The sequence below is a fragment of the Odocoileus virginianus genome, chromosome 8, assembly GCF_023699985.2.
Source record: "Odocoileus virginianus isolate 20LAN1187 ecotype Illinois chromosome 8, Ovbor_1.2, whole genome shotgun sequence".
Classification (NCBI taxonomy): Eukaryota; Metazoa; Chordata; class Mammalia; order Artiodactyla; family Cervidae; genus Odocoileus; species Odocoileus virginianus.
In genome coordinates this window covers 29159983-29304161 of record NC_069681.1, presented here as the reverse complement: position 1 = coordinate 29304161, position 144179 = coordinate 29159983, and the positions used below count along the sequence as shown (strand labels likewise).

Genomic DNA, 144179 nt, shown 5'->3' with positions numbered 1-144179 from the left:
CACAGAGGAGGGTTTCAAGTTTTCTACATGAATAGTTCAAAGTGATCACACACTGATGTGATTTGATGAAATGTTTTAAAAGAGGACTGGGAAGTACCTAGGTTTTGCACTCCTCAAGATCAGTTAAACTGGATGCCCACACTTAGACCTATTAAGTACAAAATGAAGGCAGGAGGTTACATGCTGAGTTTGATGCCAGGTGTTTGGGCAGATTTCAATGAATAAAGGAAGCTTGGGAAATAAGGATTATCCTAAAATATTGCTATGATCATCTTCCATGATATTCGTGCTTCCTAATGATGTGTTTCAGGGTATGCATACTTGTCCTAACACCACTCTTGCAAAGCTGTGTCCTTCTCAGAGTATCTCTGCTGGAGACACACAGTAATCTGTCCTTATTGATAAGGCTAACTGTGATTAATCTTTGTCTAATATATTCACTCTTTGGGGCTTCCCAGGTGGCTGAGTGGTAAAAACTCCACCTGCCAATGGAAGAGACGCAAGTTTGATCTTTTGGTTGGAAATATCTCCTGAAGTAGAAAATGGCAACCCTTTCCAGTATTCCTGCCTGGAAAATTCCACCAACAGAGGAGCCTGGCAGGCTACAGTCCATGGAATTACAGAGTCTGACGCGACTGAGCATACACACATGAATGCATGACTCACTGTTTTGATCTACAGAATAATTTTAAAGTTGGCTCTATTTTAGCTAATGATCACAATGTCTTTAAAACAATGTCTATATTCAGATGAGCCATGTTGTATATCCCACATGTGGATCAAATTGGATCTCTTTCTGCTATTTTAGATTTTTATTGGCAAACCCAGAACATCCTAATGTCAGCCTCAATCATACATCCAGCTCAGCAACATTTTCAACACTTTTAAAAATGATTATGAAATTAAATATGTCCTTGGAAATCCATGCTTTAAGACTTAAAATTATTTGCTGTATGAACTTCTACAGTTTAATTTGTGTATCTTGTTTCCTAAATTGACTAAATCAATTTACTGTCAAAAATAAACTTTTATTAAGCTATAATTAAGAAAATGAATATGTAGCTTACCATCTGCTTGGGAAGATGAAACAAGTGCTTGCAGTATAGCATAAGGTGAAAAGTGATATATAAAACTATATGCAGGGTACATCATGTGAAATGGCAGGTTGGATGAAGCACAAACTGGAATCAAGATTGCCGGGAGAAATATAAAAAAAATCTCAGATATACAGATGACATCACCCTTATGCTAGAAAGCAAAGAGGAACTAAAGAGCCTCTTGATCAAGATGAAAGACGAGAATGAAAAAGCTGGCTTAAAACTCAACATTGAAAAAACCAAGATCATGGTATTCAGTCCCATTACTTCATGGCAAATGGGGAAAAATGGAAATAGTGACAGACTTTATTTTCTTGAGGTCCAAAATCACTGTGGAAGGTGACTGTAGCCATGAAATTAAAAGACACTTGCTCCTTGAAAGAAAAGCTATGATCAACCTAGACAACGGATTAAAAAACAGGCACATTACTTTGCTGACAAAGATCCATCTAGTCAAAACTATGGTTTTTCCAGTAATCATGTATGGATGTGAGAGTTGGACCATAGAGAAGGCTGAGTGATGAAGAATTGATGCTTTTGAACTGTGGTGTTGAAAAAGACTCTTGAGAGTCCCTTGGACAGCAAGGGGATTAAACAAGTCAATCCTAAAGAAAATCAACCCTGAATATTCATTGGAAAGACAGATGCTGAAGCTGAAGCTCCAACACTTTGGCCACCTGATGCAAAGAACTAACTCATTGGAAAAGACCCTGATGCTGGGAAAGATTGAAGGCAGGAGGAGAAGGGGATGATGGAGGATGAGATGGTTGGATGGCATCACTGACTCAGTGGACATGAGTTTGAGCAAGTTCTGGGAGTTGGCGATGGACAGGGAGGCCTGGCGTGCTGCGGTCCATGGGGTCGCAAAGAGTCGGACACCGCTGAGCAGCTGAACAACAGTGCGCCACTCATTAGTCAAACTATTCGCATCGTTAAAAACTCACATCAGCAATCCCCCTGACCACCCTCCATGTCTGGATGTATTTGGTTTGCTATATCTCACATATTCTTCTTAATATATGACCTTGTTTTCATCTGAACCTACTGATTTCTTGCTGAAAATTATTGTGGACCTTCCTCTATCGCTTACCTCCCACAATAGAACTAACATTTCTTGGCTCCCCACGTATTCTTGTCTTGTTTCTTGTTGTTGTTTTTTTTTTTCTCTCTTTGTTTTGCTGAAATGTATTCTCAGGCTATTTCTTCAAGAAATTATATAAAGATAATTTACTTAGAGATTTCCTCAGCTGTCTAAGATGTAGAATTGCTGATACAAATTCTGAAGTCAAGAGATTCCACTTCCACCTAGGATGTAGAATTTGAAAGCCTGTGACTAGCACCTTAACAAGAAGACAAAGTTGAACCTACTCTGAAATCATATTAATTCCTGAGTCCATCAGAAAGCTAAGATTTCAAGGAGACCAAAAAGCCTACAATCTAAGGAAGGACAAGCTTTCAAAAGAGAAACATGAAGACTGACTCATTTATAATAGAGCGTGAGCAGAAGATGGAGTCACCACGGTCCCCTTGCAGTGAATATGAGCAAGCTCTGTGCCAGGGTTTGATAGACAGAACGTGGTTATTAGTGTAAAGCTGTGCCTGTTTTTATGTTCAGACCTTGAGAAACTGGCGACTTCTTCCTTCTCTCTCTTAAAGAACTTTCTCTTGGCCTTCCTTGCAGCCACACAAAGAATCAAGCCTGACTGTCCCTCAGATCTCCAAAGTGGACAAGCTACCTGTGGACCCTGGTCAACAGCACTACTGAGAACCACTTCTAGCCATCCTTATTAGGTGCCAGATATGTGAAAGTAGCCAAACTGGACCTTACCAAGGAGTCTCTTTGGCACCGAATGCAACAGAGCAATCACATAAAGGAAAGAAACTCAGTTGAGCCCCTCCCAAGATCTCCAACCACAAAATTGTGAGGTATGATACAATTGCTCTGAGTTGTAAGTTTTATTGCAATTTATTCTCCCACAATAGATAAATGAAACAGTGTTAGGGCTGGCTGAACGTTTCCTGTTTTAATTTTTTTTTCCAAAAACATCGTAGACAGTGTGACACATAAGTGTGAGCCGTCTGACCTCTAACACTATCTGACATCTCTTGACCTAAAATGGTAATTTCATAAGTTTCAACCAGATATTAAATTTGACCTGTGCTCTGAGGAAATCATTGATCTAATCAGGAACTCATACCCAGGGATGATTAACTACTAGGAATTCTTCAAATCAGAAGCCTGGAACCATGAGTGGCAGAAACATGCCAACCATTTTTATCTATGATGAGGCTTGGTTAGATAATATAATTGATCACATATGATGTATTTCCATGGGCTAAACACTAATGTTCAAGATATTAGTGGATTGCCTGGAAATACCACACATACACCCTCCCATTTCAGGAACAGGTTGTGAGCTTATCCCAGGTTCGAGTTGAAACAGTCAGTAATGGTACCCAAGATGTGATTGTGAAATGACTTTGTATCCAGCTTCTGATTCAATGATTGTGGTACAATTATCTGGCCCTAAGTTAGGCTGAATTTTGTCCTTAGCATCTTTTGTCTTCTGTCTTGAGTAAACATTTTACACTCTGTGTAAGTAGAGGATGGAAAAAAAGAAAAAAGAAAAACAGAGAGGGATAACTTCATTAAGTTTAGTGCAATTGATTTTGCCCCCACTTGATGATACATGATTACGTGTACAGCAGAATTCTGTCTGAGACTGTAAAGAAGGGGATGTCTAATACCTACCTACCACTCTGCACAGAAGGCTAACAATCTTATTTAAAAAGATCTAATAATTATAAACATTACCACCAACTGAAGTCAGGTCATGTATGCATGGTTAGTCTGCCATCTTGAATTCAAATTTGCATTTAACAAGTTTATTTTAGTTCCATAAGACTTGCATTTCAAAACATCAGTCTCTATCAGTTCAGTCTCTGTCAATTACAAAGTGAAAGTGTTAGTGACTCTGTTGCATCTGACTCTTTGCAGCCCCAAGGTCTGTAGCCCACCAGGCTCCTCTGTCCATGGAATTCTCCAGGCAAGACTATTGAAATGGGTTGCCATTCCCATCTCCAGGGAATCTTCCCAACCCAGAAATCAAACCCGGATCTCCTGCATTGCAGGTAAATTCTTTACTGGCTGAGCCAACAGAGAAGCCCTGTTGGGGCTTCCCCTGTTGGGGGAAGACCCTTCCCCCAAGATCTATCAAGTTACTGAGCTCTCCCGTGTATGCCTGTCATAGGCTCTATCTCTAATTCTTAGCACTCTGAAATCTAGGTGTTCGCACAAAATGCAGACTCGCTCCACATCTTAGCTATGCGTTCGAAATTATGACAGCACACAGAGGCTCCCTACCTCCGTCTAAGAGAAAAGGTTAAGATTACACAGAGAACGCTGGATTGGGTGTTGAAGGATGAGAAAATGTCTGGCAGGTGAATAAAGTAAAGAAGGAGTGTGAGGCGGAGGATTCGGAGACAAAATGGCTTGTCAGGGGAAGGAGGAGCCTTCTAAGGCAGCTCGAAGGCAAGACGTGTGGGGAAAACTAGAGCAGAAGAGCCTAGAGAAATGAGTGTGAATTAGAACAACCTTGGGGATGCTGGTGTTTATTCCACAGCCCAGGCAGAACTACGAGGAGGCCAGCTGAAGCTGGAAGCCCTACGCCTCTGATGCCCCCAGCCCAGTCTGCACGGCCACGTTCTCGCACACAGCTCCCTCTGACAATGTGGTCTAAGAACACTGAAAGTATCCTGAGTGATGGCCAGGAGAGTCACGGAAGAGCAGCTGAAGGAAGAAGGGGTGGAGCTGGAGGACGGGGAGGAATGTTCCTAAGAATGCTGTGAGGAATGGATCAAATTATGGAGCTGGGCAAACAGGAAAGAAGAAGCAGGGAGGAAAAAAATAAGGTCTGAAGTTGTGCCGAAGGCATTTGGGAATTCTGAAAAGGAGAGAGAGAGATGATGAGATTTTTCTGGCTGAAGATACTGATCTTTGTCGCTCAGAGATGGGAGAATTTCTGGGTGTTAACAAGATCCCAGGTGAGGCGAGGAGAGTGGGTGGTGGATGGGTGTGAAGCTGAAGGAAGGGAGGTTGGGAGAAAGAGAAGTTAGGAGGACGCGCGAGTGTGGGGCACAGGAGAAAAATCAGAGTGTGACTCCCTTGGGGGTCTGCATGTTACCAGCTGCCAGGAGACCGACACGGCATTGATGCTAAAAAAAAAAAAAAAAAAAGTATTCACTAAATGAAAGAATCCTGAAAGAACTGCTATCTCAACTGTGTGTACTAAGAGCAGGAAAGTCAGTGGAAAGATTTGGGAGGGCTAGGCTTATAAGACACATTCTGCAGAAAAATAGATTTTTGGCACAGAAGAGAAAACAAAGATGTGAAAGAAAAAAGAAAAACAGCAAAAAATCATTTCAAAGTTCTTATTACAACCTATTAGGAGAACTGTGGTCCTACTTTAAAAAGTGCAGAAGAGACCCTGGAATCAAGGGAGCATCATTAACTCCACGTGGGCTTCCAAGGTGGCGCTAGTGGTAAAGAATCCATCTTCTAGTGCAGGAGACATAAGAGGCATGGGTTCGATCCCTGGAGCTGCAAGATTCCCCAGAGGAGGGCATGGCAACTCACTCTAGTATTCTTGCCTGGAGACTCCCATGGACAGAGGAGCCTGGAGGGCTAGAGGTCATAGGGTCGCAAAGAGATGGATAGACTCGAGCGACTCCGCATGCACGCATACACTAACTCCACGTGGAGGACATGTGTTTGTGGTTACACACAAATAGGTTACATCAGTACAACCTGAGTCGGACCAAAGTAAGCAAGGGCAACAAGCGTTCATTTTTATCCTGTGTTTTGTTTTGTTTTCAGTGGAGAAACCAGGGGTCAGTCTTGTCTTTCCCCAGAAGTATAAGAAAAATAAGAAATAAATGGAAAGCCCAGATTTTGTCAGGTTTTGGTATACACATTGGGTTAAAAGTACCTGAAACTTTCTGTCATTTCATTTTGCCATGTCATTTCTCTTGAGCTTGTTTATACACCCTTTGCAGTTGGGTCATGGAGTTATACTCCAGGTTGACATATATGTTGTAAACTGCACAAATATGAATTAAATAAGAATGGGTTTCAGTCTAAACTTCATAACTTAATCTCTCTGCCATTCACAAAAGAATATGTCATTCCAGAAACTCCTAATATGACTGTTTCAATCTGATTTAACAAACTACAACTCTTTGCAGGATATCCAGAGTTCAGTTTGGCAAATAAGTTAGAGACTACTGTAGCTTAGTACCTGGGCTTTATAGTTGCAAAGACCCGAGTTTAGCTTTAAACTTTCATTTCTTTGTTGTGTGATTCCGGAAAAATCACTACAATTCTTTAAGTCATATCTTCCTTCTTTGTAAACTGTGTCCAAGAAAATGTGGATCTCAAAGGACAGAGACAATGAAATAATGCATGTAAATTCACCATTGCCAAGTCTAATCAATACAAGTTCTCAATAGCTACTCACACATTTAAGCATGCTGCTTTTTAAGCCCTACAATATTTATTGATCCAGGATCAATATTTTTCTATCCAAAATCTTTCCACATGACTGTATCACACTGAACAGTGCTATAATTATCAAACTAAACAGTGCTACTATTGTGATTATAGTAACTTCATCTGTACAAACTGGACACTGAACATTTTTTTAAGCTCATCTTCGATTCTTTAATGTTGCAATGAATTACAAGAATCCAGGACAGACCTGGAATTTAATATAAGCTATTAAGATGCCAAATAAGTTGTAGACAAAGCAAAATATGATTAAAGTTTCTTTAAATTTCTTCTAGACTACTCATTGCAATCCACTGGATTCATAACTATAATAAGGGAGAAGCAAGGGATCTCCTAGCATTAGAGTTAGGAATAGTACCAATAGTTAGGAATAGTACCAATAGTACTATTGATATAAATATGTTACTATTGATATAAATAGTGATATAAATATCAAGACCACATGAAGCTAAAAAGCAAGGAAGAAAAATTTTATAAACATCAGAAAGCATAACATTCCACTGAAAAAATCCTTACAATACAATACCTGAATTCTCTAATTTGAAATGGAAGAGGACAGATAATTGTTGACATGCCAGTTTTGATATCAATGTGAAGGCACAGAGGGGTAGCATTCTTTTGTGAAACCCCTGGTGTTTCAATGCAGAGAGTCCATCTCCCCTCCAATCTGCCTGCAGGGTTTGTCTTAAAGAAGGATTCAGTTCTTCAGAGAAGCTCAATAATGCAGCTTGAGTTGAGTGAAACAAAAATACACTCACATAAATGGATCTGATTACATTGTTTCCTTAACTAGAAAAACAATATGTTTGCCATTGTATTGCTTTTTGACAGAAATAGAGGACAGTATTATAATGATCACAGAAATTTTCAAAATTAGAATGCTTAAGGTTCGTCTAGAAAGTTTATCAGAGGTAAATTTCAAGTCCTCAAAAGGTGTACTCTTCTGTAATTTACACGCCTAGTTTTTCTCGCAGCTTGTCTCTACCCTCATTTTCTCATCACCAGCAACAGCCTCCTTCCAGCCGTTCAGCTGCTCCCACCAGCTCTTCTAAGGATGCGAGGGAAGGGTCAGCAAGCAGTGGGGTCACTAACAAAGCCGCATCCTGGGCGCTGCTCCCACGCCTTTCCGCCCTGCCTTAGTTAAAGCTGCTGTAAGAACAATACCGGAGACTGAGCGGTTTAAACAACACAAACATATTTTCCTTGATTCCAGAGGCTGGGAAGTACCAGATCAAGGGGCCAACTCACTTGATTCTTGGTGGGAGCTCTGCTCCTGCTTCTCAGATGGATGCCTTCTGCTCTGTCTTCACGTGATAGAAAGATTGCATTGCTCACATGTCTTACAAGAACTCTGAGCCTACGGATGAGGGCCCCACCTTGGTGACCTCACCTAAACCTAATCATTCCCCAGAGACCCTTCACCCAACTCCCACCGTATGAGGAACTAGGGCTTCAGCATACATACTTTACGAGGTCGCATTGGGTCCCCAGCTTCCCCCTCATCCGCAACAGTCCCTCCCAGGGCGTGGAGCTAAAAGGAAAACCAAATTGCACCGAGAGGTCAGAGGCAGCATCAAGCCAGCCCGAGTGACTAAACAAGAGCTCGGACACATAGGGAGTAAGAACGTCGCCAAATAAAATGCCAGATACCAAGAGTCGGGGCGTTAGCCTTGAATCTCAGATTCAAGAAAGGTTTAGTTATGCACGTGGAACCCGGGCTTTCGGAGGCCTGGGAGGGTTTTCTCATGTCAGGCTTCAGGAGGTGTCCTGTGGCGGGTGGCCCCCTGGGGACACGTGACAAGCCAGCTCAGGCTGGCCCTGCCCAGGGCTGGGTCCGGCAGGTGGCTTGCCTGCTCGCAGCAGGAAACCTTAACCCCCTCATGTCCAATAGAAGAGGATTATCCCTCTTCAAGAAGTGAACCTACCTAAAAATATGCAGATTTCTAACCAGAAAAAGAAAGAAAAAGTAGTAAAATGATGAGATCACTCCCCTCTATGGTGTGGATGTAAACCTTCCGTGTTTATCGACGCAATCATAAAATCGGTATTTTTCATTGTGGACACCCTTCACTTTTTGTTTAGGCTTTCCTGGTGACTCAGAGGGTAAAGCATCTGCCTGCAACGTGGGAGACCCAGATTCAACCCCTGGGTTGGGAAGATCCCCTGGAGAAGGGAAAGGCTACCCACTCCAGTTTTCTTGCCTCGGAAATCCCATGCACGGAGAAGCCTGGTCGGCTACGGTCCATGGGGTTGCATAGAGTCAGACAGGACTGAGCAACTTCACTTTCACTTTTTATTCATTAAAATTTAAATTCTAATGGAAAGTGAATTAAATGATAAAGGAGGGTGTGGCATTCTAAGAACAAAGATTTTGGTACAAAATCTGAGTAGGTATCGCTTCTCCACCTGGGCCACTTAATAGCTATATGACCTTTGTCATGACATTTAAATTCTCAAACTCTTTGTTCTCTGAACAGTAAAATGGGAAGAGGGGAAAAACAACAGTAACAATATCTAACTCCTGGCGCTATGGTGAGAATCATTTAAGAGAAAACGTGGGAAAGCACTTTATCCTGAAGAATATTGTTAAAAATTGGACGGCTCTTGTGTTTTGCTGTGTCCTCTGGAATTAGGTAGCATCGCTGAAACAACGGCTGTGAATATGAGCAAACTCTGGGAGATAATGAAGGACAGGAAAGCCTGGCAGGCTGCAATCCATGGGGTCTCAGAGACTTGGACTTAGAGACTGAACAGCAACAACTGGAATTGATAAAGAGAGTTACAAATTTGTGTCTGTTGAATTTTCCCCTTCATTTCTCCACATATCATACTTTGGCATAGACACTTGCTGTTTAATGATGTGTGTTTAATTGGTGCATATGGATCAGAGGAAAGAGGTTTTTTTTTTTTCAGCAGATACCCTCACTTCATGCTGCAAACATGAAACTACTTCAACACAGCTCGCCCCACCTAAAAGTATATAGGTCTGGCTTGGCATTTACACACCATCTGTTGCTCTTTGCTGAGAACCTTTGCATCGGTCCACAGGCCAACTTGACATTGAAATTATTATGGTTACTCACACTCAGGTGCAACCATATAGCACAACTCTCATTAAAACTGGCATTGTATATAAAGAGCAAATTACACTAGATGTTCGTTTCATATATAATGCATGTTATGGATTCTATTAATTATCTTCATTGACAATTCCAGCTTCTACAATAATTGTTCTCAACTTCCAAGCTGTCCTACTTCTTGAAATGAAAAACAACATTTTATGCTTTCTCTTGAGAATTACTTATCACAAGATTAAATCTACATAGAGCAATTTAAATTCATCTGAAATTTTTTCTCTTCTTTGATTTGTTTGTTAAATCATGTGTTTGTTAAATCATCATTTGCTATTTCTAATTTGTAGCACTAATTGCATCTACTTTGAATTCCACATGAAATCATCTTCATAAAACAGTGTAATTCACTGTATCATATTTATATGAGCTTCCCATAGCCTTTCTTTTTCTGTTTTATATATTTTTTAAATGGTGAAACAAATTGAAAGAAGAATGTTTATTCCTATTCAAAAACTCAATATTTATTAGATTTCATTATTAAAATAAATTATTCCAAAATATTGAGCTATTGAGTGAATGCTTTTGATATCAATTCATTTAGCTTGTATGCTCAAAAAATATGTCTATTTCTAACCATTTGCATAGTGCTTACTATGAGCCTGGCAATGGGAGAGACTCACGTTTGATCCCTGGGACGGAAGCTCCCCTGGAGAAGGAATGGCTACTGACTCCAGTATTCTTACCTGAAGAATTTCACGGACAGAGGAACCTGGCAGGCTACAGTCCATGGGGTCACAGAGTCAGACATGACTGAGTGACTAACAACAGCATGAGCCTGGCATTTTTCTATATATGTTATATAAATCTCCAACCAATCCTATACATACAGCTGCTATTATTATTCAGACTTCAAGATGGAGAAACTGACTCAAAGAGGTTAATTACTTTGATCAATGTCATGTAACTAATATTCTACAGAACCAGGATACAAAGCTACCCAGGATAACTCTACATTTCATGTTTTTAAAAATACATCATTGACTCTCAGGCCTTAACATGCATAACAATTATCTCAAGAGCTTGGGAAAACATAGTTTTCTGGATCCAATGACTCAGAAATTCAGAGATTCAATGTGAGGCTCATAACTTTGTGTTTCTAACAAGCTCACAGATGATACCGATGTAACTAGTCTAAGCAGCACACTTTGAGAACCCTTTAACTACCTTATCGGAGAAGGCACTGGCAACCCACTCCAGTACTCTTGCCTGGAAAACCCCATGGACGGAGGAGCCTGGTAGGCTGCAGTCCATGGGGTTGTGAAGAGTCGGGCATGACTGAGCGACTTCACTTTCACTTGTCACTTTCACTTGTCACTTTCATGCATTGGAGAAGGAAATGGCAACCCACTCCAGTGTTCTTGCCTGGACAATCCCAGGGATGGGGGAACCTCTTGGGCTGCCGTCTATGGGGTCGCACAGAGTCGGACACGACTGAAGCGACTTAGCGGCAGCAGCAAACGACCTTATGCAGGTTATTTTAGGGTGATAATCAAAGATACTAAAGACATTGAAATCTACAGTGATTACTAGTTACGCCCTGACAATATTAAATGTATATGTTTTGTTTGGAAGAGATGAAAGTTTACCAACCAACATATTCTGTGCAATATTAATACTTAGCCTTAAATACTATATAAATCATCTTTCATTCAAATGGCTTTGTGTTTCAATTATTTCTCTGACAGTTTTGCAAGGATGATACTAGTAAATTGGTTATTTTCCTAAACTCCAAGTTCCTCAGTTGTAAAATGGGTATAATGTTTGCCTCACTGAGTTTTTGAGTGGATTAACTGAGATGCTACGAGTAGAGTATCTACCATAAGAACTCCCAGAGGAACTCAGTAGTTGCTTAGTTAGAAGTTATTTTCCTTCTCAGCTATTCTAACTGGGTGAAAAATCAGCAGTTTTTCAAATTCATCAATAATACACTGGGAAGAAGAGCGAGAAGGAGAATAAAGAAGAGGGATTAAGACAGTGGATGTTATATACTGACAAATTTCTTGTTCCAATTGGAAATTCAATTATTTTTATAACAAAAGCAAAAACATTTCCTGACAATCTCTCTTACTAAGAGCATGGGTGAAGTGATTAAAAGTCATTATACTCTCCTGAAATAGTCACTTTCCAGTAAGAGTTCATTAAAGCCCTTTAAACTGCTGAGCATGATTACAGAGAATAGAATACTAATTGTTAAAAATAAATGTCATGTCTGAACTGACTGAATCCATCTCTTTCAATACGCTGTTACGTAATGTTCTCTAACTACATGTCATTCCCAAATATCGTTACCCTCTTTTCTGATCTTTAAAGCTTGTTGCCAGTTGCCACATCCCATTTTCTTTGTTGCATGTTAGGGGACCATGGAGTAGTTTAATTTTTTATTCTATTAAGTAAAGTGTTTGGCCAAAATATTATGGGGGAAAGCTGTGGGATCAAAGCACAACCTGGGGACCTTCCAGGGGACCTTCTGTTGGAGCTCATTGGAAGCAGTTGATTTTTTTATGATTTCCCTGAAACATCTGGGCTGATGAATGATAAGTGGGAGAATGTGAAAAGTGAAGATGCTTGGTCATGTCCCACTCTTTGTGACCCATGGGCTATAGCCGGTAGCCCGCCAGGCTCCTCTGTCATGGGATTCTCCAGGCAAGAATACTGGAGTGTGTTGCCATTCCCTTCTCCAGGGGATCTTCCCGAGCCAGGGATCAAACCTGGGTCTCCTGCACTGCAGGCAGACTCTTTACCATCTGAGCCGCCAGGGAAGTGCAGGAGCATATGAACGCACATGCAAAAGCTTCTAAAATAAAAGTGACTCTCTTTGCCTGAAGCACTTCCTGGTAGCTCAGTGGTAAAGTATCCACCTGCCAAGGCAGGAGTCTCAGGTTGGATCCCTGGATCCCCTGGAGAAGGCAGCGGAAACCCACTTCAGTACTCTTGTCTGGGAAATTCCACGGACTGAGGAGCCTGGTGGGCTATGTATGGTCCATGGGGTCACAAAGAATCAGACCCGACTGAGCACTGCGGCTTAGTGAGTAAACAAGGACAATTTGCCTGAAACAGTTGGTTTCTAGAGAACAGGCCAAACGAACCCAAGATACAAGGTGACAGGACCTTTGGAAGGGGGCACAAGAAGACCTTCTGGGGCTTAGGAATATTCTATTAATGTCTTATTTTATTGGCATGCTGGCTATGTTCACTTAAAATCCATAGAGCTTATGGTTTATCATTTGAGTACTTTTATGAATGTATGTAAACCTTGAATAAAATTTTACCCAAAACAATAAAGTAAGTTCTTAAACTCTGGGTATTCGTCCATGGTCCAGCATCTCCTGTTTATAGGATAGGCTAGGGAGAAGACTAAGTCACAAAAACTATTTATTCACTCCTAAAAATTTTATCTTGGTAGGCCATTCAGACCAGCATTAAAAAGACAACATTTTTCTTGAGCAAAATATTTTTTATTTCATGGGCTGTGTAAATACACCTTTCAAAAGAATGTAAACCAATGCTTGTTTTATGGTAGTTCTTGGTTTCCATTTCTTTTGTACAAGTCAAAAATCATCTCTGGATAAAAATCAGTGACCTAAATTCAGAGGCATGATCCTGGACAGACCCATCTAAGTGTTGGAAAGATAGAATTTGCCATCTTCTAGATTTATTTATCTTGTTACTATGCTCCACCTGCATCATTTCAGCTTCCAAAGACTGTAGAATAATTTGTTTTCTCTAAACCAATTTGTATCATGTCAAAGTGAAATTGCAGTTTTTCAACCACCTGGGGGAACGAGCTTATCCCCTTCCATAAATAAAAAAGCGATCTGCATAAATATGTACTAAGATATCCCTATAGACTTTAAGATTTTTGTATATGGAAGGCAGAGGTGTGAGTAGAAACAATTAAAAGAAATTACGTGAGGCAAGTTCCAACCTTCACTTCATTTGCCATATTTTAATTGTCTCATAAGTGAATACCAGTGTGACAGCAGGTCCACACACATATCATTTGGGATTAGAGCCAGTTTATTCAGATGAAAACATACCTTTCCACTGCACACAGCTTGTTCTGAAGGATAAGCTCAGACTAGACTCCTTCAGCAAATAAGACTAACATGACATTCAGGAGAACCAATCCACGGAATTTGAAAATCTGAAGTTATTTTGCACTGTACTGTTCATCAATGAGTATTTTTACATTGTTGCTGCCCATTTAGCCGCTAAGTCTTTTCTGACTCTTTGCAACCCCACAGACTCTAGCCGACCAGGCTCCTCTGTCCATGAGATTTCCCAAGCAAGAACACTGGAGTGGGTTGCCTTTGCCTTCTCCAGGGGATTATTCAGCCTTAAATGTGTTCCCTTCTTCTCTGGACTTGATTCTTATTAAGCAACAGATACACAATAGGTGGGGCTTCCCTGGTGGTTCAGATGGTAGAGAATCGGCCTGCAGTGTGGGAGACCTGGGTTTGATTCCTGGGTGGGGAAGATGCCCTGGAGAAGGCAATGGCACCCCACTCCAGGATTCTTGCCTGAAGAATTCCCTGGACAGAGGAGCTTTGTGGGCTACAGTCCATGGGCTTGCAAAGAGCTGGACACAACGGAGCAACTAATACACACGGAATAGGTAACACCTTTCCAATGACAAGCTGTTGGGAGGCTATGAAAACCTCTAACGCAGATGAGAGGGAAGCAAAAAAAAAATTTTTTTTAAATAAATGCCTTCATTAATCCTTGTCCAAAAATGGGTGTTGTCTTGAGTATTCAGGCTCACACGTAAAGGCTGAGTCAAGTGAAAAGCTACGCCAGCAGCGACCACAGTCTGTAAGAAGCTCTGCGGTACATCAGTCTCCTTTATCTTTCTATGTTGTCAGCAAGGGCGTGATGACTAAACTGAATCAGGAATGTGAATTTGGTGTAATTATACAATCACCTTGAGCAAATGTAGCCTCAATCAGCAATCACTAGCATTGCATCACACTAGGAGAGCTGCGATGGGGAGTTTTAAATACTTTAACAACTGGCCTCTCCCCACCAGTTGCATCTTTACTCTCTTGAAGCCTGTATCCCAGTTCATCTCACATATTTCACAAACACTTATTCCCGCTTTATCACACCTCACATTTCTTGTCCCTGCTTGCCACTTCTTCTTCTTCTACTTAACATTTTCCTCCTCCAAAACACTGGTTACCATCTTTCCTTTGGGAAATCTTCCCAGTGAGCCTTTATTTATCCTAGCAAACACACATAGAAAAGGAGATCACTTCCTTAATGTGTTTTCAAGTATCAGAAAGGGCTCAGTTTTCTAGAAAATTACTGTCAGCTGTCTCTTCAAAATAAAAGAAGCTTTATCAGTTTTAAACATTCTGATTCATTTGTACTAATTATCCATTACACTTTATGTGCTTTTGCTAGGTGATAAGCTCAGCTTGTACAAAGAAACATACTACTTGTACAAAGAACATACTACTTGCCAGGGAAAGTGGACAGGATATGTGTGTGTGTAAGTGCAGTTGAAAATTGCAATGTGAGTTTTGGAAGAAAAGCTATGACAAACCTAGACAGTGTATTAAAAAGTAGAGATATCACTTCACCTACAAACGTCCGTATAGCCACTGTTGTTTGTTTTTTCAATAGTCATGTACAGCTTGAGAGTCATGTACAGGTGAGAATCAAACCGTAAAGAAAGCTGAGTGGTGAAGAATGAGTGCTTTTGAACTGTGGTGCTGGGGAACACTCCTGAGAGTCCCTTGGACTGCAATGAGACCAAACCAGTCCATCCTAAAGGCTATCAACCCTGAATATTCATTGGAAGGACTGACGCTGAAGCTGAGGCTCCAATACTTTGGCCACCTGATGCAAAGAGCCACCTTATTAGAAAAGACCCTGATGCTGGGAAAGACTGACGTCAGAAGGAGAAGGGGATGACAGAAGACGAGATGATTGGATGGCCTCATAGACTCAATGGACACGAGTCTGAGCAAACTCCAGCAGATGAGTGAGGGACAGGGAAGCCTTGTGTGCTGCAGTCCATGGGGTCGCAAAGAGCTGGACATGACTTAACAACTGAACAACAAATGTGAGTTTTACCAGAAGGGTGACATATGAGTAAAGACTTAAAGGACACAAGAGAGAGCTGATGGAGGTACCTGGGACAGCCGCGTTCCAGGTGGAGGGATTAACAAAGCGCTGAGGACCGAGGGGAGCACAGAGCGTTATGCACAAGAAGAAGAACGGACAGGTTCAGAGGCAAGTCCATCTTTCTAGCCAGTCTTCTTATGTGGCTTGGCGTTACTCTTGATTCCTTTTCGATATTTTGCATTTGTAGCTCATTTTGCCTAAATAAACCATATCTACAGGCATGATTAGTGCAGAGGAAAACACAATTGTTTTAGAAGCACTCAAATTTCCAAGTTCAGAAAACTTTTAATAATATAACCTAAAGAAACAGGGTGAGGAGTATAGATAATTAGATCATATAGGTAAATTTTAAGACTTCATTTGACTGATACCATTTTTTTTCCTGTTCAACTTTTCACACATGTAAAGAAATACTGAAATAGCCAATATCAATTTAAGCTGATCTAGGATTGATGGGGAAGAAGGATGAGGAAGCTATAGAGGTAGGAAAAAAAATGGAGAAAAGGAGAAACCTTGGAGGTGAACAAACAAGATTTTCTTTTCCATGTTTTTTTTTCTAGTATTGTTCAGTCTTGTTGACAGACTTTTTCACATTAGAATTATGAATAGGATTCTATTCATGAACATGCTTATTGTGATTTACAGGTTTAACAAATATGTTGGAAGTTCTTTTGTATAGCAAATATATTTGGGTTTTCGTGGCCTTTACTAAAGCACTGCATTGTGGATTCTTAACATTGTAGACTAAAACATATTTGACTAAGTGATTTAATAGTTGAAATGGCTTCAGGGAGTTAGGAAGCCCATATTTATTTTATATTGCCAATGCAAGATAATTTGAGATTCACCTGATTATTGATTACATTTAAATGGATTACCTAAGCTTTTGTTTTCTTGTTTAACTTTCTATTAACTGTAGAAAATTTGGTAGAGTGTATTAGTGAGAGATGATATATTCAAAGCTTTTGGTCTTTTTCTTAAATGTACCACTTATAATTAGGTAGTGAAATTTGGAATTCATTGGCATTATTATCATAGCTCGGTAAAAATAAAGTACTGGTACTCCTTCATGTATAAGGGGAAAGTTCAGTATCAGTTCTGTTGCTCAGTCATGTCTGACTCTTTGCGACCCCATGGACTGCAGCATGCCAGGCCTCCCTGTTCATTACCAGCTCCTGGAACTTGCTCAAACTCAAGTCCATTGAGTCGGTGATGCCATCCAACCATCTCATCCTCTGTCGTCCCCTTCTCCTCCTGCCCTCAATATTTCCCAGCATCAGGGTCTTTTCCAATGAGTCAGATCTTCTCACCAGATGGCCCAAGTATTTGGAGCTTCAGCTTCAGCATCAGTCCTTCCAATGAATATTCAGGTCTGATTTCCTTTAGGATGGACTAGTTTGATCTCCTTGCAGTCCAAGGGGCTCTCGAGAGCCCTCTCCAACACCACAGCTCAAAAGCAACCATTCTTCAGTGCTCAGCTTTCTTTAAGGGGAAAAGTCTAGTAAAATTGGCATAGTAAATGCCAAATTACTTTCATATGTATTTCAGGTTTCCAGAGAGACTTTAGGAAAATCTTAGGCCTGGTATTATACCTTCACTAGGAAATAAACATTTCTTAAATGCAGGACTAAATCATTAATAGTAAAAACTGGCAATAGAAAAAAAATCTAGCCTTCTTTTACAAATAATATTTTCTTAAATTGTACTTAAACCTTTGCCAAAGGTCACCTACAATTATTTTCTTGTGTGATGAAAGGAAAAACTAATAATACATAATTTAGCTAGATTTAACAAGAAGTTCAATTTATAACCTTAGAAAACACCCAAAAGAGGTAAAAAGGTTTTAGTGATTTAAGCCCTGGCTCTGCTGTGACCATTGGCTGCAGCATGGCTCTGGTCACCACTGAAATGCTTTTATTTGTCACTTTGTTCTAGTGTGATTGTGTGGATGTGACCGAAATACAGAATGCATTCTTTTCCAAACAATTAATTCTTTTTTCAGTTAGTGTGGGCATAGGGTATTAGGCAATTAACTGTGGTTAGCTCAATTATAGAAAATATAATTCATCTGGTTTAGAAACTTAACTGACAAGGTGCATGAACTTTGGCTAACCTCAGTGGGACAGCAGCGGAGCAAGCAGGACAAGGCACCCAGTCACACTAGAAGAGGAATCCGCAGTACCAACCTACCGGTAACAAGTGTGGGGGTGGTACTCTCCAACTTAGCACTATTCCGACTGCAAACATTATTAAAAGGAAAACAAAAAGAAGACAGCTTTATCTTCATCAGAAAATGTAACAAAATTGCTTTTTTGAGAAACAATATTAGATGGGCTTGTACTCATTATTGGTAAAAATAAGTGCTCACCAAAACCACTCCCCAACGGTCATTTTGTCCCTGTGAATTCTAGAAGAGTTTAGACTTTCTGTAATGTTTGCTGAAAAGTTCTCACTGTTCATTGTTACCTTAAGAATTCACTCTCTTGCCACATTGAAGGGAAAAGCAAAATTTAATCCTAAAGGAAATCAGTCCTGAAGCTCCAATACTTTGGCCACCTGATGCAAAGAACTGACTCACTGAAAAAGACCCTGATGCTGGGAAAGATTGAAGGCAGGAGGAGAAGGGGACGACAGAGGATGAGATGGTTGGATGGCATCACCGACTTGACGGACATGAGTTTGAGCAAGCTCCAGGAGTTGGTGATGGACAGGGAGGCCTGGCGTGCTGCGGTTCATGGGGTTGCAAAGAGTCGGACACTGAGAGACTGAACTGAAGATGTATCACTGAATGTGTGCCTTAAGACTAGTATCTCCAAATTTTGGCATAAACACCATTCAACATATTTCACATGGCTTTTGTGAAAGGCAGAAAAACTAAATTACTTAGGGTTTTATTGTTTTGTTTTGTTTTTTTGAAGCACAATTTTCCATGTTACATATTAATTAAACATAAAATAGTTAAAAATTCTGCTTGTAATATTTAAATTCACATGCCATAAGAAAACAACATTTACATGAGAATAACACATATCCCAGTAGCTCTTCACAATTTATAAAATGCTTTTTCACAAGTAGTGTCTTGTAATTTTTATAGTATCTGACATCTCAAAGAAGTTCAGTAAATAGCTAAAGATAATGTCAAATTGATAGGTCCAGGGAGAGATTTGTTTTCTCCAACACTGTTTTTCTTAAAATGAATTTCAGACAGCCCCTGGTATCTAAAATAGTTGTGGGAAGTACATGAAGAAAAGATTCACAGGTAGGACATCAAGCCTGGGAATAGGCGGGGGTGGGTATGTTGAGACAGAGGGCAGCCTGAGGCCACAATGCTCTCCCAAGTCCAGCGCTAAACTGCAGACTCTCCTTTCAGGGCAAGAGTTGTGTGTTCTTATTCCATCTTCCCCCACCCCAGCCCCGTTTGACAGATAACATGCCATGAGAATGCTAGGCAGACATAGGCAACTTAACTGAAATTGAATATAGCGCTTTCACATCTATTTGAATGCTGCCAAAATAATTCATACTTATAACGCTTATTAGAATTCCATAATACACTTTTCAAATTTGGATTTTTTAATATTACACTAAAAATCTTCCTTGTAAGTTATGGGAAAGATCCACATAGTCAAAGCTATGGTTTTTCAATAGTCATGTATGGATGTGAGAGATGGACCATAGAGAAGGCTGAGCACTGAAGAATTGATGCTTTTGAATGGTGATGTTGAGAAGACTCTTGAGACTCCCTTGGACATCAAGGAGATCAAGCCAGTCAATTCTGAAGGAAATCAACCCTGAATATTCATTGCAAGGACTGATGCTGAAGCTGAAGCTCCAATATTTTGAAGAGCCAACTCACTGGGAAAGATTCTGCTGCTGGGAAAGTTTGAGAGCAGGAAGAGGGGAGACAGAGGATGAGATGGTTGGATGGCATCATGGAGTCAATGGACATGAGTTTGACAAACTCTAGGAGATAGTGAAGGACAGGGAAGACTGACGTGCTGCAGTCCATGGGGTTGCAAAGAGACACGACTGAGTTACTGACTGAAAAACAACATTAAAATGGGCTTCCCAGGTAGCACTAGTGTAAAGAATCCACCTGCCAATGCTGGAGATGCAAGAAACACAGGTTTGATCCCCAGATGGGCAAGGTCCCCTGCAGAAGGGAATCCAACCCACCCCAGTATTCTTGCCTGGAGAATCCCGTGGACTGAGGAGGCTGGTGGGCTACAGTCCATAGGGTCACAGAGTCAGACACAACTGAGCATATACTGTAAGCTAGATGTTTCACGCTCCCTCCTATATTATTTTCACTTACAACTTTTGTGACAAGATTTAGGCTGTACCTCTTGATGGGGTCATAGCATCAAGGAGGTTCTGAAGAAAGTACATGGTACAGAAGACAAGGTGATTGCAATTTCAGCTGAAACCTACTGTAATCCCAGTTTCTCCTTTATGCATCTTCATCCTTTCCGACCATTCTCATATATTCATCCCTAGAAATACACCTTGCATGATGCTGACAATTACTGAATAGAACATTTAATAAAACTCCTTCTAATAAAAATGTGTACACCCAGTGCAGACATCTATACTCATTCGTTTTGACCTTGAACCACGAGGATTTCTTTACACTATACTTTTCTTTCTCTCCTCTCTTTCCCTATCTTGCCCCTTCTCTCTTTCTCTCTCTCTTTTAATATTACACTAAAAATCTTCGGAAGATTTTGTGTGCCCATACCTGTGCACACACAGAGTTCCCGAGGAGGGACTGTTTTATTTGGTGGCACTAATGGTAAGGAACCCACCTGCCAATGCAGGAGTCACAAGAGGCGTGAGTTCAGTTCCTGGGTGGGTAAGATCCTCTGGAGGAGGAAATGGCAACCCACTCCAGTATTCTTGCTTGGAAAATCCTATGGACAGGGAGCCTAGTGGGCTACAGCTACATACAGCCCATGGGGTCACAAAGTCAGACATGATTGAGTGCACACACACACGAGTTTGTAAAGTTAATTTGTATAGAAATGTATGAATGAATAAATGAATTAATTCATCTCTAGAAACAAGAAATCTTTTAAGTGGGACATTCATTCTCTGTTTTTAAACACACTCTCATATTCTTAGCCACTTTAAACAGCACGTGTTTGTTATCTAAGTTTCCATAATCACAAGTCCAGGGACACCTTGGCTGGGTCCTCTGCTCAACTATCACCTCTCAGGCCAAAATCAAGATACTAACCAGGACTGTAAAGATGACTGTTGTCCCTGGTTAGCTTCAGAATGCACAGTGTCCTGCTTCTCCAAGGTCAGCAGAACGGTGAGCCTCAACGGCTTCCTGTCCCCCACAACTCAATCGTCTCTGGTCTCCTTCAAAGTCTCACCTGATTAAATCAGATTCATCCAGAAAAATCTCCTTTTTGTTCAACAGAAAGTCAACTGATTGGACAGCTTAATTAGTTTCTGCAAAATTCCTTTACCTTTGCGTATAACTCAACATATTCCATCACCTCTGCCATATTCTATTTGCTAGAAGTAAATTACAAGTCCTACCCACACTTAAGAGGAAGGCATTAATTAACAAGATCTGGATCACTGGTGTCCTCTTAGAATTCTTCCTACTACAGCAGGTCACAGCATTTGAAGTGAAGGTTTAAAATTTCCCCACACTGCAAAATAAACTTTAGCATGACTACAGTTGACTGACAGTTTCATGTGTGAATTCTACCACTGCCTTCCTTATTTCACCACATTTTGCCAACCAGACAGCTATCTAAAATAATCGGTAGTCCCCAACCAATGCTTTTCTAGTATATATATACATATATGTATATATATATATATTTAAATCCTATTATATTGCATTGTTTCTGAATAGATTAGTAAATAACTTTAATAATAATAATAAAAATGTGAAATTACTCCCCCTTTTTTCAGGACAAGCAGAAAAACATGAAGGATAGGGAATAACACTGAAGGAGATAAAGACCCTCGTGAAAGGAGAAGGCAGTGAATAAAAATTAGCTGGAATGTCACTCATTGTGTCAGAACAAGCGGATTCAGAGAAGAAAATTCTGATTGATTTCCACATAATCACTCTGATTGTATACAATCAGCCTTAGCCACACATGTGCTATCTCTTCCACGTTGTCTGTTGGCCGTGCCTGCAAACAGCTAAGTAAACCCGAATCAGGGAGAGGAAGTGACTAAAGCGTGGGTTTAAACGTTTCTGTTTTTATCAGACCTGCCGCTCCACCCTTCTGTGGCCTGTCTCATTGACACCTGAAGGGGCTTGGATCGCCCACCCTTGGCATCTGTTTTCCTCTCCTCCCGCCACTTATGGAGATGGTTTGTCTGTACATACCGATCAGAGAAAGAACATTTCTAATTTATTCCATTTAAAAAAATTTTTAAGGGGGCCATTTTTAAAGTCTTTATTGAAATTTTTACAATACTGCTTCTGTTTTATGTTTTCATTTTTCAGCCACAAGGCATGCAGGGTCTTAGCTCCCTGACCAGGGATTGAACCTGTGCCCCCTGCATTGGAAGGTGAAGTCCCAACCACTGGGCTGCCAGGGAAGTCCCTTCAATTTATTTTTGACTCTCTATTTAAAAAGAGAGGAACAAATATTTGTACTGTGTACAGTATTAAATGGATGCTGTTTTGAGATGAAGAAGCCTTTCAATATATTTTGTTATTAACTTGTATAAAACATATATACAAAATGTATACATAGATAATGGTATATAAGAATTAATATAGCTCAATTAAATAAGTTTAGGATGAAGAAGAGCAAAAGCTAATGTTCAAAAGGAAGTATTTACAAAGTTCACTGACCAGTTAAAGTTGGTTAGGTAGGTAAGAAAAAAAAATATATATATATATATGTAATGCATTCATTTTTCATCAGATGTTAGCATTTCTTGATCACTTTATATGCTAAACATAGTAGTGCATGGAACATTTAACATAATTTTAAATATATATATGTATATATATGAAGGAGTCTTTTGGGTCTAGAAAAGAGAACAACAGTCTCAAAGGCCCCTTGCTGAATCATCCAACTTTGGAGAAAACAAAACAGAATTTTAGCTCCGCCCTGATGCTCCAGGCTGGTTGAATCCATCTGGGACTATCACCCCCTGTCCGGAAACCTTCCACCCCCTACACCTGCCCAGAATACTTATCACCCCCTGCCCAACTACAAATGTCATCTCAACAAAAGAATACTCAAAATATCCCGCCTGATCGACGTTTCCCTTGTCGCTTCCACAAACCTCCCTGTAAGTTTGAAGCCTCCCTGATCCCTCTAGGCTCTCAGCCTGGTCGTAGGGCCAACTGTCGCCCCTCCTTGCCTGAATAAAGGTAACCTACTCGTGTGGAGGTCGTCTTTCCTTTTCTGCCTCAACCGGAACTGTGCCTTACAATATATGCACATATACATACTAGGTAGTTAGAATAGGAAAATGGAGTCCAGAATGGCAGTTGCTAAAAGACAAGGAGGGGAAAAGTCTGCGAAAATGGAACAAAGGAAGTTCCCAGGACCAGAGTGAGGACCTTGGGTAAGATAAACAGCACTCCTGGCTAGCCCAGTTTACATAGGGCAGGCCCGGGGGAGGAGAAAAAAGCATACAAAAAGAAGAGCCAAAATTGGGCTGGGGGCCTCTCTTCCCTTCGAATCTTTTGGGTCAGCATGCCCTCATGCCTCGAGGATGTCTTTTCCTTTACTTCCTAAATAAAACTGAGCTATAACATGGAGTTGTAACACTGGCCCGTCGCTTCAAATTTTTGTTGCGTTGAGACAGAACCGAGGACATTACAAACTCCCCTGACATATATGTTGAGGCTTCCCAGGTGGCTCACTGGTAAAGAATTCACCTGCTAATGCGGGAGATACTATTAGGTCATTCCTGGAGGAAAAGCCCTTATTTGTAGTGTCTGCCAATTTCTGTGGTGTAGATATCCCTCCTTGGCTGTTTTCAAGCTAAGGACACAACATCGCTGAATCAGAGCTGGACTGAGGGAGTGTGGATAATTGGCTCAACTCACTGCCAAAGGCTTTCTCACTGGGGTTCTGTGGGCAGGCCCCAGTGTCTCACTCCACTCCATCCCTGAACCATCCCTACCAGCCACATCCCCTGGGAATTATAAACTATTATTCCTATTCAATACAGAGTCTCTCAGCTTTTTCACACTCTACGACAGTATTGAAACATGTCTGAAAATTCTTTACTCTACCCCTCATGGACATATGAGATTTTTATCCCTTTCCCAGCCATGAGAACAAGCTACCTTGGATGTCCAGAACTCATGTGATTACAACTCCAGACAACATCTGACTATACTCAGCTCTGCTCAAACTCTTCCCAACTTTCTGACCCACAAAATCATAAACAAATTATTTAACCTACTTAATCTTGGCCTTCCTTTTGAATGTATTCAAACTCAGAGCAATTGGAGTTATCAAGAGCAAGCATATGTTTTCATATATAATTGTAAGGCTGAGTACCAAATAATTGATGCTTTTGAGCCGTGGTGCTTGAGGAGACTCTTGAGTCCCTTGGACTGCAAGATCAAACTAGTCAAACCTAAAGGAATCAACCCTGAGTATTCACTGGAAGGAATGATGCTGAAGCTCCTATACTTTGGCCACCTGATGCAAAGAGTCAACTCATTGGAAAAGACTCTAATGCTGGGAAAGATTGAAGGCAGGAGAAGAAGCGGGCAGCAGAGGATGAGATGGTTGGATGGTATCATCAACTCAGTGGAATGAGTCTGAGCAAATTCTGTGAGACAGGAAGGACAGGGAAGCCTGGCACGCTGATGTTCATGGGGTCACAGTCAGACATGACTTAGTGACTGAACAACAAAAAGTATATGACAGGGAATGGGAAAGATAATGAAGATTTACTTTATTGTGTGACTGAAAAATCTAAGCCAGGTAATTCAAAAAGTCTCTTCCTGTTTGAAAATTTGTTGGAATACTCTCTTCTTCATAGCTTTTCTGGTACTAAGCTTCTTAAACATTGCTCTCCTGTATTCTACCCAAAATCTTGAAAAAAAGTTAGGATTGCTTTTTTTTTTTCCATCTTAGTACAAAGAAAGATTTTCTTTTGTTCTAAACTTAGGGTCAATCTCAGCTTCTAAAATACCCAGATGAATGGAGACAGAAGTTCTTGCATTGTTTGCAGAGAATCAAGTTAAACACACAGTGCCATTCACAACAGGCAAGGCTCCCAGCTTGACTGCCTACAATCCTCTAACAAAAATGGCATAAATTTTAACTGGAGTCAGGCCAGGTCCTACTGTTACCACTTTAACCAAAGGCTGTAACCCAGGGTGTGAAGTGGAGGAGCCCCATATTTCTCTGGTAACACTGCCTGCAGGACACTCTTGATAAGTGGCAGAAGCTCCATTTCCATAAGATGACAATGCCAAATTAATTCTAATTATCCTGATCATTGAACATTTAAATGAAAATGAAGACATTAAAGGTAAGTAATTACTAGGAAGGCCATATCTGAGGATGAATTATGAAAGATTGTAAAACAATGTGTTCTGACAGCACAAATCTTGTCCCTTTGTTTATTTGTTTACTTGTTCTGATCATACTGAATTTACATACCGGAAAATTGAGAATTATTTGGTTGTTAGAAGAATGTGAATAAGGCCCTGTGGAGACGTGCATTCCCCCTTGTGTTTACTAAAGCAGGCTTCCCAGGTGGCACCGGTGGTGAAGAACATGCCTGCCAATGCCGGAGCCACGGTTCGATCCCTGGGTCAGGAAGATCCCCTGGAGCAGGGTGTGGCAACCCACTCCAATGTTGTTGCCCAGAGAAATCCAGGCTCAGAGGAGTCTGGAGGGCTACAGTCCATAGGGTCACAAAGACTCAGACACGCCTGAAGTGACTTATCATAGACGAAAACAGAAGGTCACAGTTGATTATTTCTAAACTAGTAACTTGATCAATTTTCAGATCCAAGTGTAAATTTAGGAACAGAGGACATGAAGAAAATGGGAAAGTTATGTAGGAACACTTATTTCTGAGTGATTGTTGGCTTTATAAATTTGATTTCATGGAATGACTGGGTGACAATAGTTCTGAAACTACTGATAAAGAAAGATGAAGGATAATCAATCTTCTGACTGTTTATGCAATTAATAAGTAAAATAGGAGTATATTTTCATGTATGAAAAAAACCAAAGTTGATAACACATTTTCTTCTTTGTCTTGAAGGATAATTTTTTATAGTAGGTTGTTTTTATAGGTTTTAAAGTTGATACCTTCATTAATACAGCAGAAATACAAAATATACAAAAATCAAATGAAGATTTTTTTTTGGAAGAGAAAGAATAAAATTCCTCCCATATGTCAAATAATCCAATTTTTTTTCATTTATTTATATTAGTTGGAGGCTAATTACTTTACAATATTGTAGTGGTTTTTGCCATACATTGGCATGAATCAGTCATTGATTTACATGTGTTCCCCATCCTGAACCCTCCCCCCCCACCTCCCTTACATTTCTCCATTGTTTTATCAAACAGTAATCTTAAAAGGTGTAATCTTAAAAACTTGGTTTGCTTCAGTTTAAATGTATTTTCTACTTGTGACCCAACAGCCTTCACATTATAAATGCTCAGGCCCACGCAGAAACACATTTGTGAAAACAAATTGAAACAAAAAAGCAACTCTGTCTTCTTGTGTTACATCTCAGTATTGCGTGGCCAGATTTAGATTGAACAAAAAGTCAAATATTGGAAACACTAATAGGCAATGCGTTTATTTTCGATTCCTGTGTAGTAAATTGTTGAGGGACTCTGTCACTAAATTTAACAAATAAGTAAGTTATTTTCTTCAAACTGACAGGAGAGTGCTCCACCACTTTAACTAAGTTCTATGTCAAATTCTTGAGTTGGGCAATATACCTGCAAATGCATTTTTATACACTGACTTTATCATTTTGATACCACTCCCTGCTGATTCTTATCTTGGTTCCTGATTCCTTGTGAAACTGATCTCAATTTAATTATATTATTTGAGGTTAAGAAGTCAGTGAGGGACCATGATATACTGTTTATGATTCACTCAATGTGACTTGTTCTTTCTGAGTCACTTCATTTTGCCTTCATCTATTTAAATATTCACAACAGTCAGAAATGGCTTAGAGACTAAACAACAACAGTTTAAATATTAGCATCCTTTACAATTAGTTGAAACAAATGAAAAGAACATTTGTGTTGATCAAAAACTTAGGAATATCAGCAATATCACATAACTGAATCAAGGACTTGAAGGAAGGTCCATCTGTCTTGTCCACCACTATGTTTTGAGGGTTTTAGTCTAATATCACAAACAAAATACTCAACAATTACTTGTTTAATGAGTGGAGATGCAAGTCACTGTCCTGATATTGCTTATTTTTAATTCTTGTATATATCCATTTAATCCTTATGCTGTCAGTCAGTCAGTTAACAAGGAAAAGGCAATGGCACCCCACCCCAATACTCTTGCCTGGAAAATCCCATGGACGGAGGAGCCTGGTGGGATGCAGTCCATGGGGTCGCGAAGAGTTGGGCACGAATGAGTGACTTCACTTTCACTTTTCACTTTCATGCATTGGAGAAGGAAATGGCAACCCACTCCAGTGTTCTTGCCTGGAGAATCCCAGGGATGGCGGAGCCTGGTGGGCTGCCGTCTATGGGGTCGCACAGAGTCGGACACGACTGACGTGACTTAGCAGCAGCAGCCGCAGTCAGTTAACAAGCACATCATCTGAGTGGCCACTACTGATTAATCGAGAGGGTGGTTGTTATCTTCAAAGACTGTACTTTATCAGGAATAGATCATACAAAGAGAGTATCTTGGCCCACAAAAGCAAGGTGAGCCGAGAATCCACTTAAAATCTTGATCTGCTAGAACAAAGTACCCAACTCAGGCTAAACTGGGGTCCCTTCATTGCTAAATGATAGCATATAAGATGAAGAGTGACTTGAGACAGACAGGCAAGAGCAGCAAGGAATTCTGGGAGAAGGTGATGCTGTGGACTCAGGCAGGAGCAGAAGCCAGTATGTTTGGATGGTGCTGAGCTTTGCTTTCTTCTCTAAATTTAACCAAGCCATTGTGGACAGTGTTCAGTCATTTGCTGGCATTTGTACGCCATCTCTCTGGGGCTGCAGATTCAAGCCACTATCTGGAAGGAGCTGGGGACTAGGAAAAAGCAGACTCTCATTCTGCTGGTGCCTTTAAGAGGCCTGGAAACCGGGTCTGCTGAGACCTCTCTCTGTGCTGCTATAGCTGGGCGCGATGGTCCCGGTTGATGTGGGACAGCAAGTCTGCGCAAAGTGGCAATTCGAAAGGAAGCAGTGCAAGTGACAGACGACTATTTTAAAAGTTTAACATCTCTACTAGATGGTGAGAAGGCCTCACTGACTCCATGGGCATGAATCTGAGCAAACTGGGAGACAGTGGAGGACAGAGGAGCCTAGCGCGCTGCTGTCTGTGGGGCTGCCAAGTGTCAGACACAACTTGGCGAGTGAACAACTGTGACAGCACAGAAGAAGCTGAACAAACAAATGTGAAGTGAGCTCAGCCGCAGTCTGGTGATGACTGAGCCCATCAATGAGCTCCACTGAAGACCTACTCCTGAGCTGCTAGCTGGACAAGCCAGTGAAGCATTGTGTTTTGCTTAAGCAAAGCTGGGTTGGGTTCTCTCTCCCTTGTAATAGAAAGCAACCTAACTGACTCATGGTCATTGACATGCTCCATAATGGTTATTGATCAAGACTTCCACTTTGAAGTCAGGCGCTCAGATCTCTCGGCCTTGTCTAATTAACCCTGCGCAAGTGGTTCCAAGGTGGGTCGCACACCCTCACACACATTTGCTACTCCCCACTGGCTGATCTCCCCTGATTTTAGTGTTTGTTTGTTTGTTTGTTTGTTTCTGTGAAGTATTATAAAAGTGAATTAAAATAGTGAAATAATAAATATGGAAGGATAGTCATGAGATTTTAAATGGATCTACCACTGTAATTTTTAAGCATATCAGTCTTTTGGTTATATCCCCTTGTTCTTTCTATTTTAGAATCTAAAAGGAATATATATATATATATATATGTATATATGTAATTTTTTTCTTATTACCTGAAAATGTGCCCAAAGGCTAGAAAGCATTGGGGAGATACACTAACTTTGCTAAGTAAATATCTGCGTCTCTAGTTGGCAAAGCACCTTAGGGCCTCAGTGATAGAGACTATGTAAATGCAAAAGTGGCCTGGAATGCAAATAGCTTGGAGCTCTCTCAAAGAGCAAAGCTATTAACCCCAGGGTTCTGGTCAAATTCTAGCTTGGGCAAGTTTGCCATGCAGATTGAAATCAGTGCCATTTCAGCTGAAAGCAGCATGACTCAGAGAAAGCACAGCCTCTCCTGCAGTGTCCCCGTGCCTTGCTGCTGGCTGACATTTAATGTACCCAGCACACCAGAGGCAGAGGCGCCCGCGTATTAGTCAGCACAAGGGACCGCACAGAAATGCGGGCTCGAGCCAGGGGGCATCTTCCGTCGGCTGTGAACTCGAACTCCAGAGCCAAGTAAAGACAAGCAGCAAGTCCACAGGCCAGCTCTGTGTGGGAGGAAGCGCTGGGGGTCTGTGGTTTTAGATTACCTCCACCTCTCTGAAAAGTTCATGTCGCAAATAAAGATGCAAGGAATGAGCTGGTCTTTATAACAGCATACCAGGTACTGTTAGATTAAACAACTGGCTTATAGTTGAGCATGTATAACCTCCGTTTCCAACTGCTCTCCATGTCTTCTTACGTATTTCTTCTGCATATATTGAGAAAGAAAGATTGAACCAGGTGTTCCCAAAGAGACACTGATGGGAAAGGCAGTGAGAGAAAACCACGAGGATAGATGTCTGGTCAAAGACACAGACTAAGACCTAAGATGTTTGAAGAGTGCAGACAGACTACTTCAGCGACTGTGTGAATTATGACACAAGAAAACACCACATAATCTTGTTATAAGGTTATTCTTAGCGTAAATTACCACTAAAGCATAGTTTAAACTCTAGATCAAAAGTAGTTACTTACAGATTTAGTGTTTGGTCATCAAGTGTAAAAAATGAGGACAGACTTGATTTCAGGAAGTTTGGAAATGCAGGAAAAAGAAAAAGAGCATGATAAGCAATAATAGAATAATATAGCATGTTCTAACATATAGAATACCTTTCCAAATTTGGATACTGGGTGGTCTGAAAGGCAACTTCGTCCCAAGGGCCAACAGGTAAGATATTCTGTATTTCAGCAGCTCTAGACTTTCCTGAAAGTTTCCTGAATAACAGCTAACAACTCTTTCATCATTTTCAACTTGGTGGATACACTGACAATATCCACCACAGGCCATTTTTTCCCCCCTCTCTTTACACACTATCCAAGCCATTTATTTGGTTTTAAACAACTACTTGACTATGCAGAACTGTCTATTTGGAGTGAACAGCTTTAAAATAAAACCCTTTATTAGATTTTCAAAAATGCAGAAATCTGTTGCCTAAACAAACATTTGGGGGGAGACAATTATTTAATTATAATTAGAGTGACAATTAAGTTAAACTGGAAAAACTTGTTCTTGATAGTGTGAAATAATATGCTGAAGAAGTATATAGTGTATTTGATTTTAAAAGGTGTACAATAATATCCACAGTATCGCTGTAAGTGATGAAAAGCAGAAGAATGTTTACCCATTTTTCTGAGGCAAAGAGCTCAGATTTCTGAAATAAAGACATCTATGCTACTCTGTACCTAGTTTTGAAACAGTAAGATAAACGTTCCATTTCAACTGAGAGTATAGTTACTTTGAAGGGTATCTTTTAAGTTTTGGGTTTTTTTTTTTTTTTTTCTGAGATAGGAAATGCAAAAAAAAAATAAATTGAGTGGGGTTTATATATCTCACAGAGAAACTAAGAGGAACTAAAATGAAAGAGCATCCTTTTAGAATCCCATAACCCTGGAATGGTCCAGACAGCATTACTATGCTCCCTGGGGCAAACCACTGCTGTCATAACTCCTCCTTATCTTGCAAGTGTGCATCTTTAATCCCAAAGAGGAGACAGAAAACGATGTGGATCATGGTGTGGATGTCAACAGTATCCCATGGGCCCCGCTGAAGAAGCAAGTCCACACCACAATCTATGAAACAGCTGTTCACCCATGACACCAAGCCAAACACAACATGTAAAATCTAAAAAAGAAGTGAAAAAGAAATCACCCACTGGTTTTCCTTTTTTTTTTTAACTTTTCTACAAAGATTGGCTGGAGAGCATTCCGTGAACGCACTGTGAACCTAAATGGACCAACTTAATAGACCATAACATTCCTCCAGGTAAATAAAGCAAGGTTTTGTGTATTGTGTTCTTCTGTTGCCTGAGGGTTCTCAGAGATGATAGGGGATTCATTTTTTTTTATATACATTTTATCTGAAATTCCTTTGTTCATGTTTATCCAAATTCAAAGGCTTGAGATTCAAAACTAATGAGCAGGTCTGAAATCTTTCAAGGAGATCTTAATGGTTCGCTTTCACATAGTCACGAAGAGCTTAAAAGGTCAACCTAAAATCCATTTTCCTTCCTGCAGCACGGCTGATGATTTGAACTCACAAAGAAATAATTTTTTTTTTCTTAAGGAACAAGTAAAACCCTTGTGCTCACTCTTGCCTCACATTTGAATATGACTCTTATACGTGGCCCTAAATGAAATTTGTCATGCGTCTCTACACAGATGGATGTGGAGTTTGTGTTGTGGCAAAGTATTCATCTGGTATTAGCATGGGGCAGGCTGGTATTCAGAAGGAGCCAAAGGTGCCGACCCTAGGGAGACAGAAGACATGGACTGTCCTGGCTCTCTAGGGTTGGGGAACAGGAGACCCAATGCTTAGCTCACACGACTGTGCCGAAACCTCACGAGAATTATCAACCTCTTCCTCTGTCCTCTGCACATGAATTCATCAAAAACTCACTTCCCACACAGGCCTTGGAGACCACCTCTGACTGTAGTCCTTGCCGCAAGCTACACCTCAGGAAAGGAAGACCCTGGGGCTCCTTCAGAAAATAGTTCACAGTCCTCTGTCCCAACTAGGACCCGGTGGCATAAGCCAGGAGTCCTCGCCAACTCCACAGACAAGGAAGTCAACACAAGAGATGGTTCAGTGACCAGCTCCCATGACAAGTTAAATTGGAATGAACCCTGTCATCCTTGAGTTTCTCCCTCTGGCGTTTCCAAAAAGCAGATGAAAATTAGAGGAGAAAAAAAAAGTTGTTTTTCTAAGTTTCGCCATGACGTTTAGCCAGTGTTATTTGTTATTACCTTCTGTTAATAAAAAAAAACAACTTTCAAAATCCTTAATAGAAGAAGGAAAAAAAAAAAACAGAAAAGGAAACCAGAGCCAAAAGCATTTAATTAGTCATTAAAATATGTGGCTATTAAATATTATCATCTCGATTTTGGAAAAATTCATCAAGGATTTGAGATAGTTTCAATGCCTTCACTTCAAGATCAGATAAGAGACAGGGATAAGGAAAGTAAATCAAGATGGCAAGTATCATTTCCCAGGCAGTGACCCATACACACCAGAGCCCACGCTCTATGGGAGGGCTAGCAATTGGTGACACCACTCTCCAGAGAAAAATACCCATGGAGGTAAAAACTGAGAGTCATCCGTGGCATTTGTGGTTAATCATTAACATTTGCAAAAACATACATCTATTCCATAATTGTAATTTTTGATTTCTTAATTTCACACTTCATTTCTAAAAGGAAGAAGTTTTATTTTGACCTCTTGTATTATATTTTTTGAAATTAGCTAGTCAACGTTCTCTTAGATTACTCTATTTTTTTTTTAATTCTTTGAAGAGAGTGTATAATTAGTGACGTGAGTTGTAAGCTTGAAACCTGAGAGACGCATTGACTTTTTCAGGTTATTTATCCTTTGAGATGTTCAAAATAACATATTGACAAAGGTGTGTGCTTTGGAGAGGCGTTAACAAAACATCTGTGATATGATTGTTGCTATGGCAACAGGTTTATTAAACATTAAAATTAATAACTCTGAAAACCACTTAGGCTGACATGAAAGAAAGAACTTTATAGATGTAATTGAGGTATAACAGGGAAAATAACAATCTCAGAGCAAAGGGACCACCTCCATGCTGCCTTCTGGGACTAGCAAGATCTGTAGAAAATGTCATCATGTGTCCTTGGGGGCTGGGGGATATAAGAAAGTGAATTGTGGTGGCCGCCTGGGACGTCTGTAAACAGTTGCATAGGTATCTATTTCTTCCCAAATCTTTTTAAGGCTGTTCCTTCCAGGTTTATATCAACTCAGAGCCACAATATAACTTTGTGGGCCCTAAGCATTTTTGCCTTCATTGAACCTTAATACCATAATACTATTCATATTGAAAAATACTTTTTAAACACTTAAACATGTATTTTCTCTGTTTTAGGGAAAATGTAATAATTCTTATGGCCCCTGAAAATGCCACTTTATTATGGTATGGAAATAAAATTAGGACATTTTCCTTGACCCTAATTTCTTTTCTCTTTCCTTTTGACATTGAAATAAATTGAAATACTTTCATGGGCCCCTAAAAGTACTGTGGACCTGAGGCACAGTGTTCAAAGTGCTGACATTGGTCAGTAGGCCCCTCCTCTGGATGGATGTACTATGTTGTTGTTATTTATTCACTAGGTCATGTCCAACAATATTGCAACCCCATGGACTGTAGCCCACTAGGCTTCTCTGTCCAAGGGATTTCCCAGGCAAGGATCCTGGAGCACATTGCAATTTCCTGACCCACGAATTGAATCTGAAGTCTCCTGCATTGACACATGGGTTCTTTACCATCGAGCCACTTGTCAGATGTGTATACTCTGGCAACTTCATCCACATGCAGTAACCCGCATCAATCTCGACCCACCACAGATGCTTATGGATGTCTGTCTGCAGGCAGCCTCCTCTGAGTGTTGTTCTCCGTACCCAGAAGACCAATACCCTCTGGACATCACTTAAATGCCTCCATGGTATATGAACTCCGTGTGCCTCAAACACAACCACATACATTGACCCATCAACTTACACTCTTACCAGGAGATTCACCTCAGTTAACAGACCGTAACAACTCCAGTTTACCATAAAGGACAATATCACAATAACCCTGAGGTGTGAGTGACAAGGACAGGTTTTCATTCTATTTCATGCTTATCTATGAGTCTTGTTTTCCAATTTATCTTCATTGAGTGTTACCAGATAATAAAAAAAGCAGTTTATTAAAACTAACATATCTTAGAAAGCTAAGATAAAAATACTAGTCACTTCTGGACAAATTTTTAAAGAACAGCAGACTCTTGAGTTTTGCTAAGACATTATCAGTTCAAGAGGGAATGTGCTGAAACCCGTATTGCTCATCCTTCATTCTAATACAATTTTGACTTCAATTAAAATGAAGAAGCTGTCCATCTTATTACATGTTGAGGTAAAGAAAAGGCAGTGGTATTTTCTGAATTTGGTATTTATTGAAATGTCACTGTGTGGACTAAATTGTACCTCTCCCTACCCTGCCCCACAAAATTCATATGCTGAAGCCCTAACTCCCAACATGATTGTATTTGGAAATTGTCTTTAGAAAGGTAACTAAGGTTAACTTAGATTTCAAGGATGAGGTCTTGATGTCTGATAAGAAGAGGAAAAGACACCAGAGACCCTTCCCTCCTCTCCACAACCCAGAGTGAAACGGAGCAGGATCCCACAGGGCCCTCCCAGGACAGAATACCTCACCCCCACGTCCCACCTTTCATCTGTTCAGTTCGGTTCAGTCACTCGGTCGGGTCCGACTCTTTACGACCCCATGGACTGCAGCATGCCAGGCCTCCCAGTCCATCACCAACTCCCGGAGCCTACTCAAACTCTTGTCCATTGAGTCAGTGAGGCCATCCAGCCATCTCATCCTCTGTCGTCTCCTTCTCCTCCTGCCTTCAACCTTTCCCAGCATCATAGTCTTTTCCAATGAATCACTTCTTCGCATCAGGTGGTCAAAGCATTGGAGTTTCAGCTTCACCATCAGTCCTTCCAATGAATATTCAGGACTGATTTCCTTTAGGATGGACTGGTTGGATCTCCTTGCAGTCCAAGGGACTCTCAAGAGTTTTCTCCAACACCACAGTTCAAAAGCATCAATTCTTCGGTGGTCAGCATTCTGAGCACCGAAGAATTGATGACTTTCATCTGTAGAGAAACTTTAGTCAAAGAATAATTTAATCAGAGAAGGGAGAAAATCTCCAAGAAAAGGCAAGCAGTCAAACAAGATCAAATAATAATAGTTGAGTCATTAACGAGGTCAAGGGCCTTTAGATCCTCCTCAAGGCCTACAGACAATATTCTGAGCCATCCTTTGAGCTGTCTTGTAAACCCCCACCATGTGGAAGAAGTTAACTACATGATGCCATGTAGTTCTGAGAACTGGCCTCAAGGAAATGGATACAAACTGACCCTGGAACTGAAAACTAACTGCACCTAAAACAATCAGAGCACCACGTGACCAATTCAAGATGCCCACCACAGCTGCCTGTGCTGTTTCTGCAAATAGCCCCCATTCCTCTGTCTATACACCCTGGAAACTCCCCTTGAAAAGCTCTCACCCACTGATAGAGGGGTGGGGAGGAGTCAGCCTTTGGACATGAGTCCACCTTTCCCCATGATTGCTGGCCACTAGAATAAAGCAGACTTCTCTTTCCACCAGCACTTGTCTCTCAAGGATTGACTTACTGAGACGGTGACTCTGCAGGCTGAGGAGAGAGGACATGTCAGAAACCTGTCATGGACATGTCAGAGCTGACTATACATTCTGCAATAAACCATTTTATCTCTTATCTGAGATTGACTAACAGTTGCAAAAGCTCCCCAGTCATCTCAGAGTGCTCATTCCCACTAATTTAGTTTCATACCAGTTTCTAATTTATTCAGGGAAATCCAAATAATAATTGGCATTTATCAATTCTTTCCTACATTCCTCATGGGGCTTTCCTTCTTCGATGCCCATAATCATGAAAGGTAAATACTATTATTATCCCTTTTACATGTGAGAAAACCAAAGCACAGAAATGTTATTAACTTGCATGAGGTTTTGCAGCACATAATGACGGAGTTAAAATTTAAACCCTAGTAGTCTGACTAGCAGATATACTTGTCTGTTTTTCTAACAGGACATGATGTTTAAGTCCTGTTAAAGCTACGGTTTTTCCAGTAGGCATGTATGGATGTTACAGTTGGACCATAAAGAAGGCTCAGCACTGAAGAATTGATGCTTCTGAACTGTGGTGTTGGAGAAGACCTTTGAGAGTGCCCTGGACTGCAAGGAGATCCAACCAGTCCATCCTAAAGGAAATCAACCCTGACTATTCATATTGATGAAGCTGAAGCTCCAATTCTTTGGCCACCTGATGTGAATAGCCAACCCATTAGAAAAGACCCTGATGCTGGGAAAGATTGAAGGCGGGAGGAGAAGGGGGAGACAGAGGATGAGATGGTTGGATGGCATCGTGGACTCAATGGACATCAATTTGAGCAGACCTCAGGAGAGGGTGAAGGACAGCAAAACCTGGCGTGCTGCAGTCCACGGGGTTGAAGAGTCAGACGTGACTCAGGATCTGAACAACAACAAAGAAAAGAAGTGATTAGGAATGCTGGGTAACAATTTCCCGTTGCAGAGCTTGGAATAGGTTTCTCCGCTGTTTCACAGATGATGAATTGTGACGAGGAAGGTAATGGATGTGTGCTCTCTGCCCAGAAGCACAGACATGGTGTGTCTTTATCAGTGCTAGAGTGAAACTATAATAGCCATATCCATAGAATCACACACAATGCAATGCAGGAAGGGGTTTCCAGCATTTCTGATCAGCCTTTTCATTTTGCTCCTGGAAAAGGGGCCCCTTGAGACCTGAATGGACACTCCCCACAGCACCCTCCTGCAAGTTGGCCTGCTTTCTGGATTCCAGCCCAGAGCCCCTTCCAGGAGACCATTTACTCTTCAGCTTTCCTGTTTGCCCTTGTGCCCTCTTAGGAGGAAGACTGGTTCTAGTCATGCTGAAAGAGGAAGGGCAGCTTGTCCTCATGCACAAGCTGCATTGCTATGGGACCTGCGCTCAAGCTGAAGAAGGTGTCCTGGGAGGACAGAGCATCAGTCCCTCCTCCCACCACGGTCTTCATCCTGCTCTGGCTTCCGGATGGACTTCGCATCCAGACAAAACCTACACAGCAAATCGTCTGATGAATCCCAGGAAGGTCAAGTATAAACCTCTTGGAAATGACGCGTACACCTAAGATTACTTATTGTAGAACCCTATAGATTCATCAATACCAGGTCTCCTTATGTCAGGGAAATCTGGTAAGATCGTTAACTGGAAGTCATTACTGTTCAGTGATTTTTTTCCAATAAAAAGAGCATCTCCTCTGAGTGTCAAAACAAAACAGCATCTTCCATATGTGTCAAAATAAGAGAAATAGGATGGGGGTGTAAATTCATATTATCACATTGGATATTTTCAAACACAGACTCATTTATTAAATAATCATTGCAAATCACCAAAGCTATGATAACAGACCTCAGTTTCCATAACAGTATTTCTGCTCACAGCCCTAAAGGAGTCCTTCCGCACATTTTAATGAAGTATTTGGAAGAGTTGTGGGCATCTCAGCAGAAATCCCATATTCAGCTACCCTGATACGTGCTGCTTATTTTTAATAAAACTCTCGGTATGACAATAGGCAAGGTTAACTGGGTAGTTTCCTATTTATAGGACAATCAACACCAGAGTGAATGCAGAGGCTGTTTTCTTTCATCTTTAGAGCTGATGCAACAAGTCAGCAAAACTCATCCACCCCAGCCCCACTAGGTGTTCTGAGATCAAAAGCGCCTGAGAAAGCAAATATCAGCTACTCAACACGGAGTGTGTTATTTGCCTCTTCCGTGAGACTTGCAATCCCTCGCATTTCATGCCTCTGCTTTAAAATTCTGATGCTCATTTTCCCTAAACAAAAAAGATTCTGAAACTCTATAGTATCTTATCCTACTGTGCTTGGCTCTGCTAAGTCACTTCAGTCATGTACGACTCTCTGCAACCCCGTGGACTGTAGACCACCAGGCTCCTCTGTCCGTGGGATTCTCTTATATGTGGCTGAAATATCTATTAGCTGTAAGGAGACACATATCAAGCCTTGACATAACAAAGAGCATGTGGTTAATTATTGCTACTTTTCATTTATGGTGAGGGGCTTCTGTATTTAAGACAACCAAAACCCAATGTGAAAATGCAGGAGGTGAACTGGTGATGTGGTGACTAGAGACAACTAACAATTAATATGCCTCGATGAAATGTACTGGTTCTATGTTTTTCCATATTTTGGTTAGTAATACATCAAAACAGAGACTCAACCCCACTTTAAGGTAATAAAACTGGTCAGACCAATGTTTCTCCCCTCCAGGTTCCTGCTCAACTCTTGCCCAGAGAGGACTGAAAGCCCCACCTGGCCGGCAGCCTGGCCAACCCAACTGGAGCCACTCCAGAGCTGGACCTTCCCCGACCACTCTGAAGATGTTGTCTCCTGTGGCATCACTGTCCAAACACGGGATTTCCCCACAGCATTCAACAGCCCATGGACATCCCCAACGAGGTGTGCACTCAACCACTGACCCAATCATTCTGAGGGTATGGCTGGCTGAGCTCATATCCCAGATCAGGTGTTTAACCTCTGGTTGGGGGGAGCAGAGCCAGCTAATATGATAAAGAGTCAAAATAAGAGAAGGAAAAAAAAAGCAAGAAGAATATCTTGATTACAATCTGGGATTTAGTTCTATTTATATAGACATGTCTAAATTTATTTCAGAAATACATCATAGCCAATGAAATTAAATTTATGAGCAGCAATTTGATACCTATTGGCCTCCCAGGTGGCACTAGTGGTTAAAAAACCACCTTCCAATGCAGGAGACATTCCTGGGTCAGGAAGATCCCCTGGAGAAGGGTATGGCAACTGACTACAGGACTCCAGTATTCTTGCCTGGAAGATCCCATGGACAGAGGAGCTTGATGGGCTACAGTCCATACGGTTGCAGAAAGTCAGATATGACTGAAGTGACTTATCATGCACGCATGGCCTACATAAAAGGATTTTTTTTTTAGCAATTGTTTAAGCTTTTTGTGTGTGATCTCCATCCCCTATATCTTCTTCAATCATTTATCTATTTCAGATATTGAACACTTACTCTGTTCCAGACTCTATTTTATGTCTTGTGGGTTCAGAGATGAAAAAACACATTTTTGTTTTCATGAAGTTACCATTTAGTTGGTAAAGATACATGATAAGTAAACACATTCATGTTATGTCAGATGGTGAAAGCAATTTGGGAAAAAAAGGCTAACATTGGATAAAAGTACATAGAATAACCCAACAGAGAATGAGGGTCAATGCTACTTCAGACAGACTGCTCAAGAAAGACCTCTCAGCTAAGATGATTTTTGAGAAGACAGCGAAGTAAACAGACCTGATATCTAAAAGAAGAGAGTTTCTTCCAGAGAAATACTATGCTCACAGGCCACCAACCACTCCTTGTGTAATAGAAATAACATATTTTCAAAGGTAGGTGGAAACAGAAATCTAATTTGTGGGCAGACATAATGAAAACTCTAAGACCCACCAGGGGATCATATAGATCATGGTCAGTAAAGAGAGCATCAAACAAGATTTTATTAAATTTGGGACATAATACAAGTATTCACAGGAGGTAAAATCGTGCCAAGTTGAGGATGAGACCCAAATTCAGATTAGTAAATAATTAAAAGTGGAACCAGAAACAAAATTAATTCCAATAAGAACAAATTAATAAGGAATACAAATAACAATTTAAGAAGTAATTTCAAGAAGTTTATTCAATCCTCATATCAACTCAATGAAGCTGGCATTTACCATTTTACTTTCTTTGCAGAAAAATCATGAAAATGAGATTTATAGGAAAAAAAAAATCATACTAGGCAAATATTACCCAGGTCTGTCAGACTAGAAATAGTATAGATTCTCTGCTGGTTCTCCCATTAAGAAGTAAATCCAACTGGCTGCTGTGACTTGTTTACCTGATGGGATCCACCAGAAGTAACTCTTTGGCACTTGCAGGACTAGTCATAAGCAGTTTAGCATCTGTTGCCTTAGAAAACCCTCACTTGGTGTCCTGCAGAAGTTCTATTAGCCAGAGACTGCCATGCTGGCGAGGCCATAGGTAGATGTGGCGGGTACCTGCTCCGGATGAGTTCAACCTTCTAAGCATCCCCACCAAGAGACAGCTCCATGAACAAATGCATCTTGTGCCCACTCCAGACAAGACTATCCATCACCTATATGTCTCTGAGCCACCTCCATGAATACACACAGAACTGTAGAGGTGCCAGCTGAGTCCTGCCTGAGTCCTGACCCACAAAATGAAGAAATACAAGAGGGTGGCTGTGTGAAACCACCATGTTTGGGGTTAGTTTGTTAAACAACAGATAACTAGCTCTCCGATTCAGAAGTGGACTCAAACTATGCCTCCCTGGGCTGAGACAGTAAGAACCTGATTGTGATGCAGGAGACCCAAGTGCGATCCCCGGGTTGGGAAGATCCCCTGGAGAAGGAAATGGGTACCCACTCTAGCATTCTTGCTTGGAGAATTCCACGGACAGAGGAGCCTGGTGGGCCACAGTCCATGGGGTCACAAAGGGTCGGATGTGACTGAGCAACTAACACTTTTTCACTTTAAACTCTAAATGTCAGCCTTTCACCCCACCTCTAACACAGAAACACCACATTCAGATTAAAATGTGTAACAATGCAGAGAAAAAGGTTTCTGAACCACTTTGGATGAGTGGGTCACAAATCAAGAAAATAATTCTTGTAGAAAGAAAGAATGAAAAATAAATGTCTAAATAACAATATAGTATTGCATTATTCTAGATCCCTGCAGACTTAGAAGCTGAAGTACCATGCCAAAGAAAGGAGAATCGGAAAGAAAAAGGTGAGCTTACACAGCAGTGACCATGGAAGACACACTTCAGTCTCAGGGAGTGACTTTTAAGGATATTTCTGAATACTGTGTTGAGTCATAGCCTGAACTTTCTGTAAAAGTCTTTAAAGACCATTCATTTCACTAGAAAGTCTGAAATACTTAGATTGGGTTTCCAAGGCCTGCTGAAACCAGAAATTAGGGTCTTACTAAATTGGCCTTCAGTATTCCTTGACTGTGATTTTTGTGGATTATTTTGTCTGGGCTTAAGAAACCTGGAAGATACAAAAAATAGATTAATTAATTGACATTTTAAAACTCATAAAATCAAAGGACAGGACTCCAGAGAAACACAAGGTTAACTATACAGGATTCTAACTACACTGCATTATGGACTCAGAATGACAATCTATTTAACAGCAAATATATACTTTTTAATTGAAACAACTCATATTCACCAGAAGATCAAGAAGTTCTGGTATTTTAGGGTTTGAAAAGTCTGGGTCTAGTTGTTTGTTTTTTCTTTTTAATTGGGCTGACATCACATTTGGAATGTTTCTAGAAAACACCATCTCCAAAACGTCAGGGGCTCACGGAAAAACTGGTGATGGTTCAGGCGAGACCCACAAATAACTTAACACGTGGAAGAGTTGTAAACTAAGACCCAGTCTAGTAGGAAAAGTAGTTCTCACTCTTAATAAGCCAAGAAATTAGAAGCACAGGCAGGCTGGACGAAAAAGCTAACCGCAGTTCTGCAGTGCTATCCAGTTGCCCAGGATAAAACTCAGAACTGGCGATCCTGAAGGCCCTGGGTGAGGGTCCGCGTGTGATCTGGAGCTGGAATTCCCCAGATGAACGGCCCCTTCACAGTCTTGAGGACGCCAGGGATATTTTCAGGCCTGCTCCATCCTATTGGGGGTCATACCCTGGGCAAGATAGGTGCAAGACTTACCAGGCAATGGGAAAGAACTCGCCTGGCACCTCACAGTAAGACAGTCACGCGGAGCACACGTCACAGGAAGACCTCAGCCCCAGCCACTTCCGGCTGGGAGTGTTTCCAGTTGTTTCTATGATAGCAGACATAGATATACAGGCAGGCAGTTATGAGCTCCCGTTGGCTGGCTGGTGTTTCTCTAGCCCATTCCAGTGGCTCCCCTGGCCTGTGGCTTTGAGTTCTCCCTGCCTGGACCCCTCGCATCCGGGGACATCCGGGAACCCGCCCCGGACCCCTCGCATCCGGGGACATCCGGGAACCTGCCCTGGCCGCCCCTCCCATGCTCTGGGCCCTTTTCCGGCAGGCGGGGCACCTGCCCACTCAGCGGTTTCTGCCCTGCACCCTCACTGTCCCCAGTTTTCATCTCTGTCCAACCCTTTGTCCCCTCAGGCATGGCAACCCCTTACTCTACTGTCCAAAATAAATAAATAAATAAATTTAACTGGGGATTCATCAACGGCTGTATGAAATATAGGCTGGATAAATCATTTAAACTGAGCCAACAGTGTGTAAAAGTTTCAAGATGCAGAGTTGTGGGATTTGTTTTTTAATTGTTTAAACCAGTTTCTGTGGAGGAAACCACAGTTAAAATGACTTTCGACTTTTATGTACTTGGTATTTAAAAACCTTAGTTTTCTGAAATCACAGCTCTTTCATTGAATATCCACATGGTCAATTCTATATGAATTCATCCTATGAAAATGACATTCTCAATAAAAAAAAAAGAAAATGAAAATGGCATTCTCAGATTCTGGCTTGCAATGTTACTGCCCAGATGGTCACGCCTGGACTTTTTTCCATGGACCTTCACTGAGGTCCAGCTGGCCAGCAAATCCTGCCCAGGCTGTCTTGCCTCTTTCTCCCAATTCCATGACCACAAGTCACCTTCTCCAGGGACCCCTGAAACGGACGTCTTCCTGCCTCTTCCCGTTGCAATCTACTCTTTCACAACCAGCAGAAGATCTTTCTAAACCAACAGAATCTGTCGCTTCAATCACTCTGGCTGTCCTTACCCCCCATCAGGCTCAAAAGCCACGTCTAAAGGTTTCTCAACATGTGGAGGGAAAACCTTCAAGGTCTGCCACCACCCACCCACCTTTGGGCTCATCCTTGGCCATTCTCTCCCGTAAAACTTAGACTCAAACCACATCACGTTTCTTCCCTTTCCCACTGAGCAAAATATGTCAGACTCTGATAGACTTCCGTGCCTTGACTCATGCTAGTTCTTTGCTTGGAAAGAATTTCAAGACCTACGGCTGAAAATTCTCTCTTCCCTGATGCTTTTTGTAGCTCCTCTGCGTAAACGTATTTCATGTCCCTATGGTACTTTATCCACACACCCCAGAGCATTCACCAGCCTGCGGTGTGGAGATGACGTCACTGGATGTCTTGCCATCACATGAATGCAAGCATCTTAGCACAGTCAGCATTCTTCACAGTGTAACATAAGAAGGATTTCACCAAAGGAGCTTAATAAATATATGGTGGTGGTGTCTTTTAAGGTCGACAAGATCTATAATATGTGGGCTTTACTTCTTTTAAACAATGTAACAAACTTCATGGAATAGAATCTCAATTCTGTTTGTATCAGGTTTCCCCAAAGGCTCAGCAGATAAAGAATCTGCCTGCAGTGCAAGAATCAGTGCACAAGTGGGTTCGATCCCTAGGCGGGGAAGATCCTTGTATTAAGTCTGAGCCATGCCACCAATATTTGTTAATCCTCTATGCATGACATAAGATTTAACATACATTGGTGGTTAACTATATTTTTAAAATAAATGAATGGATAAGCTTTTATTATTATTTTCTGAGTTAGATATTGAATTTATAAATGATTGAACAAAAAAATGGATTACTCCATTAAATATGTACTTCCAAAAACAACTTTGAGAATATGTTTATCCTTCTACAAAATTCTAAGTAACTTAGGTATGTTCTTAGAAACAAATGATAAACTAATTTCAGTTTTGTCCATTCAGAGTATAAAGTAATAAAAATTATTTTCAAGTAAATTTTTCAGAGAATTTCATGCCAGGATAACTTCTAACCTCTTGAAACTTAATCTAATTATCTAAAGAAAAAGATCTTACATTTAGTTACCTACAATGAAATCATGCAGTAGAAAATATTATATGATAGCTGTGTTTAAAATTTATTTTTTAAGTAGCACACAGACATATAAAACATTCCCAAAGGTTAACGTTTTTAAAATCTACATAGTAATTCAAATAATTGAAGGTTGCAAAAATAACGAGGATATATAATAGTTAAGTTTCATGAGAAAATGTAATTTTGGCAACAGGACACATTGTTAATTTTGTTATCTCAATGCACATTTGGGTGAGCAGTGGATTATTCAGATTTATGGATTTTAGAGACTTTCATCAGACAAAACATGTTTGATGATGATAACATTATCTCTTAACCAACTTAAAACAGGGTGCCCTGATGACATTTTACTTAAGAAAATAGTCCTGAAAAAAAGAAACCTATTCCAGAAAATTCTTTCAGTCCCCCTGGCCTTTTCCCCAGCCCACCTACAGACAGGGCAGCCAAGTCAACCTGGCATGAAAACTCCATTAGGAGGAAAAATATTCTTCCTGACGTTTATGGGTTTATTTTTTAAGGAGAAATTATAAAACTTTCCAAATACGCAGCAATCCATTAAAAGCGACGGGTGTGCCAGAGTAGGCCCTTGCTTGTACAGTATTGCATGTCACAGCTCCACCACTCTCACCACGTAAACCTTATTTCCAATTAGATGGAGGACCACAAGAATCGGCAAGCATATAAACATCCTAAACACGTACTGAATATGCCACTTCGAATTTGCCACCGGCCTATTACAATATATCCATCAACCACGCCAAGGAAGTAAGCCTCCCATGCGCTGCAGAGACATTTAATAACATTTCACTCAAACTTCAAGAGCTTTAGAAAAACACCGCACACCCCTAATGCGGTAGATAAACATTTTATCTTTCTACTTTTGATGGCATATAATTTTCAGCCTTTGATCTAATATAATTTAAGGTGTGTCGGGATGGATTTTGGCAGAGCGGGGCTAGCGAGAAGAAAGGTTCAGCGCTTTGGTTCCTGGAGGCCGAACATCCCAGACGCAGGCTTTGGCAGGAGCGGGGACTCTCCAGCCAGTTTTGACTACAGGAAATAAAAGAGGTGCTATTTAAGAGAAAGAACTGAGGCTGCAATGAAATCGCTGTTGTAAAAGATGTTCCGCTCACATTGCCATATGCGTTCTTTGGAACAATTCCCGTGTATATTAGCCATAGTCTTGGCTCGGGGAGCTGCGTTTGGATCTGTGACATGCTTTTGCTGCTTTGAAGGTAATGTCATCCCGCCGCACCTTCACAGTAAAAATCATTGACAATCTCAATAAGATGATCTGGATAAAAAAAGCTCAAATAACTTACCTTGTACCTGGGGTGTCTCTGTCTATAAATATACCATCAACTACAGTTAAATATGACTATCATTTGAGATAGATGGATTCTACTAATTTACATGGACAGAGAAAATAAATGTAATATCGAATTTCAGTTAATCTGAAAAAATACTTCTGCATCATAGAAGGCCTCAGCTCGAACTATATAAAAACAGCTCTCAAGTGTATTCCATTTCACATGCCACCCAGACAACCTTCAGAGGCAGCTTGCACCATTCATTTGCTAAGTCATTCATTCTTTTTTCATTTCTTTATTCATTTCATAAATATATACTGAGCCTATGCCACGTCCTAGACATTGTATTCAGATTGGGGGACTCATGTCAAATTTTACTAAAATAATTAAATCCAGTTCTCTTTGTTGAACTTTGCTGTTGCCAATATTTCATAGAGCTGTAAATGCATAGAATTTTTAAAAAGTAGAATGAAGTGAAGTGGCTCAGTCCATGACTGACTCTTTGTGACCCCACGGTCTGCAGCCTACCAGGTTCCTCTGGAATTTTCCAGGAAAGAATACTGCAGTGGGTTGCCATTTCCTTCTTCAGGGGATCTTCCCAACCCAGGGATTGAACCTGGATCTCCCACATTACAGGCAGAGGCTTTACCCCCATCTGAGCCACCAGGGAAGTCAAAAAGTAGAATAGGGATTGTGAAATAACAGAACTAAGAAGCTCGATTTTGTAGATATATCTGAATTTGAATTTAAACTCTGTCAATATTGGATGGTGTGGGGAAGGAAATTAGGCTCTCAGACCTTAATGTAATCACCTATAAAATGGGGATACCTCCTCTCTGATGTGTGCAGTTTATAACTATGAAGAGTTTTTTATTTTAACTAAGTTTTGGACTGAAAAACAGTATCACACCTACTTTTAAAAGATACAGTTATTGGTGGATATTAATACCCATGAGGTAAGATTTAAAAGGGGAAACGGGTAGGGGAAAAAAAAAATCAATTTCCTTGCCCTGGCTGTTCCCCTGGCTTCCCTCCATGTGGACCATCATTTTCCTAAGCATCTCTCCAGAGATATTCAGAAAGCTTTACACATATGTCTGTGTGTGCATGTGTACACACATTTTCCCAAACAATGGCAATGCACGCACTAAAATTATATATGAAAGATAACTCCATATGGATATATGAGAACTGCCTTACTCTTCTCAAGGAATGCCTAATATTTCATTAAACAAGTTATCTCATAATTATTATCCAATCATCTATAATTGCATTAGGTTATTTCAATTCTTTTAGTATTAGAAATAAAGCCACAATAATTATTTTTGCTCGTGTCTAATTTTATCCGTTGTATTCATACTCAGTCGCTCAGTTGTGTCTGACTGTTTTATGACCCCATGGACTGTAGCCCACCAGGCTTCTCTGTCCATGGGATTTCCCAGGCAAGAGTACTGGAGTGGGTTGCCATTTCCTTCTCCAGTGGACCTTCCTGACCCAGGGATTGAAACTCAGTCTCCTGCATTGGCAAGAAGATTCTTTACCATAGGGCCACCTGGGAGAAAACCTGAGCACCCTTTTACCTATCTGAAAGACTGTTCTGGAAATTTCTGTTCATAATCTTTGCCCATGATTCTCATGAACTTTTTTTTCTTTTTCCTGTTTTAAGAATCTCTTTAAAAGTGTTAAGGAACTAAGACATGTGTTCAATTCATGTCTCAATTTTTCCACTTAGTGTAAAATTCTAAGGTTTGTAGTTACTTTATCCAACTCCTGAAGATACTATTTCAATTTTAGTTTATATTGCTGTTGCTGAGAAATCAGTTACTAATTAAATTTTTCTTCTTTCAGATTAATTTCTTTTAACTTTTCTTTTTCTAGTTACATTAGAATTTTTTCTCTTGATTTTGACATTCTGCAGTTTCACCCTGGAAAGTTTATATCTATAAAAGTTCTTTGCATTTATAGATTTGGAGTGACTTGAGTGCTGAATTTTTGATGCTTTTGTGGTGCTGGAGAAGACGCTTTAGAGTCCCTTGGACTGCAAGGAGATAAAACCAGTCAACCTTAAAGGAAATAAACCCTGAATATTCATTGGGAGGAATAATGCTGAAGCTGAATAAAACTTTGGCCACCTCTTGCAAAGAGCTGACTCATTTGAAAAGACCCTCATGCTGGGAAAGATTAAAGGCAGGAGGAGAAGGAACGACAGAGGATGATACAGTTAGATAGTATCGCCAACTCAATGGATATGTCCGTTCCAGAGACGGTGAAGGACAAGGAAGCCTGGCGTGCTGCAGTCCATATGGCCACAAAGAGTCGGACACGACTTAGTGACTGAACAACAACAATAGCATAGACTGAATTTGCTGTGACTCTTGAATCTGAGTATTGGTGTATTTCAACAGTTCTGGAAATTATGAATCACTATTTCTTCTCAACTCATTCTCTCCTCCTTCAAGGACTTGGATCTAACTCCTGTCATGATGTCTCCTTCTGTCTTCCACGGCTCCTATTTCTCTGCTATTTTTAGGAGAATTTCTTCTGACCTCTTCTAGGTCACTATGCAGGGTTGATTTTATCTATTGAGTGTTTCAGTTATCTATATTTCATTTATAAAATTTCACTCTGATTTCTTTTGAATATGTCAGATCAGCTATATGGTTACTTGTTTCCTTGTATACACTTAGCTCTTCCCCTTTAAATACAGTAAGCAGTGCTGTTTCCTAGGCTGTATCTGATACTTCCCAATATTCATAGACTCTATGGGTTGTTCTCTTGGGTGCCCAATCACAGAGAACTCTCTACTTGTATTTGGCCAACTTGTACTGTGGCTGTACATCATGCCTCATACTAATTTGAAATGTGGGAAGCCTATGATGCAATTGTCTCATTGCAGACTTGACTGCCTCTCTGACACTCAGGTTGGGGGCATTAGCAGCCTGAGACCACCTTAAACAACTTCATAGGTGAGAATCCCTGGACTACCCCAGGTAATGTGTATCTGGGTTAGAAATTCCTGGTTCACTTCTGATTCGAACTTCCCAGGGGGGGATATCAATAAGTTTTATTCTTGATGTGGATAAAGTCTTCTACAAGAGTCTCCAATTTTTCAGGAGTTTTGGTCTTAATTTCTGTCTTCTCATCCAATAAGTCACTCAATGCAGAGATTCAAATTTTTCTGACTTGGGAACTACCATCGTGATTATATCAGCTTCTCCTCAGTTTCTTCCTGGTAATTCCTTCAAATCTTTATACCCTAAACATTTACCATTCTTTACTTGTCATAACACAAAAACTTAAACAGAAATAGATTTATGTGTGGTATGTGGAGGAAGGGGCTTCCCAGGTGGTTTAGTGGTAAAGTATCTGCCTGCCAATGCGGGAGATGCAGGTTTGATCCCTGGGCTGGGAAGATTCTCTGAAGAAGGAAATGCAACCCACTCAGTATTCTTGCCTAGACAATCCAAAGGATAGAGGAACCTGACAAGCTACAGTCCCTGGGGCCAAAAAGAGTTGGACACAGCTTAGCGACTGAACAGCAATAATAAATAATAATAATGACAGCAGGGTAGGAAAGTTTTGTGTGAATTTTATTTCCAGACCATGTACAAATCTCAACTGTCTATCTACTTGGTAACTACATGCATATGCATATGCTTAAATAGAATTTGCAGAATATCATATCTTAAAAATCTCCTCCAACCTACTGGCAAAAAATAAATATCATGATGATAATCACCATTTCATTTAGTAATTTGTTGTATGTCCTATAGCAGGCTCTATGCATGCATAATTCTTGATATATTACCATCTTTACTCTTCACCAGTACATGGTAACACGGGCTGATTTTAATTTTACAGATGAGGAAACCTAGGAGCAGAACAACTTGCCCTACAGTATCAACTACAGACCAAACTCTGAACTCAGGTCTGTCTGGTTATTTGTGTCAATGCTGCAACTCAGTGCTTGAAAGTGAGCAACAGACATCAGGACCCTTAACTAGGAAATTATCACATGGCCAAGTGTACCCACATTTCAGCTTCTTAGAGGCTTTGCTTTATGGTTTCAGTAGTTTGCTGCAAGAAGTAAACTGGGTGGACCGTTTGGTTTGTTTCGTACCATATAATGTATCAATTGGGTTATAGATTAAAGTTCTTTTGTTAATAATTTGTTGTTGTTGTTCAGTCACTCAGGCAAGTCTGACTCTCTGCGACCTCATGGACTGCAGCATGCTCGGCTTCCCTGTCCTTCACTATCTACCAGGGTTTGCTCAAACTCATGTCCATTGAGTGAGTGATGCCATTCAATCATATCATCCTCTGTCGTCCCCTTCTCCTCCTGCCTTCAATCTTTCTCAGCATCAGACTCTTTTCCAGTGATCTGGCTCTTGGCATCAGATGGCCGTTGAAGCTTCAACTTCAGCATCAGTTCTTCCAGTGAACATTCAGGGTTGATTTCCTTTAGGATTGACTGGTTGGATCTCCTTGCTTTCCAAGGGACTCTGTATTTATCTATTTCCTTTTTTTATTTTTAATTTTATATACTGTAATCTATTTCCTTCTTAAAGAAGTAACTATCCTTAGCCTTTAAAAAGCTACCATCAAATGTCACGTTTACCATTGCCTGCCTAAGAATGACTAAATGCAGCCTCATGCACTATTTATCTTAGATCTGTTGATCTTGGGGACATTTACATTTTTTTCCATCAGTTTTGCAAAATATTTCAGGTGTGGATAGTCAGAAAATTATCTGGAGGTTCTGCTGTTTTTCTGCTAAAGGTGAGTTTGACTCTGTTTCACTGAGCCGCTTCGTGACTGTGAAAATAGCCCTGTGTGTCTCTCTACCTCGTGGGCTGCGCCGAGTGTGTAGTTAACACCACTGTCAGAACTCTAACTCCTGGACTGTTTTGCTTCCCTGTGTTTAAATTGGCAGCTTTCATGTTGCTTTACTACACTTTTGCATCTAATTGCCTAGAATTTTACATTAAGCAAAAACGTAATTTCTTTGGAAATATGCACCCAAAAATATATAGAGAATGATATCATGTAGAAAGAATTCGCAGAGGGCAAAAAGAAACTTCAGCAGTTAATGTTTGGCTTTTCTGAATTTTATTTTCCACTAAAATGATTTTCCCCTTCTGACTAATTAGGATTCCAGTTTTAAAATGAAGGCTAAAGGGACTCTTGCATATTTTAGGCTAATCTTTTTAAAGAATCAAATGACTGTGTTCAAAAATATTTGGGGATAAATAGTCAAATGAAAATGTAACAAATTAGAAAATACTATTTCTATTAGAAGATGTTAAACTATGAGTTCTATGCTAATTGATTCAAAGATACCAATTCTGCTTTAAATGATTTAAAATAGTTTCACGGGAAGTCACATGAGTTATTTTATCAGGGGCGCCGCATAAGTTACTAAGTAGGCCTTTGAGTGGCCAAATAGACATAACACAGCTACCCAAGTGACTTGCCCAGAATTGGGAACAACCAGACAAAGGGTGCATCAGCCTCATTAATGAAAATTGATGCTACATCAATTTAGCATCAATTGACTGATTGCTAATCAATCAAGAAATATTATTGCTTACATATATTTCCATCAGTAAGAAATAGAGTGTTTATTAAAACCAATATTACCTTAAAGTACTAAACATAAAGTACAGTAGGAAATCTGCACATTTAAATTGGTGCTAAATATTTTTATTTTTCCAAACTAAGTTTTTTTTAATACTGTGGAAGAAAGTTTTGTTTTGTTTTTATTCTCTGTATATGTCTATGTGTGTGTGGCAAAACTTATAAATCACCATGAGAATTAGTCTGTAGCATTTCAATTTTCAATGAAATGATCAAAATTTGACACTTCTTTTCTGAAGCTGCTTTATTCAGGTGATAGTTTTTAGTTCACGACATCCCATAACATAGACTTCAATTTATTTGTCAACTGTGACAATAGTGGTTAATATATCAAATTTTCAATAAAATACTATATAAAAATTATCAAAAGCTTTATCCCCACCTCCCATCCCATAAGCAAGTCTATTGCTATGTATTCTTTTGGATAAATAAAGCAGGTTTTTCCATACAATCCCTGATTTGACAGAAAATCTTGAAAGTCACCTTGCCTAGATTCCCCCTCTCTATGGCCACAGTGACCCATAGCCACTGGGTCATTACATACTTCCAGTGAGGAGAAACTCAACTTTTCTTAAATTTTTAATCACCGTGGTTCATTAGTAGACAGATCTATTTTTATGAAACCCTTTATGTGATTCCACAAAAATAAAAACCATATCACTCTTTTGAAGATACATTATGCCCATAAATTTTTCAACAAGCAATCTCTGGCTTAGTGATTTCTATTGATGTGGGGCAACTCTTAAATGATCCTTGTTCAAAAACAAGCCAAGTGAGAAAACAGGATAAAGCACAGTGCTCCCTATGGAAACATAAAGCCTGGCTTCAGAATTAAAAATACACATTCTCACTTCTACCAACAGCATAAGGCAGAAGTCAACGATTTTGAGGGAAGGGTCAGCAATGTTGTTATCAAACATCTGAGTATCCATTGAAGTGTCAGAAAATAACTGAAGTGGGAAAGACTCTAGACTTGCTCACTGGTGCTTCTTTTGTTGTTATAGTTGCTAAGTCATGACTGACTCCTTGTGAGCCCGTGGACTGCAGCATGCTTGTCTTCACTATCTCCTGGAGTTTGTTGAAACTCATGTCCATTGAGTCCATGATGCCATTCAATCATCTCATCCTCTGTTGCCCCCTTCTCCTCTTGCCCTCAATCTTTCCCAGGATCAGGGTCTTTTCTAATGAGCTGGCTCTTGGCATCAGGTGGCCGAAGTATGGGAGCAAAAATTCAGCATCAGTCCTTCCCAAGAATATTCAGGGTTGACTTCTTTTATGATTGACTGATTTCATCTCCTTGTAGTCCAAGGGACTCTCAAGTGTCTTCACCAGGACCATGATTCGAAAGCATCAACTCTTTGGTACTTGGCCTTCTTCTTTTTTTTTTTTTTTTATGGTCCAACTCCCACATCTGTACGTGACTGCTGGATAAACCATAGCTTCGACTAAATGGACCTTTGTCAGCAAAGTGATGTCTCTGCTTTTTAACATGCTGTCTAGTTTTGTCATAGCTTTCCTTCCAAGGAGCAAATGTCTTTTAATTTCATGGCTGCAGTAACCACCCGCAGTGATTTTGGAGCCCAAGAAAATAAATTTTTTTTTTTAAAGGCAGACAGTGAGAGGAAAATCCATCCTCCCTCCCAGCATGGAGATTATCTGGGGAACTGAGCAAATGGTACTAGCAAGCTCACTTCCAGGCCCTGGCGAGAGAGCGCCCACAGGAGAATCTCTATTCCAAAGACATGGAGGAGCTGACTTAATGACCACCCACCAGGACTTTCGGTAAGGATGGGGGAGACAGCAATGGCTGAACCGTTCTCTCCAGGGAAAGATGTCCATTCCTGGCTGAAATACCCAGTTTCTCCCAGTGCAGGAGCTCCTGGGAGTCAGCACCCAGGGGAGTCGGCGGTGTCTCAACATCTGAAAGGAGGCTGATGAGGTGAGGTCTGGCACGGCTACCTTCTTCCCCTCTTTGAATAGGAGAGCTCCCTTTTGATGCTTTTGTTTATACGTAGGTTTCCAAGAAAAATGTGATTTGAAAGAATTGTGCTGCTGCCTTAAACATTTGGAATGGCTCCTGCATTCCCCTATGAAAAACTCTAGCATTCCCAGATAACAGACCCTCTGTTACCATTTAAATCAAGGAATCTGAGTCAGAAATGGCATCTCGCTTTCTGTTTCCTATGAGCTTACTTGTACAAGTACATTCAGGTGAATTAATCTCATTCATCAATTACTTCTGGTATGCTGATAATTAATTTTCACTTTGCAGTTTTGATATACTGTCATAAAAGTCTCCCTTCATGCAAAAATACTGTACACATTCTTCTTTCCTCTTAGCCAAAGTGCAAATGGTTAAGAAAGCAGAAGGAGAGCAGAAAATTGAGACTCCGTTTTATAAACAAAACACCCAGAGGCTTAGAATTTAAAATTAAGGAAATAGTAAAAGCAAATAAAAAACAAAGAAGTACCAAATTTAAAAAAAATCACTATTGGGAGCCTAGGACAGAAGCCATAAAAAATAACTTCTTTAGACTATCTGTCTTCAAACTAAATGTGGGCTGAATATTCAGGGTGGCACAAATGGTTTTATCCAAGCTCATACTTTTATCCCTGGCCATTACCTTCTATTGTTCAAAGATGATGTGTTGGCTTAGATTAACTGTGGAGACACAGTGCAGACCCCGCATAAGAATGTATTTGCTGCGGTCCTGCATTCTTGCAATGCTTCTGTGGGTGCCTTTCAGAAGACTATGGAAACAAAAACAGCAAAGTGACTCAATCCACGATAAACGAATGTACCCAAAAACATGAGCCTGTAATACCAGCCAGAATTACTGATTCAGACTTGTCAAGAAAAACATGAAATAAAATAGGAAAGGGTTGCCTACAATGCCAACTTAATCAAAAGCTTTGAACATGATAATAAAAACATTTGATGGAGTGGAAAACAAAGATACTCAGCTATTTTCCTGAGTGGAGGGAGATAAAATTTGGAGCAAAAGTGTATTATGTAATTAACAGGTATAGATATTCAGTCCTATTTGCTTTGCACCTCAAAATCATCTTTAAGGGGAATTATAATGCCAGTACTTATCTCTCAGTTAACAGGGAATTTGTCAAATAAATAGAATAATTGTTTTTACGAGTGCATCAGTTGAGCTCAACTAGAACTTGAATTTGGTGGAAGGGAAAGCAGGACCATTCGTCTCTAAAGCAGTGTGCATGCCCTGATGATTTGCAGGAAGAATGATGGCTTATGTTGACTTGGTCTTTTGTCTAGAGGGCAGAGGGAAAAGTGTTGGGAAACAGAGAAAAGAGTTTGATGCACCTGGGGAGATACAGCAGTGACAGATGTGACCAGTCCAGGCATCGCCCTTCTTTCTTTGAAGGACTGTTTGGGGCACCGCCTGAGAACGAGGCCAAGTTCGGAGGTGAAGTTGCTATTTTTGTGGTGGATGTATGTGAGTCCTGGGCAAATGCAAACTGCTATTTTAGGGCACAGGTAGGCAAAGCAGAACACACAGAACGGAGAAGAGGTGTCTTGCTGTCTTGTGGGGGATCAGGTATCACTTGCCTCATCTGTTTGGAGGCTTTGGGACATCCTTGGCCTAAACGCTGCTGCTGATATGGAAACATCAATGAAACAACAGGAAGGCAGAAGATAGGAGAAGCCAGTAGGGGACATTATCCAAGCAACCGCCAGGGAGAAGTAGAGCATCTGCCTGGAACTGGGGTCCCCCAGATGGGCCTCAGGTCTTTTGCTGTTGTCGTTGTGTGGCTAAGATTTTGTTCTACTCCTTGAAAGCCCGTGGACTGCAACACACCAGGCTTCCCTGTCTTTCACCATCTCCCAGAGTTTGCACAAATGCATGTCCATTGTGTCAATGGTGCCATCCAACCATCTCATCCTCTGTTGCCCTCTTCTTATCCTGTCTTCAGTCTTTTCCAGCATCAGGGTCTTTTCTAGTGAGTTGGCTCTTTGCATCATGTGGCCAGAGTATTGGAGCTTCATCTTCGGCATCAATCCTTCCAACGAATATTCAGGTTTTGTAAGTAGAAGTCCGTGCTATTTTAACAAGTGTAGATACCTTCAATGCAGCCCTACTGTGATGGTTTATTTGATGTGCTGTTTTGCCTCCTGCCTGCAATGCAGGAGACCTGGGTTCAATCCCTGGGTCAGTTAGATCCCCTGGAAAAAGAAATGGCAACCCACTCCAGTATTCTTGCTTGGAGAATTCCATGGACAGAGGAGCCTGGCAGGCTATATAGTCCATGGGATAGCAAAGAGTCTGACACGCCTAAGTGACTTTCACTCCACTTTTTGTCTAGAGCACCATCCCCAGAAAGCTGATGGAACATACCAGTCCTTTGCTCTGAAGGCATTTTTAAGGTAAGTGAAAGTCATTCAGTTGTGTCTGACTCTTTGCGACCCCATGGACTATACAGACTCCAGGCCAGAACACTGGAGTGGGCAGCCTTTCCCTTCTCCAGGGACCTTCCCAACCCAGGGATTGAACCCAGGCCTCCCATATTGCGGGCAGATTCTTTAGCAGCTGAGTCACCTGGGGAGCCCTTTTAAGGTGAGATGGTTGGATGACATCACCGACTCAACGGGCATGAGTTTGAGTAAACTCCAGGAGTTGGTGATGGATAGGGAGGCCTAGCTGCTGCGATTCATGGGGTCGCAAAGAGTCGGGCACGATTGAGCGACTGAACTGAACTGACATTTAAATCAGTAGTCTCTTGAGCAAAGCAAATTACCCTCCATAACATAGACAGGCTTCAGGCCGTCATCTGAAGACCAAGAGAAAAACGACTCCCGAGGAAGATGGCGCTCTGCCTACCGGTGCTGCGGATTCCAGCTGCGACACCGGCTCTTCCGGGTCCAGCCTGCTGCCTGCCTGCGGGACTCAGACCCCCGCCAGCCCAGCACATCTAATTGATTCCACCACTGGGGAGAAACCTGACTCATACACCTACTACGTGTCGGGCTCTTTACACACATCATTTCCAGATTGTAATAGCTTGTCGAAATACTTGTTATGCATTACCACTCCCTCTTTATGGAGGAGAAAACCGATGTTCAGAGAAATTAGGCAACTTGACTGAATCCTAGAGCTAATAAATGGTGAAGTGAAAATTAAGGCCATGTGTCTCTCCCTCCAGAATCTGGGCTTTCTCCATCTGCTGCATTTGATAAGAATTTTACTAAACAAGTGTTTATACCTCTGTAAAAGTCCTCAAAGAATACATCTTCAGCATTACACAAGCTACAAATATCCTTTATTAGATTAGGCTGTGTAAATTATTGTAATTCATTCAAGAGATTCTCAAATCCTAAGCAAAAGCAAGTTAACCAGATAACTGAAGAGCAGATGATATATTTCCTCTATATTTATACTATTTCAACAAAGTTCTGCCATGTGAGTCTAATGGAAAAAGGGTCCTAGAATGCAGAAAATTTTTTATGTTTTTTGTTTTTTTATGTTTTGTTAGTTATAACTACATTTTGAATGTTTAGAAGAAAGTTTTCCATGGAAATGATCAGTCCTCAACAAAAACAACAAAATCAGCCTTTTAGGTTTAATGTGTACTAAATCATCTGAAACCTATGGGAGTTTCTGAGTTTTGATGTTAAGATTTATTTAGATTCCATTAGTAAAAGATTTATTGACATGGTCACCCGTGACCAGGAGATTTGAGTGTTTACTGGTCTTCAGCCCATATGAATTACTGAGGAACTCATATATATATATGTATATATATATATATATATATATATTATATAATGTGTATATAAAATCATATATGTGTATACACATGTGTATACATATATGGTGTGTGTATATATATAATATTATAAATTTTATTTTATATTGGAATATCATTGATTAACAGTGTTGTGGTAGTTTCCGGTGATTCAGATATATACATATAGAGAGAGTCAGATATGACTGAGCAACTAACACACACGTATGTTGTTGCTGTTTAGTTGCTAAGTTGTGTATGACTCTTTGTGACTTCATGGACTACAGACCACCAAGCGCCATTGTCCACTGGATTTCCCAGGAAAGAATACTGGAGTGGTTTGCCATTCCCTTCTCCAGGGGATCTTTGTGACCAAGAGATTAAACCCACATCTCCTGTACTGGCAGGCAGATTCTTTAGCACTCAGGCACCAGGAAAGCCTCATATAATACATTCTTTTTCAAATTCTCTTCCCATTTAGGTTATTACAGAATATTGAACAGAGTTTTCTGTGCTATGCAGCAGGTCCTTGTTGGTTATTGATTTTAGTGATAGCATGTGTACATGTCCATCCCAGACTCACAGTCCATACCTCTCCCTACCCTTTCCCCTGGTAACCGTAAATCTGTCCTCTTAAGTCTGTGAGTCTATTTCTGTCTATGAATGCTGAGAAGTTCATCTGCATTTGTTATATATGAAATCTAAAAAAAAAGTCTTTTAAAAAGTTCTATTTCATTTTGTTATTGTTCTTTAGTCATGTCCAACTTTTATCGGACATAAAAGTCATGTCTGACTCTTTGCAACCCCATGGACAGAGGACAGCCCTATTTCATAGGACACTTCTATTTCGTAAGTAGAGGTAAGAAAACATAAGTTATATCAAATTCATAGCTAACATCATACCTTGATGATAACAGGTCTTCAAGAAAGGTTGGCTGATTGAATGAAGAATTCATTTCTGTAGCCATGCATTTCTTAGTGTGAACAGAAAATTGAAACTCAAGGCCCAGGAGACTTTAACTCTTTCTACTTTTAACAAAACATTCTTGAAAGGAAACAAATTATACACACACACACACACACATATATATATATTCAGTTTCATAAATTGAAAAGGTTTCTATGATTTCATGCAACATGTATTTTTATCTATGTTTACCAAAACACTATGTTCACAGAAATTACAGAAAATATCTGACTTTAGTATATTTCTCTAAAATGTTAAATACATTTAAAATATTTTAATGCCTTAAGTACATAACTTTAAAAGATAAAGATGTCTAGTTCTAAAGAAAAGGAAATTTTTACAGATGAATGCTAGCTAATAAATATGAAGGGTATGACAAAATTAAATGACACCATTTTGGAATCCTTAATAATAACTTGTTTTGGCAGGGACAAGCCATAAAGTTCTAAAAACCAATAGACAGAAGTTCTTGAGATTAAAGGACATTCACAAATCAAAGACGTATTTTACCTATTATTTGCCCCCAAAATGTATCTTTCTCAAGAAGACACCAGGCAGCTGACATTATAGTCATATCTCTAAGCTCAGATGATTCTTACCAACAGAACCACCACAGGGAGTTGGCATTACTGCTTGAACAGAAGCCTGTGGGGCTCAGTCACTAGCTCCCCTTTGCATCAAAGCAAGTTTCTCTGGCCCTCCTGTCCCTGGTTATGGACTGAAGCCAAGTATGAATGATCATAAAGGGCTTAAAAAAAATTAAAAGCAAAAAGAAACAATGGAAGATACAGCTCTATGACCCTCACCATATCTGGAGAAAGACAGATCACTCAGGTTGTACATCTACTGAGAGAGGTTATTTTAGGCAAGCACAATCTACTTGGTAGAAAAATACTGTAACAGCTAGTGGCAGCAAAGAATCCCTTTAGATTTGGGTAAGCCTCCAACTCAGCACCATGTATCAATGCATTCCTCAAAATAAAAAAATACACTCAGGCTCATAAAAAGTAGAAGCAACATATCAAAGGCCACTTGGAAAGGACATTATTACTCAGAAGTAGGTCACCATTTCCATTGATAAAACTGCTTACATCGTTATCAGTTTAATGGGAAAATTTACAACTTTAATAGTCGTTTTGGGTCAGATCCAAACACTAAAGACTCTTTTTTAGTTTTGCTTTGTTTTGTTTTATTTTTACTACTAGTGTTGTTGTTTATACAAGTAGATTTACAAAGGTCATTTAAAACTAGTTTAAGATGTTTATTACTGAAAATTCACTATAAATATAAGCATTCATCAGCTGAAGGCTGATAAAATAGTTGGGTGATACAGAAAAATAATTAATGAAAATCAAAGAAAACTTAGGTTTCTCAGAAAATGTTACATTTTTTGAAAAGAAAGTGAAAGTACTTCAGCCATGTCCAAATTTTTGGAACCCCATGGACAGTAGCCTGCCAGGCTCCTCTGTCCATGGGGTTCTCCAGGGACGAACGAGTACTGAAATGGGTTGCCATTTCCTTCTACATGGGATCTTCCCAGTCCAAGGATCAAACACCAGTCTCCTGCATTCAGGCAGATTCTTTGCCATCTGAGCCCCCAGGGAAGCTCAAATAGTTCTGACTCTTAGCCCACCAGGTTCCTCTGCCCTTGGGATTCTCCGGGCAAGAACACAGGAGTGGGCTGCCATGCCCTCCTCCAGCGGATCATCCTGACCAAGGAACTGAACCCACGTCTCTCATGTCTCCTGCATTGGCAGGCGGGTTCTTTACCTCCACTGCCACCTGGGAAGCCTAACATTCTTTGAAATGACCATTTAAATGTCTGTTACTCAGAATCTTGACCTAGATGGTGAGCAACAGCACCATGAGCACTCAAACCAGAATGCTTTTTGCCCTGCCATCTCAAAAACCAAGCCAAGAGACTACTTCCTGATTGAATGCAATACATAAAGAGAGCAGTTAAAACAGTAGATATTTCAGACTTACAAAAATGAAAACAGATAATAGATTTTACCATCTGGTACTTTGCCCAGGACCTAAAATGACTTCAACACCTACCTGAATTTCCCAGAAACACAAATTAAATGGAGTCATTTTTCATCCTTTATTTTCTTTAGTTGTTTCCTATCAGTAGGGATCATTAACGACTGCCAACATCAACACTGTTTCTGTATTGTGCTCTAAAACCATCATCCAATTCTGATATCATGGTCTCTGGATGTGCTTCTACAGAAGAATCCATTCTGAGAAGGTATCAATCACTACAATCAGGATTTTTTTTTTCTCAGATCCCTTACATAACAATACAGTCATGAATGATAACATTCTGCCTTTAGAATAGAGATAATACATTCTTGCACTGGCCAGATTTGCTAACCAAAATCTTTAACGTCAGTCCAAATATATAAAAGTAAGTGAATACATATTAATAATATGAATGTGTGTGTGTCTGTGTTAGTTGCTCAGCAGTGGCCAACTCTTTGTGGCCTCATGGATTGTAGCACACTAGGCTCCTCTGTCCATGGAATTCTCAAGAATTCTCAAGGCAAGAATACTGGAATGTGTTGCTATTTCCTTCTCCAATAATATTAACAGATATATTTGATGAAAAAATCAACCTGATGCATAAAAGCCTAAAGTAGTTTTTCAAAACCCACATGAAAGAATGAATAAAGAGCTGAGACAATACGGTAGACATTTTTAAAACAGTATAGCACTCTTCATGATCACATTCCTTTTATTTTATTAGTAGCAAATCTTAATCCACTTATTTTCCCTACTTGATATTACTACCATTTCCCCTCAAGAAAAGCAATCAACAAATGAAAGGAACAAAGACCCACAATATCCAAGAACCCCGGTGCCAACTCATTCCATGGTAATCATGCATCCTTAAGTAAAAGAGAATCAACAAGTAGAATTTTTCATCTTTACTAGCTAGAATTGTGCCTTCTGAGGCTTCCAGTCACAATTTGAAGGTTACTCAGCCTTTCTGGCCCCACAGGCTAAGAGCTGTCATATACTTGGGTTCCATGATGAAAATTTTTAAAATTCATATTCAAATGTTTATTCATTATATCTCAAGTAAGATAGTCACACCAGAAGATTGGTGCTCAGATTTCCCAGAATATGCAACATTGTGAACTAGAATTACACTCTCCTAAACTTTGGCGACAAAGGTCCATATAGACAAAGCTATGATTTTTCCAGTAGTCATGTATGGATATGATAGCTGGACCATAAAGAAGGCTAAGTACTGAAGAATTGAAGCTTTTGAATTGTGGTGCTAAACAAGACTCTTGAGAGTCCTCTGGACTGCAAGGAGATCAAACCAGTCAGCCTTAAAGGATATTAAGACTGAATATTCATTGGAAGGACTAAAGCTGAAGCTCCAATACTTTGGCCATCCTGATGCCAAGAGCCAACTCATTGGGAAAGACCCTGATCCTGGGAAAGATTGAGGGCTGGAGGAGAAGGGGATGACACAGGATGAGATGATTGGATGGCATCACTGACTCAATGGACATGACTTTGAACCAACTCTGGGAGATAGTGAAGGACAGGGAGGCCTGATGTGCTGCAGTCCATGGAGTCACAAAGAGTGGGACACAACTGATAAATTGAACAACAACAAAGAATATCAGATGCTGAAAACAAGGGTTAAACCAGGCTTTTCTTAACACTCCTTGTGAGTTTTCCTTAAGCTCCTGGGTCATATTCTTGGAAAACTTTGCCAAATCCCTCTTCAGTCTATTCCATCACTTTCTCAAACTTTGTGATTGTATCACCATCATTTTCTCCCAGAGGATCCCTACACCTTTGTGCAACTGAGTTATCTCATAAGTCAGAAGATCAAGGAAAAAGACAAAAGATCTTCTGATCCCTTTAGTGGGGGGCAGCCATTTGAAGGAAACCACTCAAGTGATCCCCATTAATAATAAAAATCTGTTCCAAGGTGACATGTTATGTGAACCTTTTAAGAGGTTGCCTTATTTTTTTTTTAATTCTATTTCCCCAGGTGTCCAATTATTTAAAGGTAGAAAAATAATAAATCAGTAGTAAGATTAGCACCAAACACTATTACCAAATGATACTATGCAGCTGCTAGAGCTTTACTGAAAAAGGAAGTGTTCATTTCCTAAAAGATGTAGCCAGGATAAAAATTCAGTAAATCATAACTTTTGTGACATCTATAAGATGAAATAAAACTGTTGTTTGGGCAAAGGACAGCTTCTCCTTTATAATGACAATATGATAATATAAAAAGGAAAATGAATGTGATACAGTGGACAACATTCTTGAGAATGCCCATTTGATAGATTCAAAAAAGGCATTTCTTGTGATATTGTCAATGAGTACACCAAAGTGATATATGCCAAAACATTCTGATAACTAAACAAACTTTAATTGCCCATTCTTGTCAAAGGACTGATTCCCAGAAAATGTGAAGGGTGGAAGAATTTAGTTGCAGTGTTAAAATTAGGCTGCCATAGTTCTACGGATGTTGGTAGGAGACAGACACCGGGTCTGAGATGAAGGACAGTTTATCACTCACAGTGATAGTGTTAGCCATGGGATCAGCACTCTGGGCTGATTCCCTGGTACTAATTCCCTCAGGACAACACCAAGAGGATCAGATGGGGTTAGCACTCACAGGACAGAGAGAGTCTTAAGTTCAGGGAATTTAAATGTTTACAACGAGGAGTAAACATGTTTACCTTGTGCTCAACAAGGAGACGTCATCTCTGTTCTCTAAAACTGTTTGTTCTACAAACATCCATGAAATGACTGTCCAGAACAAAAGGGCAGTCAGTGCCTACTTTGCAAGATGTACAGAAATGTGAAGGACCAATCTGAGTTGGCAACGTATTGAGATATTTGGGGTAACAACCTGGAGTGCTGTTAGCATCTGGCAAGTAGAAGGCAAGGATGGCTGAATCCTACAATGCACAGGACAGCCTCCTGAGACACAGACTTATTCAGGGGCTTCCCTGGTGGCCCAGTGGATAAGACTCCACCAGCCAATGCAGGGGACACAGGTTTGATCCCTGGTGCAGGAAGGTTCCACGTGCTGAGGGGCCACTAAGTCTGTGAGGCATACCTACTGAAACCACACGCTGCAGTTGCTGAAAGCCCACATGCCTTAGAGCCTATGCTCCACAATGAGAGAAGCCACCTCAGTGAGAAGCCCTGCCACTGCAACAAAGACTAGCCCTTGCTTGCCACAACTAGAGAAAGTCCATGCAAAGCAAAGAAGACCCAGCACTGCCAAAAGTAAAGCAATTAATTAATTAAAAAGAGATATATTCAGCACAAAAGTTAATAGTGCCAAGATTGAGAACCCTATGTATATCTCCCCATCTCAATAATTGTACCTAATCTCCAATACTGTGGAATAGTATTACTGTTTAAATTACAAGGTCATTGGAAGAGTGTTCACCCAGAGGGCCTCTACTTGTTTCTGGTGAGCAAATAAAAATATTGATTTTACTCTGCCTTTTGCTCAAATAAAACAGTATTTACAAATTTCTTTTTAGAAACATTCAAGATAAATTCTGAATATAGTAATTTAAATAAAGAATACTCTTCAATTCATAATTAGCTGTCCCGTTAGAAAAAACACTCTGCAAAGGGATGGAAAAATAGATCCAACTCTCAGTCTTTTAGAGGTGGGATCCTAATCATCACTTATCAACTGTGTGGCCTTGGGAAAATAGCATATGTTCTTTGACCTGCCAATGTCTCAGCTTTCAAGAAGATCAATTACAATGTGCAATATTAATATTGACTGCAAAGACATTGTGAGAACTTACTGGGACATGGAATAGGCAAGTGCTTTGTAAATTCTGAAGCTACTGATATCAGCTGAGATTTTAAGAGCAATTTTTTCCCTTGACATCAAAGAGACAGAGTAATGATAAACGGCCTATTCTTCTTCTGCAGGATCATTGATTTTTGAACTCCTCAAGGATTATAATAATAGTCTTTTTCTTCTTCTTCAGTGGGGTTTAGTTTACCCTATTTTGAAGGCCAGGTATGTGCAATTGTATAGAACAACCTGTCAAGAAGTAGAATAGTGTTTGATGTAGCTTCACAGTAACATCTTCCACGAATTGTCTGAGAGCTGAGTTGGCAAGACTCTCAAGGTGGGAAAATGCAAGACGAAGCACGTACTGGGACCCACTCAGAGAAATAGAGTTACACGTGTCATTTTCATCTGCTTGTGATATCAGTCTTTTCAGTGGAAGAGAAGCAATGTTTTGACTGCCTTGTGGATTTGATTAATTAAATGTATCTTGCTCAAATCCAGCTTTTACAAGAAAGAGGTGATAGTAAAAGGAGCAAAGGCAGTTTTTGAGACCAGGGCTGAAACAAGTGGACAAAGGCAATGAAATGTTGTAAAATCTACCTGAGACTCTTCCTAAGTAAAAATATCAATTATCCAGATACAGTTTTGTTGGTATGATTTTACTTTAACTACAAGAAGAGCATATGGGGCTTACAAAGGAAGATTGTTCTGGCTGACCACAGATTTTCTGTGCTACTTACGTTGGTTGACCACAAATATTTAAGAGGCATCTAAGAAGTCCATAGGGCTCTATTTTCAAAATTACCTTATGTATAAAAGAATCCAATCACCCAGTCTGTTCCAAAGATGGTCTCAGTCTCAATTAATGATTAAAGTGAGAACCAAAATAAGTGTACATTTTAAAAAGAAGAAGAAGAAGAAGAAAGAAACAGGAGTGACTGGCTGTCCAGCTCTGCAGACCTAAAAAATTAGCACAGTGATTTTTTTTTCCCCTTATTTTTTAGTTTGCCTGCTTTGTGCAATTGTGAAACCTTAGTTCCCGACTGACCAACAATTGAACCCCGGCCACTGGCAGTGAAAGTGTGGGGTCCTAACCACTGGACTGAAAGGGAATTCCCAAGCATGCTGGTTAATAGGGCTGACATTGAGTGAGGGAAGTCTCTCAGCTTCATTCTACCATCAACTCTGGAAGCCACCTGCATTTATGATCTTAAATTGAGGAGAGACCTCATCTTTCCTTGTATTTATACTCCAGGAGTCATTTATGATCATTATCAGGATGGGACAAAATATCAAAAAGTAGATGAAGATTAAAATCACCTCACACATTTAGATAAATGTCCCTGGAAAGGAGATACAAGTGTGGTTGGTTTTTAACTTACAAAACTATTTTCAGGAGCATGTGCATTACCGTTTTGCATATAACTGATATACAAACTGATGCTTATAAATTGTGGTGCTGGAGGAGACTCTTAAGTCCCTTGGACTTCAAGGAGATCAAAGTAGTCAATCCTAAAGGAAATCAACCCTGAATATTCATTGGAAGGATTGATGCTGAAGCTGAATACTTTGGCCCTCAGATGTGAAGAGCCTACTAATTGGAGAAACAACCCTGATACTGGGAAGGACTGAAGGCACAAGGAGAAGGGGCAGAGAGGATAAGACGGTTCAATAGCATCACCGACTCAATGGACATGCACTTGCGCAAGCTCCGGGAGATAGTGTGAGACAGGGGTCTGGCATGCTGCCATCCACGGGGTCCCAAAGAGTCAGCCTCGACTTAGCGACTGAACAACAACAACAACATACAAACCGAACAGCAATAGAGTAACTGAATTCATTCAACCCACTGATTCCCAAAGACAAGAACTGGCTATATTTCTACAGCTCACAGAACTCACGAGGACAGCTGCACTCACGAACCCACCAGTTCCTTTAGAAGGGAACATGTCCTGTTTTCTATTATCTTCTCCAAATTGCTTAATCATGAATTGATTGAATCTGAACTAAACTGAAATCACTGCGCATTACCCAATGTACTTCAGGTTTGTGGGAGCAAAGCATATTCTGAACAGTGATCCATAATAACCAATAATACTGATTAACAAAAATATCTAGAATATTCTCTATACCATTCTTATAGTATATTAAATGATATCTGCCGTGTAGTGAATACAAGATCAAACACAGAGAATGTACTGATTTCATCCTGAAATGAAAATATCTATCCTGCAAATTCAATTGGAAGATAAACATGAGATGATCCACAGTTGTTCTTTTTTATAAATTCTAAAGACCTAACATGTACTTAGTTAAGTAGATTCCTGGATCAAATTAATTACATGATTGTACACATACACATGTTAGGACTAGAGACAACTGTATTAGAACTCAGTTTTTCATAAAGAAATCCTCTCTTAGGTTTAGTTTCTGTAGAGAGAGAGAGAGAGAGAGAGAGAGAGAGAGAGATGAATATGCTTGCTTTGAAATGCAATTAAAAATCATAGGCATGATAACATGAAAGAAGGTGGGATTATTTCCTTTTCTTTCAAATAAAAGAAACATTCAATAATAAGGTTGTCTGCTATTTCCCTAGAAGATTTGGAATTTTATTCATTGGTAGTGGAAATGTCAAGGGTTCCTTGACGGCTCAGGAGGTAAAGAATCCACCTGCAATGCAGGAGACGCAGGAGAGCGGGTTTGATCCCGAGGTCGGGGAGATACCCTGGAGGAGGAAATGACAACCTGCTCCAGGATTCTTGCCTGGGAAATCCCGTGGACAGAGGAGCCTGATGGGCTACAATCCAAAGGGTCAAAAAGAGTCAGACAATACTGAGAAAATAAGCACACACACACTGGAAATGCTGACCCTTGAATTAGTTTAGGGAGTGGAGTGGACATATCTATTGTAACAAAATAAAAAGAATGGTATGCCAATACTATTATAGATTCTGTTAACTATATTTTATGCTATGATGGTAAAGTCATGCGACATAGTACCAGCTACCCACCGTACAGAGATTTTACAAGGATGCACTGAATTGGCTGCTGCACATAATTTAGGGGCATAAATTTAGCAGCATAAATCAGAGCTGAATAACAGCTGTGGTCTAGACAACCCCCTCACTCCTACAGCAAATATTCTGAAGCCTGTTGGGGTGCAACACACACACTCTATTAGGGCCCCATTCAAGGATCCGGGGCGCTTCGCCAGCTCATGAACGCTGAGCACTGTGATTGCTTCTGCAGGCACACAGAGCTTCTTGGAAAGGTGAGCAACAGGTGTGGCTGAGAAGCCTACTGAGATGAGGAAGGAAATCAGGGATGTGACTCCAGGCCCTGTGCTTCTATCTCTGGCAGAACAATGAAAGGTGGGGGGAAACCTGGAGGACCACGCCGAGTGAAAACGGTCCCACCTCAACTGCCGGCCCATCTGAGGGGCAAATACAAGCTACCAATCCATCCTCTAATCAAAGGATCTTATATTAAGAGAAAGTGAAGTGAAGTGAAAGTCTCTCGGTCGTGTCCGACTCTTTGCGATCCCATGGACTATACAGTCCATGGAATTCTCCAGGCCAGAATACTGGAGTGGGTAGCCTATCCCTTCTCCAGGGTATATTAAGAGAAGGCTGCCACTAAGTAAATTGCTCTGTTCATTTAAGACTGAGTAGAATCAGCAACTCTCAGGGAACTAAGATTCCTTGACGGCAAAAGAAGTTGAAGAGCACAGAAACACTGCAGCCTTGGGTGGGTGGCGAGTTTTAAAACTGTGAGGGTGGCCTTTGAGCTCTGGCTCTGCAAAGGCATGAAAAGACGAGTCAAAAATGGGTGGGAAAGGACTCAAAGATTTTAGAGACCGTCCCCTCCCCGGCTCCTTTGTAACAGAGGCAACTGATTCAATGATACGTCCTGCAAATGCTATGCTTTTAAATTAATAGAGATTTGTTTCAAGTGAATATATTCTCTAACTGTAAGATAATTTTTCCCTAAATAGAAATATAAAATTCCTCTGAGGTTTATGGAATGTCCCCTAAAAAATAATGTGCTTTGATGGTTTGCAGTAGGTCTGTCTGTGCCCGTAGCTTGATTCCTTTGCTACCCTGAAAAGAGCCCTTATGTGCAGAAGGGAGGGGATGGCTTTCCACCCCTTTGCAGAAGGGTCCTCTTCAACCCTTTCTTTGAGGCCTCCCAGGCCTTCTTTAAGGTCTGAATATACAAACATATTCTGCACATGTGGGTGTTTAGAAAATGCTATTTGATGAAAATGATGATGATTTCCTGGAAGTGAGGGCTTTTCATCAGAGGGATGTGTGACTGTTGGAGGCTTCTGATTAGATTCTCTTGATCTCTTTTAAAAATAGGATGAATCTGCTCATCTGTTTGGGATGGTTGAAGGGTAATCTCATCTTAAGGCAGAGGAAGGATGGGATGACTTCAAGGTCCCATCTCATTTTATGAGTCTGTGAAGCAAGATCATTTGTGCTGAAGACAAAGCTTGAAGGTTCAGTGTATAGAAGACGGTGACCATCTGCTCTGTCTCCTTGCTGGTTGCAGATGAGGAAATGTGCTTAAATTTGAATGTGAGGGATTAAGGCGTAGAGGGGAGCATTTCCTGACTCCAAGGACGTGTCGAGCTCAGAAGAGACCAGAAAACGCAGTCAGTTTACTTTCCTGGGTAGACCCAACTCCACAGTGAAGAAGACCCTTCACTCAGTGGAGGAGAAGGTTCCTGTGTTTCCTTCTCCTCTGTCCTTTACAACGTGTGCCTGCTTTTTCTACTAGAGTTGTTACAGCTTCAGAGCTCTTCAAAAGGATCCCAGGGAATGTGCTGACTGAGCTAGAACCACAAATCCCCGGGTTGACACTCATCATTTTATTTGTTAAAAGACACCCAAGAGTCTACGGTTGTAGCTAGGATCCACCCGAAATGACTTTACTGTGCTCTCTTATTATTCTATGTAGCATAAGACTGACCACATATTACGAATTGCACTAATTTTATTAATCTCAGAGGTGTAAACGCAGACATTAAAATATCATATTAAAGTCACTTCTCTCCCAATTTTCCACATAGCTAAAACAATGATCAATTCTTGTTTTTAAAAGTCTTTATGCTTGAGGATTTTAGAAATTTTATTTTAGAAATATTTGAAAATAAGTTAATTATCTAGACATTGTACTAATACTTGGTAGAGGTGCTCCACCTGCACTCTTGAAAAAAGAGAATAATTGGTAGAAACTATTAATAATTTTAAAACAACTATTATTATGAGGGATGAAGTAACATGAGGACAACCAAATAATTCAGAATATCCATTATATAAAAGCTGTAGGGAGCTGCTTATTTATAATAGTATTTTTGATGTTTAACAACTTAAAAAACATCTATTACAAAATATCAATATCATAGGAACTATATAATTTATTTAACATTTATATCTTACAAACAGAGTAAGGTCTATGTTCATATGGACAAGATATATATGTATAATATATAAACATGATATATTATATGTTAATATATATTTATTTATAGTGACATTCATTGTTGTTGTTTAGTCGCTAAGTCATGTCCAACTCATTGTGACCCCATAGACTGTAGCTCCTCTTTCCATGGAATTCTCCAGGCAAGAGTACTGGAGTGGGTTGCAATTTCCTTTTCCAGGGGATCTTCCTGACCCAGGGACTGAACCTGAATATCCAGCCTCTCCTGCATTGGCAGGTGAGTCCTTTACCACTGAGCCACCTAAGAAGCCCTATTTGATCCTAAAAAAAAATATCAAAAATACCAAATAGTCAGAATGTAAGGTGACTGCTAAAATCCAGATTTAAAAAATTATTTCAAGTATGACCTAATAATATAATACACACACACACACACATACAATATAGCTTGAGACCCTGTATTGTAACCACTGTATAAGAAACTCGTGTCATTTAAATGGATACTGATTTCAGAATACCTAAGCACAGCCACTTGAACTGGTCAGATTGCTGTGCTGTGAGGTGCGTAGTCGCTCAGACTTCCCAACTCTTTGCGACCCTATGGACCGTGGCCCACCAGGCTCCTCCATCCGCGGGGATTCTCCAGGCACTGAGCTATAAATAACAGAACAAGTTTAGAGCAGGGTCAGTCAGACTCCCCGGGGTGCAGGGCTCAGGGCAGCCCTCCCCATCCACAGAGGCTGGCAAGCCCCCTGCTCTCAGCGGGCTCCAGAAACCCGGCCACTCCCTGCACACGTGACGGTCAGGGACTGCTTCCTGCCTCCGTTTTTCTGTCTGCCAAAAGAAACCTTTTCCAGGAAGTCCTCCAGCAAGGAGCCTCACCTCTCATTGGTCAGAACTAGGTGTGGGGACCACCTAGCTCCCAAGGATGATGCTTACCGGCCTCGGGGAGCAGAGGTTTGCAGGCAGAGGCCTGGGGATAATGTCAATTTCCATAAACACATGGTTACCTGAAGGACGGCGCCAGGAAGCAGAAGGGGCGCTGTTGATTGGCCGAGGAGAGTAGGGCTGGGTTCTATCCCCGGGTCAGGAAGATATGCCCCGGAGTGGAGAAGGGATTGACTGTCCATTTCAATATTCTTGCCTGGAGAATTCCCTGGACGGAGGAGTCTTGGGGCTACAGTCCAGGGGGGTCACAAAGAGTTGGACATGACTGAGCGACTAACACTTTAATATGATAGAAATGTCCCCCTTTATGCATATCTACACAGATATACAAAAAAAAAAAACAACTAAAAACAGTAACAAAAGCAAACCAGAGAAATTATACTAATCAGAGTCATCTGCGTCAAGAAACAAGAGATGGAGTCTCTCCTAGTTTCATTTGCTTACTGTACCAGCCAGATGGAAAGTCACTTTAAAACCACACCAGACTTTTCAAACCATCAAATCAAGATGTAGTTACCATTTCCCTATGCTTTGCATACAAAAGTAAAAAAAAGAAAAATAGAATTAATCTTAATAGAATCAAAACCTTAATATTTACATTTATTCATCGAACTGGAAAATAATTTTTTAATAAAGAAAACACTGGTGTCTTTGGGTATTTTTTTCATCCGAAGAATGTGCTTGAAATTTTTATATTCCATCTATATAATTATGTGCTGCCACTGTAAGATTGTAATTCCATCCTGATTAAAGAACATTTTGTTGTTAATGCAATATGCTATGTGGTGATTTTTCTACAAGCCAAAAAAAACAGACTGTTTAAAATCCACATAAGTTTGAAATGTGTTTATATTTTAGATGTGATTGGCATTGGTATTTGTTCTAAGTTCCATGGATGTCAACACTATTCCCATTCCTGAATATGCATGGGTGGGTGGGGGTGTATTGAGAAAGGAACATTGATGATTTCACTATAACATGATACTTTGATTTGTGGTTGGAAAATAAATTAGACCCATACTTTTTCTTAAATTGATAAAAGATACAACAATAAAATTAATAGAAGACTTAAAAGAATAGTCAATATTGCCATCAAGTATTTTTAAATACTATAAATATTAAATCGATATGTGTCCTTTAATATATATGTGATTCTTTAAATTTTATATATATGGTTGAATTACCAGCATAACTACTGAATATTGGATAGCTTTTCACAGTAAAGTTTCAGAGTCAGGTGATACAGTTCAGTTCAGTTCAGTGACCCCATGGACTGCAGCATGCCAGGCTTCCCTGTTCATCCCTAACTCCCAGAGCTTACTCACAACTCATGTCTATTGATGCCATCTAACCATCTCATCCTCTGTTGACCCCTTCTCCTTCCACTTTCAATCTTTCCTAGCATCAGGATCTTTTCAAATGAGTCAGTTCTTCGCATCAGGTGGCCAAAGTACTGGAGTTTCAGCTTCAGTATCAGTCCTTCCAAAGAATATTCAGGACTGATTTCCTTTAGGGCTAGGAATGGCGATAACTTTATTTTCTACCCAATATTGATCCCCTATTTCTGCCTCAGCAGATGGAAAGCAACTGGCCCAGCCAAAGATGCTCCTGAAGTTCCCACTTTCAAAGCCTCTTTCACCTGGATGTGGTCAAATGACGTAGTTTCTGCCAAAAAGATGTAAATGATGTACAAATGGGTGACAGTCACCAGGGTTTCTAGGAAGGCTGCTTGCTTTCCAGATGAAGCAGAATGTACAAACTTTTCTCCTGCCCTCCTTTCCATGTTTTGAATGTGGGCATGAAGCTTAAAACATCAGAAATCACCACAGTTCAGTCCTATGGTCAAGGATGAAAAAATAAGATGTGATGGTTTTGACATCAGTGTCACTAATGCCAAAAATCTACCCATATCCAGGAAAAGATAGATCCTCATTTTTTAAAAAAGCATTGTGAATCAGATTTCCTTTTCCCTGTAGCTGAAAACTTTAACTGACACAGTTTTAACAATAAAGCCATAAAAATATAAGAAGTATTGTGTCTTCACCTAGTTATGTGAAAAACTGCAGACAACTCCATAATCCAGTCATCACAGTCAAATCAGAATTGAAATTTGTTTTAAACATGAAAGTGAAAATATTAGTTTCTTGGTCATATCCAACTCTTTGCAACCTCATGGACTGTACCCTACCATGCTCCTGTGTCCATGGGATTCTCCAGGCAAGAATACTGGAGTGGGTGGCCATTCCCTTCTCCAGGGGATCTTCCCAACTCAGGGGTAGAACCCAGGTCTCCTGCATTACAGGCAGATTGTTTATCATCTAGCCACCAGGGAAGCCCAGCTGACTACCTAAAATTGTCCCATGGAACACAGGAAAGTTAATTACTTAGATATTAGTGAATATAATTTCATCACCCAATTCTTGGGTAAAATAATAATTTTATATTTGGCAGTTACTGTATCATTTTGATTGTTCATGACAACAGGGAGTGTGTGGGAGTTTCATTACAAGAAGGTACATTTTGGGCAGAGAGGTATTTTTATAGTTGATCAAATTTTAAGAAATTAAAAAAATATTCACATGGTGTACAAATTTACAAGTTTCTTTTGGTCTCACATACTGTCTATGGCATTTGCAATAGCCCATGTTTAGGGGGAAACATAAGTTATTGTTAGATAGTGAATGAAATACATACTCTGCTACGTTTTGAGAACAGTGCCCCACTGCCTGTTTCTTGACTCGTTCATGGTTTAGAGGAAAGTGGTCAAGAGTTTAGGCTCAAGTTGTTGTTTTTATTCAGTGTCTAAATCATGTCTGACTCTTTGCAACTCCATAGACTATAGACAGCCAGGTTCCTGTGTCCATGGGATTTCCCAAGCAGGGATACTGGAGTGGGTTGCCATTTCCTTCTCCAGGGGATTTCCTGACCTAGGGATCTCCTGCTTAGCAGGCAGATATTTACCACTGAGCCATCTGAGAACCTTAGATTCAGGAGTCAGACTTTTATTACACACATCACCTTGGGCCAGTAATTTGCCTTTTCAGATCTCTTTCTTACTGCTAAACCTGGAATAAAGGTAAATACATCTGTTTTAAATGGTTTTTTTGGGGGGGCGAGGTTAAACATATCAAAATGTATATCATTTAGAACTGTGGCTCTTTTATTAGTTACTGAGTAAAATAGACAAAAAGGACTTCCCAGGTGGTGCAGTGGTAAAAAATCTGCCCGTCAGTGCAGGAGACTGGTTGGATTCCTGGGTCAGGAAGAGCCCCTGGAGGAGGAGATGCCAGTATTCTTGCCCGGGAAATCCCATGGACGGCAAGGTCTGCCGGGCTACAGTCCATGGGGCTGCTGAGTCGGACGCCACTGAGCAACTGAGCACACAGAATAGAAAAGAAGACAGCTATTAAAAAAAAAAAAAGCTGGAAGTAGCCTGAACTTATCAGCTTAAAGGAAGATTGGAATCCTTTTACAAACAGAGCTCCTCTTTCTACCAGAAGAGATTTAATAGTCACATTCACTGATGGTGGAGATGCAATCTGCATGAAGCTTGGATAAAGTCAATGGATTTGCTGGAGAAATGGTGTTGGCTATTGAAAGAGGGAACAGTTGCTCAAAAATTGACAGCTAGGGAGATATTCCCTGAGGCTGAGGCGAGCACAGAGGCGCGATGAAGAGAACAGCTTTGAGGGATGAGCCCAGTAGCTGAGTAGGAGGAACAGGAAGTGGCCACCTGGGTGAGTGGGAGGTGTCCTGGTGGGGGATGGGGGCGGGGGCGGGGCAGTTTCTTTTCATTTGCAAAGAAACCCCAGCTTCCTGCAATGCCTGGGGTAGAATAGGCAGAGTTTCTTACAGCTGTGCTGTAATACTGAAAAGGAAGGGTTACTAGAGCTGGTCAAAAATATATATATATTTGTTGACATTTTTCTCTCTGTCTATTTCTATACAACTTTTGCTCGGTGGTTTCCAGTTTGGGATTTACCGTCATTGCACAGGTTTGCCCAAACAGTTGCCCTTGGTCATCCCCATTCTACACGAACCTTAGTCATTCATTCTTTTAACGTCTGCTCAGAGTTCACGCAGATCAGGCACAGCAGTATTTGGATGCCATTATTGAGAGTAACTTTCAAGCATCACCACTTCAGATCATGCGTTCGTGATTCTGGTGCCAAACGAGGTATGTAAAGGAGTGATGAATTTCAACGAGTCCTCCAAGGGGCTGCTGACGGAACCCGGATGTGCTCAACACCAAATGGAAAATAAAGCTGAAAATGCTGTCTTTTAAGACTTTGATTAGAAAATTGAAATTTTATTAATAATACCCAGCCATACTTGTGTCTGTGTCTGTTAGGCGCTCAGTCGTGTTCAGATTCTTTGAAGCCCCATGGACTGAAGTCCCTTAGGCCCCTCTGTCCGTGAAATTCTCCAGGTAAGAATACGGAGTGGGTTGCCATTCCTTTCTTCAGGGGATCTTCCTGACCCAGGTATCGAACCTGGGCCTCCCGCATTTCAGGGAGATCTCTACTGCCTGAGCCACCAGGGAAATCCCTGGCTGTAATCACTTTCCTATTAATATGCCATTTAATGGGACTGATAAAGGGTCAATAAATTGTTTCTTGACAATTACAAGCATGACATTTAGGCTTTACCCATATAGAACCTGCAAAGCTGTGGTCAGGCTGTCAGAGTTGTATGTGTGAATTTAACTGAGTGTTTCTTGTTTCAAAGTGAGAAGCATGGAGTGTTCAGAGCTGCATAGCAAAGATTTGGATTAAACTGACAAAAACAGAGAACTGCAGAGTTAAAGCTGTCATATCACATTTGAGAATCCCTCTGATGTAAACCACTAATACTTGATGTCATATTTGTAAATACTGAAATGTGAAATCACTCTGAAATGTGAGTGCTACTATTCTTGCCCCAAATGTATTTTCCTCTTCTTATTTACAACTTCCAGTGCTCTGACGATAAAGAGCTAGTTTTACAAGACGTAGTCAGCCAGTTGAAATGTTTGATGTCTCTGCATTATCTAAGGCAGAATGGAGTTGAATCGCAAAACACATGGAAATCATTTCCATCAAATGACAGGACAAGAAAGGTGTCCTTGGATAGCTCAGCGTGATGAATTTAAACTGAACATTAGGAAATTGATCTCTAATGCAGGTGTCTTTCATTTAATTTCTTCTCCAAGGTAAGGTCATTTATGATCTATTGTATAATGCTGTCAGGAAATTAGGCTATTATCAAGTGTTTCTTCTTCACAAAGAAATCCTATTAAAATATACTACTTGTATGTATAAATAGAACAAAGGTCATGTTATAATTATAGAACAAGTAGGATAGAAAGAAATGAAGCTAATTATTCCTTTAAACACTTGTGAATAATGTTAACACTTGAGGGCACAATTGTCAACAGTAAAAATCTTTCTATTCTATTTTTATTTCAAAGAAAAAAACTAACAGAATTTAGTGCTTTAAGAAAAAACACATGACAATAACAATGGATTGCAAAAACTATCTCTGTGGGTTAGTTATAGAACTATAATATATATGCACTGGTATAGCAAAAGTAGATGTGTTAGTATATATACAATCTATATATATGTATGTGTATGTGTACATATATATACAGACATACATGTGCACACGTGTATGTGTAATGTAATGTTCCTTTCCTCTTCTCCAAGACAGAAATGTAGTAAGCTTCAGAAAAGATGAAAAATTAATGCTCCTAACAATTTTATCCCCAAGGTTTATGTTTTTCCCCAAGTAAACATCTTTTATGTCTAAATATTTTTTTTTTTATCTTTGTGAATATATCTCTGGGTCTTAAATACTAACAATCATGCCACATTTTTCCATAGTGGACATTACTAGTACTCATCGATACTTCCTGGACAGATGATACAATTAACTTGTCTTCTCTGATTCCCATGAGTCATGACCACATATAGCAATGCTTTTAGGCCCATAAAATACCAGGGGAAGTGGAGTGTGTCAGCCCTCAGAGGAGACATTTTAGAAGCAGTTCTTGATTATCCAGGTTTTCTCTCCCTGAACCCTCAAGTGTCATGTTCAGATGGAGGTGTCACAGGTTACAGCATCAGGCTATCATAGCTGACATATAGTAGAAACCTGGTTCCCTTGGCATGTCTCTGAACATACCCAGGTGGGCAGTGTGTGAACTGGAATCATTTTTGTGCTTTTAAGTCTTTGGGATTTTGGTGCTCTATGTTATTTCAGAAAAATTGGTACTTTTCTTGCACTGTTGGCCCAATCCCTCCCTTATTTTACATTCATATTTTAAAGAAAACATTTTCTTCTAGTCCTGTGTGTTTAGTGGTAATATTAGTAAATCTAAATCACCCTTAAAATATGCCTTTCTTCATTTTTTATCTTTATTAGTATAAAATTTATAAATATATAATTTGCATATATATGAAAAGAAGCATATTTAATCTCAGAATACTTCTTTTCATATGGAAATCTGAATAAATTCATCTTCTTCCTTAAAAAGCAGTTATTGACGTGAACGCTGGATGAAAGAATGGATTGAAGGATGTGTGGGAAGATGGATGGATGAATGAATGGATGGAATACTGGCTATTTCATTATATGCAACAAGTAAATTAAATCTCTGAAACTCCTTAGCTTATAAAGGATGTCCCTGCACTTTGAGCTCTAAAAACGCATTTACTTTCATTACCACTTACTTACTTTAAGCCATATTTTATTTAAAACACCCTGTTCTCAAGCAATATTGGTAACTGGGCATGTCTTTCTTCTTGATCCAGACAAAAATTTAGAAATCAAGAACTGTGTGCTATATCTTCATATTACACTTCCCTACATGGAACCAGAGAAAATGCAAAGATTTCTAAAAGCGGTAAGAATTGGATATAGAATGTTGTTACCCCCCCCCCTTGAATTCTGTAACAGACTTAAATCCTATAACTCAATTACTTAAGCCTCAGTTTCTCCATTCAAAAAGGGAGGTAGCATCTGTCTGAAATAAATATTTAATATAAAGCACAAAAATACATATTAGGTCACCAAATGCTAGGTTTCTTTCTCACTATTTACCTCACACACACAGTTCACACACTTTGTGTAAAGTGAATCAATAAATAATTAATGCAGCTACTTAATCCATCATCATTTGAACTAATTTATTATTTGAGATAAAATGTTTTAAGCTGAGCAGATGTTTGCCTGTTTGACCTTGTCTGTGAATGATAAATTTCACTTCTCTCATTAAGAATTTCCCTAAAGGCTTGATACATCTAAGTTATTTTCAAGATTTAGAGAAAAAATAATTTTATGGAAAAATTGAGAAGTTTTGTGCAAAATCGAATGTCTTTTTTGTAGAAAATAATATCTGCATTTTAGGCAAAGGATTCAGGGCAATTAAAATAATAAACATTCCACACAAGAACTTCCATGCCAATGGTATTTAGTACCTTCTTAGAATAGTATAATCTTTGTGTGAAAAAACATTGTCTTATGTTTGTAACATCATGGATTAACTTAAAAATGTACCTGCCTCCCCCAAGAAGTACAGTTAAAGATAGAATGTTATTTGGAAGAAAACTGTCAGATTGGTGACTAAATTTAATACAGATGGCCAGCAATTGTCTATCCTGTTTATGTAGATTGAAATAACAGATTTCAGAATTACAGAGACTAGCTCGAAGTGGCCTGTGATTCGAGAGGAAGAACTAGGGAAAATTCAAGAGAACTTCTAGAGTTAAAATTCATACAGCAACATGACTAAGTCCATGTCAGAAGCAGGAAGGGTTGGTAAGAAATGACGTTCCTAGCTCAAGTGTCTGGGTAAAATAATTTTTGGCTTCCCACATTTCCAAACTCTTGAGTTATTCGGCCTCAAAAGTTTTCTCCTTGAACCTTGCCTACTTATTGTCTAATTCTTCATATGCTTTACTCTAAAGGATTAGCAGGATTTAAGGTTTTTCAAAGCAATGCACGATCGGAACATGGAATGTTTCAAAGAATCCCTGGGTCAGGAAGATCCCCTGGAGAAGGAAATGGCAACCCACTCCAGTATTCTTGCCTGAGAAATCTCACTGACAGAGGAGGCTGGTGGGCTATAGTCCATGGGGTCACAGAGAGTCAGACATGGCTGAGCATGAGGCTTCCTCTGTAGCCTATCTGGGTTTGATCTTTAGTGATGGAGAGCAACTGGTAATTATACTCTATCAAAAAAAAAAGAAAAGAAAACTGTGTAAACACAGCATCATTGTACATTCAGCTGCCTCCACTTCCAGGGTAAAGAGCACTAGATTTCTTCCAGTGACTATAACATGAAAAAATGCTACTTAAATTCAGACACTTATCTCCAAACTTTGCTTATCTAGGATAACGTGTGGGGGATCAACAGGTAACTACTTCAGATAGAAGGTGTAAGAACTGAGTCACCAGCTCAGTGATGTGTTAGAGCCAACTCACACCCATCAGCAACAATCATTTGTGCTCAGAATTTAAGGACATCATGAAAGTAACTTTAAATCCACCACAGTGGGAATATTTACACCGGAGGAATTAGCAGATGCTATAATCAGGCTCTCCCCACCAACCATGATAGCCTAGTGTTAGGCATTTCCCTGTGATTGACTGCCTGGGTTACAAATGCACAGGAGCGCTGTAGCAAGACTTTTTCTTTTGGTTATGCAAAAACAAAGCTTTCTAAAACCAAGTCTTCAGGTTGCCACAAAAAGATGATTGGAGTTGGCTCCTAAGTGTAAGCCTACTTGGCAGTTTAATATGTCTACAGTATTTATGAGAGGCACTAACTTGGATAAATAATGAACATCCAGAAAGATAGTAGACCCTTGATCTTGAGCCAAAAGAAACTTCTCTATAGCTCTCTCCCTAATAACACTGGAAGTGTTTTAGTTCAATGAAGAACCGCAAGGGCTTCAAAAATACTTTCAGGTTAAAGAAATCAGGTTGCTTACCAATTATTTTTTGTAGTCTGTCTCCCAATGACTTTCCTTTTAAAAAATGCTCGATAATAAACTCATTCCAGTAAAATAAAAGTTCCTGGGACCATGACCTTGTTATTTAATGATATACGCATCCTTTGATTCATGTCAATTCAGTCTCGTTAGTCAAGAGAACTCGAAGGATCTCACATCCTCTAGTCAACTCAAGAAATCCATGGTTAAGGAGTGGGGAAGACAGACTCCTCTCTTCTCACAGGCCAATCCATCCTCACGTCTGCCCTGAATGTCTGCATTTCCTCTCTACCTCAGATTAGTTACCAGAGGGACAGAAACATTCAGATGTGCTGAGCATCAAATGTTACTGGAAGAAATACTAAGCAAACGGGATACTTTTGCAAAAGAAAACTGGCCCCAGATGAAAAAATCAGGCTGCAAGGCACATTAACTTTATTCTGTACCCCACCTTAACCGTGACTGATGTTTTATCTGGTAATAGAATTGTACAGTCGCAGGTGTTTCTCCCTCTCTTTCTTTTTTTTTATTAAGGTGCAGGAGATAAGTTTGTTATTTTATTTTATACAGGTTTTCCTCTCGTAGTTTTTCGGAGTATATATTTTTAGGTTCTATGATTTCATTATTCTGTGGATTTATTTTCACTTCCTTTTCTCAGTACTGGGCCTGCACACTCAATCTGAAGGCTCATGTTTTTCTTCAGTTGTGTCAATTTCCCCACTTTTTTTTTTCAAACAGCATTTTTCTGTTATTCTCTTTCTCCTCCTATTTTGGGCATGTGTTGGAGTCTCTCAGTCTGCCCTCTTTGTTTCTGAATTGCTCTTTTATATACAATCTGTATGTATACCTGTGTGCCTGTGTACACACACACCTGAGAAAGTCATTCTTTAGTATATTCTATTACAGTTCAGTCACTCAGTCATGTCTGACTCTTTGTAACCCCATGGACTGCAGCACACCAGTCTTCCCTGTCCATCACCAACTCCCGGAGTTTGCTCAAACTCGTGTCCATCGAGTCGGTGATGCCATCCAACCATCTCATCCTCTGTCATCCCCTTCTTCTCCTGCCTTCAATCTTTCCCAGCATCAGGGTCTTTTCCAATGAGTCAGTTCTTCGCATCAGGTGGCCAAAGTATTGCGATTTCAGCTTCAGCATCAGTTCTTCCAATGAATATTCCAGACGGATTTCCTTTAGGATGGACTGGTTGGATCTATTACATTTGGGGTGAATTCTTTCCTGCCGTCCCCAGTCTAGACACTACCTATCAAGTATTTTTATGACAATGATATACCTCTTATTTCTACTATTAATATGTCTAATTCATTTTTTCCTGTAGCCACAAATGTATTTCTGCATCTGTTTATTTCCTAATCTTTTTAGTTCTTTATATGGATGCTGTGGTAGACAAATAACATGGTAGACAAATCGACAGCCCCCTCACCGCACTCCAAGATGTGCGTCTCCTCATCCCAGGACCCTGTACATATGTTAGCTTGTGTGGCCAGAGGGGACTGTGTGGATGTGTTTATGTTAAAAATCTTGAGATGGGAAGACTAACCTGGATTGTGTAGGTGGGTCAAAAGCAATGCCAAGAATCCTTACCAGGAAGGAAGGCATATGAGAGACAAAGGGTTGGTTGGATGATAGAAGCAGAGGTTGGAGTGATGGGTTTTGAAGACAGGGGGAAGAGCCCAGGGCCAAGGAAGTCAGGTGCCCTCTGGCAGCTGGGAAAGGAAGGGAAGCAAGATTCTGGTTACAGCTTCCAAGATGAAGCAGCCCAACTGACACACAGATTCTGACCCAGAGAGACCCCTGTTGGACGTCTTTTAACCTAATGTAAAATGACACATCTGGCTGTTCCAAGCCACTGTATTTGAGGTCATTTGAAATTATAGCAGGAACAAGAAACTAATTCTCTTATGTCTTTCTTCTTCCTTTTGAGAATATTTACCATATTTAGAATCTTTTTTTCTATTGTTCTGCTATATTTATTTTATTTGCAGTAGATTTATCTTTTTTTTTTCCCTTTCCCCATAATCCTACTCTTCCTCATTAGAGACACAGTTCTGACAGTTTGTCTTGTCTACACCCTGCCATCCCCCCATGTGGCTCTGAGGTAAAGAATCCGTGTGCCAATGCATGGGACACAGGAGACTTGGGTTCGACCTCTGGGTAGGGAAGATCCCCTAGAGAAGGAAATGGCAACCCTCTCCAGTATTCTTGCCTGGAGAATCCCACGGACAGAGGAGCCTGGTAGGCTACAGTCCATGGGGTCGCGAAGAGGTGGACACGACTGAGCATGAGGCTTCCCCCCTTGCCTGTCCTGAAGTCTCCATTCCAGAACTGAGTCTCAGAACAGGGCACCCTTTCCACTGGGATAAACTGGATGCCTCAGGTCCCACAGTGCATCCAACAGGCAACCCGGCCCTCCCTGGCTTCCTCCTCTTCCTGCCATAAACCTCGCTGCCTAAGCCTTAGCCCCAGGCAACAGTCAACCTTACATCTTTTTTCAGCATCTTTTCCCAAGTCGGGTAGCCCAAATGCAGACTCTTATTTAAGCAGTGAAAGTGTTCCTGCCCACTCATCTTGGATGTGGCACCCAGGCTCCTGGTACCCAGAGAAGACGAGCAAGCCCCTGCTTTTGCCATCCTGCCAGGCCCTTCAGCTGTGCCTGCCTTTGCCCTTTCTTCCTGATCATGCCCATTGACATGCTCATGCTGCTTTTGACCATCTAAGTGTTTTCTCTATAATCTATATCATATTGTTTTTCTCTGCAGTTCAGGGGTGTGTCTCAAAACATGAATGTAAAAAACATCACCACGAATAGATGCCTTCACATCCATCTTGTGTGTATGTAAGCTCTCTATCTTGCAGCTAAGCAATATACTATTCTTTCCAATGCCGATGCAGTTGAATGTGCAACGTTTCCTGGAGCTCTGAGCTGAGGACAATCCTGAGCGTATATCTGTGCTTGCTGGAAAAGTGTGCCATCCTCGGTTAATGAGGGGTTTAGGGTAGGGGGTGTGCCCCTCACCCACATAACATATTTGCCAGGATGCAGGCAGAACCCTGAGCTGTTAGAGTTACTTATTTTCAATCAACAGTGTCATGTGTGTGTCCTCAGTTGAGGAGTCCAACTCTTTGTGACCCCATAGACCGCAGCCAACCAGGCTCCTCTATCCATGGGATTCTCTGGGCAAGAATACTGGAGTGGGTTGCCATGCCCTCCTCCAAGAGATCTTCTCGACTCAGGGACTGAACTTAAATCTCTTGGCAGGCAGGTTCTTCACCTCTAGCGCCACCTGGGAAGTCTGCAACATCATTAACTCTAAATAAATTAATTTTGGAAGGGAATTTTTTCTAAGTCCAACAGGAAGTGGGGAAACATTTTTGGATGAGTCAGAGCAGATCACCTCCCCAGCACTCCTGTCTCTAGTTCAATGAAGAAGCATGCTGTCACTTCTCGGCAAAGCCTCATGGAAATAGTTTGGTGTAAGAGTTAATGTATTGTCTCCTACAAGGCAGTAAACGTCAAGGATGGTCTTAGAGTCAGTGGAGAACATACCATTAGAAAACATAAAGTCCCTCAAACCTATGCTGAAGTCCAAGATCAATATTTTCATGTCTTTTACAGCATTCCAAATGAATCCTAAAAAGGATGTTCTAAATACTTTAAGTTTCCTTTTAATCTGGTTAAGCAAATAGCAACAACAAGATGTGAAAATTTGGCAGACCCAGAGATGTAAGCAGATCTATAAATACAGGCTATCTTTTGTGGTCAGGCAGTTTTAACGTACTTTACACATATGGAATATATATTTCCATGAGCCTTTGGGGATAGATTCATTTTTTTTCCAGTGTGTGTTGATCTATCTGTAGATATGACTATATATCTCTATGTAGTTCAAGTTAAAATACATATCCATAGAGGCGTTAAAAGAACTCAGGTGATATTAAAATTACAGAATTACACTTCATTCTTATTTTAGGAAAAGAACACCTTCATCTATAAGGAGTCATGTGAACACTGATTTCGAAGAAGAAAAAAAATTAAAGTTATATGTTAACTGAAATGAACATTGATTTAAAAACTTAACCCAGATTGAAAATTTGCTTAACAAAAGTTTAATTGCTATAATATTATTCCCACTACGAGAAATGATTTAAAGATAATTAAAATATATAGAAAAATGCCAATATTCTTTTAATAATTCATAGCACAGTGATGGGAAAATTATAATTGTGTAGCTATAAGTAAAGACATTCAGAGGGCCAGTCCATTCATTTATTGGCAAGCTTCCTTGCTTTGCCAAGACCCTTAAAAATGAACTTGCTCATAACCTTAGACTTGACTAATATTCAAGTGATGGCACATGAAAACTCTGAGTGCAAATGTTTCAATTAGTTAAGAAATGTCATTTCTAGCACTTTTATTTTCACTTATACATTCTGATTTACTATTCACTGGGTCATACTGCATTAGGCATTGATTTAATATGTCCAATTTAAGATATTATCCTTCTCTTTTACTCTATTTGGTTCCGTGTTCCATGTCTAATCTCGTGTCTGTCACTTACTCCCAGACAACACAAATCCCATTCACAAAAGAAACAGCTTTGGTCCTCTTTCCTTTCAAATGCACCAACAGAATTTCTTTTTCACTTTTGCTTCTCAAGGCCACTGCGCCCAGAAAAATATCCTAATTAAAATACAAAGTTTGATTCTACTTTCTTCAAGGATTACTGGAAACTAAAAAGGTGAGAGGAATATAGATTTTTTAAAAAATTGTCTGAGCCCTGATAGAGACGTCTTTGTTTCACATTGGTAGCTTTCTTTTCTTCAACATCCTGTACCTTGTGAGGGGGGAAAAAAAAACCAACAGTGACCGTGACGCGCTGATGAATGTGGACATCACTGGAGCTCGTTTAACGCACACGCTGTTGTACTAGTTTAATGCACACAGGTGACTGTGGACAGAATTTCAGAAAACATCTCAGCAGCGATGCATGATGCATGCAGAGAAGAGCTCCCTGTCACCTACTTTGTTGTTCTTTAGGCGTTAAATCATGTTCCACTGTGTGTGACCCCAGGGACTACAGCCCGCCAGGTTCCTCTGTCCATCCTCCAGGCAAAGAATACAGGAGTGGGCTGCCATTTCCTCCTCCAGGGGGCCTGTCTGACACAGGGATCAAACCCACGTCTCATGTGTCTCGTGCGCTGCAGGTAGATTCTTTGCCACTGCATCACCTAGGAAGCCCATCCTTACCATCAAATAATCTTTGCTAAAAGATTCGTTCTCTCTTCCTTTCTTCCTCCTTCCTTCCTTTCTTCTTTCCTAACTTCCCTCCTTCCTCTTTTTTCTTAATACTTTTTTCTTTCTATTCTCAGTGAGATTGCATGCATAGCAAAAGAAAAAGAAATGCAACCCTGCGTAGTAATCCCTTCAAGGTATTTAGTTCACTATTAAAAAAAAAATCAAATGAGCGCATTGCTGTGTTTTGAACTTAGTGTCTTTGCTTATTCCTTTAGGTCTGTTGTACCAGAGGTCCCCATCCTTTTTTGGCACCAGGGACTGGTTTCATAAAAGACAACTTTTCCACAGCCCATGATTGGGGAGTGGGGAAGTTTCAGGATGATTTTCATAAGGAGCGTGTAACCTAGTTCCCTCGCATTTGTAGTTCATGGCAGGGTTCACACTCCTATGAGAATCTAATGCCACCACTGATCTGAAAGGAGGCAGCACCCAGGCATTAATGTGAGCAACGGGGAGTGAAGTACAGATGAAGCTACAGCTGAAGTCTCACTGGCTTGCTGCCTCTCACTGCCTGCAGTGTGGCCGGGTTCCTAACAGGCCACGGCCCAGGACTGGGGTGGGGATGGGGTTGGGGATGAATGCTCAGCCTCATCTGCCCTAAAAGGTCCAATTTAATCCAGAAAAGAATTACCTTGACATTATGAGATTCTATTATCTCTACTTCCCCACTTTTCAGTAAACCCTGTAAATGAATACCACTTGCTACCATTATATTTATTTTTTTTTTCCATTTATTTTTATTAGTTGGAGGCTAATTACTTTACAATATTGTAGTGGTTTTTGTCATACATTGACATGAATCAGCCATGGATTTGCATGTATTCCCCATCCCGATCCCCCCTCCCACCTCCCTCTCTACCCAATCCCTCTGGGTCTTCCCAGTGCACCAGGCCCGAGCACTTGTCTCATGCATCCAACCTGGGCTGGTGATTTGTTTCACCATAGATAATATACATGTTTCGATGCTGTTCTCTCGAAACATCCCATCCTCGCCTTCTCCCACAAAGTCCAAAAGTCTGTTCTATAAAATGACTTTCACCAAGGAAAAGTGAATCAGTTGAGGGAAAAAAAAAGAAAAAAACAAGAACCATCCTTTAGAAAGTTATAGTTGTACATGGATTATCATTAGAAGAAAATAGAGGAAGATGCATTTAATGATGTATATATAGCGTACAGGAGAGTCGAGATGTTGAGAAATAAGAAGTTGAGAAATAAGCCCTTTGGAGTTTTTAGCACAATGTTTAACTTCATGGGAATCCAGCCTTGGGTTTGGAGTCATCATTCAAGACCTTTTTGCTCATTCTCATCATGAAAACCAGTCAATCCTAAAGGAAATCAGTCCTGAATATTCCCTTGAAAGACTGATGCTGAAGCTGAAGCTCTAATACTTTGAGCATGTGATATGAAGAGTCAACTCACTGGAAAAAAACCCTGATGCTGGGAAAGACTGAGGGCAGGAGGAGAAGGGGACAACAGAGGATGAGATGGTTGGCTGGCATCATCAGCTCACTGGACATGAATTTGAGCAAGCTCTGGGAGATGGTGAAGGACAGAGAAGCCTGGTGTGTTCCAGTCCATGGGGCCACAAAGAGTTGGACATGACTGAGTGACTGAACAATAACAAGATTAAAGAGATGTTTCATATACTTGAACTTTTGATATCTTTGGATTACTTGAGGGCTTTGTTTATAAGCTTAGTTTTTTTCAATTTATCACCCAAATTCCATGTTATTATACATGCCCCAAATCTAAAAGCTGAGTTCCCATAAGGGAATTGTTTGAAGCTGTGCACATTCATTTTCACATGCAAGAGTACATTGAAAGAAGCTCTTCTATCAGAATGGAAGAAGCCAAGCTCCACGTTCAGCTTGATGATAGCTCTGGGCAGCAGCATGCACTAGAGTTGAGAGGAACGTGAGAACTCAGAGGTGAAATGACCAGCCCGAGAGGACACAGACAGCAGAAAATCTTGGCAGTAAAGCCCAGATCTCCTCGCTGTCTTTCTCAAGATGTAACTCCAATAATACGCTGTCATCAGGGAGAACTAAGCTTTAAGACACATCATGGCAAGTTAATTTTAGGGCATTTTTTTTTTGCAGTTTGATCTGTTTTGTTAAAATGATGCAGGTATGTTCAAAAACTACATCTAAACAAAAAAAAAAAACATAATAAAATGGAAAGGCAGGTAAAACATCCACCTCACTGACATTATATTGTTAAGGGACGTGTTCGGGATGGCAGCCAGAATTCTGTCGTGTCCATGCAGGTGCTGTTTGCTGTCACACACGTATCTCTCCCTTCCTTTCATGTTAGTGCAAGTACACCTTTTTACATTTGGCCAATCCAATCTCTTTCCTACCGTTCAACAAAACATACAGTAGTTCATCAGAGCAGAAGCAAGCATGTGCAGTTTTGACATTTCAGCAGCCAAAATTCTAAAGATTTACAGCTATTAATAAATGTTTGCAAAGCAAGAAAGGCAATTTTAAAATGTCACAGCACATGGTAATGAACTCACGGGGCTGAGGCTCCTGACGATGAGGCGTTCCAGTAGGGGAACCGCTTCCTCTTCCACAGAAGACAAGGAAGGGGTCATCCACATTTGGTGAATTTGTTACTGAAAGGGTGTATGTGTCCGGCAGCTTGCCACCCAGAAGCCAATAAACAGGCCAGGCTGGTGGAGAGACGAGTTTGTTTTATTTCAGACGCCGGCAACTGAGGGGGGTGCAGGGTGGTGGACGTCTGCCCAAAGGCCGACTCCCGGCTCCCCTACTGGGGAAGCCAGTGGGGTGGGAGCCTTCACAGACAGAAGGCGGGGGCTACCTGCAGAAACAGCACAATCAGCTCTGCCAGTCATCTGGGAGTTGGTCATCGGGGGTTTGACTTACATCATCATGGTTGTTTTGGGCACCGTTAATCAGTTCCAGAGTCCATTCATCCCCATTTCTTTGAGGGAATTGTGGCAGCTCATGTCCTGGGTACAGTCTAGTTAGGTTCTGGGTCATCATTAGTTAAGTTCTTCCACCTGGGGTTTCAGTATCTGTAAGATAGCTCACAGGATATGGCTCAGAATATTATCTATAGCCTTTGAGAAAGAACTGAACATCTTTGACCATGCTTAACGACTATGTTATTATTATTTAGTCTCCTTTGACTATTTTCCTTTGCTTCTGCATTTTTCACTTTTCTGATTAAACTTATTTTTTGACTACAGTTTTCTAGAGACAAGGCAGGCTGAGGACACAGTGGGGAAGGCACAGGGACCACAGGGTCTTGTTCCGCTTCACGGTGACCAACGACACCTACTCAGGACCATGAATTTTGGAGAAGAGCAACCGATCTGGGTCGAATTGAAAGCTAAGTGGCTTTCCATTTGGAAGATAGTTAAATATTCTTGCAAGTCTTCAGAAGAGCACTAAGCATCTTACTCCAGAAGGAGTGCCTCCTGGGGGTGCCCATGAGCGCTCTCAAGTTTATGGAGGAAATATTCCCTCTCAAGAAACTTGGGTACTGCAAGGACCCAGAAAAGGAAGGTCCCCAAACTTCTGAGTGGGCCTCAGCTAGAAGCCCCTTTGCGGTGCTGACATCCCAGCGGGACCCTGGGCAGCAGCCCATCAGAAGTGGCTTTAGGACCACAAGGGCTTCAGGATCACAAGCCCTAAAATGAAATGAGAAGGCCCCAGGCGGAGCCCAAGAACAGGAGTGCCTACGGCAGACAAAAGGGCCGTGTGGGAAAGCCCGAGTGCTTGGCTTCTGCTAACTGAGGGGAAAACAGATCACTGAAGTTTAGGTAATTTCCAGGCTGATGGTTTCAACGCTGATTTGTTAGCCGTTCTACTTGGGGTGTGTTGTTTATAAGCTGAACTCAAACAGAACAGTCATATTTCACAAGACTCGGATTATGTTTCTTTCTGACTGTATTGTCTGGACGGTGAGGTCCATGACAGGAGTCCAGGGACCCAGGAGCAGAACTGCGTTTCACCCGCTGACGCCCAGCTGGGCTCTTGTGCCCCTTCCTCTCGCTGGTTCCTGCAGCGCACGTTTTCCTCCAGAAACTTTAGAGAAATCATGACGTCCCCCGAGGCGCTACATGTAGGGTAAGTGGTTTAATGCTCTTAGACGAGAATTGCCATAACATCTAAATATTTTCCAAATGGAAAGCATTTGAGCTTTCAGTTCCATCCAGACTGGCTGTTCTTCTCCAAGAAGCATTTAGAACGCCCATTTCACTCTCTCTCACACACACACACCCATCACACTGCACTGTTGCTCTGTAGCGACCGTATTTTATCAGAAGAAGCAAAGCTGGCAACAGAATTATAAAGACTGGGTTTTTTTTTAAAGCTTTATTTGCCCACCTGCCAGTGGAAAAACCAGGATTGTCTGAAAATAATAATACTGATTTTAACACCAGGAGATCAGTCCCCTGCATAATACTTGGAACAAGAATGGTTAGTGATTCACAGAAGAGAGACCAGAGAACTTGGATGGTGTTAAGACGACACTACCCCCTGAAGAAGAGGCTTCTCTACTTCATTGAGGAAAAGGAGCTGGAAGATAGCATCAGAAACCATGATGCACACGTGCAGCGAAGGTATCAAAGCGAAGCAGGAAGCTCTTTGTGACTCTTATGACACAATGTGGACTCAATACACCTAAAGTTATGCCTCCATGAGCCATATAAAAGCCGCAGAAAAGAAACGCCTTCAGATTGTGACATAGGAATACCTGGACTTGGTGAACATCACCTCACTATGAAAGTCAAGATTTTGATGCAAAACCTGGTCCAAGCATATTAGAGACATCCCTTATGGAAATTTCCCAGAGCACACTTTTATCTAGTGTTGATGTTAGTCACTCTGTCGTGTCTGACTCTTCGTGACCCCATGGACCGTAGTCCACCAGGCTCCTCCGTCCATGGGACTCTCCAGGCAACAATACTGGTGTGGGTAGCCATTCCTTTCTCCAGGGGATCTTCCCAACCCAGGGATGGAACCTGGGTCTCCTGCATTGCAGGCAGATTCTTCACCACGTGAGCCACCAGGGAAGCCCTTTTATCTAGATGCTCCTTAAACAACTGTCTTAGACAGCCCCACTGTGCAGCTTTTATTAGAGGAAAAATTATTAATAGCATCTCCCTTTTCTCTCACTTTTGTTCTGGTTCAGAAAACAGATTATGTGGTAACTAGACTCAGAGCCAAATGTTTTCACAGTGCCATCGTTTTACATCGAGGATACAGCATGCTTAAATACTCTCTCTGGCTTGCAAACAAAGCAGCAAAGCATCATCTACAAGAACTGTTCACATAGAGATTATTGGGCAACAGTCTTGGATAGCATGATATAAACGTTTGAGGAGAAAGGATCTGGGGAGCCTGTGGAGTAGGGAGTACTAGAAATCTGTCGTCCTGCACAGGCAACAACTGCACCGGCAGACTCTGATATAATTGCTTTGGAAGTCTGCAACCTATTGAAGGTTTACAACCCAGGGAAGGTTGGGCAGTAAACTGGCTAATTTCTGTCATTACAAGTTCTTAGCACAGCAGAAACAAACCATCCTACACCCCTCAGCTTCAGGGCCCACAGTGGTGGGTACCTTCCGAGAATGGCTTGCACACGACCTGCAAAGACATTCAAGGGCCCTGTCCACCAAGCACTGAGGATCCGTGTTCTGGTGTTGCTTCTGGGCACAGAAGTGAAGATGGTGAAGCCAAGGTCGTGATTGCTATCCCTCCCTCACCTTCCTTTGGCTGGGGTCACTTCCAGGGGCTTTAAAGAGCCAACATGTTTCCCCTTCACTCTCTTTCACTTTTTTTTTTTTTCTTCTTTTTTTCTTCTAGGAGTAGGTCATTGAGGACCAGGGCATTCAAAAGCAACTGTGCATACAATCAGTCCCTGACCCAACATGGTTCAACTTATGATTCTTCAACTTGATGATGGTGGGAAAGCAATATGTGTTGAAAACTGTATTTTTAGTTTTGAATTTTGATTCTTCTTGGGCTAAAGATGCAGGCTCTGATACTCTCCTGCGAGGCTGGGTGGCAGCAGCTAAAGCTCCCACTCAGCCATGAAATCATGAGGGTCAATAACTGACATGACAATTATGTAGAGACAACCATGCTGTTTCCCACTTTCAGCACAGCATTCGATAAATTATATGAAATACTCAACACTTTACTATAAGTGTGCTAGATGCATTTGCCTACCAAAGGCTAATGAAAGTGTTCTGAGACGTGTAAGGCAGGCTGGGCTTAGCTATGATGTTCAGTAAGATACGGGTACTAAATGTATTTCTGACTTAAGATATTTTCAACTAAGCATGGGTTTAGCAGGATGCAATCCCACTCTAGGTCTTCCCAAGCGGCTCAGTGATAAAGAATCTACCAGCAATGCAAGAACCACAGGTTCGATCCCTGGGTCGGGAAGATCCCCTGGAGGAGGGCATGGCAACCCACTCCAGTATTGTTGCTTGGAGAATCCCTTGGAAAGAAGAGCCTTGTGGTCTCCAGTCCATAAAGTCACGGAAAGTTGGGCCCGACTAAAGCAATTGAGCACACACGCATACACACACACCCCCACTGCAAGGTGAGAGAGACTTGAATAGGAAAATCAGAGCATTAGTACATGTGTCTGGAGGAAGGCCCAGGCCCAGGACAGAAAGGAGAACCTAGGTGTACACCTCAGGGTAATGCTCAGCACAGAAACAGCCTACAGCAATCAGAAAACAAAAATAAAAACACAAACAAAAAAACTAAGAACAGCAAGCCACGGGGAATGGGAAGAATATGATGTCCAGAGTTATCAAATTATTAGATTCAAAAGTCCAGTTTCCAACCACAAAAAAAATCACAAGGCATACAAAAAAAACAGGAGAGTGTGGCCAATTTCAAGAAAAAAATGAATGAATGAATGAATGAACTAATACAAACTGTCCCTGGAAAGGATCTGATGGTGGATCTACTGGGCAGTTGTTTTTTTTTTAACTGTCTAAAGGATGCTTTACTAACTAAAAGAAGATGCAGGGAATGTCAAGACAATGATGAAGGAACAAAATGAAAACATCAATAGTGGCTAAACGGAAACCAAAAATAAGTTCTGGAGCTGACAAGTGCAATAACGGAAGGGAAGCATTTGCTAGGAAGATTTGAAGCAAGGTGTGAGCAGCAGACGAAAGAACCAGTGAACTTGAGGATAGGACAGTGGAAACTGGTGAGTCTGAGAAATGGAAATGAAGAGATATAACAAATGCAAACAGAGCCTGGGGGGCCCGCAGGTGGCTGTGAAGTGGACTAGCACATGCTTGAGCGTTCACCCTCTTGAATACTGAAAACAGGATTAATTCTTAACACTCCCACGAGCCACACTAGTCACACATACTTTAAAAAATGTGTGTGAATGCACCTCTGTGATCTTATCTATGTGATCATTCAGATTTTAAGTACTAAACGGTATTAGCTTTAAATAATCATTTCTAAGCAAGAGTTTATTATTTCTCCAGGACCACTCTCCCTATATTTTTCATATTCTTTACATGTCCCCTCTCTGCAACGTCTTATCAATGCTAGCACTATGATGCTCTCTTTCCCTATCTCTGTAAATCTCTTTCTCTGTCTCTCTGTCTCTTTATCTCTCTCTCACACACACACACACACAAACACACATACTATTCATCTCTCAACTGACTCTGAGCACAGAAATTGTGTTCTGCTTAAAGCTGACACAGTTATTTGCATCTAAAACCTTCAAGGAGAAATGGGAAGGTACAATGACTTTAGTTTCCTATCGAAAATATCTTTATAGCATGTGTTCTTGAAACTGGGCCTTGAATGGTGGGGTGATGTGGGAAGAAAAGAGCTAAGCCTTCTGGGTTTATTACTAAGCTGTCACACAAACACCAGGAGGGAGGAGCTGGAGGAGGGAAAGGAAGAAGTTGAAGAGAAGAATCAAGTGCAATGAATAGTTGCAATTACAAATTAGGTAATTGGGCATAGAAACATTTGCTTTAATTTGAACATGTACTGTGCATTCTGAATTCACTACTATCTATTTGTGTCAATGCATCCCTATTTCTCACTCTTTAGTTGCTTTAAAAAAATAATTATCTTCAGCTGGAAGAAGATACTGTATGTGATACATTACAGAGAGGAAACCACATCACACGTAGGATAATTCTTTCTGTTTTGGTTATCAAATAAATTTTAGAAAGTCTAAAAAAAAAGGGAAAATAAATTCTCAATGCCTGATAAAGAAACTGATAACTGGAAACAATGGAATAAACCTCTTACATTACAGTTGTGAAACTAGAACCATTAAATATACATCAAGTTATATAATCCTCTGATTGAAACTGTATTTTTTAAATATGATTCAACAAAAAAATCAGGGGGAAATGTTAGGCATTCTAAAATGAGACTGCTAGAGGAAAAATACTTGAACTAGAATTACTTAAAAAAATAACTCCTATACTCATAACTATAGCACAAAATTATCTCAGAATGGTAGCAGAATGATCCTCAGCTAAATATATTGGTAGCTAAAAACTATTCTATAACATCTTAATTAGGGAGTATTAGGGAGGTTCATCCACCTCCAACAAAATCTTTCTCCCAAAAAGTCCAAAATCACTACTTTTTAAAGACATTTTTGTCACTGTAATCGGTAGGATAGATTTATTATTTTTCTCTTCTAGGAGAGGCACTACCACAGAGATCTGATGAGATAATTGTTCTGAAAATGCTACGGCCACAACCTAATAAGAAACTGTCAAAAAAGCTACCAGCATAATTATGGCAGTTCAGTTGTTTTCTCCTACCTGCCTGTCGAAACATAACTTCTAAGCAAAACTTATAAGTCAGCAGCAACATATTTAATGTTGTGGTGTGCCTCTGTGTGTGTGCCTTACAAAGTCTGGGGAGACTTGCTCCTTCGAGATGATATAATCCATACAAAACAATTAGAGCGAATCATTCAGCAAAAATTACTAGCTCATTAAAGCCTCAGCTTTCTGAACTTTTTTATGCTCTGAAGTGAGTATACGGTTATACTCTATAAGTGAAATTTAGGACATTGATTTTGGATACGAGAAAATGATTTGCCTGGATGTTCTTTGTTTTCTGTTTTTTAGTTTATGTTAGATTTGGGTGAAAATATGTAAACAAAGGGGATACAAGGAATAGTGAAAATCAATGACTGCTACCTTTCTATGGGCTTCTGTGGGGTCAGTTGGTAAAGAATCTGCCTGCCAATGCAGGAGACTCGGGTTCCATCCCTGAGTGAGGAAGATTCTCGGGAGAAGGAAATGACAACCCACTCCAGTATTCCTGCCTGGAGAATCTCATGGACAGAGGAGCCTGGTGGGCTACAGTCCACGGGGTTGCAAAGAGTCAGACACGACTGAGCACACACGTGATTATGCTGGTAGGTCTTAGCACTGTTCACCCTGCTCTGACACCGTTATCCTCAGGTGCATTCATCACTTGTTTCGTCCAGAAACATGGGCATGAGAAATGTGTTCTCTCCACTGAGGCCTTTTGAGACGAAACACAAACACATTCACCATGCTCCTTCCCTCTCTGATTATCACGTCTTCCAAAGAGAAGATGTTCTGTTGTTTGCATGCTGGAGTGAAGGAGATGTGGGACAGAGTTTAAGCCAGTTGGTAAAGAGGACGTAACAGAAGTGGGAAATAAACCTCAATTACAAGGTATTAAGGTGCAAGGTCAAGTGACTACAGTATAACAGCGTGTCCTGACTGATGAAGGAGATGGCATCAAGGAGGCACGTGGTTATCCTTAGCAAATGATAAATAGGATAACCTGATTAGCAAATGGTAAACACGTCAATACTCCTTGTGAATTAATCCACATCTGAAACAACGCACCCAATGTAGCTGAGCCTATTACTTTCCAGTTATCCAAGAAATTCTAGTGTCTCATCCTGAAATCACACCCAACACTATTTACTGTTTTTGCAAAGGATATGATGAAATAATTTATAAACACCCCAAAATATCACATCCTCAAAACTTAGAACAGCAAAAATGTAAATTGCAATGGTTTAAATGTTATGAGTACCACAACATTTAATAACCAAGGATAACTAGAAATAAAGCAGGACATTGATGAATGCTTTCTACAGAAAAACTTCTTAAAACAGCTGTTCCCTGAGTCTGCGAATTGCATGAAATATACTCAATGCTGACCACATTTATAATCAAAATTTAACTGAAGCAGGAGCATCTCATATTAGAATTATGAATTTTAATTGCCAGCACAGTCAGCGTGTACTGCTCACAGAGTAACTATTAAGCAAAACCATGGTAATGATCTGTACCTAAATACATGGTCCCTGACCAAAAAAAAGAAAAATTGTTTCTACTCCCAGAGATCCTTCTAAGCTCCAAAATGTTCTCCTTATGCATGCCTAGTACGTTAACAAAAGTATTTCACTTTGCATGTATTTTGTTTAGTTCCTGGTATCATAATAGAAACCACCAACGTTAGTGTTTTTGTGTATCTTTATCAATGTGAAGATCTTTTCTTTTAGCTAAAGATACAGATATAAATATGGATATACAGTCATTTTTACTTTTAATTTTATATCATGGCTATATTTAATATATAGAAACGCTACCATGTGAAAGTGATTCAGTGCACACGTGGTTGCTTTGGCTACTGGCCAACAAGTCATGATTTTCAGAACTACTTACGAAAATCCAATGGCATGCACCCCGCAATGACAAAGTGGCAAAATCACAGTGTATGTAAGGCATTTTTAGATTTCTTTAACTCAATTTCTAAAGGTTTGCATCTTTCAAGAAAACTCTATTGGCCAAAAGTTAATCTCAGAAAACCTGCTCGACTTCCTCCAGGATTAAGCCAGATCAGCCTTCCCCGGGGAAAGAGACGTGAGACCATCAGCAGGCGTCTCAGCCTTCACATCTCCTTTGCCTCACTGACTTCAGTTCTAGAACGGGCTCCGGTCCTAACCCAGCTGCAGTTCTCAGCTGCCCCTCTTCCACTGATGAGAATATAAGCATGACCACATGCTTCCACTGAATCAGCTGGGGGTGGGCATGGGGTGGGGGGGGGTCTTGTAACTGGTTTGTTCAACTGTCTTATTAACCACAAGTTGATTAACCAATCAAATCAACAATATACTTTGGATATTTGTTCGTCAGAACACCTGAAACTTCTCTATTTGCTTTATCCTATGCTGCATGTATAGAATGTGTGTGTCTGTATGTGTCCATGTGTGTATTTCAGAGAGAGAGGTCAGAGATAACATTTATTAATTATGCAGATGCCACCATTTAGTCACTAAGTCATGTCCAACTCTTTGAGACCCTGTACCCTAGCCCACCAGGCTCCTCTGTCCATGGGATTCTCCAGGCAGGAATACTAGGATGTGTTGCCATTTCCTCCTCCAGGGGATCTTCCCGATCCAGGGATCTAACACTCTTCTTCTGCGTGGTGGGTAGATTCTTTACCACGGAGTCACCTGAGAAGCTCTTTATTAGTGTAAACATCGTGATAACAGTCAAATCCTCAAAATCTAACAACCTAGAACTTGTGCTCTGCTTGTGGATAATACGTGTATCTGGCACAGTGCCAGGAAAAGTGTGGAAAAGACCATATTCTACTTCATTTTCGAAGTTAATCATCTATGATTTAGTTCAGAGACTATATAAGAGAAAGATCAGTGCAACGAATACTCACAATACTGACCGCACCTATTTTATTAAAGATTATTGCAAAAGAGAGAGTCAAGTAAAGTAGTACATGTGGCAAAGAGAGCTGATTTTTTTTAAATTTTTTTAACTGTTAAGTAATGTGTTCAAAATAGAAAGAAAAAGTCATTTGGGTGCAAAGCCAGACGATGTGCTTCAGCGGCAGGTTAGATGCTGAGAGCTCTGGAGACGTGGGGAGAAATGTAGAAACCAGGCTTGGGGCAGAAGAGGCGAGAGACGGGCAGTGGAGAGAGCTGAGTGAGAAAGGTGAGCAGCACATGGAGGATGTCTCTTCAGGGTGCGCTTTCCTGCCAGGAGCAGGGCGCAATTCACCACGCACTCACTGCGTAAAACATGGAGCTCCCAGTGCGGCAAAGGACACAGCCTGCTGGCGAATTATCCAAGGCCAGCGGCCAGCTCCATTAGAATGAAGTCCATTTTCAGACTGCCTCCAAATGATCCACAAATCATTCTAAGTCTCAACGATGTGGCTTTCTCTTAAAGGTAGTTTTGCATTAGAAATTTAGATTATAAAAAAAAAAGAAATTTAGATTATTTGTTGATCATATCAGACTTCAAGATTCTAGCCAGCGCTATACAATGAGTAACCAGAGACAGGTGTACATATGTGTGTGTGTATTTCTGTAGTTTGTCTCCTTCTGTGTGCCAGGAACTTGCTAACTTTATATATATATATATATATATATATATATATATATATATATATATGTTTATATGTGTATATATGTATATATACACACAATAAATTTATATACATTATAAAAACTTTACATATATTTATTATATAAATATATATTTATATACTATATATTAAGTATATATTATATATTTTCCATAGGTTTTTATGGAAAATATAAAATATATATTATCAATACTTATATATATAAGTATATACATATATATACATATAAGTATATAGATACATAAGTATATACGTAAGTCTCTCTATATATGGGACTTCCCTGGTGGCTCAGATGGTAAAGCATCTGCCTTCAATGTAGGAGACCTGGGTTTGATCCCTGGGTTGGGAAGATCCGCTAGAGAAGGAAATGGCAACCTATTCCAGTACTCTTGCCTGGAAAATGCCATGGATGGAGAAGCCTGGTAGGCTACAGTCCCTGGGGCCACAAAGAGTCGGGCATGACTGAATGATTTCGCTTCACTTCATATATAAGTATATATATATATATGTATAATATGTATATATAAATGTATATATATAAGGGAATGATAAATACTTATTCAAATATCACTGACTTGATAAAATTGATGCATAAAAATCTATGGAAAATACAAATTTTTAAGTTTAAGAACATAAACGTTTCCTAAAATATATGCTGTATTAGGAAACAATAAATGTTCCCTTCATTCCCCTTGGTTGCAGGATTTTCCAATCTAAATGATACCATGTCTGCTATGTAATGTGTAATTTCTGCCTTCAGGCGTACGATTCTCTGAACTATCTTCATTTTTCAGTTCTGTCAGTTTCTTAGGCATCACATTTTACACTCTGTGTCTTGGGACAATTACTGATATTCGTTTTTCTTTCAATGGTTATTTCTAAAATAGATGTCTGGAAAGACATGTGATAGATCTAATACACAGTTGCCCTAGTTCTCAGAGTTCTTGAGTGGATGTAACTTGAAGCTCTGCATCCCTCCTTCTTTCCACTGCTGACACCTTCTCTTAGGGAGTCACCAACAAAATACACTGAATGCCAAGGGGTCGAATAATATCATGAGCAAGATGGCTGAAAATGTTTCAATTGATTACTTGTCCTACCCTCAAGATCCTGAAAGGCAGGTGAGAACTTACTAATGGATTGATCATACATACGTATCAGTGATGCTACGTGACAGCAGGAAGAGAGAAAGATGAGGCTCCAGGAGTCAAGAGGAGTGGAAAGGCTTAGGTTCGAATGCTCAACTCCGGATGTCATGAAGAATGTGTCAAAGCTCATCACTACGGCTTTCAGTATGTGAAAAATGGGGGCTTGCCAGGAGGTGCTAGTGTTAAAGAATCCACCTGCCAGTGCGGGAGATGGAAGAGATGTGGGTTCACTCCCTGGGTCACAAAGATTTGCTGGAGCAGGAGGTGGCAACGCACTCCAATATACTTACCTAGAAAATCCCATGGACACAGGAGCCTGGTGGGATACAGTCAGTGGTGTCACAGAGTTGGGCACTATTGAGCAACTGAGCATGTGAAGAAAAAGAGATAACTTGCTGCTAAGTCAATATAGTCTTTGAAAATACCACTTGATATTCTCAAACATATGAGGACAGAAAGTATGTGAGGGAGGTGGAAAAATGCATGGTGTCGTGACCGGCAATAAGGAAGGAAACACTGGAGAAATACATGCTTTTATCAGGAAATACAATTTGCAAAGAATTATTCGTACATTTAAAGGTAGACTGGTGGCTCAGATGGTACAGAATCTGCCTGCAAAGCAAGAGACCCAGATTCGATCCCTGGGTCGGGAAGACCCCTGGAGAGGGGATGGCAGCCCACTCCAGTATTCTTGCCTGGAGAATCCCATGGACAGAGGAGCCTGGTGGGTCCAGTCCATGGAGTTGCAAAAAGTCAGACACAACTGAGTGACCAACATACACACACATGCACAATCTTTAGCAGTGACAGGATGTGTCTCCAGTAGATCTGAAATAAAAGTTTAGCAAAAGCAGAAACTACTTTCAAATCACCGTTGCGCTGCGTCTATCATCAACAACACATGCAGGGGCTTTTACAAGGGCAAAATCTTGACATAAACCATGCTAAGCAAGACGAAGAGGTCCATCCTTCTTTTCTTAGAGCCAGTCTCTTTCAAGACCAGTGTGAAGAAACAATTGAGTGTCAGGAGAGGTCAAAAGCCAGGATGAAGAGCCAGTCTGATTAAAAGCCTTCCCGGAGAGCAGCAAGCCTTGTCTCTGTTCTCCAAGTCAAACAGAAAGACATTTCGCTCATGCTAGTCTCCTGGTTAATTTTTCAAGAATACGGGTTGTTAGGGATCAGAATACTGTACGAGCTTCAAAAGCTTTGCAAGGCTCTAGCTGGACCCAAACTGTGTGAGTTGGGTCTCCCTGCGAGAATAGCGCTCATTTTTTCCTTTAATTTCTGCTTTTCTTCCCACTTCACATTTCTTTCTGACAGCCTTCCATTCTAAAAGACACATTTTTTAGGCTATATTATTTAAGACAAAGAATTTCTACAAAGCCTTGGAGGGGAACTGAGTCTTTACTTTCAAATGAAGCCAGCAGTAGAATATATATATTTTTAAAATCGGTGGCATTGACAGACGATCTTCAAAATTTTTAAAGGATTAATTTTTATCCAAGTTACTTTAGTGCTGAAAAGCTCAGAAGATCAAATTTTCTTTTTATATTCCTATTACTTCCTGGTTTAAGCCAGATCTGAAATCTCGCAAAATGGCTTGACTTGGAATCTTTTTTTTTTTTTTTAATACAAAAGTTTCCAAGTTTAAACACTGATGGAAACCCAGATTTCTCATTTATGTGATACAGGGAGCACAAGAGAAGAAAGAAAGAGAATAACATTCATATGGATGGACAGACTGTATCTGTGGGCCCATAAGGCCCTGATCATTAATATCTGCAGGCCCAGAGCTACCATGGAGGTCCACATACCATATGTGCAAAGAGTGCAAGTTAAAACCGAGGATACAACTTGGCAAACTTAAACATTTATTTTTATTAAAATCAACATAAAGATAAAAATTCAGAAAGTAGTATAAATGTGAAAATTATTAAGAAAAGAGACAAAAGAGTGCAATTATTTTTAGTAATCTCTTCTCATTAGTCTACTTTAATGGGGCTTTAGTGGTAGCTCAGACGGTAAAGAATCCACCTGCAGCATGGGAGACCTGGGCTTGAACCCTGCGTTGGGAAGAGCCCCTGGAGGAGGAAATGACAATACACTCCAGAATTTTTGCCTGGAGAATTCCAAGGACAGAGGAGCCTGGCAGGCCACAGTCCATGGGGTCACAAAGAGTCGGACATGACTGAAGCAACTTAGCAGGCACACATAGTTGATTTACAAAGTTGTATTTTGTTTTGTTTTGGTTTGGTCATGCCACATAGCATGCAGGATCTTCCCCGACCAGCGATGGAACCCATGCCTCCTGCACTGTAAGTGTGAAGTCTTAACCACTGGACTGAGAGGGAAGTCCCAGAATTGTTTAAATCCACACCCAGCAACTCCCTCGAAAGGATGCCAAATGACATGAGAGACTCCTAAGTGTTCAGCGATAGATTTCAAACATTCCCTTGCAACTACTAAGATCTATTACTGATAACACTTGAGTCTACAAAAAGGCAAAGGCTGCAAAAAGAGCTGAAACTTTGAAGTGTTTTCCTAGAGGTGGCTGAGCTTGAGAATAAGGTCGGAGCATTCTTATTTTAATTCATTGTTTCTCCTTGTTTTAACAAGAACAGCTTTTATTCTTGGCAGCCTTTGGAAAAGAAAATATTTTCCTCTTTTCAAATTGCTGTTTAGGAATTCAAAAAAAAAAACAAATGAAGAGTTGCCTAAGCAGTTCAAAAATGAGAGGTATTTCTTTTTCTTGAAAATGCTAACTTCAGATCAGTTCTGAATCAACGCTGGTCTCCAAGTGTGCACCTCGATACCTGGAAGGGCTGGCCCTGCACGGAAGGGGACAATGTCCATTTTGCAGAATCTTCAGGATGGCGATTCCCAATGGTGCGTGAGTAACAACTGAGGTGAAGTGAAGTTCCCACGCATCTCAGAGAGCTGGGGACACATCCCACTGAATGGCCAGCATGGCCGTCACCTCCAGACAGAAGCAAACCCCTGGGCCAGGGTGCATGCGGCAGGCGGTCTGACTCGGCCCCGACTTCTCTCCCAGTCCTGCGTCCTTGTCTACCTCTAATAGGTGTTTAGTTGCTATGTCATGTCCCACTCTTCTGCAGCCCCACGGACTGCAGTCCTCCAGGCTCCTCTGTCCATGGAATTTTCCAGGCAAGAATACTGGAGTGGGTTGCCATTTCCTCCTCCAGGGGATCTTCACGACCCAGGGATCAAACCCACGTATTTTGTGTCTCCTGAATCGGCAGGTGGTTTTTTTACCACAGCGCCACAAGGGTCCCATAGAACAGCTCTTAGACACCTGGACTGATGCACTCTGGGCTCTTTGTAGCTGAAGCAGTTGAACAGAAGAGCTGTGAGCTTTCTACTCTAATCTATGTCTGTGATTAACCAAGGCCCCGAGCTCCTCTTATGCCTATGGAGAATTACTTTCCTTTCCCCTTATGTTAAAAAACATCTGTTCCAATTACCTTATAGATATAAAAGAACATCCAAAGTATTCAATAAACTCAAAATTCAAGGAAAATTTAGGAAGGAATTTCCAATATTTTTAAAAAGACTAGATTAAAAAGTATTAAAAAATCTTCTATTTCAGAAACATTTCAGGATTCCAAGTTAATATAATTGAATAAATCTTCAGCAAATTAGACTAATTTGATGATGTTATAGTTTTGGAAAGTGTGATCTGTATCTTTTCTCTGATCTACAGATGTCAACTACAATTCACTCCTACAGTTTATTTTGGTTTGTTTTCTCATGATGATAAGAGTTAAAAGTGCAACTTCTAAACTGATACACACCTACTGAAAATCAAAACTTAACATTGCTTTCACATGCTTAATACACACAAAATTGCATTTAATTAAGTTAAATCATTATTGGGATATACTTTTTAAATTAACGGTAATTATGTGTTGTGGAGTGTCAGCTTGACATTTAATTTCCAAATCCTTTAGGTTACTTAAGATCTTGGCTAATATTAAACTGACTTAAATATTGGGACCTTTGGGAATCCACAGAAATCAAAATAATTTCTCTTTAAAACACAACAGTGAAGACAGCCACGAAATACAAATTCAAGCTTATGTACTTCTGCTTGTTATTTTTATATGCCGTACAGAAAGCTCATATTTTTGAATCCTGTTAAATGTTAAAGGCAAAATCATTTTGTCATTTAGAGACAGGTGTGCAGAGGTTCGTGAGGCTGTAGAAAGGAATGCTGTGTGTTCACCAGCTTTGCTAATATGCTAAGTGATAGTGTGTGACACCAGTTCTCACTTATTCATACTCAACTTTTTTCTCTGAAATAATTATAATCTGATGGGTGATGAGACTATACTAGGATTATAAGAGTCACAGAAAAACAAGAGTGTCTGTTCTCCAAGGAAAATGAAGAGTTTCTGTTTTCAAGTAAAATAACTGATATTTCCAGAACTGGAGAGAGCAAAGTTAAGGACAAAACCTGGAGAGTGAATCTTCTACGTCTTTGTTTATAACACCTGGGCCTGACAAGAAACTCCAGTGGTTTCAATTTTGGCAGATTTCACTTAGTTTTGATGTGCTGATTCCCTTGGTTTGTTGATTCATGACTCACAATATGAGCAGTCATTTTTTTATCTTTTGTGAAACTGCAATAGACTAGAGAATCTGCATCTTACATGAATCATTTTCTGTATTGACTTTAATATAGTCTTTTTTATTAAAAAATGCTTTCCAGTTTATGAAATACCTAAGATTATTTGCAATTGGAATACCTCTACATTTACATAAAATCTTTTATTGTCATTTTGATTAATTACTTAACCAAGTACTCTTTCTCAGGTACCCATGTTTTTATCTTAAACAAATGCTCAAATCTCCTCTGATAAATCTCTAGATTTTGCCTTTCTGAGATTGTATCCTAAATCAAGAAAAAATAACATTTTGTAAACCTTTTATATCTAAAACTATTTTTGATATTTCCTAAAGGGTCCTTAAGAAAACACAAAGGTTTGTTCCTTCATGTTATTAAAAAAAAAAAAAAGATACTAGAAATAACTAGATTTTTTCCACGTCTTATCTGAGCACTGTAGTAAGACCATGGACATGCATGCTTAGTCGCTCAGTTGTGTCCAACTCTTTGCAGCCCCATAGACTGTAGCTCACCAGGATCCTCTGTCCATGAGGTTTCCCAGGCAAGAATACTGGAGTGGGTTGCCATTTCCTTCTCCAGGGGAATTTCCCAACCCAGGGATGGAACTCACATCTTCTGAATCTCCTGCATTGGCAGGCAGAATCTTTACAACTGAGCTAAAGCAAATCTAACCCTTAACTTCATAAGACCTGCTTTTGAAGATGAAACATTTTTTCAAAAGTCTGATTCTCAAGGACTCCCCAGAAGTCAGAAACTTTATTAAGTCTCCTAACGATTTATGGAAGTGCTCTGTAGATATCTGCATAGGCTCTCTAAGAATGTGGCTTCCTTTTCAAAGGATACAAGTGGGCATTTAGATTGTGTAGCCAAGACTTCACCTGGAGAGCCAAATTTGAACATGATTCCCAAATGACCAGGCCTGATAAATCCACTGTTGAGTACCAAGGACAACCTTATTTGTGCAGATGAAGCCCAGAAACTTCCCTGAGAAAACAGCCAAGTATCTGGCCTCTGTTGTCTCAGCCTCAGATCTGACAAGGGCCTTAACCTGGCCCATCACATACCTGAGCCAATATAAATAATTCACCCAAAGATACAGAAAATACAAATGACATCTGTGGAAAGAGATTCCTTTCCTAAGCCTGGTTTCCTGGTCCTGGAATAGCAAATAATAGAGGCTTTTAAAAGCCCAATCCAAGATTCTTAGTGAAAATTTCCAGATGCAACTTTATTTCCTGGCCTCACTAGTACCTTAATAATCCATAGATTTCTGTCTACAGAGCAAATTCAAGGATGCCCATATGGCTAACTGAAATTCTGTTGCTCCTAGGTAAATAATCAGGTCAAATCTGATGAGACTGTCTTTCTGTTAATCTGTTATTTCTGTAAATAATTCTCCAAGAATTATTTTTGGAGATTAATTTCATCACAAGTATAGGGAAACAAGTATATGAAAGCAGAATTACTGGAGATTTTTTTACTAAAGCACTGAGAATTAGTCCAAGTGAACCTCTGGGTGATAATTTGATTATTTTTTTTAAAGGCTTTTTTTGATGTGAACCATTTTTAAAGTCTTCATTGAATTTGTTACAATATTGTTTCTGTTTTATATTTTGGTATTTTTGGCCACAAGGCATGTGGGATCTTAGTTCCCCAACCAGGAATCAAACCTACATTCTGCTTTGGATGGCAAAGTCTTAACTACGGGGACCACCGAGGAAAGTCCTGATTGTCTGGTTCTTTAAAAGTATTAAGATTGTCTGGTTCTTTAACAGCTTTGGCGGTTTTATGATTCTGTAGAGAAACAACTTCAGTTGAGTTCTTCTGAGTTGTAAAAAAAAAAAATTGCAATATAAATGTTTCCTTCCATAGGCATGCAAATAATTACTACAACAGCATCCTGTTCTCTGGGGAATATATATCTCTGTTTGTCAAATCCTCATTGGAACCAGTTGTAACTTCTTATTTCTTCCCTCATTAATATGTCTCCAAGGAGATGAATCAGGAATAGTCAGAGCTATAGAAGGAAAACAAGGAAATTGTGATATTAATGTCTGCAAAGAGAGGGCGTGCTTTCAAGAAAGATGAAGGCTTAACTGCTCTTAATGCTCCTGAGAGGTTATGTAGGATAAGGAGAGAAAAAATACAGAACCGTTTTAGTGGAGTGAAGGGCAGAGGGAGATTATGTCAGTTGAGGAGTCAGTAAAAGAAAACTCTGGAAATAGGTATTGACAGCCGTGGTCTAATACAAAATATATTTGGTTTTTGTCCCCAGTTCCTGGCTCAGAGCTCCTTGGGATATCCTGAAAGATGCCTTTTGTTATTCATTATAAGCTCCTTTCTACCATTTATGCTAATGAGATGTGGGGGGTGGGGAAAGGAACTCTTTTTATTCAAGAGTTTTTATAACCCAATTTCAAGTCTCTCTTGCCCCTGTCCATTGGATTTCCCAGGCAAGAATACTGGAGTGGGCTGCCATTTCCTCCTCCAGGGGATTTCCCCAACCAGGGATCAAACCTGCGTCTCCTGCGTTGGCAGGCAGGTTCTTTACCACTGAGCCACCAGAGGAGCCCTCCCAGGAAGCTAGTTATTAGGTTATAAAGGAATGACATGAAAGTGAAAATGTCAGTCACTCAGCCGTGTCCAGCTCCTTTCGGTCCCATGGATTAGAGCCCGCCAGACTCCTCTGCCCATGGGATTCTCCAGGCAAGAATACTGGAGTAGGTTGCCATGCCCTCTTCCAGGGGATCTTCCCAACCCAGGGATTGAACCCAGGTCTCTTCGCTTTCCTGCATTGGCAGGCATGTTCTTCATCACTGCACCACCTGGGAGTCCAAGTGTAAATGACCCACTGGGACGTTCTGCACTCAGTTCCCAAGTGTAAAAGAAGGAACGAACGCAATGAACACAAAAATCTTTTTACCTCGTGGGCTTTGCGCTTCAGTTTATTGCTTACGGTTCTTGGATTGTTTCAATTATGGTGCGAAAATTTCACTCTCAGAGAAACTATTTACAATACCTTGACTAATGTAGTCCTTTAACAGAAAATCAGATAAGGTTCATTTCAGAATACACTGCATGGTGCTTTAAAAATGAAACAAATCTCTAATAGTTTCCTTTAGTAAGTAAAAGCCACGTTAATCTTTCAGTTCATCTCATTTAATGTAGATTGTGAAAATCCAGTGAACGGTTTCCACGTTTTCTTACTCATTAATTATTTATGTTACCATCTTTGGCACTTCCCTGGTGGCCCAGCTGGTAAAGAATCTGCCTGCAATGTAGGAGACCTGGGTTCAATCCCTGGGTTGGGAAAATCCCATGGAGAACGGAATGGCTAACCACTCCAATATTCTGGCCTGGAAAATTCCATGGAACTCATCTTTGAGAATAAATGTCTCCACCAAGACCAAGACGAAACTAAAATGTCAATGTCATTTACAGTACACACACAAGAAACAGTATACTCCATATCTTGAGCTCTCATACAATATGGCTTTCCCTACATATATTTTCTGGACACCATCTTTATTCAATTAAAAGAACACATTTCTGAAGCATTAGTGTGAGTTTCTATTTATGCCCATCAGTAATCCACATCAACTGCAGAAAGCATGTCTGACTTCTTTCGACAGACTTTAGAGATGAAAGGAGGGAATTTGTGTGCTAAAATGGCTTCATGTGCCCAAATCATGCAAATTCTCTCTGCCGTTTTCTAAGATTTGCAGATGTGTAAATTGCTTCTTTTTTTTTTTAAGAGTAGGTATACAACGGTATGAATCTCAAATCAGCTTTTGTCCCACCTCATAGTTCTGAAATGTTCTTCAAATGATGAGGACTGATTTATTATTGCGGCATTGTGAAACTCTGAATGGAGTCTAATCTTCCATTTTAATCTTTTATGAAGCGACTGGTTAAAATATCTTACAAATGCAAAAGATGCATGTCAGTGTATGTATGCACACGTACTGACATGCATCTGCATGTATGACACACACAGGGATCAGATCTCAGAGAGCCCCAGAGTGGCTTGAAAACAAAAATACCTTAAGGTTTGGCACTAAATAGGAAAAAGATTCATGTTTAATAAAATCTGGACAATTGCAGGATTCTAGGCCGACGCTTTAACCTCTGAGCCACCAGGGAAGCCCATATAAATCATCCAGTACATAGAATACACTCAATAAAGTCTTTTGTTATTATATAATTCTGGCCACACTCTCTGTCAGCACACAGAATAAAGAAGCAATGCTTTAAATTATTAGACTCCTTATGCCTATTTTGTTGAATTTATTTATTTTGTATACAATATGCATATAACTACTTCACCCATCTGAGGAGAAATCATCTTTTCAAGACAGCAGAGAAGCACTGATTCTATGGAAGAAATGTTATTTCAAAAGATATCCACACATCTTAGAAATAGTTCCTCTCCCCCCGTGGCTTTAGAACCCATGTTAGAGTTTCCTTCACAAATAAATAATAAAGAATGATGCAAGGTTTAAAAGTCACTCCAATGGGAAAACGTTTATTAGCATGCGTGCATGCTAAGTCACTTCAGTCATGCCCGACTGTGTGCAACCCTAGGGACTGTAGCAAGTTGGTGATCAACACAGTGGGTTAGTATATGGATGAATACAGATAAAGTCTGCCTTCCCACCCTGCCCGAGCAAAGGTAGCTCTTTTGTCTTTTCCAAAGGAAAAGTCAAAGTACAATGGAATTACCCCTTGTGGATTCTCCCAGTAGGTCCTTTTTTGTTTTCTCCAAGACAGCCATTCACACAGTCTGATAACTGCCTAGGCTATGAATAAAATCTACAGAGCTGACTAGAGCGCTGCAAGGAGCCATTTGTAAGTTGAAACAAGAGTCTGGAAGAACTTGGGATGGGGCTGGTATAGTGAGGGTTCTCTCTCTGGCTTGGAGTACAGCCGGGCTTCTGTGTTCTGTGGGACTCTGACATGCCCCCGCGGTGTTCCTTGGGTGGGGATTAGAGAGCAGGAGTCGCAAATAGAGCAGGATTGAGTTTCAATCAAAACTGTCCCATCAGTAAAGAAGAAAACAAGTCCAAAATGGAGTCACTTGTGCTAAGCCCCATGTCAGCAAACCAAGAATTACTATCTACACTGACTGCAGTTTCAGCCTCTTCCAGGAATGTGACCTTTAACCAGTCAATCTAGAACTACCTGGCCAGGACCAGCAAGATAATCTACCTGGCAGATCCCTGCCTTCCCCCAAAGGAAAGTGACAGTACCTGAAAATGGCCCACACTGCAAGACTAACTTCCTTGCCCCATCTCTTTCTGCCCATAAAACTCTTCCATTTGGTACAGATCCCAGGAGCCATTTTCTCAATCGGATGCTGCCCAAGTCATGAGTCACTCAATAAACACAAGTAGGTCTTCAAGTCTACCAATTTAATTTTGTTTTTTAGCATCATCTTTCCTAATGGTGCCACTGGTGATGATCAGATAAATGTTCAATGATAAAATATGCTGTGCTGTGTGATAAGTTGCGTCAGTCATAACTGACTCTTTGAAAAACCCCATGGACAACAGTCCACTGAGTCCCTCTGTCCACGAGATTCTCCAGGCAAGAACATCGGAGCAGGTTGCCATTTCCTTCTCCAAGGAATCTTCCGAACCCTAGGATCAAACCCACATCTCTTAGGTCTCCTGCATTTGGCAGGCGTGTTCTTTACCACCAGCACCACCAGTGACATACATTTTAGCTCCAAGAATATTGTGGACACAAGCTATTGTGAAAACAAGCAAATAAAAGAACAAAACTGTAATAATTTGGAGTCTCTCTTCCAATTCAGCAGGAATTTGACAAACACTTCATGCCACACTACTTGGGGTTTAAATATTGCTGTTAAAAAATTTTGTCTTCCAAAAGTTAAACCTTTCTTTGTCAAAAAATGTCAACCACCTCTTTAACCATCTTTTTGAAAAATCCATTTTTGTTTACAGCACGTCCTCAAAGATTTTCTGGCCTAAAGTAGAAATGAAGAGAAAGCTTTTTCCAAAATTCCTTCTCAGAAGTATAAGCCTTAGCTTCTGTTTGTGTTTGGTTTTTGGTTTTGTTTTCCAGCCCCCAGTTATCTTGGTTTGTCTTGCTCCAATTGTTTACTTCCTTCAATTGCTCCCAGATGACTAAGGTCCACCTGAGCACCAGGCCATGGACTTCCTCTTGGCCAGCATCATCCTTGGACTTCTGCAAAACTTCCAATGGCTGAACGACGTTTGCCTTCTACAAATCTCACCTACCTAGGTCTCTGTGGATCACAATTCTTTTTCAGTTCAGCTTGTCTCACTTTTTAACTCTCTTACTGATTCCATTAATGTTTCTACTCCCAAGTATGAGTTCCCACATTTTACTCATGTGCTAATTCATTCAATAAATGTACCCGTGACTTGAATGTCTGGGACCCCTGCCCCATCTATCTGCCCAAATAGAATCCCCTTGAATAATTGGCTGTCACCTCAAACTCAGTGTGTTCAACTAATCATTTTTCATCGAACTCATCATTTTTCCTCAAAACCCAGCTTCCCTTGAAGACAGTTCATTTCTGCCCCTGGTATGACATCATTGCATTCACAGTACAGTTTGGAGTTATCATTCGTTACCAACTTTCTCCCCCGCCCACCACATAGTCTCATCCCAGCTTGTTCATGCTTTGCCTTTAAAAAATGATTTCTGTTGAACCATTTCTCTCCACTCCTATGGCTCCTTCACAACTGATTACTTTCATTCTGTAATTCTGCATTTGCATTACCACACAATTCTTGTGCCAAAACCACTCTGGCTTCCAAAGTCCACCAGCCTTCCTCAACACCCTGGCAATGCCTCCGAGATCCTACTGCTCCAAACCAAATCCTCTCCTACCGGGATCAAGCCTGTCCTCAGCTGAGGTTGTTGTGATTCTATGTGGTTAAAAGTTGTCACGGTGAAAATAAACACAGTAGTAACTTCATTAGATGTTTTTATGCAAGTTATCTTATTAAAAACCTTTCTTGGCTGGGAAATAATTTCATATTCTTTTGCATGAAGATGATTTATTACCATAGACCTCATTTAGGTTTTAACAACTCAAACCTTATCTCTCTCAGCAGTTTCACTGTTGCTTCCTTTAGAGAAGGAACCTGGCCTCTTCATTTATATCTACTTAGCATTTTTATTTCATTATCTCCACAACCTTTTCCCCAAAACCGATGCAAAACCTGGAGCTTCTCGCATTATTTCTTACATTGAACTAGTAAGCATGAATATAATACAGGAGCCACCAATACATCTTGATGCTCTTAACTTTACTCTCCTACCGCCGAATAATTTGAAATTCGCTCTGTTCACAAGCCAGTTTGTCCTTCATCTTCCCAGTCTCATTCCCGCACCCACTGACCCCAGCCCCGCTTGGTCAGCCTCACCCGCACACCTCTCCCGAGTCCTCCCACTGCCTCCTCCAGCTGCTGTCTAGGTGTCCTTAACAGGCCGCCTCGAGAGCTGACTTCACTCTGCTCTCCTCGCGCTAATCCCTGGAATCGCCTAACTCTCAAAGCCGGGTGGACTTAAGCTGCTCTCACGCTTCGCTCCCGCTCCTCCCCGTGTGGCCCTCTCCATCTCTAAGATCTCTTGAATAAAGGGGTTTGGAAATAACTGGTACAGAGTCAAAGAAACACTTCCCCGGTGGCTCAGACCGTCAAGAATTTGCCTGCAATGCGGGAGAACCTGGGTTCCATCCTTGGGTTAGGAAGATCCCCTGGAGAAAGGCATGGCAACCCAGCCCAGTATTCTTGCCTGGAGAATCCCATGGACAAAGGAGCCTGGCAGGCTACAGTCACGACTGAACAACTAATCCTTCCAAAGTTTGTCTGGCTTATTATTATTATTATTATTTTTTAGCTGTTTCACTTTGTATATAATATCAGAGCATATTCTTAGTCAATAAATATCATATGACCCTGGCAATAGCCTCAGGTTAACATTCTAATAGATTAGAGATGATATGGTCAAATAAAGATACCCATAGGTCCTGAAAGATATTCAAACTTAAGGAGTACCGATCAAAGCTTATTTCATCCCAAGACAGATAAGCAAACATGCTTCACAGAAGACTGCCTCTCCCCAGACCACCTCTCAAGGTCGGATCATGGCTCAGAGCCCCCAGCCCAGCAGACTGCAGGCAACAGAGCAACCACTGAGCCACGTTCCCCAGGTTCGTGGTATTCCTGCTGGCAGTCTAAACACTTGTACACAACTACTTTTCTTTGTGGGTATTTTCTATGATCTCAAAGTTGTTTTCAAGTGTAAGTCTTTACTTGGGCATGCCAAGACTTCTTGCTTCTACATGTTTTTCCCTACACTCCATATTACATTTTTTTCTTAGTCTGTGCCTCTGCTTTGCTAATGAATATTCTAAAGTATTGGCGAATATTGTTGGTGAAAGCAAATGCCCACAATTTTTTCACATGATGAAAATATCATGATTTGGACTTCACACAGGATCAGTATGGTAACTACAGATTGAAAGTTTCTCTTCAGAATTTTTAAGAAATCTCTCTATTGTGTTTGAGCATTCAGCGTCTTTGATAATTCTAAATTTTATACTGAAGTTATATCAGATTTGCAATATAACTTCAAAGATACTACAAAGCTTTTCTGTATCTCTTTCCTTAATTTGTCCTAATGTTATTATCTAACATAACAGGTTTCATGTGTCACACGAAGAATGCTGGTACAACACAACTAACAAAGACACAAGCTTTATGTGAATTCTGCTGGTTGTCCCACTGGTGCCCTTTATTCTGTTCGAGGAGTCCACCCAGGGTACCACATGCATTCAGTCTTCATATTTTAACAGACTTCTTCAATCTGAGCAGTTCTTCCACCTTATGTTTTCCTTGGTCTTCACAGCTTGAAGAGTGCTGGTCACATGTTTGATAACACACACCTCAGTTTTGCCTTGACTGATGCTTTCTCTTGATAAGACTTGGGTTATGGATTTTATCTAAGTCTGATTCCTATTTTTTCCTGTTGTTGACCATATTTTCCTTTGTGGGTACTTTCTGTGATTTCAAGAGTTGTTTACATCTGTGCATCTTTATATTGGACATGCCAAGTTTTCAGTGAACTCTTTGATGTGACTGTTTGAGTCTGTAAACTCTGGAAAATTCTATTTTATTTTTCTTTGATATTTCCTGCCCCCATTTATCTTTATCCTCACTTAATCTTATCGAGAGCAGCCCTTATCAGCTGTTTGCTTACAAGTGTGTCGAGTTGCTTTCATTATTTTGAGTAAATGAGTCTTTGAGGATAATTTACGAATAGAGATTATCTCTTCACTTGGCTCAACCCCAAGCTTAAAGAGATGAAGGAAATTGATAGTCTTTCTGATCTCCACATGTTCAAAACTGAAGTACAAGGAGGCATAATGTTGACTTATTTTTCTTCTGTTGCTTTATATAATTCTGTTTAAAAACAAAGCTGTCCAGCTTTGACCTCCGAAAGCTTGGAGCGATGATCCGTGATAGACAGTGTTGTCCATCTTTTCTGCCCACATCTGACGGGACAGCACCCTGGATGTATGCCCTGGGATGATCCGTGATAGACAGTGCTGTCCATATTTTCTGCCCCACATCTGACGGGACAGCACCCTGGATGTATGCCCTGGCATTCTTTCCACAGTCCTCAAGGGGTGGGAGCCAAGAGCGTGGCCCCTCTGACACGCATGACACTTCTGACATGCAAAGTGTGGCTGTGTTTTGTTTGGCGAATTGGGACGATGCCCCGCACTTGACGTTGACAAGACGAGTTCGGTCACCAGCCGTTCAGGCTGTGGGCTACGCAGGTGCCTCTATGGCCCCCCACCCGCCACCAGCCTGAGGTAATGTTTCCTTTGTCATCAGTAATGCTTTTCAAAACCAAGTTTAAAACCCGCTGGATAAAAGCTAATTTTAGGATTTTCATTTCCTCATTAAAGTGGGTCATATGCAGAAAATGTAAATTGTGGAGGCTGTCTTCCAGATTTCCATGTTGTGGTTTACTCTGGCTTCTCCAGTCCATATTGAGTTACTTCAAAAAAAAAAAAAAAATTCAACAGAAATTCTAGCATCCCTTTCAAAAACCAGTCCATCAAATGCATACAACTTGCTAGGAAAATTAAAGGTTTCTGGCATGACATAACTGGAGCCAACAACAGATTTTTACAGCTAATTCTAGATAACTGAGAGGCTGTTTACCCAGGTTGCATGCTGAACCTTCATGGTGCTTCCAGCTACAAACTGCCATCTAGCCTTACCTACTTCAGTATCAGTACTTCCATAAAGGTCGGGGAGGGGCATCAAAAGTTGACTCTGGAAGTGCCTTTCAAAAATATTCACAAATAAGAAAGTTCAAACAAGTGGCTAAAATGAGATTTTATATTATTAATGGGTTACAGGAACTGCCTATCAAACATTAATGACTACAAATGAAGCTGTGCTATCTATTTCGTGCAAAAAGTTCTATTTTAGACAAATACATGAACAGAGGATGATTTTGTTGGTAAAAATAATACTTTACAAAATTTAAGCAGTTGTGACAATCTTCTTACTATTAGACATACTTGCTTCTGAAATAAAATTTCTTCAAAGTGTAACTTGGTTCATGTCATGAAGACAGGAAACTCTGTTAGCAGCCGTGAAGGACTGCCTACCTGAATGTGTGTGAGAATCTTCCCTCTTTAGGCCTCAGAAGCCAGATGTGCTATTAGGGATCAATCTTGTTTCTATCCCTTCATTTAATAACATCACTGTTCATGCAGCCTCCAGATCACACCACTGGATACACAAGACTCTAGAAAAGTTTCAAGATTCTTTTGAGACCAAACAAGCATAAAAACACCCCTGACTCTGTTTGGTCATTTGTGTATAATGGACCTACAAAGTAGGTTCTTTAAAAGTGTGAAGTTTAGATATTTTATTAATTTAAGAAAACGAGACGGTTGGATGGCACCATCGACTCAATGGACATGAGTTTGAGTAAACTCTGGGAAATAGTGAAGGACAGAGAAGCCTGGTGTGCTGCGGTCCATGGGGTCACAGAGTTGGACACAGCTGAGCAATGAGCAAGAGCAACAGGGTACTTCCATGGCTATGGATGTTCAGTGTTGCGTGGCGGGGAAAAACGCAGGCTTGGAAGACAGATCTGCAGTTAGTTTTACTCCTTTCTAGATATCGCAGGGTCTTTGGAAAAGTTGCTTAATTTGCATAATTTCAAATCTCTCCTCCCACGTATAAATGGGATTATTTACATGCATTCACAGTCATGAGGACACTTACTAGTAACATATACAAGTAATGGCAGTGCTATCTGCCATTTAGAAGTGCTCAATAATTGGAGCTACAGCTTTTTAATCATGATATAAAAATAAAAGGAAACTCTCTCCATTCTTGATGATATGAATGATCATATGAAAAACAGTCACACATCCCAGGGTGTGAATAAAATCTAAGATTAGATCTGAAATAAAATCATCTAACAAAGAAATATGAGTGTGAAGTGGAATCGCGTTAGGTGCTCACATCTGAACAAGCTGCGTTCTGGGCGCTGCAGCTGGCTTCCACACCTCTGGAAGGGTTTATGCTCCTTAGGCACTAAGGTTCTCAGAGCTTCTCGCCTCTCCGTGTCTGTGAAGACACTCTTGGTAAAGAGTCCTGTTGCCCCTCCACATCTTCCTTTCCTCCTTTCATTCTAACAATGACCTGTAGCTACAAAAAAATTACTGTCAGGTAGGTAAAAGCCTTTTAAATAGATCCTGCAATGAAAATTATAATTACCCTAAAGCAGTTAAAATCGTGATCCTAACAGGTAATACTCAGGAACATCCTTCCTAAACACTCATTTAACTCTTCAGTGGTATTTTCTGAAGCTCAGCTAGAGTTTCCCCTTTTAAAGAGCTGACACATAAAGTATATCCATCCTCCCACTACAGATAAGAGCCACTTTAATCCCATATTTTATTATTGCAGAGATAGATAAGTGGAGTAACACATGATGTCAAGCAGTCAAATGATCAGATCTGTAAAGGGTTAGATGTGGGAAGTCATAATTTTCCAAACCTCTTCAAAAGTTGGCCTATTATGGCTCTACAGGATATAATACAAAAACACAACCTTAAAAACTAAGATTAAAAAAAAATTCAGTTGACTGAACACATAGTGATGTCTCACAGTTGGCTTTCACTATAGATTGATTCTGGATTTGTCTATGTGACACTTAATATTCAATTCCTGGGAGGCTGGGGTAAGTATGTTGTGTGGAGTCAACACTTTAATAAAGATAAGAGTTACCATTTTACTTAAAACTTGTATGATGTGCCAGAGCTGTGCTAACTGCTCTCAAGAGGTCATTTCATTTACTGTTTTAAGTATGATTATTCCTCTCCATTTACAGTGCATAATCTGTGGTTTGAAAAGACTAGATTGCTTGCATGTTCATGTTCATTGCAGCATTATTTATAACAGCTAAAATGTAGAAGTGACCCAAGTGTCCACTGATGGATAAAGGGATAAGCAAAATGTGATATATACATACAATAGAGTATTATTCAGCCCTCAAAAGGGAGGAGATTCTGACATACGCTGAGACATGGATGAACCTTGAGGATATTTTGCTAAGTAAAATAAGCCAGTCAAAAAAGACAAATACTAAACCAGGACCTCCTGTATAGCACAGATAACTAAGCATTTTTCAATAATCTATATGGAAAAGTGTATTAAAAAGCAAAGACACCACTTTGCTGACAAAAGTCCATGTAGCCAAAGCTGTGGTTTTTCCAGTACCCATGTACAGATGTGAGAGTTGGATCATAAAAAAGGCTGAGTGCCAAAGAATTGATGCTTTTGAGTTGTGGTACTGGAGAAGACTCTTGGGAGTCCCTTGGACAGCAAGGAGATCAGACCAGTCAATCCTAAAGGAAATCAACCCTGAATAGTCATTGGAGGGACTGATGCTAAGGCTCCAATATTTCGGCCACCTGATACGAAAAGCCGACTTACTGGAAAAGACCTTGATACTGGGAAAGATTGGAGGCAGGAGGAGAAGGGAGCAACAGAGGATGAGATGGTTGGATGGCATCAGTGGGCTCAATGGACACGAATGTGAGCAAACTCTGGGAGACAGTGAAGGACAGGGAAGCCTGGCACGCTTCAGTCCATGGGGTCACAGAGAGTCAGGCATGACTTAGGGACTGAATCACAGCAACAGCATTTCAAATACTGAAACTTTCCGAAGAGCACACTGAACAACTAACAAGCATGAAACACCATCCCTCAAGCACCTCTCAGCATCTCTATCTGTGTACCTTCTAGAAAGTGCACTTAGGGAGATGCAGGAGGAATTAACACCGCTGCAAGCTACAGAGCCTTGAGCTTAGCCTCTTCTCTACTCAGCACCTCTTAGCATTTTGCTCCTTTGAAGAATGAAGGTCTGTTTTCCCCATCCTCCGCACTCGGATAGTGCAGTCTTCTTTGACAGGGGACGGTTTTACAGTATTTTTCATTTCCCATCTGCTGCCCAGTAATTGTGCTCTGTACAGCAGCAGGCGTAGAAATATTTACTAGCAGAAAATACAACTTTACACCCAGTTCAGACTCCTGAGCCAACTCCTTCGGCTACTGTGAATGCCTCCCTGCACTTTAGTTTATGGCTAGTGACTATGTGATGGCCTGCATCATGAAATGGGGTTGGCAAGGTGAGATGAGGGAGGTATCCCGAGGAGAGAAATGTGTGGAGGATAGGAGAAAACATGGAGTGGGAAACATCATGTGATCTATTTGGTTTTTCCATTTTGTTTCCCTTTCATTTTTTTAAAGAGCAAGTAGCTATCTCGTCATCTATAATTAAGTTCCAAATCCCCATTTGCTGGTGCATTCTATAAAACTGCCAATTTAATGATTTATTTTCCATTCATTCTCTGTCTTTATTAACAAGGGTCACCTTGAAGAGGAAGGCAAAATCAGTAGCACCGAAGGAAAAATGTGGGATTCAGACCTGAACTTTTTTTTTTCTCCTCTTCTCATCCGTTTATCCAACTTCATCTCCCGATGACTTATAACTATAGGCTGCAGGGCAGCCTTCAACTAGCTCTCAAGGTCACCCTAGTTATGGAGCAGACAGGACACTCACATTGACCCCAACACACTCTTGCTGCACATGGGGGGTTAGGGGAGAGAGAGAGACAGACAGGCAGACAGACAAAAACAGACAGAGATATGTGAAGGGAGAGCTGAAACTGTCTTTCTTCTTCTTTAAATTCCCACGATATTTGATGCATCATTTTCATATGACTTATCACTGTCTCCTTTATTAATGACGTGCTAATATTACTGAGTATGTGCTGTGTATCAAGCTCTGTGTTATGTATTTTACAAACATCACTCAACTTAATTATTGGAATAATGTAGTCAAGTGTCCTTATCTTGTGGCTCCTTTTCTGTACGAGGGCATGGAGACAAAATTTTCTCTGATATTTTTTCAAACTTGATACACAAGGTCTTCACATGCATCTTTTCAGACAGGAAGCATGTAATTTGATGTGTGTGTAAGGGAATGAAGGAATAAAGATCTTTAAAAGAGCATTTTGCTATTACTCTTCAACCAAATATTTTATTGGTAAACCGTAAGTGCAACTAAGCAAAAAGAATCACAAATTTTCCACTGGCACACATTCTGCAGCGACTACCAGTTTCTCTTTTTATTTGTCTCACATGCTAAAGTGAGGTTTTTAAGCACAACTCTGGTCATTGTTTATGAAACCACATTTGTGAAGCCCAAGTATTGTCATAAAAGTATTTAAAATTATCTTTGCTTCATTAAGGAATTGATATTCAATATATTTCACATGGTTAGAGTGCACCACTTAATACATTTTGGCATTCTAAATCCCTGAAGATTATCATTCCAATGAAGATAATGAACATTCCCAAGTCCCCTAAAAGTTTCCTGCAGTCCCACTGAAGCCCTCCCGCCTGCACTCTTGGATCCTGACTCCTTATCTCAAGACAACCACTGATGTGCTTTCTGTCTCCAATATTAGTGTGCATTTCCTGAGACTTCATAGAAATGGAATCAAAGAGCACATTTCTTTTTGGTCTGGCTTCTTTCATTCAGAACAATTATTTCATGATCCATCCACTTTGCTGCCTATATCAACAGTTCATTCATTTTTATGAAGACAGCCCCATCTTGACTAGTCTAGTTTTGCAACAAGTCTTACAATCAGATCATGCCAGCTCTCCATCTCTGGTCTTTTTTATCCAAGTTATTCCATTAACTCCATATCTATTTTAGAAAATTTATCAACTTCTACCAAAAAGGAGCCTGGAATTTTGATGAATATAGAGTTATAAATTTCTAATCTCAGTTGTTTTTCTTTCTTGATTTCACAGACTAAGAACTCTCGTAAAAACATTGAGTGGAGAAAGGAATCCTTCTTTTGCTCTTCCTCTGGGTAAGAAACAATTAAGCCTTTCACGGTTGAACTTTATGTTAACTGTAAGTTTGTTTCTGTTCACTTGTTTTTGATGACATTTATCAGAGAAAGATGTTTCTAACTTTGGTAAGAGTACTCATCAGGAATACACTCATATTTATTAATATACAAACTTGCATTTCTTAATTTTCAAATGATAAACTGAACTTTAATCCCTAGAGTAAATGCCTCTTCCTCACTATATATTGTCTGTTTTGAATATTGTTGGGTTTAATTTGCTAAAATTTTGTTGAGAAATTTGCATCTTTCCATTTAGGTAATATGATTCTTGTTTTCCTTTTTCTGGAAGTATCTTTGGCTATGATATCAGGACTAAGCTGATCTCATATAACATGTTGGGAGGTGTTCCCACCTTTTAAAGCTTTTGGAAAAGTTTGGACAGAATTAACATAATTTATTCCTTAAATATGTGGTAGAGATCTATGGATGTGAGAGTCAGACTGTGAAGAAAGCTGAGTGCCGAAGAATTGATGCTTTTGAAGTATGGTGTTGGAGAAGACTCTTGAGAGTCCCTCGGACTGCAAGGAGATCCAACCAGTCCATCCTAAAGGTCATCAGTCCTGGGTGTTCATTGGAAGGACTGATGCTGAAACTGAAACTCCAGTACTTTGGCCACCTCATGTGAAGAGTTGACTCATTGGAAAAGACCCTGATGTTGGGAGGGACTGGGGGCAGGAGGAGAAGGGGACAACAGAGGATGAGATGGCTGGATGGCATCACCAACTCGATGGACATGAGTCTGAGTAAACTCCAGGAGTTGCTGATGGACCGGAAGGCCTGGCGTGCTGTGATTCACGGGATCGCAAAGAGTCGGACATGACTGAGAGACTGAACTGCACTGAGAGATCACTAGTTGAGACACTGAGGCGGGGGTTTTTCTTTGTGGAGTGGATTCTAACTACACTCACTGTAAAGCACTTATTGCAGTGAATGCTAGTAGTTTATGTTTTTCAAGGAATGTCTTTGTTTTCTAAGTTGTTGAATTTCTTGGCATAACATACAGTTGTTTACAGCTTTCTTTTTTCTCTCTTAAATTAGTATATATCATATTCTATAAGAGATGCCACCTCTCCCATGAACTGGTAATTTGGTTATACTACTTTTTTCCAGATCATTCTGTCTAGATAGTCATCAATTTTATTGATCTTCTCAAATAACCAGCTTTAGATCACTGATCTCTATTAGGTTATACTTTGCATCATATTGATTACTATTCTGATTATTACTTTTCTAATTACTTTGTGATTGATTTATGTACTTTTTTTCAAGTTTTTTAAGATGGAAAGTCAAATTACTGGTTAGAGGCCTTTTCTGTTTCTAATAAAGACAGACATGTACACATTGCTACATTTAAGATGGCTAACCAATGGAACTCTGCTGAGTGTTATATGGTGGCCTGGATGGGAAAGGAGTCTGGGGGAGAATGGATACAAGTGTATCTGCACTTGATTCCCTTTGCTGTTCACCTGAAACTGTCAAAATATTGTTAATTGGCTATACTCCAATACGAAATAAAAAGTTTACAGAATGTTGAGTACTACATATTCCACCTGAAGCATCGCTTTAGGCGCATCTTACTTACTCTGATATGTTACATTTTTATTTTGTTCAAAATATTTTCTAGATTTCATTTCAGTTTCCCACTTGACACATGGATTATTTAGAAATATGTTATTTGCTCTCCAAATAACACTTGGGACACTTCCAAAGACCTTCCTGTTATTTATTTCTAGCTGAGTTTTATACTCATCAGAGAATACACCGTACATGATGAAGTGAACTATGTTAAATGTATTAAGACTGGACATGCCCTGAACATGGTCTATCTTTGTAAACATTACATGTGAATGTGAGAATAACATAAATTCTGCAGGTGTTGAGAGGAATGTTCTATATGTGTCAAATGGGTTAATTTTATTGTTCAGGTCTCCTATATCCTCACTGATTTTCTATCTATTTCTTTTATTAACTATTAATAGACAAAAAACTTTTTACATAATTTTAATAGGTTATGTTGGACTTCCCAGGTGACTCAGTGGTAAAGAATCCATGTGCCAATGCAGGAGATGTGGGTTTGATCCCTGGGTCGGAAAGTTCCCCTATAGAAGGAAATGACAACCCACTCCAGTATTCTTGCCTGGGAAGTCCCATGGACAGAGGAGATTGGCGGGCTACAGTGCATGGGGTCACGAAGAGTCGGACACGACTGAGTGACTAAACAACAATAACAGTAGGTTACCTTGGGGTTTATAATACACAACGTTAATTTATCACAGTCCAGGCTCATCTCTCCAGAACACTGTCCTGAAAAGTCAACCCACCTTGATCTTCTCCCCAGCTCAAGAATCCCACTGGCTTCTTAATGGGTCCCTTCTTCATATGCTATCACCTGGACTGTAGCACTCACGCTATTTATTGTTGCTCTCTTAGAGATCACTGTCCTTTTTCCCCTGAGCAAAGTGTCTTGCAAAGCATTGTTTCTGTACTTTGTCCACTTTCTTAGTTTTTCTGAAGTAGGAGAATAAATCCACTTCCTATTAGTACTTCTTATACTATTATCCATTGAAAAGCTGTTTTTTATGTGGGTTGTATTTTTTTTTCCCATTACTGACTAAATAGAGACCATTATATAGACAACTTCATGTCTGCAACCATGATATTTTCTTTTAAATATTTAAATTTCTTTTAAATATTTCAGCACTGTTTCAATTAGATAATGAGTCTGCGTCACATTTGGATAAAAATATTTGCAAGTTTGAAGGTTACTTCAGTTTTAGGACAGTTGTAAACTAGTAATGGCAGGTGTCTTTGAAATTCATTGCAGTGCCTTGCTAAGGACCCAAGAGATGCCATCTGCAAATAAGAAAACTAAAGAATAGCTTTATCTTGTAGCTCTTGATGAAAAAAAAAATTGGCAACAGTTAAATCAGCATTTTGCCAATAAATGAACATAAAACAGAAATCACAGTCTGTTGGCAGTGACGGGGAAAAAATTCATCAGAAAAAAATTGCCTCTGCACAATCTTTCTTTTGTCCTCTAAAATATTCACATCAGCAAAAACATATAAGCAGCTAATGGAGAAACACTGCTCATTCATTCTCCTCTAAGGATCTGAAATACATTTAATGATCTGCAAATTTGAAATTATTGACAAATATGCATCTATTTATTAACAAATTTAAAATTAACTTTAGAAATGTCCATTCTATTTAATAGACTTAGGTCATAGATTTTTAGGATCACACATTTCCACGGATTCTTTGGAAAATCACACAATAAAGCAATGTCTGCCTGCAGGGGATCAGCTTCAGTGTTCTGACTTCTTTTTTACTTCTTTACAATAAATGGAGCAACAAAGGTGGGAAATGAGATTCTTTTCTGTTGACATAAGTTGTTTTAACTGATAATAACATATCGAGATTTTTTTCTGTTTACACTAGAATTACACATTGGGAGATTTTTCTGAGACCTCAAATACTTTTCTATCACAAGGAGACTTTTACTGCATGCTATTTTGCTGGAAAACTCTTTCAGAGTTGTCCAAAATTACCATGATGTCTGGATCTCGGTTTATTTAGATGAAAGGCAAAAGGAATGATGTAAGGAAAGCTATTATGAAAAAAGGCCATCATTAACATTTCAATGAAATTGAGTAGGCTGAAAGGGTTCGTATCTATGTTGAAATAGTTAGACTGACCTTGCTGTTTTACACCAGGAAATGGTATTTGGTCATCATTACTTATAATTATTACCATAGTTCCAATAAATGATTATAAGAGTTCATTGAAAGGAACAATCCTAGCTATTATTGCTTATGGTCTAACACAGGAGTCAACGGCACAAATACAGGACAAAAATCCCATGCTTGCAAATCAAATATGATCAAAGACACTTATTACATATCTGCGGAGGAAGAGTATCCAGTGACAATTAGGTGGGAGCATTAGTGGAATCCTCTGAGGTAGAACCATAACAAAGCACGCAAATGAATCATAGCACGTGTTTCAATGTGTCCATATCACTAATTTGATTAGATAGAATAAGGTGTAAGGAAGAAAACTACAAGATACAATTTCGGTCTGCCATAAAAGAGAAAGCGTCTTCAGACTTATTCTGCAACCTCATCCCACGGGGAGGATGCCATCATTCAGAGGGGAGGACCCCCACCCTCAGACTCCCAGAGGATACCTGAAGCAATCCACAGACAGCTGCCAGCAAAATGTTCAAAACCTACAAGCAGATGCAAAACGGATGCATGTGTATTTAATGTTTTGTGAGACCAGGGAAACAACTAAAGAGGTTATGTTCACTTAGGTTCACTGCTGGGCTACAGCTGAGAGAAGCAAAGGATCAGTTCAGTCGCTCAGTCGTGCCCGACTCTTTGTGACCCCATGGACTGCAGCACACCAGGCGTCCATCACCAACACCTGGCGTTTACCCAACCTCATGTCCATTGAGTTGGTGATGCCATCCAACCATCTCATCCTCTGTCATCCCCTTCTCCTCCTGCCCTCAATCTTTTCCAGCATCAGGGTCTTTTCCAATGAGTCAGCTCTTTGCATCAGGTGGCCAAAGTATTGGAGTTTCAGCTTCAACATCAGTCCTTCGTGAACACCGAGGATTGATCTCCTTCAGGATGGACTGGTTGGATCTCCTTGCAGTCCAAGGGACTCTCAAGAGTCTTCTCCAACACCACAGTTCAAAAGCATCAATTCTTCAATGCTCAGCTTTCTTTACAGTCCAACTTTCACATCCATACATGACTACCGGAAAAACCACAGCCTTAACTAGATGGACCTTTGTTGGCAAAGTAATGTCTCTGCTTTTTAATATGCTGTCTAGGTTGGTCATAACTTTCCTTCCAAGGAGTAAGCAAAGGATGCGAGCTGGATAAACATGAATTGACCAGGCACACTCCCTGGATCGCTTGGTGCTGGGAGAGTCCCTGGTCCACATTCCAAGCAGCCTGCATGCGGAGAAGGATACACTAGGTCAGGGTCAGAGCTGCTTAACTTCTCCATCATCCGATCTGAGCCTCCATCTCCGCCATGTACACAAACTCTTGACCTTCCACTTAGATACTCCTTCCGCCAGTCAAGGGCTACTGAGTAAATAGGCACTTTACTCCTACGTGTCTAGACTGGGACAGGTATTCTGTTTTCTGATAGAAGCTGTAATTCTACCAAGAATTTCAGACATGTGAGAAGAAAGGGAGACAGCATCAGTATAATATCTTTTAACTTTTAAAATATTAAATTTCTCCCCAGTGGAACCTCTGTGCTTTTCACGGTACACCCTACATCAAAGCACAGTGACCTAAAGAAGTAGAATGCTGGGGGGACTATGGTAAAGGAAACTTTGGTGTTTCCTTCTTTACATATTTGTTTCAATTTGTTCACTTTCCTGACAAAACCAGATAGAGAAGTCTCCCTCCCTAGAGGTCCAGCCTGGAATGTGGGGCTAGACTCTTTCTCCTGCTTCCTGTTGCTGTTATTGACCACCTCTCCTCCTGCCGTGACTCGGTGCTTTTAATATTTGTCAGATGATCCTTTCCAATCACCTTGTCTCTCAGATCTTGAGAATCCTCTCCTCCAATGAGCTTGTCCTCATGCAACCCCCCGTTACTTCCACAGCCATTTCACACATCTGTTCACCACCAAGGATCAAAGATCCTTCTCTTCAAATACCACCTACTAGAACCCTGGCTCCCTTTGACCTCACGGGAACCCACAACTCATCAATTCCTCTTTATTTTTACTCTCTCCCTCTCGACCTCATGCCTCCTTTAATTCAGAACAATTGCCATGGCCCATGGAGATAACCACTCCCTTTCACATAGTCTCTATCTTCCTCTCACTCCACTGCATTAACCCATAAAACCCTGTTTTGCAGTGGATTTTATGCACTCTCTGCCTCCTCCCTTATTATATGTGTACAAGCATTTATGGAGCTAATTACGAATGGAGGAAAGATTCACACTGCTAAGTCTCACCTTAAGTTCACTGTCACTATCCGTACATGGGTCCTTAAACCCCCTGGAAACCATCAGGGCACTGAGTCTTCCTAGAGCTCTCACTCTTTCTGCATCACGTGTCTCTTTTCTTACCTTGTCTTCTCTCAAGTGTCCAAAACCTCCTTCTCCTCTCACTCTGCGTTGATCCTGATTGGCGTTTCAGTTAGAAAACAGAAGCAGTCAAAAGGTACGCCTGCAGATTCCCACGACTTATGAAATACAAGTCTGCACATTCTGCCGTACAAAAGAAAGAGATTCTGCCATCTGCAACGACATGGATGCAGCCAGACAATACTAGGCCAACTGAAGCAAGTCAGACAGAGAAAGACACACACAGTATGAGATCACTTGTAAATGAAATCTAAAAAATAAGCAAGTGTGTAGAGCAAAACAGACTCAGAGATACAGAAAACACCCTAGTGGTTACCAGTGGGGTGACAGAAGGTGGGAAGGGGCAAGTTAGGTTTATGTGATTAAGAGATTGTTGTTATTCAGTTGCTCAGTTGTGTCCGACTCTGCAATCCCATGAATTGGCGTACACCAGGCTCCCCTGTCCTTCGCTATCTCCTGGATCTTGCTCAAACTCATGTCCACTGAGTCGATGATTCCATCCAGCCATCGAAATCTGCCGTCCCCTTCTCCTCCCGCCTTCAATCTTTCCCAGCATCAGGGTCTTTTCCAATGAGTTGACTCTTTGCATCAGGTGGCCAAAGTATCGAAGTTTCAGCACCAGTCCTTCCAGTGACTATTCAGGCTTGATTTTCAACTACTATGTCTACAATAGATAAACAATGGGGATATACTGTACAGATCAGGGAACTATAGCCATTATTTTGTTATAACTTTTAACGGCATATAATCTGTGAAAATACTGAATCACCACACTGTACACCTGAAATTAATATGATATTATAAGTCAATAAAAATGTAAGGGAAATATTAAGAGGTGGTTGTTGGTGTTGTTGTTTAATTCTCCTTAAACAAAGTGCCCATATTTATGAGACAGAACATTTGTCATTATGGTCTTTGTTCCTTAAAACGCCCAGGAAGCATTGCCAAAGCATCCTAGTTCTGTGTGTGTGTGTGTGTGTGTGTGTGTGTGTGTGTCCACCCTCTTACTCAAAAGGAGGTATTAATGCTTATCCCTTGCTCCTTCTAATGCAGGAATATTTGGGTTGGATGAGCAGGGCAATATATTTACTTTCATTAGTAAAAGCTATGAACAAGAAATGATTTGTAAAATTGTTTAAAGGAACCAATAAGCCTCCTTCACTTCTGAGGAGGCTAATGTATACCCTTCCAAAAACAAGGGGAAATGAACTCCTACTGTACCTAAAACAACTCCAGTTTTAGTGGGAGATTCAGACTGGATATACAACTAATGATATCTACTCTTGGGTCTACTGAACCTTATCAGAACACTGTATCTAACTCTCCTCATTTTCCATTTTATTAATAGGTTCTATTTAATATCCCTGAGAAAAGGAGGACTATGTCATTCAAGCGTCACGTGAGACCGCCTAATGACCATGACGGGATGACCTCTGAACCCTGGAGTTGCCATGGTAATAGCTGAGTCACAGAATCAGTCCACTTTTTCAGTCATCCAAAAGTTTGTTTTAAAATGTCATCACTAGTAAATCTATATTGTTTGATTTTAAATTATGTATAGCACTAATCCAGAGAAATAGTAAGTCTTGTATCAGCCCCCAAAATAGCAATTCTAAATGTACATGTACATTTGCAGATTAAGTATGCTTGTGTGTGTATATATATACATGTTTATACATTTTGCCTAACAGAAATGTGCATGCACACCTATTTCCATACATGTTTCTGATAAACTTTTATATCAACAGATTAACAGCTCAAAATAAATTTTCTCGGAAAGTTGTCAAGAGTTTAACAAAAATCACATAGGTATATTAACTATATAATATATGTAAATGTATATTAACTATATAATATATGTAAATATTAAATTTATTAAATGTATTTACATTAACATACAAACATATCACAGATTGACACATATATCATTGTTTTATATATATATATATATTTATATATATACAGAGAATGGTCTTGCCTGGCTTATTTACTCTTAAGTCAAATGGGTCAGTATAAATTTGAAGGACAGAGAAGATAAACAAGATTTTTACTTTTGTTACTTCCCATGTCTGCTCTTCTCTGCATTTTTATGGTGCTTAATTAGAAACACAAAAGAAAACAAAGGAAAATGATTTCAGTCCCCATACTCTACAGCTTATAAAGCTCTTTAGTGTTAAACTCCCAGAGGAATGAGAATCATTTTATCTTTCTAAGGATATAATAGCTGTTTTTCCCAGAGCTGTTGCAGATACTTTTATAGAGCATCATAATGTAAAAAATATTTTTAATGTATTCAAAATATGGCACAGGAAGAACCACAACCATATGTAGAATTCACAAAAATAAATCACGTCATTTCTGGCTGTTAATTAAGTCTGTTTGAAAGCTCTTCTCTCTTACTTAATGCATCTCTGAGAATAAAAAGAAAAATAAACTCATTGACCAAAATGTGCTAATATGCAGTTAATTTAAAAGATGAGAAATTTTAGAATCACTATATATCTAAATTAATTACTGACAGGGGTAGGGTCTTTTTTCAGTCTGACAGAAATAGCCAATTATAATTCTGTACTGTAAATGCTATTTCTTTGAAATATAGAGACTTCACAATTCATCCAAAGCAGCCTGATTATTTCTCAAGAGCAAATTTACCTTGGAAAATATGTCTTCCCTTTGGTAGCATACCAATGGATTAACTCCTCCATAAAGTGGTCTGTGGTGGGTAAAGGGGAAAAATTAATAATTTCTTTTGATTAATTTTTGAAACATATTGAAGGTCTTGATGAAGGCATGTTCTTTAGAAAACCCAGAACCCATTACTCAATGTGATTTTTGTTAAGCTCCTGTCAACTTACCCAAGAAAAAATTATATTGAGTTCTTAATGTGGTAGAATAGAAATTTGTTACCAAGATGTATGAAAATTGGTGTACACAGACATTTCTGTTTGTGCAAAATGAAAGATTTCTCAGATACCGACAGGTTGTCAAGCATTCTAACCAAGGGTTTGGCTTCTCTCTTCAGCTGTTCCCCTGGCGTTGCCCTGATGAGGAATCTGTCCTGTGCAGTCAGGAGGTGCCTGAGAGCCTGTCTCTATACAATTCAGTGGAGCTTCCCTCATAGCACAATGGTTTAAAAAAAAAAAAGTCTGCCTGCAATGTAGGAGAGGTGGGTTTGATCCCTGGACTAGGAAGATCCCCTGGAGGACATGCAACCCACTCCAGTATTCCTTCTTGGGAAACTGCATGGACTGAGATGCCTGGCAGACTACAATCCATAGGATGGCAAAAAGTCGGATATGACTGAGCAACTGAGCATGCATGCATGTGTAGTATGAAGCATAGAGAGTTACACATTTTTACTAACATATTTCCACAACTATCTGAGAGATGAAATGGAAGCAATGCAGAGAAGTCATAGTTAACGCAAGGACACATCCAAGTGGCACACGTAGGATTTGAACCCAGCATTCCAGTGGTGATGACCGCTTTCCACCATTCCATTCTATTCTCCAGTGGTCAGGTAGTCATTAAAGATGTTTCAAACTCTCACTTAATTGAGTAGGTCTGGCATTATCCGGGCCTCATTTTAAATTAGATCCACAGGCTGTCTTATGAAACCATATAGTTGGATGTTAGGAAATTACCTAGACTTTCCTAATTTCTTTCTTTATTCATTCAACAAGCATTACAAATTATGAGTCAGATCTCTGCTGAACCTGGGGCTGGTGTCTGCAAGGCCTGTTCTGAGCTCTGGGCTCACATTCTCCTGGGGAAAACGGGAACCAGTGGTTGTAAGTGAGGTGAGCATTTCAAGAGCCGAAGAACAGGCCAGTCTGAGGCCAAGTGGCAGGTCTGGGTGAGGCAGGGCCAGTGGAGACAGGAAAGGCCAGCAGCCGTGAGCGGGGAGCATCCTGAGATTAAAGGCAGGGAGGCGTTGACTGGGCAGCCTTGTGGAGAGCCGGCCACGGCCCACTCAGAGAAAACCTATGCGGCTGAGGGAACAGAGCGGGAGGACGATGCTGGCCAGGAGGCAGGGCTGGGCCCGGTGGGGTCCCACGGCCACGTTGAGCACCGGGGACCTCACCGGGTGGGGAATGAGGAGCCATTCAAGGCCTAAGACCTTGCGAGGGTCAAGCTCCAACTACAGGCTTTAGAAGACGTCTCTGGTACGGCTGTTCATGAGGAGAAGAAACCTGCACACCAGCAGAGAGACCAGAGAGCAGTCACCCACGCTCAAGATGGAGGCGGCTTGTCCTGGGGAGGAGTCGGTGGGGAAGGAACTCGGGAGATCGGGTCAAGATGGCGGCGGCTTGGGTCAAGATGGCGGCGGCTTGGGTCAAGATGGCGGCGGCTCGTCCTGGGGAGGAGTCGGTGGGGAAGGAAGTCGGGGGATCCGGCCGTGGGGTGGAGGGAGAACGGGACTGAGTGATGGGCGAGTCGGAGGGCAGCAGGGTGAGGCGGAGAGGGTCAGAGAGGGCTGGCCACAGCCCCCTTGTTCTGGCATCAACACTTAACTTAGTTCCTCTGTAGGTTCTGACGTCTAAAACACGATGCCCGCAGTATTTATACCACGATGTCCTTTGCTCCTGCACATGTTTCCAGTATTAAATGCTTTGTAACATTCTATGAGATCTATGTTCTTTTCCCACTTCTGTAAGTGAAGGTGTAATGGAATCAAACTTTTCTATTCTTATCGTAATACTGTCATCACACACAGGCACAATAAAAATCTGTTGTTGTTCAGTCGCTAAGTCGTGTCCGAGTCTTTGCAACCCCATGGACTGCAGCACGCCAGGCCTCTCCCTGCACCTCACTGTCTCCCAGAGTTTGCTCAGGTTCATGTCCACTGAGTCGGTGATGCCATCCAACCACCTCATCCGGTGATGCCCTCTTCTCCTTCCGCCTTCTCGCTTCCCCAGCATTAGGGGCTTTTCCAGTGAGTCGGCTCTTCATATCAGGTGGACAAGGCATTAAAATACCTGTATGTCATTTTTATATGTATGTTCACATTTATATTTAACTTTATAGATAAGGATCAGAGCCCCCAAAGTGGGTGTACCAATAGAACTATACAACATGCTTGTCAGGAAATCAGCCCCGGAAAGACCATGGATATTCAGTTCCCAGTGTTTAAACTGACTGTAAGGGATGATATGGTTTGTCAATATCATTGAATAATGTAACTCAGACTTTTCTTGGGTGTCACTCAATGTCTATAACCACTGGACAGTTGCATCCGTGCCATCTTAAATAATGGTAAATGCAATGAAAGTGCCATCCCATCAGTCATGAGAGCAAAACATCCAAGACCGAATAAATATTAAATGATTCCTAAAGTGCACCAAGACACAGTCACTAATGCAAAAACGGGCCAGGCAGAGAACTAAGAGTTTCACTCCTATTAGCTTATTTAGTCCTCGATACAATACAGTCCTCGATACAATACTGCAAAGAAGGCAATATTTATATCTCTGCTTTGTGGCTGAGAAGTGAGGTTGCAGGAAACACTGTGCCCAAAGCCCAGAGCTGGTAGGCTACGGAGACAGGCCTGAGGGCAGTCGCCCGGCCTCAAAACCATACATCATCAGAAAAATGGAGGGCTTTTCTTCAAGGAGAGTTCTTCCTCTTCCCAGAGATGGAAGGCTGTAGTTCTGATTGTATATTTGAATAAACACACTTCAAAACAATTCCATTTAATGGACATCTATGGTGTCTTTTCTTTGGCAAAGTTAACATGAATAAAGACGATCACCTAAAACAGAGTAGCTGCCAGGACTTGGAAGGAGGTCTATTCTATTCTATGGCCATTTGGCAGATAACCTTCTTATCATGCAGAAAAATATCAGGGCAGACAAACAGAGCACCAAGAAAATAAGGCCATCAGCGAAGAAGATAAAGAAGTTTGTACAAAGCCCTTATACATATATGTAAACGGATGGCTGTCACGTAAAAAATTTCCTGTGGACAAGATCAAGAGCAAGGCGCGGGGAAAATAAACATGCTTAAGTATTGGAGAGTCCATAATTTAAATACAGATTCTCCTGCTGAGTGGTGGTGCGCACCGAATCAGTCCCAGAGCTGGCGATAAGGAACGTCATGCTGCATTTTGGGAGGCCAAGGGGAGGAGGCAGGCCTAAGGAGAACGGACACTCAACTGATGCTGAATATTTGGAGTTGCCTGGAGCAAAGGAGGTCGGGCTGCATAAAACACGATCTTTGAAGATTTAATAGATTCCTCATTCTATGGCAGTTAGTCCTTTTAGGTTTTTGTCAAGACTCACCTCTGATATTCCTTACATTTAGGTTATTTAGCTCTGGCTTTGGGAATAAAAAAAGAAAGAAAAGCAGGTCGAATTTAAGCTAATGAACAATAAAACTTCAGGGTTAGAGGTACTGCTTTTATTCAGGGGCTAAATGAGGGTCTGCAACAAATTAGAATTTTTAAAATGGATGTTTGGATAATGACACAAGCTGTATCACTATGAAGTGTGCTGAGGAGGAAAATATTTGAAATTGCTGACATTTGCATGATAAGTTGGATTGTGTGGAATAGGCAAGAAGGAAAAAGACAAAGCTCCATGGTCAAATTAAAGATTGCTTGTTCAGACCAAGGCAAAGTTCTAGTCAAATTGGGGGGAAAAATGCTGCTAATTATTTTTCTCTATAGATGGAATGTAAAACCAACTGTAAAAAATTCATGAATGAGACTCAGGGACTGGCATTACAGCAAATTCAATGATTTTTGAAATGCATGCCTCTACAAAGAATGCACTATTATTCTGTCTAGACTTCGTGGCACAGTATAATAAATAAAGACTGACGGCATCAATATATTTCATAAATATATTACTGGAATTTACATTATTTCTGACTATTAATAGTTCCTGAGCTACCCTAGGTAAAGCAATATGCACATCTTATAAAATAAAATCTATTGGTAATGTCATTTGTTAACAGACAAAGAAACAGTAATGGCATTTATTTCTCTGAATATATTCATCTTCTTAAGTAAACCCAGGAAATCTGGACTTGAACCCATAGATAATTCATTAGCTTCAGTCCATAGGTTTATTTTCTTAGAGTCTTCTCATATGTATAATATCCTAACACAGGTTTTGTAAAGCGCCTAAGGGATTTTTTTTTTCCTAGAAAAGTATATCTCACATAAAATAAATTATGATGGGGAACTTGCAAAGCTATCAATTGACATGGGGCTGAAATGACTTCTTTCTAAAAAAATTTCTTCTAGAGCTACACACATTTTTGTAATGAAACCATTAACAACAGATGGAAGTCCACCAACAGGCCTCAGTTTTTTCAGTCTAACATTTCCTAGAGCCCGAGGATGGAGAGAAGGCAACTAAAAATATAGTTTAAGAGAACAATTAGTCATTCTCAGGAAATCTATAAATATCCTGGGAAAGCAACATGGTATAAACATTCTGCCCCACAGAAAATATGAGCTATATTGTATTATATTATGTCATGATTTGCAATTTTATGTGATGTTAGAGATGCTTCACCATTTTTTTTTAACTTTTATTTTTAGAAATCACTGAAAAAGAAATAGTCCCTTTGGCTGAAAAATGTGTGGAGAATGTATGAATGCACCATCCTTCTTCCCTCGTCCGAGCCCTGGTAACCAGGGTCCTTCCATCACTTTCACCAAAGAATGAAAGTGTTCACCTGCATGGCACCCTTGAAAAGTCCCTTCACAAATGCACCTTCCTGTGAAAACAAACCAAGAAAGACAGAAATGAGCACATAGAGTGTGCTTGTTTTGTTATTTTTTTTAATATGGACTTTTAAAAAAATGTCTCTTAGAGATTTTAAGACAGTGACTGGCACTGAAGTTCACAGATACAGTAAAATCATGTATACACCTGCCCGCCAGTGTGGATCAACTGTGAACCAGGTCAGCTCCCTCCTCAGAAGCTGCTGTGGCTCTAAGTTCTTGCATATAGGAACTATAATTTAAAAAACCCCAGTGTGTGTCCGTTAGTAATGTTATGGCATACGATCTTGTCAGTATTTCACTGTTGTTGTTTAGTCACTCTGACTCTTTGCAACCCCATGGACTGTAGCCCGCCAGGCTCCTCTGTCCATGGGATTCTCCAGGCAAGAACATTGGAGTGGGCTGCCATTCCCTTCTCCAAGGGTTGACCCAGGGATCGAATCCGCATCTCCAGTATTAGCAGATTCTTTACCACTGAGCCACCAGGGAAGCCCCAATACTTCTCTGCAGAAGAGCAATTTCATATGGCTCTTCCTAATATCAGTTATTTAGAAGTGGCAGGTAAAATAATTTATAGACTGGTTCTTTTCAAATCCATGCTTATAAATGCCATTTCTTTCATTACTCATTAGGAGTTAATTTTCAAATACTCTCTCCAAACCCCTAGTATGATTTCACAAATCCCTATATCTTGAGTTCAAATCTATCCTGACTTTCTTACTAAAAATCATAGCCTCAAATTCAGATTAGTAAGTAAAACAAAACAGAGACATGAGAAGAAAATTTTAATTGATCCTTAAAAAGCAAATCAAAGACTTTTGCTACAGATTTCAGATTCATGAATTCAAACAGCAGTCATCAAACTACAGCATGAAGACCAAATCCAACTCAGTGCCTGTTCACGTAAATAGTTTTATTGCCACAGGATCACACTCATTCCTTTATTTTTTATATGTGACTGCTTCTGTGCTACATGGAGCTGAATAGTTTTAACAGAGACTGCAAGGCTCACAAGCCCAAAATATTTACCATCCAGCCCTTTACAGAAACAGTTTGCTGAGCCTTGGTTCAAGACACTGGTTAAATGTGATACTCAGTATCAACCCTAGACTAAAAGAATCCTGGAATATTTTTCTATCAGTCAAGATGGACTGGATTATACTGAAGTAACAAAGAAGCCTAAATGAGGCTCTACAATTTAAAGTGATTTTCATGCCAGTGTCTGTCAAGGGTGCCAGGGGCTCTGTTCCCTGCGGTCATCAAATAGGAGGGGCTGATGGAGCAGCTGCTACCTGGAATTCTGCTGCAGACTTGGCACTGGCTACAAGGAACAGCATCTCACACACACGGTTGTGTTGCCTTGTGCTGGGAAATGGCACACATTGCTGCCACCCACAAGTTCTTGGTCAAAGTCACATGGTCTTGTGGTGCCTGAATTCAACAACATAACAAAGGAAAGGCCTTCGGGGGGAAAGAGAACTTACAGGAAAACTAGATATTGAATAATAGTGATCCCAACAGCTACAACTTCCCAGAGGATGCTAAGCCAGGGCTAGGTCTTAAAAAGATACAGCAATGAGGGAGGCAATGAAGGACAGGGCATTTCCATCCCAGAAACTGCCTGTGTTGCAGTTTCACTGCAGACAGCAGAAAGAGAAGGAGCTAGAAACAAGATTCAAGAGGTAGACAGCGTGGATCCTGGAGGATCCTGATGCAATTCCAAGGAACTTCACCTTCACTCTGAAAGCCATGGGAAGCAAAAAAGATTTTTTTTTTTTCTTTCATTTTAAACAACAGGCCTATTTGGAGATAGTGACATAGCAATAGAACTCTTTGAAAAGCCTAATAAAAATATCCATGACATGTTTCATATCCATAAACACCCAAAGAATGTTTATTTTTTAAAACGCTCTATATGTTTATGTTTTAAATTTCCATGACTCTGGGAGATGGGATATTATATAACAACCTAAATGAGGAAAGAATTTGAAAAAGACTAGATACATGCATATGTATAACTGATTCGCTTCTCTGTACACCTGAGCCTATCACAACATTGTTAATCAACTGTCAGTTTGGTTCAGTTCAGTCGCTCAGTTGTGTCCGACTCTGCGACCCCATGAATCGCAGCACTCCAGGCCTCCCTGTCCATCACAAACTCCCAGAGTTTACTCAAACTCATGCCCATCGAGTCGGTGATGCCATCCAGCCATCTCATCCTCTGTTGTCCCCCTCTCCTCCTGCCCCCAATCCCTCCCAGCATCAAGGTCTTTTCCAACGAATCAACTCTTCACATGAAGTGGTCAAAGTATTGGAGTTTCAGCTTCAGCATCAGTCCTTCCAATGAACACCCAGGACTGATCTCCTTTAGGATGGACTGGTTGGATCTCCTTGCAGTCCAAGGGACTCTCAAGAGTCTTCTCCAACACCATAGTTCAAAAGCATCAGTTTTTCAGTGCTCAGCTTTCTTCACGGTCCAACTCTCACATCCATACATGACCACTGGAAAAACCATAGCCTTGACCAGACAGACCTTTGTTGGCAAAGTAATGTCTCTTCTTTTTAATATGCTATCTAGGTTGGTCATAACTTTCCTTCCAAGGAGTAAGCGTCTTTTAATTTCATGGCTGCATTCACCATCTGCAGTGATTTTGGAGCCCCAAAAAATAAACTCTGCCACCGTTTCCACTGTCTCCCCATCTATTTCCCATGAGGTGATGGGACCAGATGCTATGATATTAGTTTTCTGAACGATAAGCTTTAAGCCAACTTTTTCACTCTCCTCTTTCACTTTCATCAAGAGGCTTTTTAGTTCCTCTTCACTTTCTGCCATAAGGGTGGTGTCATCTGCATATCTGAGGTTATTGATATTTCTCTCGGCAATCAACTGTACTCCAATATAAAATTAACAGTTAAAAAAAACTTAAAAAATAATTAAAAGATTCTAAAAAGTCATTTTGATAAGACACTTAAGATTGAAAGCATATGTGAAAAGGACAAATCCAGTGTTTATCACTGTCATCAGCGTTTTGAAATAGACTCATGTAAAACACATCTGTGACTTTCCTTCTAGACACTCCAGGATCCAGGCCAGCTCTTCTCCCCAGATCAGCCATTCTAAAATGCCAGGTTCTCCACTTAAGAACTCATTTATGTCTCCTTTTTTCAAATTGAGTCATGATTTCTATTTTAATTAGAAAACCAGAATAGATGTAAAGCTAAGAACTAAATACATAACAGATCGTAAAAAGTAGAAAGAGCTTCCCAGGTGGCTTGGTGGTAAAGAATCCACCTGCCAATGCAGGAGTCACCAGTTCCATCCCTGATTCGGGGAGATCTGCTGAAGAACAAAATGGCAACTCGCTCCACTATTCCTGCCTGGAGAATCCCAAGGACAAAGCTTGGAGAATCCCATGGAAAAAGGAACCTGGTGGGCTACCGTCCATGGGGTTGCAAAGAGTTGGACACGACTGAAACGACTTAACGACAAAGTAGAAAACATGCTTGAAATATCCTTACACTCACTCTCCAGAAGCCTAGCCCTATTTTTTTTTTTTTTTAACTTCAAATTCTTCTCAAATCAAACTTTCTTGATTGGAAGCTCACCTGACAATCTAGACCCTTGGGATTGGCCTTCCATGGGCCACAAGCAGCACCAAGAGTCAAGGTTATCCAGCTGCTCCTACTTGGGCCCAGCTCCATCTTAACAGACTCCATTGGCAGCATGCCCCCGCCTTCCCCTGCATCTGTGTTCTTCCCAACAGCATGAAGGATGCTCACGGCCAAGGTGGGAGCCCAGTCCCGACGCGTGGAGCATGAAGATCTCCAGGAAAGCAGACCCGGCGCTGGTGGAGGAACACGTGGCCTGGGATGTGAGCGGAGCGAATAAGCGGGGTCCTGATGGAGACACAGGAGCCAATGGGCTGGCAGGCACTGGGCGACAGAGGCAGCCCAGGCCTGCCTGCATCGGGCCGGGGGCGCTGGGCCCTGATTCCTGGGAGGGACCCAGATCTGAGCTGTCTGGGGTCTCGGTAGTTCTAGGAGGCCCACACGGGGTCCTGGGATAAGAGAGGTACCACTGCCGGGGTACCAGAGGCCCTCGTCCCACACACGTCTGCAATGAGTCTGGCAAACCCCAGTTCTTATGTACACCCCACCACAGCACCCCCAAAGTCCCAGCTCAGGGGTGCCTCTCGGGGAGCCGGCCAGGCGACAGAGGAGTCGGGGAAGGACAGAACTTGCCACGGCTTGCGTGAGAGCGAGACTGTGCATGCGCAGGCCGGGGGATGAAGATTGGAGAGCATCTCCCATGGAGATCCGCCTTTGCTGTGGTCCACGTCTGCCCAGATGCACATCCACCCAGGTCCACGTCCACAGCAAGCCAAACAGGCCATTCCATGCCACCACCTCTAGGCTGAGCGTTCCTCCCGGCAGCTGCGAGGTTTTCTAGAATTTATCACAGGAGACCCTCACGGCTGCTTTCTCGAGCCTTTCGCCTGAAGAACAGACTCAGGGATGGAGGGACGGTGTCTCCATCTGTGGTTCGTTAATGGGTCCAGCAGTCATTCCATTGCCTTCTCAGGGTTTTGATCCAAACTAACATCACAATGCATGTGGGTAAAATTACTTGGATGTTCCCAGGAAAATGTCTTCTCTCTTAATAAAGAGCCACGGGAGTATCATTGTCATTTTTGCTCCATTCTGCGTGATCCAGGAGATCCCTGTAAAGGGGTGTAGACATTCCATACCTGTGCTGCCCCACAGGATGGCTACCAGACACATGTGTCTTTAGCCTGGAAATGTGGCCACAGAGAAACTGAACTTTGAGCTTTATATAATTTTCATTAAATACTTGCACTTGGCTTGTGGCTACCGTATTGAAGAACTAGACAATATCATGCCAGACATAAGGTCACTGATAACACTGCAAGTCTGCAAAGGAAGACAGCCCTGTAACAGATGTCAGAAAGGAGCAGTGGGAAAAGTCTCCTTGCAGCACTGAGTTTCTGAATAAACCGGCTGGGTGGCTGCCTTAATTCTGCTTCTTTGTTAGATATTTATAAAGTTCTTCCTTGCTTAGATTTTGGTTTCCATTTCATGCCTTTAAAGCATCACAACTAATTTTAGAACTCCTGTATTCCCCACCCTTACTCTGATTCAAGTGTAGCTATTTCACTGCTGGAGTCATGCCTCGGTCTTCCTCTGGATATCCCACGTGACTGCAGTAGGGAACACCCACATGGTATGTAACGCCCCAGATGGCTCAGTGGGTAAAAAAATTCCACCTGCAATGCAGGAGACACAGGAGACTCAGGTTCAATCCTCGGGTGGGGAAGATCCCCATGAGGAGGAAATGGCAACCCACTCTAGTAGCCTTGCCTGGAGAATCCCATGAACAGATTAGTCTGGCAGGCTACATTTCATGGGGCTGCCCAGAGTTGGATCTAACAGAGCATGCATGCGCGTGTGCGGACGCAAACACACACACACAGGCACAGTATGTATTCACTGAAAAAAGCCAGAACGGGTGCAGTCCTTCATGGCATTTTCATCACTGGGTTCTAAGCAGCAGATTGCCCTGTGACAGTAGTTAGTACATCAAGCAACTAGAGGTGAAAAGTTTAGTTTGTATCCAAACAGAGAAGGTTATGTACAACTCTGAATATAAATGTAGAGTTCTTTCTGATATTTCTCTCAACTGCTCTCCTGCAGGGCAGAAATGAGACCATTGGACAGCATTTCCACCATTTAAAGTAGTGAGTCCTTTCATTACTGAGAGTTGATTTTCTCCTAAATAAAAATGTACATAGCAATTCACTGTAAAAGACAGTGGATCAAAGTACAGCTTCTCTAAGTAAAGGCAGTGGTCAGAGGGTCAAAGTCTCTCTTTTTCTCTCCAGTTCCCCGATTGGTCACTTCTGCTGGTCAGAGGCTTCCAAGCTAACTCCAGACTTCCACTGACCTCAGCTTGAAAAACTCAGATCTATGTGTAAATCTGTACCTTGCTAAAATGAAAAGCTATAAATAAAATTAGTTGTTTTGTAAGATATTAAGTCTATTAAGTCTTTAATTACTATATATCCAATGTTTTTATAGCATGTAAAAGGTTAAATGACATGTTCAACATTTAAGGGAGTAATGTCTGTCCTTGCTTTTATTTTCACACTAAAAGAATTGACTTGACATTATTGTGAAATAAACGCATATGAACCCAGATTTGTAAACTATAGTATTCCTAAAATAAGCATTTCTTTCTTTCTAATTTGTTTTCTTAAGTACTTTTTTTAAACTTCCAACATATTCCAATATAAAGATAACATATAATTAATAAAATCTAGAAAGGTAGGACAATTTTTCACCTATAATTTTCTTAATAATATCTGCCAAAATTTCTATATATTATTCCATTCCAATCTTGTTCTCTGCCTCTATTTTTTCAGTTGCAATGATATTAAACATGCAATATTCCTTCTATACTTATTAAGAATAGTTTTTCTTAAAACAAAAAAGAATAGTTTTTCCATATCATATTAGTCAAGAAGACATTTCAACAAGATATAGATATGCATGTATGTATGTGCTGTGCTTTGCTAAGTTGCTTCAGTCATGTCCGACTGTTTTGTGACCCCAAGTTAGCTAGCTAGGTGTGTATATGCTAGCTGCTGCTGCTAAGTCGCTTCAGTCGTGTCCGACTCTTAGCAACCCCATGGACTGCAGCCTACCAGGCTCCTCCGTCCGTGGAATTTTCTGGGCAGGAGTACTGGAGTGGGGTGCCATTGCCTTCTCTGATATGCTAGCTAACTATATCTAATACATACGAACAATGCGTCTATTTGTGGGTGTGTATTTCTTAATGATTATTTCTCTGCAAAAATAGCATAAATCAAAAAATTTTAGTAACAGGAAACAGGAAATTAAAAAAATGATTATAATTCTATTAACCTATCAGCAACATGTGGAATGAACTTGAAATTGTGTTTACTAGATGGAATGTAAATAGTTGCATGTGTCTGGTCTATTGTATTGAAGTGCTACATTCCAGACAGCGTCATGCCTGGATACAGGGTCCCTGCGGTGCTACAAGCCTGCAGAGAAGAAACCACCACGGATGGCACAGAGGAGCAATGAAGACCGCCAGGAGCATCACTGATCCTCTAATTCCACAAGGCCTCGTGTGCGCTCCAACTTCAGAGGCCAGGACAAGTGTCTGTATACTTAAGCTGGAATAGAAAATGGCGACCCACTCCAGCATTCTTGCCTGGAAAGTTCTATGGACGGAGGAGCCTGTCGGGCTACAGTCCATGGGGTCACACAGAGGCACAACTGAGCATGCATGCATACACGCACGCATACTCAAGTTGCATAAACCTGAAAACACCCTAACTGAAACACAATTTCCCCTTAATCATATCAACTATTCCTTATCCTTACCAAGATATGTTGTCCTATCCTCATTAGCAATGAACATTGCAATGGAAAAAAAAAAACTTGCTGTAGTAATTGACCAACGGATAGGATGGAAACGAACCTCCAGTGCTTGCTGCATGAGTCACTGTGAGCTGTTTTTCTTTATTACGTCACGTAATCCTCACCATCGTCCCGGGGCTGGCATCACCACCACCACTAATTTGCAAAAACTCCCACACAGGCCCCCAGTGGGGAAGGACTCATACACAGACAGGCAGGCACAAAGCCCAGTGTTGGTTGCATTTTCCACCAACGATATGCAATAAAATAACCATCACAGGGCTTTGCTCGTCCGCCGTCTTCGCCTTCTCTGTGTCTGACTTAGACCTGTTATTTCTGCCATCTTGCTGGCCATGATGATCCCTCCAGCTCCTCCTATGATTTTTCTCTTGCGCTTCATGCTAACGTCAAATGACATATGATTTATTTTCTATCATTTTCGTTATCCCCACCAAAAACATGGGCTTGATGAAGACAAGGATTTTTGTCTATTTCATTTATTGCTGCATTCCCAGTGCCTGCAAGGAGACAACTTTCAAAAATAAGTTTTTAAGGAATGAATGAGCAAAGGGATCTTCTATTTTATTTCTCTTTAATTAATTGCTGTTTTTGTGCTTCAGTTGTTAAGCCGTATCTGACTCTTTGTGATCTATGAACTGCAGCACCTCCACCTCCCCTGTCCTCCACTATCTCCCAGAGTTTGCTTACATTCATGATGATCGAGTCAATGATGCTATCTAACCATCTAACAGTGATATTAAGCTTTTAAAATAATAATTTATCAGGTACACTGCTTTCTTTTGAGTTCTGCCTGTTTCTGCTCTCAGCTGTAAATCCAATCAAATCTGGTCCACTCTCATAATGTCACGGAAGCTCTGTTATCAAAGCCCAGGTGTGGACAAGGATGTTTGATTCACGTTGTCTTCCAGAAGCCTCTGGAGCAAAACTTCTTGGGCTTAATTTTCTGGATTCTAACTCCTGGCTCTTGCTCTGCAGTTGAGTCTCGGGTGTTCTGACTTTCTCCAGAGAGACCGGAGTCACTTTTGCTGTGGGAAACCAGTGGTCTGGCCCACCTAGGGACTTGCCTACTCTAGGTAGCCGGGGGCGCCTGCACAGCTCCGGGGATCAGACACTTGTTTGTTTTGACATTTTGTGCTTTACCTGATACTTTTCTGTTTATCTACTCGTGTTTGCTCTCTTTATAATATAGGAGTAATTTTTCATTATCTTTGTTGAAAAATATCTACTGTTTAACATATAATTTGCTGCATGGATTTATTTATTAGTTTTGTTTTTTTTTTCCTTTACAAATGAACTTGCAAAACAGAAAAAGACTTACAGACTTAGAAAGGGACTGATGGTTGCTAGAGGAAGGAATAGTTAGGGAATTTGGGATGGACACGTACACACGGTGATATTTAAAATGGATAACCATCAAGGATCTACTGGACAGCACAGGGAACACTGTTATGTGTCAGTCCCGATGGGAGGGGTGTTTGGGGGAGAATGGATGCATACATATATGTATGGCTGAGTCCCTTCACAGTTCACTTGAAACTATCACAGCGTTGTTAATTGGCTATACCCCAATACAAAATAAAAAGTTAAAATAAAAAACTCTTTTCTCTAACAAATGATTACATCTTTACAGTCTATCTCTACCTCCTCTTTTTAAATGTAAACAAAACAGTTCATCCATTTCTCCCACACGCCACCTTAACTTTTTGTCAAAATATGCACAATTTTTATTCAATATGTCCTTGAATAATATTCAAGATTTATATATAATATATAATATCAGGATTATATGTATTTACATATTTTTGTCGCTGCTGTTGTTTGTCCATTGTCTTTATGTCTAGATGTAACGTGAATTTCATGAGATTAAGGCCTTTACTCTTCTTTTTCATCGTCATACATAGATACATATACCTCACTGTGACTCAGTTTTCTCATCCATGAAGTGGGTACACTGATAGTACAGTATGGGATTTCTAGGATGGTTAATTCATGTCACAATGCAGTTAGAGTGATGCCTGGTGCAGAGTGCCTGCTGCCTATGAGCTGTTACTGTTTCTGTTATTTTAAAGATGCTATAAAGCATGCATAGTCCAGTCCTCTGATTGTTTTCCTCCTCTTAAACTTCAGTCTCTTTGGACTACTTCAAACTTGTGTCTGAGCTTACTGAACCTCTGCCATGCTGTGTATGTTAATAGCTCTACCTGTGCTTAAATACTTAGCAGCTGGCATTTTAAAACACATTTATATAGTGTTTTAGATGACAATATTTTTCCAGTAGGGAACTTGAATATGCTTTAAGCTAATTAAATAATAATAAAAGAACAATCATAATAATACTCATTCTATATTAAGAAACTACTGTGTGCCAGACACTTTTCAATGTGTATTTTTTCTAACACTTACAATTATCTTGCAATCCACCCAGGAATTATTATGCCAATTTTTCAGGTGACAACACTGGATGTCAGAGCAATTATGGGTCTTGTCTTTTTAGACCACATACCCACCAAGTGCTGGATTTGGGGTCTAATTCCAGGTTGCTCTGGTTTTAAAGTGTTGCTGTTTTCAATCTGATTGAATCATGTCTGCTATTAGGGAAGCTTTAAGGGAACATAACTCAGCAAAGTAAACTCCTACAGTGAAGATAGAAGTGAGGTCCAGAAATGATGTCACTGATTCCAAAAGGATGGCCTGACCCTGAGCAGAGAAATCTGGAGGGTCTCAAGCAGGCCACCCTACAATTTCCATTATTGTTGGTTTTTGTTGTTTTGTCTGTTTGCAGAAGGCTTACTTGGAGGACTGAGGCGCTTCCTAAAGGGACAGAGAAAATATTCACTGTCTTGTAGCTTTCACGAAAGCATGGTTAAGTATGAATGAATTGCTGATATTTTGTGTTTGAAAAAGTATAGATCATCTAGTTTAAGTAAACTGATAGATCTTGTAATATAAGATATATGGTAATTTAACATCTCATTGCTAGAATTTCAGTAACTGTTTTTAGAATACCTCCTTGATACTTATATTCAATCTTTTTGCTTGTTTTTGCTTTTGAGGCTGAGTGTGTGTGTGTTCATATATGTGGTTGGTTAGTTGGTTCTTCCTCCCCCTCACTTTGTCCTGGGTTGAAAACAATAACATTCGTGCTACTTTTTCCCTTGAATTAGATATTGGTGATATTTTCAGAAGCAATATCCACAGGGAGGTTTTTCTGGGTTAAAGCAGTATTAGGAAGGTATTAGTAAAAAGTTCTCTTATTCTTGCTAATGAAATGAATTACATGCAGTTCTTAATTTGATAGTCTATATTCAAAGTCAATTTTTTTTCCCTTATACCAGAAAACTTCCATCTTCCTTCTTTTTTCCTTCCTGATTTTGATAGCTGACTTAAATATTGAAATGTTTAAAGGAAACTGATTCTTTAATGAATAAAGAAAAAAAGTGGCAAAGGCTACTACTGAAGTTTTAAACATTTTGAGTGATACGCACTCCATTGATTTTACCCACCATTAAAACTGAATGTTAACTCTTAAACTCTGAAAAGGGCAAATGATCACCAAAATGAGTTACTTAGAGAGCAAATCAAGAGTGATAACACCTCCCCAACCCTTAGTTCTATTAAGAAAACAATTGTGGAACTATTTAATCCTTAATGTAGACAAATCCTTCTTAAGGGTAACTACATTTTAGTAATTCTTTGCCACCTGAAGAAAGAAGCACATTTTCAAAATCTTTTGGGTTTGCAACCCATATATATTTTTCTAATTGTATTTTTTTTCCACTTAAAATTCTATTGGGACCAACTTTCCTGATCGTCCCTCAACACATCATCGTTTATTTAACCCACCATTAAACCTGCCATTATTTAGCCTACCATCAACCTGCCAGGTTTATGTAACCTCTGCCGTTCAATGGGGCCTCCCAGGTGGCGCTAGTGGGGAAGAATCTGCCTGTCAATTCAGGAGGCACAAGAGATTTGGGTTCAATCCCTGGGTCAGGAAGATCCCCTGGAAGAGGGAATGGCACCCCACTCGAGTCCTCTTGTTTGGAGAGTTCCTTGGGAGCAGGAGCCCCTGAGAGCTACAGTCCGTGGGGTTGCGAAGAGTCAGATAAGACTGAGCTACTGAACACCATTCAATGCTAATGAAAACAGCTATTTCCAGTTGCTGTTACTGAAATGCTTTAATGACTATCCTTATACAGACCAGTCAGTTCAGTCGCTTAGTCATGTCTGACTCTTTGTGACCCCACGGATTCCAGCATGCTAGGCTTCTGTGTCCATCACCAACTCCCAGAGCTTGCTCAAACTCATGTCCATTGAGTAAGTGATGCCATCCAACCATCTCATCCTCTGCCGTCCACTTCTCCTCCTGCCTTCTATCTTTCCCAGCAACAGGGTCTTTTCTAATGAGTCAGTTCTTCCCATCAGGTGGCCAAAGTATTGGAGATTTAGCTTCAGCATCAGTCCTTCCAATGAACAGTCAGAACTGATTGCTTTAAGATGGACTGGTTGGATCTCTTTGCCGTTCAAGGGACTCTCAAGAGTCTTCTCCAACACCACAGTTCAAAAGCATCAATTCTTCAGTGCTCAGCTTTCTTTATGGTCCAACTCTCATACCCATGCATAACTACTGGAAAAACCCTAGCTTTGACTATGCGTGTACGTATAAATTTCCACTTATAGTTAAGTTTCAGTATGATAAATCCCTAGAGGTGAAATTATAGATTTAAAAGGTATGCCTGTCTTATCCTTGGATGAATTGTCCCAGTTTCCCTCTAAGTTTGTACATGTAAGAGTACCTAGAAGCATCTCCACCCTAATGCTC

At 40.4% G+C, this 144179-nt stretch overlaps 2 long non-coding RNA genes across 2 annotated transcripts; both read left to right on the top strand.

Moving 5' to 3' along the window:
- Positions 1 to 73771: 73771 nt before the first annotated feature.
- Positions 73772 to 75760, top strand: LOC139036233 (uncharacterized). The gene is made up of 2 exons (XR_011488939.1): positions 73772 to 74398; positions 74698 to 75760. It is a non-coding gene; the product is annotated as an uncharacterized lncRNA (long non-coding RNA).
- Positions 75761 to 88168: 12408 nt separating this feature from the next.
- On the top strand, positions 88169 to 125813 carry LOC139036232 (uncharacterized). The gene is made up of 3 exons (XR_011488938.1): positions 88169 to 88356; positions 117906 to 117967; positions 125483 to 125813. It is a non-coding gene; the product is annotated as an uncharacterized lncRNA (long non-coding RNA).
- Positions 125814 to 144179: the final 18366 nt, after the last annotated feature.